At 37.9% G+C, this 144,179-nt stretch overlaps 9 protein-coding genes across 12 annotated transcripts; 6 read left to right on the top strand and 3 right to left on the bottom strand.

Moving 5' to 3' along the window:
- The first annotated feature begins 5,475 nt into the window (after positions 1 to 5,475).
- On the top strand, positions 5,476 to 21,082 carry LOC135472937 (long-chain fatty acid transport protein 2-like). The gene is made up of 11 exons (XM_064752676.1): positions 5,476 to 5,540; positions 9,467 to 9,846; positions 10,162 to 10,272; positions 10,659 to 10,874; positions 13,263 to 13,424; positions 13,962 to 14,086; positions 14,401 to 14,592; positions 15,839 to 15,938; positions 16,707 to 16,908; positions 18,384 to 18,481; positions 20,420 to 21,082. Exons 2-11 carry the CDS (start codon positions 9,486 to 9,488, stop codon positions 20,737 to 20,739), a joined length of 1,887 nt encoding a protein of 628 aa, XP_064608746.1. The 5' UTR covers positions 5,476 to 5,540; positions 9,467 to 9,485; the 3' UTR covers positions 20,740 to 21,082.
- Positions 21,083 to 23,604: 2,522 nt separating this feature from the next.
- LOC135473191 (uncharacterized) lies at positions 23,605 to 24,347 on the top strand. The gene is made up of 2 exons (XM_064753033.1): positions 23,605 to 23,638; positions 23,884 to 24,347. The coding sequence occupies exons 1-2, from the start codon at positions 23,605 to 23,607 to the stop codon at positions 24,345 to 24,347; spliced, it is 498 nt and encodes a 165-aa protein (XP_064609103.1).
- Positions 24,348 to 31,742: 7,395 nt separating this feature from the next.
- LOC135472365 (uncharacterized) lies at positions 31,743 to 35,718 on the top strand. Its single transcript, XM_064751838.1, has 4 exons — positions 31,743 to 32,124; positions 32,458 to 32,557; positions 33,806 to 33,990; positions 34,997 to 35,718. The coding sequence occupies exons 1-4, from the start codon at positions 31,882 to 31,884 to the stop codon at positions 35,156 to 35,158; spliced, it is 690 nt and encodes a 229-aa protein (XP_064607908.1). The 5' UTR covers positions 31,743 to 31,881; the 3' UTR covers positions 35,159 to 35,718.
- Positions 35,719 to 38,392: 2,674 nt separating this feature from the next.
- Positions 38,393 to 44,699, bottom strand: LOC135473965 (peptidyl-prolyl cis-trans isomerase B-like). Its single transcript, XM_064753936.1, has 5 exons — positions 44,632 to 44,699; positions 42,839 to 43,105; positions 41,408 to 41,507; positions 40,848 to 41,032; positions 38,393 to 39,218 (listed from the first exon to the last, which is right to left on the bottom strand). The coding sequence occupies exons 2-5, from the start codon at positions 43,094 to 43,096 to the stop codon at positions 39,063 to 39,065; spliced, it is 699 nt and encodes a 232-aa protein (XP_064610006.1). The 5' UTR covers positions 43,097 to 43,105; positions 44,632 to 44,699; the 3' UTR covers positions 38,393 to 39,062.
- A 3,760-nt stretch (positions 44,700 to 48,459) lies between these two features.
- Positions 48,460 to 51,068, top strand: LOC135473968 (peptidyl-prolyl cis-trans isomerase B-like). The gene is made up of 5 exons (XM_064753937.1): positions 48,460 to 48,679; positions 48,964 to 49,080; positions 49,542 to 49,644; positions 50,037 to 50,221; positions 50,901 to 51,068. The coding sequence occupies exons 1-5, from the start codon at positions 48,563 to 48,565 to the stop codon at positions 51,033 to 51,035; spliced, it is 657 nt and encodes a 218-aa protein (XP_064610007.1). The 5' UTR covers positions 48,460 to 48,562; the 3' UTR covers positions 51,036 to 51,068.
- Positions 51,069 to 52,603: 1,535 nt separating this feature from the next.
- Positions 52,604 to 63,966, bottom strand: LOC135473137 (pentatricopeptide repeat-containing protein 2, mitochondrial-like). Of its 3 annotated transcripts, none has more exons than XM_064752970.1 (9): positions 63,862 to 63,966; positions 61,867 to 61,959; positions 61,236 to 61,371; positions 59,668 to 59,788; positions 57,641 to 57,820; positions 57,195 to 57,308; positions 56,289 to 56,363; positions 54,171 to 54,287; positions 52,604 to 53,977 (listed from the first exon to the last, which is right to left on the bottom strand). In XM_064752970.1, the coding sequence occupies exons 1-9, from the start codon at positions 63,959 to 63,961 to the stop codon at positions 53,738 to 53,740; spliced, it is 1,176 nt and encodes a 391-aa protein (XP_064609040.1). In that variant the 5' UTR covers positions 63,962 to 63,966; the 3' UTR covers positions 52,604 to 53,737. The 3 variants fall into 3 exon arrangements, with proteins under 3 accessions (XP_064609040.1, XP_064609041.1, XP_064609042.1); XM_064752971.1 differs by lacking the exon at positions 63,862 to 63,966 and adding an exon at positions 63,104 to 63,198; XM_064752972.1 differs by lacking the exon at positions 63,862 to 63,966 and adding an exon at positions 62,733 to 62,814.
- A 1,268-nt stretch (positions 63,967 to 65,234) lies between these two features.
- Positions 65,235 to 100,361, top strand: LOC135472412 (uncharacterized). Its single transcript, XM_064751907.1, has 10 exons — positions 65,235 to 65,362; positions 71,652 to 71,703; positions 86,171 to 86,229; positions 91,629 to 91,711; positions 92,008 to 92,081; positions 92,618 to 92,688; positions 94,161 to 94,267; positions 94,693 to 94,757; positions 95,407 to 95,498; positions 96,978 to 100,361. The coding sequence occupies exons 1-10, from the start codon at positions 65,290 to 65,292 to the stop codon at positions 97,136 to 97,138; spliced, it is 837 nt and encodes a 278-aa protein (XP_064607977.1). The 5' UTR covers positions 65,235 to 65,289; the 3' UTR covers positions 97,139 to 100,361.
- Positions 100,362 to 100,725: 364 nt separating this feature from the next.
- On the top strand, positions 100,726 to 110,368 carry LOC135473727 (coiled-coil domain-containing protein 122-like). 2 transcript variants are annotated; one of them, XM_064753594.1, is made up of 11 exons: positions 100,726 to 100,821; positions 102,539 to 102,657; positions 102,943 to 103,035; positions 104,956 to 105,128; positions 105,805 to 105,820; positions 106,283 to 106,396; positions 106,681 to 106,762; positions 107,173 to 107,300; positions 108,041 to 108,180; positions 108,609 to 108,665; positions 109,736 to 110,367. In XM_064753594.1, exons 1-11 carry the CDS (start codon positions 100,802 to 100,804, stop codon positions 109,868 to 109,870), a joined length of 1,077 nt encoding a protein of 358 aa, XP_064609664.1. In that variant the 5' UTR covers positions 100,726 to 100,801; the 3' UTR covers positions 109,871 to 110,367. The 2 variants fall into 2 exon arrangements, with proteins under 2 accessions (XP_064609664.1, XP_064609665.1); XM_064753595.1 differs by having other exon boundaries at positions 100,796 to 100,821; positions 102,539 to 102,680; positions 109,736 to 110,368.
- Positions 110,369 to 116,030: 5,662 nt separating this feature from the next.
- LOC135473190 (uncharacterized) lies at positions 116,031 to 138,662 on the bottom strand. The gene is made up of 18 exons (XM_064753032.1): positions 137,758 to 138,662; positions 135,008 to 135,383; positions 134,079 to 134,139; positions 132,827 to 133,166; positions 131,714 to 131,978; positions 130,545 to 130,656; positions 129,794 to 129,945; positions 128,828 to 129,049; positions 128,339 to 128,487; positions 127,207 to 127,316; positions 126,407 to 126,491; positions 125,822 to 125,901; positions 125,200 to 125,460; positions 122,867 to 122,957; positions 122,030 to 122,165; positions 121,068 to 121,220; positions 120,141 to 120,305; positions 116,031 to 119,452 (listed from the first exon to the last, which is right to left on the bottom strand). Exons 1-18 carry the CDS (start codon positions 138,550 to 138,552, stop codon positions 117,105 to 117,107), a joined length of 5,901 nt encoding a protein of 1,966 aa, XP_064609102.1. The 5' UTR covers positions 138,553 to 138,662; the 3' UTR covers positions 116,031 to 117,104.
- Between the last annotated feature and the right edge of the window lie 5,517 nt (positions 138,663 to 144,179).

The raw sequence follows: 144,179 nt of genomic DNA, 5'->3' as shown, positions 1-144,179 counted from the left end.
GAGGGTTCTAAATAATACATACATGAGAAGGGTTCCAAACAGTGCAGGGTGTACTGATATACGGAGATGGTTCTAAATGATATAGAATGGATATGTAAATGATTTAATTATTTATCCATTCACTTGATTGGGATTTAGTGCAGTAGTACTCAAACATATTTCACTTTTAAGATAGCAGCCAGCATTACATGGCATCAGGAAACCGGCCTCAGGGAAATCCACGACCATCCACAGGTTGCCGCCAGACCTTCCCACATACAGTGGGAGAGGAAGCCAGTATGAGGTGGGCTTGAACTGACAGCTACCACATTGGTTAGTAGCTCCCGTGTCACTATGCTGCGCCAGCACACGAACCACTTAGCCACAACTCCCTAAATAAACGCAAGACTGAACATATAACCTCTTCAGAATTCCAGGAAGTTACTGATAATATAACACAGAAACAGATCACAAGGTGTTCAGTAAGTCAATCTGGGCAAGAGTGGTAAGTGGGGAGCTGATTTTGATCACAATAGGGTGACGAGGCCATGTCTACCACGTGCCAACGACAACAACCCCTGGCTAAAAGCCTACCAACAGCCAACATGTCCGACATTAATCAACTAGACTCCATTTATATCAAATACACAGCGTCAAACAAACTTCAAATAAATCGCTGTTTGATAATCCCTTTCAAGACTCAAAAGCAAACATTTTAACATCTTAAATCATAGTGAAGACCCCGTGGCTGTTGCCGTGATGTTTGGGAACAGCCTAATCCCTTGAGTACCGTCTTGATAAACAACGCGTATGAAAACGTAACTCAAACGTGTTACCCTTATCTCTGGAGTAAGTTTTCCAACTGATAAATTTTGTTATATACTGAAAGTACATCATGTCAATCTCAACCATGCATTTATATCACCACAGCTGTTTTCTTTTGCCCTTATCCTTTTCTTTTTAGAAATTCAAATAAAAGCTCAAACTGTCACACAGTACTAAAACTTTTCATATATGACCAAAAGCATCTCTTTCCATTAAGGTAAATTTCATTCGTGTGTACCTTAAATGACCTTAAAATCTACACGTACCTTCCAATAAATCATTAAGACATCCTGATAGTCTAAAATCTTGTATAGTTAAACAACTATGTTAATACCATATCGTATATATGTCATATAAAGTATAAAAATCAATTTTTTCTTGTTATTAAATTACTGATGATCAGTCTTGCTGTGTTCCACAGACATAAAAAACAACCTTTTCTTCATAAAAATTCTGCTTCTCAGTCTTTGCAATGTTTTGTCTAAAAATAACTTTTGGGATTTTTTTCTCAGACATCCATGTTATGGAAAATGTAATCAAAAATAATTGGCTAACATTTATGATATATCACATGGTACACTAAGACTTCTCCTACCTTCAGAGATAAAATAAGTCGAATTCTAAGCTCCTGCATTAAAATTCTTCATAGGGGATAAATTGAGAGAACAGAAGATTTATGTTTTACTGACTCAGACATTTGTCATCTTTAAATTGCATACTACACTCTAAACTGAACAGCAACAACCACATCTATGCATTTTGAACAGCGTCATTATGTAGCAGTTCACACTGAGGAGATGGGTATATGGTCTGTGGTGGAGAAACTATACTAGTGTGCTTTGTAAATTATAATACTGTCGTTGTATGTTTAACACACATCATAAATCAATTACTTTCACATTTCACAATCAATTATCACACAGATCTCCACACCAACACTACACCTGCAATTAAATTGTGGTAAATACTCTTGAAATGATGTCTTCCATACTATTTCAGTCTTATCAGCCATGCAATCAGATAGCAAGGTGTTTGACTGGGTAAAATTTTCTATTTGCTTGGTATCATCATTTTATTTTACGTCTTTTTCTGTGAAATTACATTTTTTTTAAAAATGAGTATGACACTTTTTACAAACCTTAAACAATGGATCAACCTTGACAGCACTTACTCCATGATGTGACACAATGGTCAAAAAGTGAAGGGATAAAAAAAATTTCATGTAACAATGTACATGTATGGTTAGAAATTAAGACCTGAAGCAACACATTTGAGGCAATTTCCTTTAACCTTTACAATGATGGATTTATTGAATTTATTGCATTCACAGACAATGTGTTCCGTGCAATATCTCATAGAGAGTGTGATTATAGTCCTAGATGTGCCTCTGATAACTCACACAATGTGGAGGAAAAGATAGATCCAGGAAGTTGTGGACGTGTCATTTATTTGAAAAAATGAAACTAGTAGCTTTCGCACTTTACACTTTTTCATTTGGCTTTACGGTTCAAAAAAAAAACATCAATATAAATTTGAAATTGTACAAAAACTCATATCATTTTAAAACTGTTGACTGTTGAAAGGTGGTACAGTAATGTAGAACGTCACTTTCAGATCAACAGAAGGTCAGACTTTGCACTTATTGTGAAGCCTGTAATTTGTCAATGCAGCTACATACATTAAAACTTTTAACGACAAACAAGTATTGCATTAGGACACTTTGTGTACAAAAAAGTTGACTTAACCGAGAAGCCATGCTCTTTAACATGACATCCTGAACAGCTAAGCATAAACAATACACACAACAGCTACAGTTTTGAAAATTTTTTTTTTTTGGAAAGAATTACACTAAACACTTTATGTTTCAAATAAAATCACACGTCAAATTTGTTTCTCAATGTCTGTCACAGAAACTCTAGAACTGTTCTATCCACTTTCCTCTTAAGAATTTAATATACTACAGTAATATAATAAGTATTTATGAGATAAAATCAGTATTATGGAATTTTCTCAAAGGGCATCCTGCAAAAAGATTTTGATCAGGTGGAATCAGGGGAAATAACTAGCAAGCTGATTATCTAATCGCGATACTGACGAGAGTAGACTCCCTTGAATCAACAGGCATCTGCTCAGAGAAAATAAAAAGCAGCTTTTCTATTCAACCAGTCACATCCTTCAGCATGATGAGGCATGTTACAAAAGTGCTGCCTCTTTCCATGGCAAGACTATTCTAGCCTATCAATATCTGTTAAACATTCTGTTGGATGACACACAGTTTTCTAATACTAGTGGAAAATGACATACATCTAGATCAGTGTTAGCCAGTGATTACATTTATTAGCTCTCTCTGTGATACAAAATAATGATTTGCATTTTTACATCGGCAAAAGATAAGAGATTTAAAGAATTTAACATTGTGAGAATAAAGTATTACAAAAACTTTATTCCAAATAAAATTTTTTTTAGAGCAGGACGCTTTTTTAGAAGGTCAGTTGGGTTAGAGCCAAGAAATATATTCTTCATCAAAAACAGTTACCTACCCCACTGGTGGCTTTGGCTCAATATTTTGTTCATATGATGATGGTGTCACGCTGGAAACAGAATAAACCTCAATGCCATCTTATCAAAGTGCCTGCCTCACAGAAGATGAACAGGTTATATTCCCCAGACCACCAACTGCTGGTCATTTCAGCCTGCAATGAAGAGTGAGTGAGTGAGTGCTTGGGGTTTAACGTCATACTCAACAATTTTTCAGTCATATGACGACGAAGGAATCATTAGGGTGCATGTACATGTAATGTACCTCCTTGTTGCAGGACGGATTTCCACCACTCTTTTATTTAGTGCTGCTTCACTGAGACGACTTTCCGAAGGCAAGTAAGCCGCCCCGCCCGAGCCATTATACTGATACGGGTCAACCAGTCGTTGCACTATCCCCTTCATGCTGAACGCCAAGCGAGGAAGTTACAACTTCCTCTTTTAAAGTCTTAGGTGTGACTCGATCAAGGATTGATCCTGGATCTACCAGTCCCGAAGCAGACGCTCTACCAACTGTGCTATCCAGGCTGGTGCCTGCAATGAAGAGGATATAGCACTGTTTCAACACAGCACAATATTTATTTATTTGTTTGTTTATCTGACTGGAGTTTTAAACCACACACAATAATATTACACTTATACGACAACGGCGAGCATTGTGGGTGGGAGTAAACACATGACAACGCTCAGGTTGTTGTGGTGTATTTTATCTGCAATCACGAGAGTACAGGAGTGATTCAATGCAGAAGAAAATTTCTTTATTGGTTTATTTGACTGGTGTTTTATACTAACCTCAAGAATATTTCACTTAAACCACAGCGGCCAGCATTATGGTGGAAGAAAAACAGGCAGAGCCATGGAGAAACCCTACGGCCATCCACCAGTTGCTTGCTACGCATGACCTGAGAGGAAGCCAACATTTGTGAGACTCATGATCACTGTGCTGCTCTAGCATGCTAACTACTATCAAACAGAAGCCCCTCCTGCAGTTCTGTAAAATAAGGTCTTATCTCCTGGGACTGGCCAAACATTACACATCACCAGATAACAACTAGCACATGTATGAACCTAACCTAACCTCTTATATTGACCGCTGTAAGCAAGTATGCCTATATACCAATGTTACGACCCTTGTTATATTTATTTATTTGATTGGTGTTTTACGCCATACTCCAGAATACGTCACTTATACAACAGCATTATGGTGGAAGGAAACCATGCAGGCTGGGCCCAGGGGAAATCCACGACTATCCGCAGAATGCTAGCAGACCTTCCCAAGTATGGCCGGAGAGGACACCAGCATCAGATGGACTTGAACTCACACCAACCGCATTTCATTGGTGGCCTGCTCCTGGGTTATTGCACTGTGCTGGCGTGCTAACACCCTCAGCCACTGAGGACCCCACCAATGTTATAATGTGCCAGATCTGACAACCTTAGCACTCGGCACACGTCACCTGCTTGCATTCCGTTGTCGGTTGTAAGGACTAGGTCTAACGTGCCGAATAGTGACACTGTGAGGAGTATGCATTCAAACATGACGGTTAGAGTTGGAATTTATCCAGTTTCGACTATAGTTTCATGCTTGTCTGAGTTATCTAGCATTTTTTCAAGGTAAACATATGGAACAAGACAGGGCTGTGATAATGTACGTGATCACAGCCTTACAAAGCTAATATTAACAGGACTCGAATATGACTGGATGACTGGAAGACTGGGTCATGGTGTCACGTACAACCTTTCTGTTGAGGAATTATGTGCCAAATTTGAAACTCTGCATTAAACAAATATTCGTTTTGGGGCCAGGTCATAAGATGCTTACAGCCATCTCAGTGCATGCCTGTTACTGTCTCTTCAACAGCTTGTCGAACTCCACGACTACACAAGGCCACGTGCTTGCACAATCTACAAATTTGATTTCCCGCCAACTGAGCACTGGAGTTTTTTAACAAGGGCGACAACTTTGTCAAACAGCCAAATGATTGCTTTTAAAAACTGTTTTCAATACAAGAGCATAATGTATTCTTGAATATACTTCATGTTATGATATTTGTTATGAATCTGTAAAAGTAACACCGCTCTCCTCCTATTGGAGCCTCATCTCTAATCACGTGATACCAGTCAAAATCAGGTCAAAGGCCATGTCATACACGCCTCGAAGGCTGCGGCAGGTTTTGGTTGTCTCTTGTTTTGTAATGGTAAGTTTTGATTAGTGTCAGTGTCTTTGGCTTTGCTGTACTTTGTGGGAATGCTTCTTTCTGGCTTGATTGGGACTAGGCTTGCCAAGTGACATGGTTAATACCGGTACTAAAAATAATACCGCGGTAGCATCTTACGTAATTTATGCTTACACAGGCACAAAGCCCGCTAGCTCCACGAGTGAAGCTGATGACAGTTAGCCCAGGCTGTGAGTGAACTGCCTCAGTAGGGATCCCATCATGTGCGCTTACTTGGAGTAAAACACGTCAACTCCAAATTCTGCGCACAACAAAGATGTAGTAAGGTCATATTTGGGCATTTTAATCAAATTTATAAGACTATTGTATTGGAAGATATAGCATGTAAAGGACAGTGATATTTAGCTGAATTTTTGTTAAACGATGATTGAAAAATTGAGAAAACTGTCCATTTGGAATACATGGGCCTTTTTCAAACATATCCAAAATTGGTCATGTTTGAGTTCCACAAACTCTCATTTCTGAACAACTAGCAATCTGTTAGTTGCAAATTGTAACTCTGGATCAGCACAAAGTGTTGGGAGAGTGACGGGGAATAACTGCTTCTAATGTGTCGGACAGATGGTAAATCACATTTATCGTATCTTCACACTCGCATTAAATCTTCCCTAACGTAAATCGATGTCAGTGGAATGGTCCCCACAATCAACTTATCTGTTCTGAGTCTCGTCGAACCAGAAACTATGCATGACAAGCACACAAATTCGCAAAATAAGTACATTTTCAGACACTACACGCACTGTCGCCTCCATCTTGTTCTGGTACTCGTACATACAAGTCATATGATCGAGCCAAAAAAAAAGATTGTTCAAGGGAGATAATGCCCATGGCAGTCATTATAGTAGCTCAGGGGAAGTCGTTTTTGGATCGTTTTTGGTTCGGCAAGACTCATAACAGGTTAGTTGATTATGGGGACCACTGGGTTAATATCGATTTATGCCCTTTACGGTGATTTGCTTGAGAGGAGGCGATAGACTCAGTGGTACGGGGAATGTATTCATATGCAGAATCACCAGTCTGCCAGTAGAGGCAATTAAAATTAAGTAATGGGTAGTGAAAGGCAAGTATAGGTTAATTCTTGTGTTAGTAGATGAGCCCCTACACCGATATTTGTTGTGGAAAGCATTTCAGGAACTTGCAAGTAGCGTAAAGCCGCCTTTTAGCTGTGTTACTGGGAGAGAACTCCCACCCTGTCCCGTCCATATCTGCAAGAACCCACGGGAACCCTGAAATGCCGACTTGGCTTATTGACATCTCTCTACAACATTGAAGTAACCTCTACATTAAAATTGTAAATTAAATTTGTAAAATTAAAGTTCATGCAGGTTTACTTCAGGTGAGACTGGGATTACGTGATGCATAATATATATATATATATATAATAGTCGCAGCTAGGTTGAGAAAAGGTGGAGGCTCTTTTTAAACTAATGTGGTTAAAACTAAAAGACGTGATTTTACAGCTACTGCTCTGTTGAATCAACAGGCCCATCAGTGTAAGACGTATATTCAATCTACAACTATTGTAAATCCCCCACCTTACCTCATCCAATTCTGTATGAATTTCCAAGACTTCTTAAATAGTGATTCGGCTAATTATGGCTTGGAAAAATTGTGACAGAGCCTCATCATTTAAATGCTAATTCTGTTATCTAAACGGGCCCAAAACTCCAGTATAAGATGGTTTATGTATTTACCAATACATCTTGCACAATAACCCAGGGTATTTTCAGTGCAATTTATGCACATTTTTAATCTGATTTTGGAGACAAAACTACGTTGGTTGGATGGACCAATTTCACGGGTTCATATAAAGTATACTTTTATCAGTCTACATAGAATATTGCCTTCAGAATATGCTTGAATAAACACCTTGCAAAAAAGGTGGAGGAATTATACAGTACCATTAAATGAAACATAGTAAAATTGATGTAGGTCAGCTTAAGATTGTGTTAAATTGTGGGCCACGTTACAGGTGACCTTGATCACTTCAACACGGATATGATATGATAACATACTTTTTTATGAATTTAACTATCATGTGTCAGTTTTAAATTATTGTTCACACATATTCAGTTACAGTGATACAAGGGCATATGTGTCAGTACCAGACGTTCATAGAAGCCATTTTCCTACGTACTGGCCATCACTTTCTGGGTGAAACCTAGTTTTTCTTTCAGCTGAAATTGAGTTTGTTCTTTTGATGGACCGTTTTAGATGCTAAAATTGAATATTTTTGTACTATTCTTCATGGATTAAAGTAATTATCACTGCCTATATATGAACTTAAGCTGGCCTCCTAGTTGATACTGCAAACTGGTAAACAGTGCAAATAGCAGTTATTGTATTTCAGGGTGCCAGTCCAGTGAAGTTGTGAAGGAAGACCTGCTCAGAAAGTTTACTTCAGAGCATCATTATAGATTGACCAAAACTCATAAGATGAGGCATTGGCCTTAACGTAACATTTTAAAAATGTTGAACAGCCATGAATCAAGACAGATTGGTCAAGCATTAATGGCTTATCTAATATCTGGTTGTGACTCTCATTCAAGAGTACTCACATAGAAGACTTATTTGGTTAAGTTGTACCTCTTTTCACAATCTTTTTAGAATAACTGAACACAGATAATCAGATTTAAACATTTTGATTTTTCCTGAATTATGACTTTTGCTAACTACACTGTATGTGTTAGCAGTGTATGACATAATGTGGTGATCTGCGTGTATGTTACAGAACAAAAATCCATGAGAAGTGTATTAGTACACATGCACACATGGTACCCAAATTCTTGAATTATTGAATTGAATTATTTTAGTGTCATTTCCACATACAATTTGTATGCATAAGTTCCACTGAAAAAAATATACTTTAGATGAAGATTTACAGTATGAGTGCTTTGGCCATTCTCCTGACTCTCTGCACATTCAACATTGATAGGGTATTTCAGCCACGATTATACAACCATGTTTTTTAAATTTGCAGTTGTATCTATTGAATAATTTGGCACCAGTTTTCATCAGAGCCATATCTAAAGTCACATTAGTTCTGGAAAACTTTCGAGCTCCGTAACTGTTGGCCGCCCAAACCAAACAAGCTGTATGAAAACTAACAAGTAAAATAAATAAAAGTATGATGTTTTACTGGTACCAATAAAATGTTTTCATGTAAAATTTTTTTGTTCACAGATTTAAAAGCTCTTAAAAAGCTTCATTTTGAATGTCACCATTAAAGTTAGGGATCAGAACTGTTAACTTTTATGTGGATATGGCCTTGGTCATTCATCTGCATGCATTTTTATAAGAAAACTGCATGTATGGTATGTGGCACAGTTACCATGTTCACAGGACTAGTGGTGGTTACATATCACAAGTTTGATTTAATTATTTGCAGTAATTTGTACGATTAAGGTTCAGCATCGTACAGTACCTTACTCAAGAATGTTTCTTGTTTTACGTTGACGGTCAGTTGTTATGGATTAGTGAAACCAGAGTGCCTGTACTAAATTAAATATATACCATATATGCCAAGGGCAATCTCTATGTGATGGGGCCACCAGCTGGGGATTTGAACGAGCGATCTCTGGGTTTGGAGTCCGCGCTTCTACAACTAAAGGGAAATTACCTCCAGCCTGGAGGTAGACAGTGCTTGTATATCACCCAGTTACATTTGTACGATTCTTATTTAGCGGTACATGCATTATAGACACGGCCACAAAACTGCATTAATCCATTTTTTTGCACTTTATTTTATTAGATAGCATAATCTAGGTTGAAATGCCTTTAGGTGAAATAATTTGAGAAGTACATGGTACCAGTTGTCTGGCATAAGTCTGTAACTACTGTCAGCACATAAAAGTCTTAGTTAATTGTGTACACATTCTTTGTTCCAGGTTATCTGAGCTGCTAGAGATGTATGAGAAAGCAGTAGCAGGGGTGTTTGGTGCATGTGGCGCCTCTTATGCTGCGTACAAACTCATGTTTCCTTGGCTGGGAAAGGACTTGTTTGATTTATCTGTGTTCGGAAGACTCCGTAAAGCGTTGATGGCCATTGAAAAGAGTGACAGGCGCATTGGGGACGCCTTTGATGAGGTGGCAGGCAGGACACCTGATAAATATTTCATAATTTTCAACGACAGAATTTACACCTATGGACAAATACTTGACCAAGTCAACAGAATTGCTCACATTGCCAAATCATGGAACCTTAAGAAGGGTGATGTGGCTGCAGTGTTCATGGAAAATGAGCCTGCATTTGTGGCGGTATTCTTGGGTAAGATTTGATCATAAGCACTGATTGTAACAGTTTGATATGTTAGACATAAAAACAATATTAAGTGCAACTATTCTGCATCAGATTGTAATTTTGGTATTTTCTAATATGTAGGGGGCCTCCATGGTCGGGTGGCTAGCATGCAAGCATGGCGGCAGAATGACTCTCTGTGCTCAAATCCAGTTCAGCTTTTTTTTTCTCCCACCATAATGTTGGCCGTCGTCGTGTAAGCGAAAGTTATCAAATTAATAATACCTGTATTTATCCAGTTTATATGGCTAATGAATTTCAGCATTTGATTCATATATCCTTCAGGGTTACAAAAATGCGGAATTCCACTGGCGCTGATAAATCACAATCTCAAATCACGGTCACTTGAGCATTGTCTTAGAGCTGTGGATGCCAAAGTTATCATTTGTGGATCAGGTAAAAACAGCACTATCCTACAGAAGGGTTGCGTGTGAAATCATCCCCTTGGCAGAACCATAGCCAGGTAGCCATATTGGAGTCCTGTTAACATGGGCTCAAATGCTCCAATATGACTGCCAGAAGTAGGTTGTGCTACCCATCTATAGATTAAATCATGGTGTGATGTTTTTATTTAATGTCATGAGTATGTTTTTTTTATGTAAGACTAAAATGTATGAAACATGTAAAGCTTACTTGTTGATATGCAGCTAATATTATTTCGCTTAAGCTTTTGTTAGAAAACGTATTGTACAAAAATCCAGACCTTAATAAGATAAACTGAATTATAAACTCCTTTGATATTGCTTGTGTTGTGACTCTTGTTCTGATATTTTTTTCTCAAGACGAGCATCTTATGGAATCCCTCTTGGAGGTACTACCTAATCTGTCTGACCCCTCCGTCTTTGTCCATGGCTTGCCATCGCAGGAGTTACCTGTGCCTTTCCAGTCTCTGACAGATCTCATGGCAGACGCCGTATCTACCTGTGTGGGGAAGGAGGCACAAGCACACACAACACCTGATGATGTTGCTGTCTTCTTTTACACATCAGGAACTACAGGTAAGTTAAAAAAAAAACATCATCTAAGGTACATGCACAGCCTACTTGTGGCAGCCGTATTAGATTATATGTGAAAACAGTAGGACTGTGTTGATTTGCAACTCTGGCCATAGGCTGGTTTCAGGTGTTTTTATGCTTTTGATACTGTGTCAGTTTCAAACATTTTTAAACATGCAAAGATACACTGTGGGCAAAGCAGGTCTGCACTACCCAGTGTATCCCATGTAAGGCAACGCCAGTGGGCGAGCCCTCCCCAAAAAAAGAACTGAAAACATTTGAAACGTGCATGTGACAGTAGTGTTGACAAACTCACCGTACAGAAGTGAAACTGTCTTGTTCAAGATGGCGGATAGCGATCAAACTTGATATGACATGCACTTCTGATGTTTTCACGGACAATTCTGTACTTCAAGTTCCAAACACTTCAATGAGTTACGCTGGCAGATGACGCCTTGTTTTAAGAACTTAGAAAAACTATTGTCTTCCTTCCTTTATGGGCAAGAGTGATGCGTGTTTCAGAATCAAATTCAGGATGGTGGACTTCAATGTTTTTTTCTTTTAGTTTGAAGCAAGATTATCCTGTGGAGAGCCGGTATATATAATGTGATAGTTCACGTTCCTTTGTCACGGCCATAAGTTTTGTACTCTGATGATCAACATTGTCATAGTATCAAAACGATGGTTGAATTTAATCTCTGGTAAACACGTTTTGTTTTTTTTTTTGGCTTCTCTTCCGAAGCCTCTCAAGGGGATATCACCCTTGATAAAAATATTGCACTCGGTGAACTATAAGTAGAAAGCAGTGAGCTGTATCTAAGAAAAATAAATCGTGGACGAAGACCAATTGATGACTAATTTTACGTTTGTATTCATAAAGTAGTCGGCATTTCTGTTTAAGTTTGTGCTAAAAAAATTTTAGCATCTGAAATTTCTATTGTTAGAAGTTAGACAGAGAGCAATAGATCCATTTCACAGCCCTTGGGCTCTAGTTTAAGTAACAAACCCAGAAAAAGCCAATAAATCGTACTTGTACATAAAAGCTTTTTTAAAACTAAAGTAAGCGCGATTACTTCAAAGGAGTGAACATGAAAGAAAGACCAGCAAAAAAGCGCAGGATCGTGATGTCACTTGTTGATAATTTTTTTTTTTTTTTTCATTAAATCCAAAAACTTGAACAATTGATCGCTAAGAAATGGTGAATGAAATGAACTGTCTATTCATATTTGTTGTTGAAATACCTTCACATGTTAAATAAAGTTATAATGGCTGTACATCTGCTTCTCAATTTCTGTAAACACAATGCATTTAGGCCTATACATGCGACCTCCAATAGACCAGCCACCTGTGAAAGCGGACATTTTTTATTGGTCCAGAACATGGTCGGTTTTCACAGGTCTTACTGTATGTAAACATTTGTGATTTTGTGTCCGGGCTTTAACACCAACACTATTTCACATAGAGTGACGATGTGGCACGGCTCACATTTGTTCATTTTCAAGGTTGTCATGGTAACCAGATAGCCATTTTTCTTATATGTACTGTATAAAGAGATATGATTCCGTGCCCAGGCTACAAATCTAACTGTTTTCCACACAGTTTTAAGTTTGTCTACCCACCAACAACATTAGAAAAAGATTTATCACACCCATAAAACATTTAATTTTTAAGCATTCAAAATTGTTGTGTCCTAGCTACAAAATGGACCTGGTGAAGGCTGGTGTTTTAACTGCCATCTCATCATACAAGCAGATAATTCTTGAATACATTGTTAAAGGAGAAGAAAACTTAAAAACATGACACTATAGGCTGAAAAGAGCACATTTTTTTCTATCTGGTGGTACCTGCCGCATAATTTTTTGCCATACACGTTGAGCCTGAAAACGGCAAAGCTGGCATAAATCGCTGAATCCATCGCGTCCTCCATCTTTAACAGCCTGTAATTTATGCAGGGGGTGTGTTTCCTCTCAGCCAAGTAGAGTTGTTAAAACTGCCGGCTTCTTTGTGTAAACTCAGAACCTACGTCCAAAATTCCGGTTTCCCGATCGTCAAGCAGAAAACGAACTGTATACTGTTTGCTACCTTCTGGGAAGAAGAGTTCTACCGGAAATGTACGAACTGCACTTCTGCGGTTTCCGACGGCAATTCTCCTCCAAACACAGAAGACTTCAGGACTAGTACTTGGGCAAAATGGAGTCGCCCACAGCAGACGTTGGCGCTGACTTTATTTATAATTTATCAACTTGAGGTACATATTAGAATTTTTTTATGGCATGCGCCTGCAAGGAAATACATACTCTTTTCAATGGTATTTGATGGATATTTAAATTTTCTTCTCCTTTAAACATCAGTTGTAAATATCCATGTATACTTAAACTGTTGCCTTGTCAGGATTGCCCAAGCCAGTTAGAATTACTCATGTGCGCACTGCGTCAGGGACAGTTCTGTTACCTTCCTTGGCGAATATGACACCAGAGGATGTGGTCTACACCACAGTACCCCTGTACCACTCCTCAGGGTTTCTCATTGGCCTGCTCGGAGTTATAGGGGCAGGTACGTGATTATTATCTCTAAGGTGAACTTCATCACGTTCTTATAAAATCATCAGAGTAAGTTTTTGCGGTACACAAGTAAAGCTATCATTGAATAACAGAAAATGATCCCTGAATTTTCTTTCGTATTTCATTTGAAGGTTTCTAAATCTGCACATCTGTATTTGACAGCTTTATATATGTAAATGTACAGATATACGAAGACTGGTGTAAAGGGGCTGTCAATCTGGAAGTTAATTTTTGAGACCCAATACCTCCTATACTGGTCTGCATTGGATTAACAAAGATTATAATACTGTTGTACATAACATTACCTAACATTTATTTTGATGTTGACAGCAACAAAGAGTAAATAAACCAAAACCAAAAAATTAGACTGCAATGGATTAGGTTTGGTTATGATATAAGCTCTCCCTCTGTCATCTTTTAGCCCATATGGAAAAGTTGTAAAGTTGGGAATGTAGCACATTGAGGAATAACGTTTCATTTCTAGGAACTATACATGTATTGAGAATGAGGTTCAGTGTTTATTTTCTAGGAGCTACAATGGTTCTGAGAAAAAAGTTTTCAGCATCACATTTCTGGGAAGACTGCTGCAGGCATAAGATCACAATTATTCAGTACATTGGAGAGCTCATCCGTTATCTCATGGTCCAGCCTGAAGTAAGTTCATGTAATGCTTGATTACCTGAGAGAAGAATGCAATGTAAATCATACAGATCATGTTGACTTTCATGGTTTTTGGGTATTTTTTTTTTAACCCTGGCCTTAACAAACATTGAATGAAGCATTGTGGTAGCCCTCTACATCCAGTCGTCCATGTGTCTGAATAGGAAGCCTTCGGAAGAATGTTCTACCTGCCAAATTAAAGCAAACCTTCATTAATCAGTTCACTTATGGGTCCTGATCAGTGCAAATATGTTGTGATATGTTTTTGGACATGTATGCTTTTAATAATCTGACAATTCTGATTGCAGAGTGATCGTGACACAAAGCATTGTGTCAGAGTAGCAGTAGGAAATGGCTTGAGAGAGGATGTATGGGAAAAGTTTCAGAAACGTCACAGAATTCCCATGATTCTTGAATTTTTCGCCGCTACAGAGGGTACAACACTTATGGTGAACCTTCACAATGTTCCGGGAGCCTGTGGCAGGTACTCTCCCTTGGTTGTAAGTATTCTCATCCCTCTTACTGTTTTCATCATCAGAAGTTTATTTCATGCTCAGGGATTATCAGATCAGGATGGTTATTTTGGGTATGTTATTTTCATGAGATAAATGTTAAGCCATTCTGACATTTTAGGTTGTTTTCCAGTTATTATTTACTGAAAGGTTGCACGTGAGATCATTACAAAAGTAGGCCTGTAGATTGTTGACCATATTGAAGGGATATATTAACATAGACTGACACTGGAGCAGTAAGACTGCCTTAAAGATGCCATGGGGGCCCCCAAGGCTCGGTGTTCAGTGTGGAAGAGGAGTATAATGACCCAGAATCTTCAGATTAATACAGTTGCCGTGAGTTCAAGTCAAGCTCATGCTGGCTTCCTCTCCAGTCATACGTGGGAGGGTCTGTCGGTAACCTGCGGATGGTAGTGGGCTCCTCCAGGGTTCTGATGGGTTTCTGCCCACTATAATGCTGGCTGCCATCATGTAAGTGAAATAATCTTGAGAACGGCATAAAACTCCAATCAAAGAAATCCAATAAATCAGTCACTGAAGCCACTAATACAGGAGTGAGGAGTGAACTGCGGCAACTGGATAAGGTGAGTGCTTTTTCATTGCAAGATCTGGGTTCACTGACATTCTCACCGAGGAAATTTTCTAGATTCTTCTGCTTTTGTTCGTCTTTAGGCCATGGTGTCAAGAAGTGATTGACAGGGGTTGCCTTGTATAAAGCTTGCTGGAGATTTTTCGCTGTTCACCAATGTGAGATACCCTAAATGACCTGAAGTTTCATCCACAAAAGTGAATTTGTAGAGGCAAATAAATGTTACAAAATACCAAACGTTAAAACACCTTCAAAACACACCAAAAACAACAGAACTCTCAGAATGCGGAAAAATGGGCAAGTTAGTCTTAGTCACGAAATGTATGGTTATTTAGGATATGTCTTATGTAGGACAGTTCCCCAAAATGTTCAGACAGTATGGTTTCCTCCACCTATAAAATTAGCCACCGTCATATAAATGAAATATTCCTGAGTATAACATTAATGCACTATCATATAAACAAATAAAATTTGCCCAGTTTCCTCCCACCATAAGGCTGACCAGTTATATTCTTAAATACAGTGTAAAATAAACCAAAGAAATAAATATAGGAATATAATCAACCTTTACAAGCAAGCACCATCAAGAAGTATGTGCCAATTGAACTCTTCATGTTTTATCACATTGTACTTTTACAACTTCAGCAACTGATTGACCCTTATCCCAAGTACTTGGTGAAATATGAGCCAGGGACAGATCAGCCATTGCGAGACAAGAACGGGCGTTGTATCAAAGTCAAGAGAGGTAACTCTTTATAGGCAGTCGGTGCATGAGCGTGCTTAAGGGGGCAGTTGTACATCTACAGTCAAATTTCCCAACTTTTTAAAGAAGTAACAGAAAACATGCCACATAAGAAATGAAAGAGAACTGATGCATGGCAGTACTCATTTGTCCCTAGTGCTCTTATGATATTTCATGATACTTATATAACTAGCGTGTTGCTAGGTAACGTATCGTTGAAGACCAGTATTTAGGACTTACTCACGCGACCAGGTTGTAGTAGCTGTTTTGCATGGTAATAAATCCCGTGATTTGGTCAAAAGTGAGAAGTATTATGTGGAACTGCCCTTATGTCAAGCATAGGTTTCCGCGCGAGAACTCTTTTTAAATACTGCCCAAGTTTTGATAAAATTTGGTGTACAACTTTACTGTGCAAAAACTTTGGTCAAGTTTGAGGAACAACCCAATCCATGCATAAGTTTGTGATGTTTAACGAACTCTCCTATTCTCATTGGTTGTTGGTTTTCAGGAAATGATCGCTCCAAATGATGCCAGCGGGATTCATGCATAAATTTTGTATACTTATAAACGTTCTTGATTCTGATTGGTCGTCGGTTTCAGTGCAATATGATTTTCATTGTCCAATTTTGGTTGTATGATGAGTGCAGATTCATTTTGTTGCCCTTGCGATTAAGGTAGAAAATCAGTTTTCTCCATGTATAAGTTTTGTGTACGTGTATTTCATGTGGAATATGAATTCTACGAATGAGCTTGTTTACCCTTATTTGACAGGAGAACCAGGGTTGCTGCTGTCTGCCTTTCCCCCTACTGTGCACCCTGATGACATGTACCATGCCAACAAAGCTGCTGTGGAGAAGAAGCTCGCCCGTGATGTGTTCAAGAAAGGGGACCTGTATTTCAACTATGGAGACCTTTTATACCTTGATGACAACTATTTTTTCCATTTTGCTGACAGGATAGGTGACACATTCAGGTAAGTTCGTGTTTTCTTGCTTTCTTTTTTAGTGCAAATTATACATCATAACATTAATAATGTAGTTAAGTGATGAGGATCTGGGGAGTTATCTCCCCTTAGTCCGACAAATATATTTTTTTTCTCTACAACCTAAACATTCAAAGTTATGCAATAAATAGCATTGTATTGACTAAAAAGTTCAGATTTCTAGGCCAGGTTATTGGAAGAATATGTTACATCATTACGATTCTTGATTGCAGCGTAAAACACCAATCAAATAAATAAATAAATATGTCATCATGCAGTTTAAGTTGCCATGAAGAAAGAATCTGAGGTTATCTGAATGAGATACTGGGAAACTCAGAAATCTTGTTTTTCAACACTTTTCTAGGCAGTTTAAACAAAATTTTAAATGAATCTTTGTGACTAGTTTCATTTTTGTTTCATTCTAAATCTTGTGCCTCAGAGTTTGGATGTGTTTTTAGTCCGCTGTTATGAGGTAAGGTGTGTCATGAGGGAAACTCAGTGTTGGTGTCAGGTCAGATGTTTTTTGTCAAGTCTGGGTTGGGTCTGTGCGTGCACATAGTTGTTGAGCTATACATACACTATGTATACACTGTATTTTGGTCATGTTCAACCAGCTGTAAAAAGCACACTTTCTATGCACTTCATTTTGGTTTTGTTCAACCAGCTGTAAAAAGCACACTTCCTATGCACTTCATTTTTGTTGTGTTCAACCATCTGTAAAAAGCACACTTTCTATGCACTTCATTTTGGTTGTGTTCAACCAGCTATAAAAGGCACACTATATGTGCAGTGTATTTTCGTCATGTTCAACCAGCTATAAAAAGCACACTGTGTACACTTTATTTTGGTTGTGTTCAAGGCCAGAAATATATCTTGAGGGTGTGGTTATATTTCTTATTTTAGCTCTTCCGTACATGGTACAGACGTAGCTCATGTCATACCCCAAGCACCTGTGTCAGTGGGCAGTGTTAAATGTTACGGGTGGTGAGCTGGGGTTGGGCATACGTGTAGAGCACAGTAACATGAGGGCGGCTTCCATCATTGATGTGCTATATGCATATTAATTATAGTAAATTGCAAAATTCAAGACTTTGTGTATTGTGTATCAGAATTAGTCGTAAGGTAAATGTTACGGATGGTATCTCCAAAAATGCTACATGTATTGAATTAAGGCTGTACTTGGATGTAAAGCACAGTGACACGTGGGGGACGTTCTGTCATTGATGGGCTGTGTGCACATTAACTACCATAAATTACAAAATGCACGACTTTAGTCTTTTATGTATTAAGCTGAAGTTTTGCATTCATGTGTCTCCTCCAGGCAAGCTCTTTGGTTGCCGAGCTGCCAAATCTAAACTGTTTTGTTTTTTGTTTTTTTTTTTTTGAACTTGCAAGTTAGAGTTTTTTGTGTATCAGATGCTGTTCACAAACAAGCTACCCTGGGATTCTATTCTGTATTAATTCAGATGGAAAGGCGAGAACGTCTCTACCCAGGAAGTGGCCAATGTTCTCGCCACCCTGGACTTCATCTTGGACGCCAATGTTTATGGTGTGGAAATTCCTGGTGAGTATAAAATAGGACTGATACATGGTCTAAATATCAAATATCCAAGCTACTGATATTTACTCGTCAGTAATTTCTGTACAGATACTAGGACAGAACGGGGGCCTCTTGCACAAAGTAATCAGCCTAAGCTGAAAGCACCATGATTATTAACATAAGATTTTAACGGTAATCTTAGATAGATGTGGTCATTCTGCAATCACTTTGTGCAAGCTGACCCAGACCTAATTCATTTATGTTCCCTTGTGCATGATATTAAAATGTTCTGAGACTCACCCACAGCTTGTCCTGGATCCAGAACATTACAACCTTAGTTTACAAATATTATGTTCATAGGAAAAGTGCTTTGTTTGTGATACATAAAACTTCATTCAAGCAAGCCACCAAATAAAAATGTCAGTGTCAAGTTTTAAGTAGGCTTGTGACTGAGCATTACTGTATGTACGATTGAGGGTGTTTGAGAACTGTCCATGTGATTGAATATGAAGAGATCCACTCAAATGTATGTGTAGGCCTATTTGAGAGATGAGAATCCTTTATTATGAACATCCCATTTAAAATGTCAAATTTTAAACATCGAAATAAAAAAATATCAGAACTGTTAAACAATGTCCGTGGCAGGAAACGCTGTGAATTAACTTAGATTTGATAAAATCTGCATGACCGTATTTCCGCAACCTTTTCCCAAGAAGCCGAGACCAGTTCAGCTTGCTGCATGACATCACAACTTTACAACATTGCCCCGACCTATACGCACATGAAAGCCCGTGCTGCGAGTTAGGGGACTAACTGGTTTTCACACCACTGATCACTTAGCAGTAGATTGCGCAGTGGGTGGTGTGGGTGTAGACAATTCTGGTGTCATGCAAAGCGGTATGACTAGGGTTAAAAATTGCACAGCTATCCAATTAAGTACACAATTTCATGAAATTTCCACTGTGATGTGCTGTAAATTAATCGGTAGTCAAGTATGATAACGGTCGTTGCTCTATGTTGAGAGCCTCAGTCAGGGATTCCAAATCAGTGAAATTGAGGTTAAACTTTCTCTGTCATCGCCTGTCTAAGAGTTCTAAACCCGCTAAACTCTCCATGAAATCCACTAATTAACTCTATTTCTTGCTTGAGAGTTCATTGCAACAATCAAATCTTCGTCTCACTACTGAATCTGAACACATGGTTTCAATGGTCATACTATAAACCTATGTTTTCATTGGCTGTGATAAGTATAATAATAAATATAAATGATAATGATATATAATTTTAAAAAAGCATAAAACTTTCACCCTATTGAAACGTTGTTTTCAATCAATCATGTGTAGTAGTACATTATTGGCTCTTAATACATAAGGGGTTACAACGCTGAATTCAGTCAGGTTCGTCGTCAGCTCACGTTTTTATAATGTGGTTCTGAGGCCTCCAAATTAAATTGGCTCTTGTGTGCTCAAATTAATGTAAATTTAAGGCCCGAAAGAGTGACTCAGAGATTCTAGTTCCAGGGTCTTTTTATGTGATTTCTATAAAGTATACATATAGCTTAAGTTACTGTATTTTACCTAGGGTGTGGCCTTTTTTAAAAAATAATACATTGTGCTTTATTCAGATTAATTCATCCACCCAATAGAGTCGGTTAAGGTTTTTTGTGTATTTTGATTAGTCTCCTATCAGAAAATGCTGAAGCTGGCATCAAAACTATCATTTTAAGGACTTCTGGAAGTGAAGTTTTCCATGTTAAACTTTAGGTGAAATATAATAGTGTTGTAGTTACAATTAGAGAAAAATAAAAAGCACCTTTGTCTGTGCAATATATGTATGGTAGAGAGATATTCTGTAATTTTAAATATTTTACAGGAACTACCATCCATGTCAATTCAGCTGTTTGACAGCAACATCTTCCCCATAGCACAAGTGTATGATGCGATTACTTTGTATCTATGACAGGTCAGGATGGGAAAGCAGGAATGGCTTGTCTGGTTTTGAGTGAAGGTAACACAGACCTGACAGACTCCATGTGTAAAGCCATCTACAAGGAGTGCGTCATGTCACTGCCATCCTACGCAAGGCCCCTGTTCCTACGTGTCCAGGCACAGATGGAACTCACTGGCACCTACAAACAGAGAAAAGTTGAACTGGTCAAGGAAGGCTTTGACCCTAACAAAATAACTGACCCACTGTTCTGGCTGGACACAGCAAAACAGAGTTATGTCCCCCTGAATAATCAGCTGTATTCAAGGATTTTGATTGGTCATTCAAGGCTGTAACATATCGCATAATTTAAGGGATTAGACTCTTGTTTTAAGACTAACATAGTTGATATTTTTACATTTTTAATTTTAGAATTCAGATCAATTTTGCATTTCAAGCCTAAAGATAATTATTATGGTATTCAGTATAACATATTACTGAAGTGATATTTCTTGATGTTTTAGAATTGTTCATTGTTCATGAAGAGCTTGGATGTATGAGTGAACTGAATTTTAACTTTCTATTAATCCAGATGTACATGCACAGATAGGACAAAGATCACAGTTCATAAACTTTTCCTGTCTATTTCTCAATCTAACATACAAGTAATTATTTCCAGCATTGCTACACTCACAGTTGAAGGTGGGGGTTTTTTTTAGACATTTTGAGGTCAGCCGGAGTATTGATCATGTTCTGTCTGCCTGTCTATCCAATTGATAATTAAAGTAATTATTTATGATGCTTGGTAATTAACTGTGTTGTCCAGAGAATGGAAAGTCCTTGAACTCTCTGGCTACTGTTCTAACCGTGTTGGATTCTCATTGTTTTAGCTTAAGTGCTATGTCCTGAAAATGTATCATACAATGTCACATTCATATCTGTGATGTACTTCTTGTAAAAGTGAACTGTGGTCAAATGGTTGCCTGCTTTTCAATCACTAGGAGACATGAGGTACATGTTCACAAATCCAAATTTTATTCTTTTATTAACATGGCATATTCTGAACAACAATGTTATAACATTATTTTCATTATCTTATGGAATGTGTAATTTAAATTCCCAAAACATTCATGTTATAAAGCAATAAAACACAAAATGATCTTTTTCTTGTAGAACCTCAGTTATTATAGATTTCATTCCATTCACTTTTGTCCAATATGATAGTGTGAAATAGATAAGGATTTTTATTTCTATCTACAACACACAACAGAGTTTCTTTGTTGCATTGTTTTTAATTTCGAACACATGGACAGGTATGTCAAAGTGTTCAAAATTTAAGCTTTACATATTGCTTTTTAGCTGCGACCAATCTGTCTGTCTGTCTGTCTGTCTGTCTGTCTGTCTCTGCCTGATGGCTGGCTGTTCAGATTTTTTATATCTTGTCTTTTAACATAGACCATTCACTTAACGTTGACTTGAGTTCAAGAGGATTGAGACTTTTTGACAGATGTTGTACATCCATTACACAGCCAATTTGCATTTGTCTTCCTATTAAACTATGGTGCAGGTGTGTTATTAGTACTGCTTAAAGCATGCAAGGGAGATCAAAATAATAATCTTAATTAATAATATAAATATTGTGTAATAATATTTGGAAGGGCTTTCACCTGACAAAGGCAAGAAGACAGTGCCCAATCATCTAAATGCTGTTAGATTTAGGAATGAACCAATTTCATATTGACCTATGTTTTAGATTTATACATAAAAACATTTTATTGTCTTAAAAATTCACTCATCATATTGATGTGTAAGAAAGATCCCTTGTATCAATTTTGACCTAATGTAGTGTCATTAATACTGACTTTAATCCATCAATCTTCAGCTTTAATATTGTTGCAACTGGCTGTAGATTGCACAGTCTATCTTAGTCATGAATTAGAGGGACAGATGCAGAATTACAACTGTGATGGTAAAAGATTTAGGCTGTTAGAGGATAGTTTTATATTGTACCCTAAGCTCATAGGCCCATTTCGTTATTCAATACCAAGGAAAATTTGCTTAATCCATCCCTTCCGTTAGTCTAAGGTTTTAGATTGTCAAATGATATTTTTACTGTATATCAACGTTCCTAGCATAGTCCATTGCCTACAGAAATGTATTGAAGTAATGCTCCCCATACTGTTAATGGTTCATTTACATAAAGTATGTGTGTATTTATGTACACGTTGAAATAAACAAAGCATTTTATGAGTTTTTTTACTGGGAACATAACTTGTGATCGTCTTGGAATGGAAACTATACCACTACAGATAAAGCATGGCGGATTTTGTAACCACGTCGGTCAGCATTATGTTTGGCGGAAGCAGAGTAGAGCTTCACTAAAAACCAATTCGTAAGTCATGTTATGCACTAAGCCTCTTAAGAACGGCCTAATTAACGCTAATTATGACTTATCGGTCATGTCGCTTACGAGAAAATTGCTTTTACCAAAAGATACCTTGAAATGTGCTAATTATGAAATGGTAATTCTAAAGTTCAAACTCTTTGCTAAAAACCATTTAAGAACGGGCTAAAGCTCAATATTTGGGCTAAATTATCTTAAAACAAGGGTGTCTGCCGCAGTTGAATACGAGATGAAACATATTTTATACATTCCTCAAGACTATAAACCAATTCTTACGTTCCCAGGCCATGCAGAAATCTCCTCTTAAAAGAAAACATTTCGTCACATTTATGCAAGGCATATTTGCAAGCGGCCATGCTGAACCCGCACCAGACCTGCAGGTAGGTGAAGAATGTTGGTACCTCCCAATGTTTGGAGTTTACCATCCACAAAAGCCTAACCAGATTAGGGGAGTTTTCGATTCCTCGTCCCAGTTCGACGGGGTGTCCCTCAACAACGTCTTACTCCCTGGACCCGAAATGACCAACAGCCTGCTCGGAATTCTACTGCGTTTCCGCAAGGAAGCGATAGGAATCACTGCAGACATTCAGCAAATGTTTCACTGCTTCTTTGTTTGCCCGGAGCATCGCAACTTTCTTCGTTTTTTCTGGTATCGCGACAACGACCCAGCGAAGGACATGATTGAATTCCGAATGTGCGTACGTGTTTGGAAACACGTCATCCCCGGCTGTAGCAACTTTCGGACTCCGAAGAACAGCCCTGGCCGGAGAAAGGGTGAGTCACTTCACTGCCGAGCAAGGAGCAGGCAATTGACTTGATGTCGAGGACTCGGCAAGCTCTGAAGGAAGAAGGTAATCTTAGACTTCACAAGATTGCATCCAACGATACAGATATCATGGGTGCCTTTCCTACGAACGATCTCGTCAAGGAACTTAAGACCTCGACCTAGGGTCCGACACTCTTCCAACCCAACGCAGTCTAGGGCTGATATGGGATTTGGAGTCGGATACATTCACTTTCAAAGTGTCAACTCGGGAAAAACCTTACACCCGCCGTGGGATTTTATCTATAGTTAATAGTTTGTATGATCCACTAGGATTCGTTTCCCCCGTGATTATTCAAGGCAAGCTCCTTCTTCGAGAGCTGATCTCCCAAACCAAGGATTGGGACGAGCCCCTGCCTGTAGAGCGCAAGAGACTTTGGGAAACCTGGAGAGATTTCATAAAAGAACTTGGTAACCTTCATATTGACAGGACATACGTCAAAACCTCCCTCACACAAACCGTTTCGAAGGAAGTGCACATCTTTTGTGATGCATCTGAACAAGCAATCGCTGCCGTAGCATACCTGTTTACGACAGACGTGAATGACGTCAAGGAAGTTGGATTCATCATGGGTAAATCAAAGGTGGCACCTTCTCATGGACACACCGTGCCCAGAGTGGAACTCTGCGCCGCTGTGTTGGCTGTTGACATGGCCGAAAGAATGGCAGTTGGATGTCCAGCCAGATACTATCAAATTCCATTCCCACAGGAGAATCGTTCTGGGATACACCCATAGCACTTCTAGACGCTTAGCAGCAACCGTGTAGAACGCATCACCAGATTTTCCAAACCAAGTCAGTGGATGTATGTTCCAATCGGGTCGAACCCAGCAGATCTTGCCACCAGACCCCTGTCTTCTGTAGATATGCGAGAAAGCATGTGGTTGAAGGGACCACCTTGTCTTCTCAAAGAGGAAATGACCTTTGAGGATTCATACCCACTGCAATTGCCAGAAAGTGACAAAGAGATAAGACCTGATTTGCAAGTGCTGAAAACGTCGACGACTAGGCTTCTGGGATCACACAGATTTGAATGTTTCTCCGTCTGGAAAAGGTTAGTCAAGACCATTGCTCACTTGAAGTATATCAGCCGATCCTATCACGGGGACAATTCCTGTAAGGGATGGCACTTGGGAACGGAATCGAAATCCGTAAGACTTTATGCAGAGGCAGAGCTTCTCGTGATCAAGCAGGTACAGCTAGAAATATTCGGGAAAGAGATGAATCAGATCTAACAAGGCATACCAGTGACTAAAACCAGTCCCATTTCTAAGCTCAATCCTATCCTTGACAAGAATGGAATGCTCAGAGTCGGTGGGAGAATTAGTAAGTCCGGACAGCAGGATATTGGATTACTGCGTGCAAATGCTGAGTCTCCACGATCATCCACGCGGGCGTCAAATACAGGAAACAACGTGGCAAGCCAAGGGACCAGAAGATGGCAGATCTGACAATCGATAGCTTGAGCGCTGCACCAGCCTTTACCTACGTGGGGGTCGATGTTTTCGGACCCTAGCCAGTTGTCACGAGGAAAACAAGAGGTGGACAAGCAAACGCCAAAAGGTGGGTAGTCATCTTCACCTGCCTTACCACTCGAGCCATTCATCTCGAGGAGCCTCTAGTAGACTGGAACACGAAAGACCTCTACAAAGCCCAGTGGAAATGTGTTCAGGCCCTCGCAGAAAAGTTCTGGAAACGTTGGCGACGGGAGTACTTACAAACACTTCAGACGAGGCGTAAGTGGACAGAAGAGAAACCAAACGTGCGTCCAGGTGACGTGAATCTGCTGAAGGACAAAGACCTACCTGGCAACGATTGGTGTATCGGAGTAGTAACCAACACGCATCCGGGAGACGACGGTAAAGTAAGGCCAAAATGAAAGTATCCAGAAGCGGAAAATGTGTTGTGTATACGCGACCAGTCACCGAAATGGTGGTTCTACTGGAACATGAGAAACTGTAACTTCTTCGAACATGCACGAGTCTTCATTGATATTTCATTTTTTGTGTGTGTTTAGAGTTCATATGTGATATCCTCTCAGATATCAGACGGGGAGTGTAACGCCACGGTTTATTTTTTGGTATATTCCGTGTATGGAATGTTGCGACGGCAAGCAGTTTGCAGCCGTATCGGATGTTCAGCCCTGAACACAGACGACACAAACATCGCGTCACGGACTGGAATCCCTTCAGATTCCCCCAGCATGTGTAACTGACCACAGAAGGAGTTGACTGTGAACGTAACAGAACAAACTTTTCGTGATTTTCATATCACGAAACTGTGTAGATTAGTGTGAGAGAGACATATCGTTGTGCTCGGTGCATGTTGTTGATATCGAAAGTGAATGTGTTCTGGTCAACTTTAAACGTATTTAGGTTGTTTACTGTATTACCACACACATGTTCGCCTAAATAACATTCTTAGGGTGTCTGTAGTTGTGATCTGTAAATATCTAATCACGATATACCTTATTTGTTAGCGTCATTTCGTTAAAGATGCTGTTACTTCTATAAGCACGTGTTCGGTTGTACTTTCATCTAATTATACCTCTGCCGGCTCGTAGTAATACACTACATTCCAGCTACCAGTGAAAGGCCCTTATGTTGTTACCCAGATGAACATAAAAGTAGTCCGTGACTTTGTGGCAGGCATAATTTTGCCATTTCTTAAGTTGTCAGAATAGGTAGAACTTGGAATGTATTTAACTTTACATGCTGTTATAACGTTTTGAGATATGTGTACTGCCAGGCGCATTGCATTTAATTCACTTGTCATAATTGAACTCATAATATGCGGATGCATATCCTTCAACTGTATGACGACAATACCTAACGAACGTTGTTTCTCCTCTATTGTAGCTTTTTACCTTTTCATCACCTCGACACCTTGCGATCATCATATGACTTCATATTACCATTTCATTAATAAAGCATTTACTCATTTACAAGGAACGAGTTGTTGGTTAACAAAACCGATAGCTTCCTCGCATGTAGGAAGTGAGGCAGTACACAGTCCGTGATCTTGAACACAACATAACAGTTATGGAGTGCAAACTTACACGTTAGCTCTGTCGCTGTGAGTACCAGGGCCCAGTTTCACAAAGCTCACCCAGGGCCCAGTTTCACAAAGCTCATCCAGGGCCCAGTTTCACAAAGCGGCGTACGACATTTTTTTTATCGTTCATTTGTCGTACGATATTTTACTATTACCGTACCATTGTCCTATGAGTGCGATTATCGTACATGTACGACTTCTTTTGGTAAAACTGGCCTCAGTCTTACTTTCCAGCAGGTCTACCGCAACCTGCGAATGGTCATGGGTTTCCTCCGGGCCCTACCATAATGCTGGCCACTGTTGTAGAAGAGGAATATTCTTGAGTACGGCGTAAAACACCAATCAAATAAATGAACTAATAAATAAATCAATACACATACATGTATATGTATACAGTATCTACACTTAAACTGGGCTAAACAAGAAAGCCTCTTTACAGATCAATGAACAAATAAAAAGTAGCCCAGAATGTTGTTGCGCCTTGAATAAACTGCATACACGCACAGTGAAGTTCATGCATAAACATCGGCATATACATGAACATTACTTGACGTCTTACACATTTTAGGAAAGTCTAACGGGGCACCGACACTTTCCTATACCATCATGCACAATGTATGCTCAGCCCTATATTTAATTCCTACATAAGGGAGCTAAAACGACAGTAGGTATAACACGTATCGTAGCTGTAAGCTGTCAGGCACCCCTATACCCGATGATGATAAGGAATACAGACAAAATCTACATTACTGAAGTACATGGCCCAGTAGGTATATAGCTCCCATGAGGACGACACATCGTAAAAAAAAATTATACAAGTAAACTATACCGATATGAGCTGGTATTCTCAGTCTGGCTATTTGGTCGCCTATATCGGTACAATGAAGGCAATTCTAAAGTCGGAATTTCTTAGGCCGTGGGGAAATCTTACGTTCATATTTTTTGTCATTGTGCAGATCAGTTCGTATATGGTAGTATAAATGCACATTCCTTGTGTATATGTACATGTTGTATCGACCAAACCCATCAAGTATACGTGCCAGGTTTAAGACTCTTGTATAGACAGCTCGGTGCTATAACAATGCATACAGTTTAAGGCTAACAGTTGTTGTACATGTACATTTCGTCAATGGATCAGCTGTTGGCTCGCACGTGGCAACTTGACACGTGTCTTTTTGTCGACTCTGTCTTGATAGCCACGTGGAATTGTTAACATATTTACCAATTGTGTTTTTGTATGGAAAATGCACTGAAATATATTTTTAATCAGATACAAAACATGTTATTATTGTCTTGTGCAAGGCCCATTTTACCAAGAATTCGAATGATCATGTTATAATTGCCGTGTGCATGCCCCGTTATTCAGAGCATTCAAATGACCATGTTATCATTGCAGTGTGTTAGCGCCGTTATACCGAGAAGTCAAATGACCATGTTATCATTGCAGTTTGTTAGCGCCGTTATACCGAGAAGTCAAATGACCATGTTATCATTGCAGTGTGTTAGCGCCGTTATACCGAGAATTCATATGACCACGTTGTAATTCTCTTGTGCAAGTCCCATTACACCAAGAATACGAATAGCAATGTTACAATCGTCTTGTGCAAGCCCCGATATACCAACAATTCGAACATCAATGTTATTATTGCCTTGCGCATGCCCCGGTATAACAAGAATTCGGATGACAGATGTCAAGCAATCTCCTTAATAAAAGTCCAATTTTTAAGAGCGTTTTTCTGAGACGTCAAAATATTTAATGAAATAATGGGAATCCTTTCAAACAGTTTCATAAAATAGGTGGGGGAAGCAGTTAAAGGGTATTTGTTGCCAGACCATTTAATAACGCAAAATAACTTCAAGAACTAGTGTGGTATTTAATATATATGTCGCTGTTGTACTCTTGCATGATACACGTTGACACAAGCAAATTGTACACCGCTAATCATTATAAAATAACAGCTGTTATATATCAAATTTCAAACATTAAATCATGTCAACAGGACACGAGTACAACAAATGAGAACATACATTAGAGTAACCAGAAATAGTGTCTAATCTAATGCTATTGCTCAATGGAATTTCTTTTAAAAGCACACGGATACATATGTATTTTCACATTCACTCAGCAAAATGATCAAAACACGTTGCATTGATTTTTCTGCAAGCAGTATTGTTTGGGCAAAAAGTCTAGATGTCCTGAACATTACACAAGCGACATTTAGTTCAAGCTCCGTTGACAGCAATCTTTACCAAATTACCAGGTTTTCTGCAGGACAATGAATGGATGATTATCCCTTAACGCCATTTTGTCAGTGTTGCAGCCATTTGATGGAGAGATGCAATCTACAAAGCGACTGTGTATCAGGATAGGCCTGAGTTTAACAAGTCTGGATCGGTTAAGAGTACAGTGTATATTTTTGTAATTTTGTTTCTAATGGTCCAGAGATTGTGCATATTTGATAATCTTAAGAGTGAATGAATGATTCTAGCTTTACGTAAGCTCGGCAGTATTTTAGACATATTGTTACATAAATAAAGTGGAATGAGGAAACAATTCTAGAAAAATAAACTTACATAGATACAAAGCTCGCTATACCTGGTATAGGAAAAATTTGAAGAAAGAGGTTACGAATCAGCACCAAAATTGTATCTAACAAGTTTTTATTAACTCTTTAAGTATAAATACTTATATCATGATGAATACATCATGGGCAGAAAATGCTTTGGGGATATGACAGTTTTATTTTTATTCATGTACATTTATACATGTATGAGGGAAAAAAAGCATATAATTTTCACTACTTTATATTTATTGATTAAACACACAACCTGTTTTATAGCCAGCCTATAAATATTACTACAGAGTACATGTAATAGTTTAGGTAATGCTATACAGCTTCATGCGGATCAAACTCATGGCAAAATGCACGGTATGTTTTACACGTGCACTATGCTGTGACATTAAAACCCGCCTCCACGTCCATTAATGCTTTCATTGTCCAACATATTAATATCAATGGTACACATCCTAAACGTGCCACGTCTTAAAACTTGGCCAACAGTAACACCTGACGATGTGATGTGAAACGATGAGGGTCGTGAAGAGGTGACGTTGAATGTCTTTGCCATGAGCCTTATTCAATGCTTTTCTATGTCACCATCGTAAAGTCAAATCAGAGTCTAAAGGAGGTGTATTATGTCAAAGATACAACCAGAGATAAAAAGGGTAGTTTCATCCCGAATTCTCTGGTTTTGGAGCATGAAGAATGGCTTAAGCAGGGCATTTTAAAGTTTGATTAAGTTAAGATAAAACCAATTTTCATGAGCTTTTCCTCTTGGCATTTGATTTTAACATGGAGTATTTCATATCTCCATGTCTCAATATTTACTGTCACTAAATCGCTACAATATTACATCAATGACCTTCATCCATAATCGTTCATTCATCCATCGTTTCACTCAACATTTGTGAGTGGAAGAAACTACAAATACTAGACAAATCCTTACGACAAAGCCGCAACCCAAATAGCGAGATCCGGATTCGAACCTGCAACCTCACTGGTCATGCAGAGACGGTACATCTAAATAGATTTTTACTTTTTTCTTAATCAGCCATGCGAAGTTTCTCCTTATAGTATTGGTGGTGTGTTCGTTGTACATGTCATTAATAACCTTTATTATTACACATAATTCCATTCTATATTATTTGTCAGCAGTTTTGTCTTTCGGATCGATGCATATTCATTCATTCACTTAATCGTCTAGTCATTCACACATACAAACGTCAATAAATGCACTACCATATACGTTTTTACTAGATTGCATTAGAGAGTTGAAGTCATTGTTTTTACATGTAGAAAACCAGGTTTGTTGAAGCAAGTGCTTTAAACCTTGTTATGCACAAGTTGTTGTATTTCTGTTATTTCGCGAAATTTCAGAATTATCTCTCCTGTTTTGAGATATTGATGGAGATTTGTCAGTCCTAATAAAACTGATTAAGTCCGTGTCCACGCGAAACTATATGTCATTCTGTATAGACCTGTGTATTAATAAATTGCAACAATGATTCTGCTTTATAGTGTGTTACCTGTGTGTAAACTTATTCCCCATTAGTCCAAATCTAGGAGTCGTAAACCATCCGTATACCAGTAATCAGCCGTAATGGACGTTGCACAGTTCAATAAACGCAAGATCAATTTCCAAAAGCAACATGCATAAACCCCCAAAGAACTATAAGAAAGTATACAAAGTAAGTAATTAAGATGATGTCATTGAAGTTGGAAAGACGCAGAGAATGTTTTTCACGCGTAAATTTATTCATTATCCAATTGTGTAGCATGTTGGCTTATAGTGGGTGACACATCCTCTAGTGGGTGAAACACTTCATATCCACTAACTAGAGAATTATACTCTTAATTTAAGAAACTTATACACGCAGAGTGAAGATGTTTGTGGTACACTGAGGAGCATTCGATCTGGGGCACCTTCTCGACACCCACCCCTCAATACCCTCCTCTACATCGTGATGTTGCTGCCAGAAGTGGCGACTTACCTGTATTGATTTAGCCACGACATCAAAACTCACAGGTGTTTTTCTGCCCCGTGAAAGGCCACGACGGCCCCCAGGTCCTTTATAATGCCCAAAAAGAAACAAAGACTGCCCAATCGACTTACCTTTGTCTTTGGATTATTACCTGTGGTTAATATTAAGGTGAGATCGCTGACTCTGGCTTGTTATAGTAGCCTTGAAAAAGTATTTTGCTGTATTCTGATCTGTATTGCATGATTTGTTAAAAGGACTTTAAGAAACAGTTTTAAATAACATGATTTCTTTTTAGTTCCAATTTCATGTTTTACTTCATTTTTAAAAGGAACTATGTTATCTAACGCGTTCTACGCTTAGGCTGTGTCCCTATTATGCGTCTTTCGACATTTACTCCATTCAAATCAATTGATTCAGTAATTCGTTTCGAATGCGTAGACAGCCTGTTACCAGCCAAATCGATTTTGTGTGAAGAATATACAGTGTTATTACCGTCCTCTACTTATACATCTGGAAAAACCGGCTATATTAGCAGCATTAGCTTTCAGTCGGGGGGAGAAAGTCTTCCGCCAAGGAAGGCCTTATGGCCTTCCCGTATAGCCCTAGGTTTTCACTTGGTCAGTCCTCCACTCATCACTCACACCCTCAAACTCCCCAGATTTGGCAGGTGCACGATGCTGTTGTACGGTCTAGCCGTCGTCCTGACCACGTTCCTGGGTACCAGAGCGACCCAGGGAAAATCTAATCATACAGTGACGGCAGAAGCTTGGTTTGACATCGAGATAGTGGACTTTGATGGTCCGGGAGACGACTACAGGGGAAGATTTGTCATAGCTCTCTTCGGCAAAACCGTTCCGATGACCGTTATGAATTTCGCCAACATCGCCAAAGGTTTCGAGAGGAAGAAAGAACATGGGGTAAGAGTATATAATATAGCACAGTCAGATCCATACATGCTTAATTCAAGGCTACATATATATTATAAGTATTTAATTTAAGTATTAGATATTCAAGATTACTTGTCAGGCCTGCAAAATTCTCATGTATTTCAAGAGGATATACCGGATATTGTTGGCAAAAAATCCATAAGGCCTCTTGTCCATACGGTATAACTCAGTTAATATCCCATGCTAACTACTCACATAAATTCTTATAATTAGAAGCAGCTTAAAGAAAGGCCGTACATAAAATGCATCCTAAATTTCAGATGTGATTTTCAGATGTCAACCGATTGTTTTTGTCTTTTTCAGAGATCAGAAAAATTACACTATAAAAATACTTACATCCATCGAGTGGTTCCAGACTTTGTGATCCAGGGCGGTGATGTCACAACAGGAGATGGCACAGGAGGTGAGTGAGCGAGTGGGAAGTAGATTTATGTGCAGTAAATTCCCTCGTTCAGATCATGTTAACATGGTGGTCAAGTCCCAATCTCACCTTTCCCACCTGGACATTTATGAGTGGTGGGCAGTCTACAACTAGGAGATAAACTTTTTCTTAAAGTAACGCTACATGAATTAAATTTTTGCTATAATTGTGAAAAAGGAATATGAAACTTCAATGCGGCATTTACTGTGATTTTACCTTTGCTGTGAAATAAATCTTCTAGACCATCTAGACTCCTAGACTATTGCCCAGTCACTTGTTTGTGTCCTTTCCGTAGTCTCCAGCATACTCACGCGAGTTATCTACCCTAATCCCAATACGTCTATAGATTACAAGGTTTCTGTATTACTTCTTTAGTGTTTTACATTTTACTCGAGAACTCTTCATTCTGGGAAAGTGGCCAAGCTTTTCTTGTTGAGGATCGGTATGAGTAGAGGGTGCGCTGTGATGTGTATCGATATGGGTGGTGGATCAACTTGTGTATCAAAACTGGCTTCTGTGCTTCTGTGTGGTGTCAGCATGGATGGAGGTTCATCATGGGGGGAGGATCAATATGGGTGGCTAATCATCATGGGTGGATGATCAACAAAGGTGGAGGATCAATTGTGTGGTGCACCAACATGGGTGGAGGTCAACATGGATGGAGGATCAACATGGTTGAGGGTCAACATGGATGGAGGATCAACATGGTTGAGGGTCAACATGGGTTGAGGATTAACTTGATCGAGTGGATGGTCAACATGGTTGACGTTGTGCGGCCGATCAACGTGGAAGGTGGGTCATTTGGGTTGGATGATCAACATGGATGGAGGATCAAATTAATAGAGGGTCAGCATGGTTGGAGGGTCAACATGGGCAGAACATCAACGGGTGGAGGATCAAGTTAGGTGGTGGATGAGCATGGTTGATAGATCAGCATGGTGGTCATTCAACATGGGAGGAGGATCAACATAGGTTGTGCATCAACAGGAGTGAAGGATCGTCGTGGGCGGAGGATCAGCATGGACAGATCAACATGGATGAAGGGTCAAGACTGATGGAGGATCAGCATGAATGGAGAACCACCATAGGGGGAGGGGGGGGGAGGATAGGTGGAATACAAAAGCGATCAGTCCATCTCGCCATATACCTGACAAAGCCCCTGATATTGGTGACACAAGAATATCAGTAGCACTTAAAACAAAAAGTCATATTTTTATTCAATCTTTGCAGGTAAGAGTATTTTCGGAGAGAAGTTTGTGGATGAGAACTACGTGTTGAGTCACCAGGCGGCTGGGTACGTGTCCATGGCGAACCACGGTCGAGACACGAACGGCTCCCAGTTCTTCATCCTCCTGAACAAGGCCCGCTGGTTGGACAAGAAGCATGTCGTCTTCGGCAAAGTTATCAGAGGAATGGTAAGATAACCTTCAGGTGGCCATGGGTTTCACCCCGCCTCTGCTCCGTTTCCACGCACCACAATCCTGGTCGTCATCGCATATGTGAAATATTCTCAGTATTATCGTTAATAGGGATTACACTTTTTGAATATAGCACAGATTCTATTGCTGAAATTTGGGATCATCAGAGGGGTAATGCATGTTCGCTGTATAGTCTACCGGCCAGTTAATTCTATATTTGTGGAAGGCCTGTTGGTCGAGTGGTCTAGACGGTTGACATGTATTGCTGTCGATTAGGTACATGACTCTGAGGTCGCTGGTTCGAATCCCGAAGTGGTCTCAACCAAATTTCATCACTATTTCAGCATCTATTTGAAATATTCTCCAGTACGGCAAATAAATAAATAAGTTAATCGGATGTCAAAAGTTGGTCCAGACATGTTGGCCTATATGTGTCATATGTCAAAAAATATGTCATTGGCCTCAATTTATTGCACAGCTATTAAACTGTTTTCTGCCAGCATGTGTTGAAACCTTGGTGATCCAAATTATACACAGCAAAGGTGGTTGGTACAGTTTTCCATTAATCGTTGCTCAAAAGGTCCGTGGAATCGTTGGAATCGTGGATCCATGCCTGAGGGTTCTCTCTGGCACGTGGTGTACAGTGACTTTTACAACTGATGTCATGGGTTCGTCCCTGTTTACATTTGGTTGTTTTCCGGCTTTTAGATTTTGAAAATCTGCAAGGACTTGTTATTCAATGCAGCACTATCCAAATGGTTGTATTTGTGAATTGAATATATGAATTGAAGATTTGAAGTATGCTATAACCTGCATCCCTTCTCATGGCAGTTCTTCTTGGAAATTTGTCTTTCTAATATAGACCTGGAAAGCCCCTTATGCATGGTCGACGGCTGGTATTTGAATGTCTGTTTTGACGCCTAAATTCACTATATAGGACACCTGTAAATCGAGCAGTCAGTCGATTAACCCTCACATCAACCATTCAATCCATTCATTTCAGGACACAATCAGAACTATTGGAGAAGTACCCACAGGTTCAGATGCCAAACCCAAGAAGAAGGTGAAGATCATAGACTGTGGCGTAGATGAACTTGACGCCGACAAAGTTTACGATTTGTCAGAGAAAGAGATCTTATCGGACGAAGATACAGACAGAGAATAAATAAAACTGATGTAAAAAAAAATTTTCTCATTCACAAATTATTTAAAAGTGGTATATTTATATTTGATATATATGCATGTGACGCCGATGATAAGTTGAAGTGAAAAAATGGCGGAGATCAAAGCTTACATCATGAAACACTTATGGCATCTGCACGCCTGTCTCATTTATGCTTGGAATTATATATTTGTTGCACTAGACTTGACGAGTAGATAGATACGCAAATGCTTTGTCCTCTTTATGTATTCTTCCACATGCAGTATGGAAGAATATGAATTTACCTGCGGTATTGTACTTAAATTTGAGATATAGACATGTGTAAGTATTGATGTGTAATAGAAGTGCTAATGATGATGTGATGTGACTAACTAAGTTATGTTATCATTGGTAATTTTGTATGCAGTGTAAGTGTTAGACGAATCTATATACCCAACTGGGACCTAGCACTTGAATGGTTCTTTTTATGTGTGTAAGTCAAGTGGTTAAAAAAGGTTTCTGCACATTGAAACGATGCGAAACTGCGGCAAAGTACTTAATTTTCAATTTTGTGTGCAGTATGTATAAGTTGCAGTGAAACTGTGCTCAAATACATCTATATGCACAACATTTTTGTATGTGTTTGTCTCATGTCCTTTCAGAGCAGCTTTTGTGAGCATTCCTGTGTTTTCTCTTTTGTGACAGTGTGAAGTAGATGTATGTATGGATATGTGATAGGGACACAGCATGTGACACGTGGTCATTGGTGTAAATGAGCTGTAGAGACATTCTGTCTAGCTGTATGTAATATACATATGCTTGCCTCCATGTATATCCGTGCATATTGCTGTATAATGCAAATACAGCCTACTTATCTATGCAAATAAAAAATTAAAACAATGAAATTTGAAAGTATTTTGGGGCTTGATTTCTATTTTTTTTTTCACGTGTATGGGTCATGAATACGCTTTGAAGTCTTCGGCGTCTGTTGTTAATTAGGGGCCTCAATGAGTGAGTAGTTAGCCTACTGGCACAGAACATGACACATGAGTTTATCACCACTACGGTTGATGAGAGTTCAAGTTCAGCTTATCGCGCTCTGCTCGATTTCCTCTCACCTTAATGCTGCATTTTCGACATCATATGAGTGAAATATTGTTGAGTACTACATATAAAGCACTCAGTGAAATAAATAAATAAATTCGCGCCACACTGACGGACTGACAGATGACATTTAACCATATAGTTTCGTCCGGTACCCATGCAGGACTGATAAATGAAACATATGCAGTATTCAATTTCAAGTTTTATTTCAGACATGTATTCCTGAATCACGCGGTCAAAAAATTTTGTATAATCAAAAGGCAAGGAATTTTGACAATATTATTGAGAACATATTGTTTAATTTCCTATTTTTTTTCATATACATTACTTACAATCACGCTCTGGGTTTTGCCCATGTTACATTAAGAGTGCTTATCTTGTTTATTTTGGCAAATGCAGAATGTATGGGTTTCCTTTACAGGTCGTTGAATTATGGTGTTAGGAAACCGAGCAGAGCTCGGGCAGGAAACACACGACCATCTGCAGGTTGCTGAAGGACATTCCCGCCTACGGCCAGAGAGGAAGCCACCATGGGCTGGACTTGAACTCAGAGTGACCACATTGGTGAGACGCTCCTGGATCATCACGCTGCGCTAGCGCGCTAACTGAGCCACGGGAGGCCCCATTAAGATTCATGTGCATGTTTGCAAGGCTTAAGTCTTAATAATAGAATATAACAAACAGAACTTAAGTCCAAATTAAAGTTAATATATATAGGCCTACGTCGATTAAATCCTGTAAAGAATTGAAAACAAAAATGGACATAAGGTCAGTAAAACATTAGTTTTTTAACATCTGAAATTTCATAGTGGGTTGTATTTAAAATAAAAAAAGTGTCTTTACTAAAAAGGCATTTACAGACCCACTCCGACCAATCCGACGTTTCAAGAGAGACAAGCACATAACAGGCGCAAAGTTGATGTTTTGTTGCATTCATATAGCCAGAATTTATATATTCATGAGTTATATTCCTCATCTAGAATAATAATAAAGCAAAGGGATATGACAGCCTTCCATTAAGAACTTCTGCGCTATTGCATGTGCCTTATGTAAGCTTACCGTACATGGGAAGGTGTGCCAGAAACCTGCGGATGGTCGTGGGTTTCCCCGAGCTCTGTCCGGTTTCCTCCCACTATAATTCTGGCCGCCGTGGTATAAATGAAATGTTCTTGAGTGTGGCGTAAAATAGCAATCAAATAAATAAATAAAAAATTTTCACGGACTCAAATATCACGCTCTAGCTATAAGGAAATAAGCCATCCTCCGTTGCTTAGGATTTTCATCTATTTTGAGAAACATTGATGGTGTCTGTATACTTTCATACAAACAAACACATAGGCGGCAAATAATGTATGGAGGGTGGTGATATAAAATTCTGAGATAAACGTTCACTTGTGACCAGGGCCCGGTTTCATAAAAGTAAGTAAAAGTGTCTTCTTCGAGCACCATAATAGCACACTTATGTAATGTTAACTTTGGCCTTTTTTTAGAATAACTCCCTGTTGGACTTTGGCAAAACAACTGCTGATTGAAGAAATTTACTGAATTTAAGAAGTTTCTCGAAACTGTGCCCTGGTGCCATCGTTGAATGATCTGCTGGTGTTATAAGTCGTTATTATTTACTGACATTATAACTCTGACATTCTCATTATCCGTATGCGTTTATTCTCAGCAGTCTCTATGTATAAATGTATAATGTATATGTGTAGATTTGTTATTCCATTGTTAATTAACGCCGTTATAATGCTATAAGAATTTGTCACCGATACCATGGTGGTCTGTTCAATAGGTGGAAGAAAGGAGTGTAGCCGGGATAAACCATCTATCCCACTTACTAACGAAATTTTCCACAATTGACATACAGGTATGCACACCCCATGTATTGGTGGAAAACAACTGATCTTCAGCTTGTCTGCGCTATGGAGCACAAGAATGTTATTTATTTATTTATTTATTTATTTGATTGGTGTTTTAGGCCGTACTCAAGAATATTTCACATATACGACGGCGGCCAGCATTATGGTGGAAGGAAACTGGGCAGAGCCCGGGGGAAACACACGACCATCCGCAGGTAGCTGGCAGACCTTAAATGTAAAGCCAAAGACAAAAAAAACGGCAAGTGAATAAATATTATACACCAGAACAACACAGTGATAAGTTTTTACACATATATTTTTTCCTAAAACACATACACAACAAAGACATTAAACACACAATGAAATGGTCACATGAAACACAAACGTTTGGTAAAAACGTATATAATACGGAGTAAATTACGCCACGTCCATTTCCAAGCCGAGATTTGGAATTGCAATACGAATCATCAAGACAAGAAATACATGTCAAGTTTTCTCCAAGTGATTCCATACACATATATACACATGATCTGAACTTAAGTGAATTTCAAACAGTTGGAAAAGTTTTCTTTACACAAATAATTTAAATTTGTTGAGCGAACTTAAGGTTGTTCCTGTCTCTCGATTTTATAACTCAGCTACAAACAACATTTTCTACTCATTTTAAAATCAAATACTATTAATGATATGACAAAGGCTTTTAACGTTTCTGTAAGTTTTAGTTTGTTCCAGAAGAAAACATTAATTTGAGAAGATTGTTTTATCGTCATTTAAAGACTTAATATATAGGGCGGCCTGAACTATTCCTACTGTTCAGAATAGCCAGACTATATGCAGAACTTCATAAGCCTACAGATAAAACATTAGAGTATTTTGTCCGAAATAAAAAGTTTTTCAGAATCGGAAAGCCTCATAGAGTTGGTCAGAAATTTTGATGACTAATAAATTAGCTAATACAAATTTATTATTTAGTCTCTGGTGAGGTCTTTTTCCGATCTGGCCTCTTCTTCAGATAAAGTGTATTTCTTTTCGACGGGGTCAGCTCCGCAGTCTACGATCTTAATCCTGTTCCTGGGGCGGGAATCGGAGAATGTCTTGATTTCACCCATATCCCTGAGAACGTCCTGGGGGCACACAAAGCACAGTCATTAGTATAAACGTCATGAAGAGTTATAGGGGCACAAAGCAGTCATTAGTATACACGTCAGGAACAGTTATAGGAGCACAAAGTACAGTCATTAGTATACACGTCAGGAACAGTTATAGGGGCACAAAGCACAGTCATTAGTATACACGTCAGGAATAGTTATAGGGGCACAAAGCACAGTCATTAGTATACACGTCAGGAACAGTTATAGGGGCACAAAGTACAGTCATTAGTATACACGTCAGGAACAGTTACAGGGGCACAAAGTACAGTCATTAGTATACACGTCAGGAACAGTTACAGGGGCACAAAGCACAGTCATTAGTATACACGTCAGGAACAGTTACAGGGGCACAAAGCACAGTCATTAGTATACACGTCAGGAACAGTTACAGGGGCACAAAGCACAGTCATTAGTATACACATCAGGAAGATTCAGGGGCACAGTCATAAGATACACAAGCACAAGTCAGTATTACTGGGTTAACCGTGATGAAGACTTAGGGCAATGCACAAATCAAGATTATCAGAATACACGTCATGAGGAATTAAGATGAGATTGAGATACACGTCATGATGAAGTCAGAGAAAGAAGTCAATATTATTGAGATACACCTAATGACGAAGTCATAGGCAAAAGTCTACTTTATTGAGATACACGTCATGACGAATTCATAGGCAGAAGTCAATATTATTGAGATACACGTTGTGACGAAGTCAGTGGCAGAAGTCAATATTATTGAGATACACGTTGTGACGAAGTCAGTGGCAGAAGTCAATATTATTGAGATACACCTAATGACGAAGTCATAGGCAGAAGTCTACTTTATTGAGATACACGTTATGACGAATTCATAGGCAGAAGTCAATATTATTGAGATACACGTTATGACGAAGTCAGAGGCAGAAGTCAATATTATTGAGATATACGTCATGACGAAATCAGAGGCAGAAGTCAATATTATTGAGATACACGTCATGACGAAGTCATAGGCAGAAGTCAACATTATTGAGATATACGTCATGACGAAGTCAGAGGCAGAAGTCAATATTATTGAGATATACGTCATGACGAAGTCAGAGGCAGAAGTCAATATTATTGAGATACACGTCATGACGAAGTCAGAGGCAGAAGTCAGTATTAATGAGATACACGTCATGACGAAGTCAGAGGCAGAAGTCAGTATTATTGAGATACATGTCTTGAAAAGTTACAGATACAGCCATAATTATTTGGAAATTAGAAGCACAAATCAAAACAGCTTTTTTAAGGTACAAGATTAGGATTTGGTCATTTGGTCGCCATTAGGGGCTAATTAACAAAATGATTCATCCTGAAATATTTTAAATATTATCAAACAACTCCTCGTGATGCCAGGCCCAGAGTTTCACGCAGCATAGAATTTAGGATGTTAAATTTATACCTACATTCCTTGATACAGCAGAATATTTCATAAATCTGTAACAGTTTCAGATTACCTTTAATGTGGCATTTTCCTTGTACATATTTTGTCACGTCTATTTATACTCAGAAAAGTTGTTTTTGTGTTATTGAGCTGAATATGCTTGGCAGTCCATCTACAACGTTACAAGCTGTCTTTCTTACCATGCCTTGGATGATCTTGCCGAAGACCACGTGCTTGTCATCCAACCATCTGGCTCGGTTCAAAAGGATGAAAAACTGAGAGCCGTTGGTATCCTTACCGTGATTGGCCATAGCTAAGTAACCAGCAGCATTATGGCTGATTGTGAAGCTTTCGTCGTTAAACTTATCGCCGAAGATGCTTTTACCTGCAATAAAAAATACCAAGATGTACGATAAAATCATAAATATTTCATATTACGTTTAAGACATGGTTTATAAGAAATATATAATCATGATATAAATATTTTTTTAAAAACTTGACATTTCTCGCGCAATGGATTCCAAGCTGAATTTACCATTGTTATCTTGCAAATCAGGACAAATGCATTACTAACACGCCAGCAAAACATCTTCGCAAAGACATAAATTTTAAAAAAACACACAGGAAAGCATAGCTTAGGCTCGAATTACTTTAGGAGTGAAAGATTTCCATTCTACTTGATCACACTGTATATTTCTTACTGGAGTTTTTATAGCGACTTACTTGCATCTATTAACTGAGCAAAATTTGAAGGACTTACCTCCTGAACCATCGCCGACTGTGACGTCACCACCCTGGATGACAAAATCCGTTACCAGACGGTGGAAAATGGTGTTTTTGTAGTGCAACTTCTCGACTCTCTGTTGAAATTTAAAAAGGAACGAATATAAATGGACCTCCAATACCACTTATTTCATGTTGCCCATATACTTACTAAAGTGTTTTTTAAGTATGCGTAATGAAATGGGATTCCCTATCATGACATCATAATGAAACTGATCCTATATATATATACATATACTCTGTTCCTTTTGTGAACTGTAATTCTTTATTCGTATTGTAATTTATCATTATTTTCATAATACTTCCATATTATACTTAACGAATAATAATATTTTAATCAATTGCTATCATACAATCACACTGATCCACCAATACTAAGTCCTGTTTTGCTGGATTCTGACGTCTGAAAATTTCTTCGAAATGATCAACGTGCATTTGATTTCAAGTAGTATTGCTAAACTCTGATTTCCATTTTGTTGTTATGTGTTTACATCAGATGTAATGGAGTCCACGTGGCAAAACGTTACACATCTATATTTAAGGATGCTATACACGTGGCATTATTCACACGTGTCAGGCAACAGCCTGGGCCTACTTCATTCATCTTTGCAATCCAGTCATCTATTGTTGCTCATCGATTATTCTTGTTTAACAAATATTTATAAAATTATTTTCACCAAGGTAAGACGCTGACAAAATTAAAAAGGAACGTGGCATTTTTTTCTATGCTAGGCGACACTACAAATGCATATAGAAATTTTCCTTATTCAATTTGAAAGAGACATTAAATTTTTAGTTCAGTAAAGCACCATCAATTTCAAAGTCATGCACGGATGTGTCGAACATCGTGACAGATGGCGTGTTCAGACAGGAGTATGGTCAATATCTGTAACCATTGTTCGGTTCTCAGACAAGACATGTATTTACTGCGGACCTGTAGATGTATCGCCACGTGGTTGGAATGCCACGTGGTGAATCTATAGTTTATGTATTAATACCCCCCGTACATGAACCTTTGTTTCGCTTTGGGTTAACCTTTTTGTAGCCTGTATCCTTTTCAAACATTTCAAGTATTTGAAAGACTTGGATCAATTCATACTTTATTTTATATAATTAAATCCTCGTGATAGAAAATCATTTCCATTAAACATTACCGCACTCAAATTTTTTGTGGGATAGCTTTTCAATCAGATGAACATTCACACTTATGCTTCCACTCTTCGTCCTTTCAAATCCGTTCCGAGATTTCATTTGGGTCTACATTCTAGTTTCTTTATAAAAATTTTTATACATGTATGTTCACTGTAAAAGAAATCACTTCCTTAAAATACTATCACACTCCTTAAATGAACCTTGCGAGCTGCGGATTAACATTTTACTCAGACGCAATATGAATATTAACACCTACACCATCTGCCTTCTTCCTCTGGAATCCGTTGGCCAACTTGACAAAATTCAGGACTGTCATTGGCACTTGCTCTCCAAACAGTCCGACAACAAATCTGCCTCTGTAGTCCTCTCCTGGACCGTCATAATCTTTGATTTCAATGTCAAACCAGGCCTCATGAGTAATGGTAAAGTCTGGTTTCTTCTCCTCCTCCACTTTTCTGGCACCTTGGCTCACGACCGCCATTGCAGCGAGGACAACTAATATGAGACGCGCCATGACCACTTTCTGTGAGCATCAAGAAAACACACTTTATGAATACAATATGTTTTTCTGCGCAAATCACCTCACCTGACTGAGTGACAGTGTAAAAGACTACAGTACAGAGAATAAAACCAGAGCATTTTGATAGCAGGCAAATGATCAAACATACTACCGGTGAAAACGTCATTTATAGTGATGAGAAAATAGATTCACAAATTTTTGTGAAAGTGGTAGCTACATTTTTGGAGAAAGGATAGCCCTGTATATTCTTTGGGAAAGTGGCCTCTGTATCCCAAATTATCCAGACCCCACTATCACACAATCATGAAACTTTTTAGGGGAAACTCTATTAAAATAACTATTTTGAAAATCACATTTTCTTGTGATGCTTTAACTGCAGCGTCGCCATTTTTGGAAATGGTTAAGAATCAATCTGTTAAACTTAACCGAAAATCTACTGTCTGAGTGACGCTAGAATGTATTCTGTTATTGTAGCACAATATTGTGTTATATTCAACATAATATATCATGTTAGTATAATAGAATGGTTATGCTGAAGTAATAGAATCGTTATGCTGAATTAATAGAATGGTTATGCTGAATTAATAGAATCTGTGAGTCATGTTTAACAGAATAATCTACTATAATAACAGAACACATTCTAGCATCACACAGGCAACAGTTAAATTTAACAGATGATTTTTAGAGAGAAGAATTTACGCACCTTGTCGAAAGATATACTAATCACAAAAGGGTCACCTCGCTGCCATTGCCAAATAATCCATATTCTGATTTGGATAACATATTCACACTTGTGTAAATCTTATCACATATTTGATATTTGAAGCAGTTCATAAACATCGAATCTAACATGCGACAAAAATTCACTTCAGCCTTTTTTCAGGCTATCAAGGCATTTACGGAACCTGCAGTTTTGGTGCATGCAAGGCTACAGCGTATAATTCACTTGAGAATAATATAATGAGATTTTTTTAACAATTAACTGCATAAAGGTAATTTTAAATGCTTAGGCCATAACCCGGTGAACATGGTTTCATTGGACGTATCTAGAGAACTGTGTGTATATATAGCGCAAACAAAGGCACAAATAAAGACAAAAGCCAAAATATATGTAACGGCAACTTTGTCTTTATATAGTTCCTCTGTCGGTAGGCCTAAACATAACTAGAAAAAACTTGGGAAGAATTTGATTGACCTTACGTTATCGTATCATTAATACCTCAACCCTTGTCCTTAATTTGAGAATTATGTGTTAAACCTCAAGAAATGAAGACATGAAGGTAAAATTACACTTGAATTACCTATAAATGTGCAATTAGTAAATAAATGCATTAACAAATAATAAATAAGTGGACAAATAACTAAATTTGTCATCTACATTATGTATATACATGACGATGCCTTATGAACTCGCGCTTTCCTAAAACATGCAATCAATAAAGCTGTTATTTCAAGAACAGAGAAAATCAAGTATTAAAACAAAATAAATAAAATGGTAACTTTAAAAAAGCCATCCGGCATTACCTTACCTTGTATCTGTAGTTCCAATCTGGTTCTGTACACCCTGCTATCTGCTGTATGTCAGAAGTCTGAATGACGTTAGAAATTCTGAACCTCTTATAAGGAGCCGGGAGGATGCCACGACATACCCCACCCCCTAACCCTACCCCCACCCGCCAATGAAGACGATGTCATCTGTGACTGCGTGTGAGCATCGTATATTGGTGGAATCGATTCACAAAATCCACGCAAAGTTAGCCTCTTGGGAAATCCCTCTGGGGCAGGCTCTGTATAATCTGAATCCAGGTGTTACCCCGGGGGTCTATTGTCAGAGAATCATTATGACAATGGGTACCACTCAATGGCCGGGTAAATATCACACCTTGGTATTTGATGCGAACGTGTCGTGCACAATACACATGCGTGGCCTGTTCAGCGTTTAAAGTTTCGTAGCGTTTCTTTACACGTTGGCAAAGTTATAATAATATATGTACAAATGTACCATGTAGTAGCTTATATTGGCCAAATAAAAATTACCTACAGTAAAACACCAATCAAAACTTCCAGGTGGCGATCAGAAACATACTTGGAAAGATATGGATTTGAATTCTCTCGTAAAACAAAATTATCATAAAAAAAAAAACATTCTTCTTCATCTGTGAATGTAAAAATATTTACCATTGTCCACAAAAGCGACGAAAAATGTCATATTGCACATGCGTACGTTTTGTGAAAGTGCTTGCAAGTATGCTTTGACGTCTATAGGCATTATAGATGCTCGATCATTTTGTGAACAAAATTAAATGTGACATTTTGTCAGTAAATAAATGGTTATAAATATAAATTTCACCACATGCAGTTTCTTTTTTACCGTTGACGTCACTTGACATTATATGATGGCCAATGTAATTATATGACGACTAGTTTAGTATTGTGGAACATCAACAACGGGCCTGTTTTCCGCACTGATGCCGTAACACTCACATACTGGGCGTATAAATTAAATTCTAATATGTAATGAACTGGATGTAAACAATTAGATTTCATGCAGAGTTTGAAATTTTCCACATACACACTTTTTTCTCTCACAAAACCCTACATTTATAATTCGTTACGTAGATTCAGTTTTAATTTAGACAAGTTATAGGCTTGCCTTATTTGTTCTGTTAGAGTCATTTGGGGATGCAAAATGCTGGCTCTGTTTTCAATAAAACGTGAAAGCCTATAAACTACAAGAACTTATTGCTGAAGCATGTAGTAAATATACACTGCCAGTCATGCAGGTCCATAAAAAGGGTTCCGCAGCGTAATGACCCAGGAACCTTTCAACCAATGCGGTCGTTGTGAGTTCAAGCCCAGCGCATGCTGGCTTCCTCTGCGTCCGTACGTGTTAAGGTCTGGCAGCAACCTGTGGATGGCTGTGAGTTTTTCCCGAGCTCTGCCCGGTTTCCTCCCACCATAATTCTGGCCGCCGTCGTATATGTGAAATTTTCTTGAGTGCGGCGTAAAACACCAATCAAATAAATAAACATAACAAAAAGGTTCAAAGTATTGTAGGACCAAATGTATATAGAGCATTAAGTTATAATAGATGAAAGGCTTCTACAATCTTTTAAGATTCGAATGACCTTAAGTTGTTTTCTCATATCACGAGTCCGTGCTGTCACTATTTTTTCTTTTCCACGTGCCTCCGTGGCCAAGTGGGTAGTTTGCGAGCGGGTCTCACTATTGCGGTCGTAGTGAGTTCAAATCTGATTTTAGCTGGCTTCCTCTCCGGCCATGCGTGATTACTAGCAGTCTGTGAATGTTCGTGGCGATTCCCCAGGGCTCTGTCATGTAGTCCTGGCCGCTGTCGTATATGTGAAATATTCTTGCGTACAGAGTAAATTCTAATGAAATTTTTCATCCGGCGCTCAACGTAATATATATATATATATATATATATATATATATATATATATATATATATATATATATATATATATATATATCGCCAAGATGAATTATTCTTTCAATCGCCATTTACACACTCATACAATTTCATCAAAGTGAAAGGCAAGGTAAGTTATCTTATTGGAACATTTCAAATCTGTCCCTCTGGGCCTGTCACAGCTGTATATGACGTAACCACATGAGTGCTTAATACACATGTACAACGGGTCCACTGTATAATGGGATTAAGACGACACCCTCAACACCGCTACTTATACGGATCAACAAGGGTATTCGTGGTCCCCATTCTTCAGAGTAGTCTCGGACACAACTGGCAATAGCTCTGTTTGGACGTGTAGTTACCACAAGACAGTGATTTTCAAAAGGACACTTAACAGTGCTTTGATGCAGACTATTCTAAAAGGATAGTATCTGGCAACAGTTGCTGCATGCGTGGTAGCTTTCTCATGCAGTTAGGTGTCTTGAAACCATACACATAGCTTACGCTAAGTACAGCTGTCGACATGTCCGAAGTGTATAAGCGCAAGTGCTATATCTGTCTGTTCATCCGATAAAGAAAGGCCCACAACAGGCCTACCGGTACTTTACCCTGTTCCCGCACAATGCTCGGAGAAGGGTAATAATTACATGTATATGTCATGTGTTTTATGAAAGAGTAAATGAAAGAAATTCTGCCGAAATTATCGGACAGTTTTTTTTTTTTTTTTTTTTTGAGGACATGAAAGACGGTTTTCTTCTCAGGCCTACGTATTCAAGTTTCTTTCCGAAAGAATTTTTATCTATGCCTATTACCGGTATACAAGATTTGTATGGTATATTACCAACTGTAACTGGCCTAACCAAGAATTTTAAACACACTGAGATTTAAAGGAAAAGTCCTCTAAAAATCAAAGTAGGCATCCTAAACATACCACTTATAACTATACATAAAATGATTTCATTTACTTTTTTTTAGATTTGAGTGAAAAGAGTTCAAGGCGTTCGAACATTTGGATTCTAATATCGGCTTTATGGATCATACTATTAGAGATTAAGAACTCTTAATCTCTTAAACAAGTTTGCACTTGTTTGTGCCATGAACCTTGCTTCATAGTTTAGCTTTCTTTTGCTGTAACTCTGTTTTACACAGCTTTTTTGACGGCCGTACGTAGCCGTTTATGTGGATTACTTGTTTTTTATTTATTTGTTCTTTTCTTTTTACATCAAAAGCGACCATTTTACATCAACAGCGACCTGTATATACAATATATATATTCACTCATGCTCCTCTTTTTAATTAATTTATTTATTTAATTGATTGGTGTTTTACGCCGTACTCAAGAATATCTCAGTTATACGACGTCGGCCAGTGGTATGGTGGGTGGAAACCGGGCACAGCCCGGGGGAAACCCACGACCATCCGCAGGTTGCTGCAAGACCTTAACACGTACGGCCGGAGAGGTCCTCTTTTTAATCTACAACCCTTACACCCATTACATACATTATGTGCCTTGTCTTGTAATATCCCGTAACGGTACCCTATAGGCCTAGGCACATGCATATGCATGCCTTTGTGTGGTGCTGAAATCTGCTTTGCGGTGGGCCAGGCTATGTACATAAACAGCCTAGGTCTATAGTTCACATCTTCACTTAATCAAGCTAGCGATCTTCAACATTCGATATTTCACAGCAAAAGGAATTACTTTTTGAAGAGCCGCACACAGGACGTGATTTGTTTCAACAACATAACAAAACAACGCCAGGGATAACTGGCAGTGATCTCCACAGATAAGATAACTTCATATCACATTTACTTTCACTTTCTCCACGTACACAATTTCCCGCAGTTTTCCACCAGGAAGGATGTGGCGAACTCAACCAATCAAATAGCTCCACATCCACTTCGGCGCGCCACCTGGTGGTAGTGTCGAGTGACCACGCCGGCTAACACTGTTTGCGTGCTGTTGATGTTTTAAACATTTAGTTCAGTTTTTTTGGCTGCTTCATTTGGTTCAGATTGACTTAACCATGGATCAGTCTGTCCTTTTTGCACTGCTTGGCTTGCTCCTCTTTCTGGGTCTTCCTGAGTCGCTGACAGCTAAAGAGGAAAAGGCGAAGAAGAAAGGACCTAAAGTGACTGCTAAAGTGAGTTCACAAATGACTGCATTACATCGGCTGCTGCTAAGCTTCACTTAATTTCAAAACAGGGTCAAGTCTAATAGTATACGTGGCATCTTACTGTGACACCAGATTAAACTATCATCCTGCTAAACTTTGTGCTGGTATAAATCCAACTGTCAATCAATATCATGTACATATGAAGATAAGCTGATTGATTATTGCATTTTAAACTTTTCAAAATAAAACAATGGATGTCCATGCTTTTTTTTGTTTTTGTTTTGCTTAATAACGCATTTTGTGCTTTTCAGGTTTACTTCGACATTGAAATTGGGGGCGAAAAAGCGGGAAGAATTGTCATTGGTTTATTTGGTAAAACTGTTCCCAAAACTGTGACCAATTTCAAGAGTTTAGCTGAAGGAAAAGAGGTTAATATGCAAATTTAATAGTTCCTTGTTGGATATTAAACGGCATAAATGTCCATAAAGTATCTCCGTCTGAAAGGAGTGCCGAATTAAAACTAATAACTTTAAGTATTTATATACCGGTATAATACTTTTATAGTTGCTAGATTCGGCAAGGAAAGGTATTTGATGGATATTTAAGTAAAAGTGTATGATAATTTCAAAATTAATGATGATTACATGGTTGATCTTGTTAAATATGTCTGATCGACACATATGTGTTAAAATGTTTTATTACAGCCTATGTACTATTTAGAAAACTGTTATTAGACGTTCACGTGAGTAATTAAAACATTTAATTGATTTCATTCTTGACAAACAGAAACAATAGTTTCTCTGAAATTAAAAGACTTGTATCAAGGTTCTGTTCCAAAATTCTTGGTAGTTGTTACTTTCTTGTTATCTGTGATATTTTCTCCTTCCAGGTTAATGGAGAAACTCTTACTTACAAAGGCAGTAAATTTCACCGGGTCATCAAGGACTTTATGATCCAGGGTGGTGATTTCACCAGAGGGGATGGAACTGGGGGTAAGTTGTGACTTAAACATACAAATATTAGCTGTTATCACTCTTAAGATATTCACAAAGTCTTGGCTGTAAGTTATATTTATTTATTTATCTGATTGATGTTTTACGTCATACTCAAGAATATTTCACTTATGTTACGGCGGCCAGCATTATAGTGGGAGGAAACCAGGCAGAGCCCGGGGAAAACCCATGACCATCTGCAGGTTGCTGACAGACCCTGTAAGTTATAATAAATTGGAAAGTGATGCATTGAACATTTTTAAAAGCTTGTATAGAAGTGCACCGGCTAATAAGTGGCACCAGTGGTTGATGGCGCAGCATTTGAGTAATACAGTAGTGACTATTAAATTTTACTTTACGGCTACTTCACTGCTACTTCACTTACTCTTCAGGAAAAAGTATATATGGAGAGAAATTCCCTGATGAGAACTTCAAGCTGAAGCACTATGGATCTGGTTGGTTATCTATGGCAAACGCTGGCAAAGACACAAACGGATCTCAGTTCTTTATCACAACGAAAAAAACAGAGTGGCTGGATGGCAGACATGTTGTGTTTGGAGTGGTCATTGAAGGAATGGTATGTAGTGTTATGAAATGGTCTCAAAGAGTTATGTCCCCTTCGTGCCAGTCAGATATTTACTTTAATATTTAATTAAAAAAATATGTTTAACTCATAAATTTTCTCAATACTTCCATCCTGCTTTGACCCAAATGTTAAAATTGTAAGGCATTTATTCTTAAAACTGACCATCATGTAACACAGAACATGCAGCCCTCCAGGGCTTTTGTATTAGAAGTTTGCTTGTAATTTTGGTGGCAGAGCAAAACCGTAATATAGTTATTTGTTGTCTAACAGATCACATTGTCGATCTATGTGTGCTTATGCTGTCAAGTTTTTATCAGAACTTTCAACATATTAAAGCACGGCACAAAGGTAGACTTTAACAAGTTGGACCCAGTTGCTCTGGATTCTTATAAATATAACATTGAGGTGTGGGTTGTCATGGCAATATAATCTAAATATGTTTGAGACTGTACAGGGTTACAGGGGTGTAATTCGTTCAAGGCCTGAAAAGTGTAGTGTGTGGGATTTTTGACACAAGGAAATAGAAATAGAAAGTTCATTGAAATATTTACATATATGTGATTATATTAATCTTTTTTGTTGTAATGCATTAGAGTGAATATTACTTCTACAGTCTGAACCTTTAAAGGAAAATTCCACAGTAATGTTACACTACTCTTTTTCTTTACAGGATGTTGTACGAAAAATTGAGAAATCAAAAACCGATGGACGTGACAGACCTGAGAAAGACGTGGTTATAGCTGATTCTGGATCTATTGAAGTTGAGGAACCTTTTGCTGTAGCTAAAGAACCTGCTAAAGAATGAATAAAATATCCACATTTCTACTTTGGAGATACATATGCATGTTCAGTTCTTTTTTCATTGGGAGCCACAGTTCATGGCTAAACATGGTTTAAAGAGAAAGTCAGATAGGGTAACAGTTTTTTTTTTTTTTTTTTTACTTTTGGGGAGTGAAAGAGATAAAAAAATTGGTAAACTTGTATGTTTGGTAGCAAATAGTATAATGAAGCTAAAATAAGACTAACATAAAAAAGACAGTTTTTCTTAAACCCTGTGGAGTCGCGCTAGCTAGTACCCATGTAAATATCTCTGTTCTGTAACATACTGCTATGTTTGGGAGAAAAAAATCATAGAAACAATCCTAAAAAATAAAGCAATTGTCATGAATTAAAATTTAATTTTATAATAAATATTATACCAAAGCTTTTGTGGTACAGTTGCATTGTATGGACATCTGCAAACTAAATAATATGCAAATGTTTGCAGCCTTGAATTCTGGTTTGAGGTATAAACTGTCGATTAGATCTGTTTGTTTGCTTCAGGGTTTAATGTAACATTCAACTCATCTTGACCATGCCCTAAGGCCATTTTCATGAAATGCATTTAGCTTAGCCCGATGGTTTCCATCCTGGTTTCCTGCCACCATAATCCTGGCCGTTGTTGTATAAGTGAAATATTCTTGAGTAAAGCGAAAAGCAACAATCACAAAGTAAGCCTAGAGATGTAAAGTTGTAGAGATAAGAGCATTTAGTTAAGGGCTACTTAACGGCACTTCATGAAACTCACATCAGGGTGTTGGTGTCATTAGAATGCTAGGCAGGGTATCATAGCCAACCCTGGTAAGGATGGGTCTTATGAAAATCAGTCCTCTGGCTCTGTTCGGTTTCCTCCAACCATGTCACTGGCTACCGTCATATAAGTGAAATATTCTTGAGTACATTATAAAATATCAATCAAATATCAACATCCACTCCTGCTTTCAATGTTTGTGGGACAATGGTGACAACATGGAGATAGAATAGACCCATTGCTCTTGACCCCTTGTATTCCGGAAAGGAGACCCTGATGTCATTTTAATACAAATTCACTATTCTACCTCCATGGTGACCATAAGCGGTTTGCTACAATCTGGCATTTTGCACGGTCTTAACGTCTGTTGGAGACCACTTACCTTCCAACAATATAATATGGTGTCCATATTTGTAAATGTGGGAAAGTTTGTCAGTAACATGCCAAAGGTCAGTGCTTTTAAACCAGGCACTCCGCTTCCCTCCACTCATGAGATTGATTGCCATCATAACTACATAACTTAATTGCTGAGAGGTTCGTTGACTTCACAGACTGGGCCTTCTGTCCTGGATCACAGAGACCACACGCCCATTTGGGACTTTGAGCTAGGACAGAGGAGGATTGTCAGCTAAATATATGTACATGTACCTGGCCAAGGGCGGTGATGTACTCCAGACACTCCAGTTGTCTTCATTCATTAACCATGCTGCCATCATATAGGCAGAAAAGTTCCCAACAAACACAAAACTAATTGGCACCTTTAGATGCTTTAATACAACAAAAAAAACTGAAGCGCTGTCCTTTGCTGATTTACATGTATTTTTCGGATAAAAAGTCGCAGAAAATCTTGCATTAATTCTTAACAATTAACATCTCGCTAACTGTACATGGTCTGCCCTATTTCTAGAAATACAGTGCACAACTGTTTCCACCTCTGGCTACTTTCACAACACTGCAGTGATTTTCTTCCAAATATGCTTTCATCATATCAGAATATATAACACTGTTCATTGTGATCAGTAGCTTCAAACCCTGGTTGCATAGGCTGCACCGTTTTCCAGTGGAAAAGTACCACAAAACAAGACGAATTCACACAAAAAAAATATCACACCTTATTAATGACAATAGGAACACAATGTTATATTCAACAGCCATCTGATGGTTTGGGATGAGCCCAAATAAGTTTAATATAACATGAACAAAGAGACCCAGGGCCCATTTTAACAATTCTGCATTCCTAAATTTTGTGGTTTACCATTTTTTCTACAGATCAATAAATTCTAGGCAATCTTGTGCTTAAAAATAAAAGAAATTACATAAAGAGATTTGTGAAGTCGGTTGCAAAGATCTGGGATTCAGTATGTTTATAGTCTTTGAATGCATCAGAACTCCTTACAGAATGACCACAAACATACAAAATGTCCAGTATTCAATGTGTTTGTTATACACAGTGTACCATTTGTGGCTTTCAGTCAGAGGCTCTGCTCCGTGGAACTTCTTATTACAGCGAATAGTCCCAAACAGTCAAGGCTTTAGATCTGCATTTCTATAAAAAAAAAAATGAAAAAACCAACAAGAAGTGGACATATATGGAGACATGCCAGACTCATCATGGTTTACCTTTACACACAGAAAAGACACCTGAAATTCCAGATTTTTACATACATATTCTTCCCCATGGCACCAGACTGGAAATTTCTGACATGGTCACAAACTACATGTTTAAAACATCTTCTAGTCGAAGTCACTTTCAAAGGAAACAAAAAACTCATCCAGATTTTATGCATAAAAATCCTGTTGTAGTGGACTGGAAAACTGGTACACTATTCTTGTGTATCACATCCTCAGGGGATGGCAATTTTCCTGATGACAGATATAACTTGCATTAAAACGACACTGGGGTCTCCTTTGAAGAATGCATGGGGTCCAGTTGTACATCAAGCCATGTCGGTAAGGCCTTCTCGCTTATACTCTGGTGGATGGAAGTTCTCTGATCGCCTGCGAGACTTGAAGCTTGTCTGTAACTGTCGGTTCTTAACAATGGGCTTGGTTATAAAGTCATGCAGAGTTTGTTCTGAGATATGACCTCCACTAGCTAGTCTCTGAATTACAGTCTGAAGCTGACGTATCAAATTCGGATCATTACTGGATTCCACACTCTTCTGTAACTCCCTGGCCTTTATTTGAAGAAAACAAAGAAAAACAAAATGTAAACAAATCAGTGTTATATTACATGTTACAACATACGGTGAGTAAGTTAAATAAAGACTCCAAAACAGCCTTAAAAAGATCTTTGGATGTTTTAGATGGTTAAAAAGCTAACATGGCTTTTATTTGAGCACCAGCCATCCGGTTAGTACTTAACCTCACCGTGTCGCTGAAAATCTTATTTCCTCGCTGAAACTCTTGGGGAATATCTCTCTGAAGAGTGTTTTTAAGAATTTGGATCGCCTCTTCATATCGTCCAAGATGTGCAAGTGTGATTGCCTGAAACAGAGATAAAAGTGTAAACATGCATATAGTGTCATACAGGCAGATTTTGTTACCTATCTGCCTACAGGCTGATTTTGTTACTTATCTGCACACAGGAAGATTTCATTACTTATCTGCACACAGGCTGATTTTGTTACTTATCTGCACATAGGCAGATTTTGTTACTTATCTGCACACAGGCTGATTTTGTTACTTATCTGCACACAGGCTGATTTTGTTACTTATCTGCATACAGGCTGATTTTGTTACCTATCTGCACACAGGCTGATTTCATTACTTATCTGCATACAGGCTGATTTTGTAACTTATTTGCATATATATATACTGTGTCTTCTTGTGGCGGGACGAGTCCATGCTGCCAAAGTGCTGCTGCCACTGAAGTATCATGCTAAAGACACCAGACATGACACCCGATCCAGTCCCATAATACTGAGACCTGGCTGACCAGTCCTGTTTCCTTGCTCTAACCTCTCAGTGCTGAGCGCCAAGCAGGGCAGCAACATGTACCATTTATAAAGACATTGGTATGACCCAACCTAAATTTGACAATAACAACAGGCGATCAACCAGTTCATTCAAACTGTTGAAAGACTGTTATGCTGTTGTTACAATATTCTTACCTGTCAGCAAGTGGTCTAACTTACTGCCAGTGGGTTTCCAGCAGTAAGTAGACAAACTTACAGCCAGTGGGTTTCCAGCAGTAAGTGGACAAACTTACTGCCAGTGGATTAACAGTCAGCAAGTGGACAAACTTACAGCCAGTGGGTTTCCAGCAGTAAGTGGACAAACTTACTGCCAGTGGGTTAACAGTCAGCAAGTGGACAAACTTACTGCCAGTGGGTTTCCAGCAGTAAGTGGACAAACTTACAGCCAGTGGGTTTCCAGCAGTAAGTGGACAAACTTACTGCCAGTGGGTTAACAGTCAGCAAGTGGACAAACTTACTGCCAATGGGTTTCCAGCAGTAAGTGGACAAACTTACTGCCAGTGGGTTACCAGTCAGCAAGTGGACAAACTTACTGCCAGTGGGTTACCAGTCAGCAAGTGGGCAAACTTACTGCCAGTGGGTTTCCAGCAGTAAGTGGACAAACTTACAGCCAGTGGGTTACCAGTCAGCAAGTGGACAAACTTACTGCCAGTGGGTTAACAGTCAGCAAGTGGACAAACTTACTGCCAGTGGGTTTCCAGCAGTAAGTAGACAAACTTACAGCCAGTGGGTTTCCAGCAGTAAGTGGACAAACTTACTGCCAGTGGGTTACCAGTCAGCAAGTGGACAAACTTACTGCCAGTGGGTTTCCAGCAGTAAGTGGACAAACTTACAGCCAGTGGGTTACCAGTCAGCAAGTGGACAAACTTACTGCCAGTGGGTTTCCAGCAGTAAGTGGACAAACTTACAGCCAGTGGGTTACCAGTCAGCATGTGGGCAAACTTACTGCCAGTGGGTTACCAGTCAGCAAGTGGGCAAACTTACTGCCAGTGGGTTTCCAGCAGTAAGTGGACAAACTTACAGCCAGTGGGTTACCCGTCAGCAAATGGGCACACTTACTGCCAGTGGGTTTCAAGCAGTAAGTGGACAAACTTACAGCCAGTGGGTTACCAGTCAGCAAGTGGACAAACTTACAGCCAGTGGGTTACCCGTCAGCAAGTGGGCACACTTACTGCCAGTGGGTTTCCAGCAGTAAGTGGACAAACTTACAGCCAGTGGGTTACCAGTCAGTAAGTGGACAAATTTACTGCCAGTGGGTTTCCAGCTGTAAGTGTAATGGGACATTCAGTCAGGGACGTAACTGCTGGAATCCGGGTAAACATTCTTCGTAAGACAGCTGATGTGTAGCTGCATTTCATTGGTTAACGCAAATTTAAAAAATTCCTGTCAATGGGAATTCCCCATGTTGGCCTATCACGGAGAATGGATCAATATTTATCAGAAAACAAAGACGACATATGCTGATATTATGAATGTACCATATGATAAGTACAACATATTAAATCATTACCTTAAGATTCTGATTTGTCACGAACTTTTCCTCATTCTTCATCACTAAAAGTTCCATAGATACATCTGGTCGGTTCTGAAACAAAAACAAACAAGACAATTTCTATGTTATACTGTATTCCTGCATACATATAAACCAGGTTTCTCCTGATGGACTAAGCATCCCAGCATCTGGTTCCACAACACTGTTTTAATGTTATTGTATGATAAATGTCATGACAACACATTTGAGTAATTCTAGATCAGTGACGCTAATAAATTGCAATCAACATCGCCCCATCTTTTTTTTTATTTTTGCCTAATTCTGGTTAACAAAGGGTGCTATGTGGGGGGAGCAGGTGGTGGGGGGGGGGGAGGGGGTTGGTTTCTAATTTGCTACCACCTAAGCATTCACATGAACAGTTAGAACAAAACTCTTAACCAGGTAAATTCACAAGAAGTCATATTTCACAGGTTACATGTGACAATCAGCCAATTATCACACTGTCATCGCTGCTCTGGCTTTACTCTCTACGCTTTAAGTCTTTTATTATACAAATTTAAGATGCAGGTTTCAAATATCCTAGGAACATCTTAAAACTTTCCAGATAATTCTGCATTAAAGTCAGGAAACTGAATTGTACCCTGGCCTCAGTATGTGTAGTTCATCCGGGACTCTGTACAAGTACACTATAAATGACACTGGGGGCGTCCATAACCTCCGTGGTTACCATGCCATGAGCCACTCACCAACATGGTCGCTCTGAGTTCAAGTGCTACTTGTGCTGGCTTCCCCTCCAGCCATATGTGGAAAAGTCTTCCAGCAACCTGCAGATGGTTGTGGGTTTCCCCCAGGCTCTGCCTATTTTCCTCGCACCATAAACAATTTTTCTGACAATTGGAACTCAAGGTCATTTTGGGTCCTTACCTGACGAAGAGCTAGCAATGAAGCAAATGATACACTTCTCTGAGTCAGCATCGCTCCCCTTTCTCGACAACCTACAAAAATCTCCATCATCCTCTCAAAAGACTCCTGTGAATTCTAAAACAATCAGAGAGAACATTTACTGTTGAAATCAGCTAATTAAGAAAATGGATATCATTCACAAATTCGTTCACTGTGTTACTAGGCCTTGATATCAGGATGGTTATGATGAGTACTTCTAAAAAATAAATATTTTGACACCAGTAAAAATACCTGAAATACTGACAGACAGTGTAACTATCTTGAGACCAGTGAAAATACTGGCTTAAGTTAAACACAAACCCACCACTTAGGGTGCCTAGCCCCAATTTCATTACTGGCCTCATTTAAGAAACCAGAATAAAATCAGATCCAGGACAAAACCTGGATTTGAACTCCAACCTACTCACCATTTGATAACAGGATGCCAATGCCAGCGTGGTGCAATCATTTGGATACTTGAAACCTCGCAGTTCTTTTTTCTGGATCACCTCAAACATTTCCAGTACTTTTTTGTATTGTTTTTCTTCGTAAAGTTTGTCGAGAAGTAACAAAAAACTGCTGGTGTTGTCGAACGTACCTCCCAGAGACTAAAAAACAAGACAAAAAGTTGTTGCAAACAACATTCTCTATTTCCCAAGACATATTTAAAAAAAAAAATAACCAGGCTCTCATCAACATGGAGGTTTTACAGAAAAATATATTACTGAAACTAAACTCAAACATTACAAAGCTTATGAAAATGACACCTTTAAACAATAGTGATCCTGGTCTTGTTTATTGTTTGTTTGATGGGGTTTCAGAATATTCCTTTTACAAGAAGGAAGCCAAGTCTATGGGTGAACAAACATCCCAGGTTATACATAATTTATTTAATTATTTATTTCTTTGATTGGAGTTTACACATTACACTCAAGAGTATTTTACTTGTAAGACAGCAGATGGCAGTATGGTGGGAGGAAATCGGGCAAAGCAGAACAGAAACTAAGAACCATTCGCAAGTTGTTGGCAGATGTTATCTGCATGGAGTGGAACCAGCATGGTCTGGTCTTGAACCAGGTAATACAGATCATTTCCAAACCAGTTGCTACCACATGGTCTGGTCTTGAACCAGGTAATGAAGATCATTTCCAGACCAGTTGCTACCACATGGTCTGGTCTTGAACCAGGTAATGAAGATCATTTCCAGACCAGTTGCTACCACATGGTCTGGTCTTGAACCAGGTAATGAAGATCATTTCCAGACCAGTTGCTACCACATGGTCTGGTCTTGAACCAGGTAATGAAGATCATTTCCAAACCAGTTGTTACCACATGGTCTGGTCTTGAACCAGGTAATGAAGATCATTTCCAAACCAGTTGCTACCACATGGTCTGGTCTTGAACCAGGTAATGAAGATCATTTCCACACCAGTTGCTACCACATGGTCTGGTCTTGAACCAGGTAATGAAGATCATTTCTAAACCAGTTGCTACCACATAACAGCAAACTAATCATCCTTATAAAAACACTTCAAGTTGGATAATCACTGGGTGGGGCATGATTGACTGATAGATTTGATTAGCTAACTGTTGTTTAAAGAAATACTCAAGAACTATTCACTTTAACACACAGTGGCGTTCAGTTTTATGGGCAGAGAAAACCGGTGTTCCCAAAATAAACCACTGCCATTTGGTAAGTTATTGGCAAGCTTACTGCCAAGTGTGATGCACATAACAGACTGTCCAGAAGGCCCAGACATGCAATTCTGACAGGTGAAAAGTGAAAACAAACATTTATGTTTTAGCACACTTTTTATGGAAATTACTGCAATATTTTAGATCAAAAATTTGCATTTGATAAAAGGAGCCCAACGTTTAGCCCTCTGGGACAGATCTGTATATGTCAACAACGTCTTGGATAAGTAAAAAAGAAACACTTAGCTGTCACATGAGTCATAGAGAAGTATAAAAAAATTTAAAATTTCAACCCCACAGGCATCAAGAAAGACAGCAAATCTCCTGGAAAAGTCTCTGGTAAACCAACAATCAATGGATTTGTACTTGATGTCGAATTGATCAAAGGCTAACAGACTCCCAACAATTGTCATTAATCTGGTTTGTCACCACTGGTCTTGTGATAGATACCATGAGCATGAGGGGCCTACATGGCTGAGGTGATGCCTCTCACCAATGCGTTCACTGTGAGTTCAAGTCCAGCTCATGCTGGCTCCTTTTTGACCATACGTGGGAATGTCTGTCACCACTCTACCGATGGTCTAGGGTTTTCCCCGGGCTCAGCCTGGTTTCTTCCAACCATAATGCTGGCTGCCGTCATATAACATGTAAGTGAAATATTCTTGAGTACCAGTAAAGAAAGAAATAAATAACCAGGAAGAACAGGGTACAATTTCTAAAAAGTTCTGCTACAAAATATTCATTTTCTGGCAAAACTCACAGGATCCAGGAAAAGTCTACACGCCTCATCAGGTTTGTTTAGCAAATACAACAACCGCATTATGATAGGGCCAAATGAAAAGTTCTGAATCATTGACATTTCTTCATTCTGTTTCAGATACCTGTAAAACAAGGAATAAAAGCATTAACTTTAAATTTATTATCTAATTACGTATATCCTTGCAATAACCTCATTTATTTATTTCATTGGTGCCTTCCAGTGGTTAGTGTTCACGTCCAGCTCATGCTGGCTTCTCCAGAGGTTCATGGTAAATTCTCCTAGCAACCTGTTTTCCCCACACTCTGCTCAGTTTCCTCCCAACATGATGCTGGATGTCACTGTACGAATGCAATATCCCTGAGTATGGCATAAAACACCAATCAAACAAATAAACACATAAAATGCTCCTGGTTTACTGTCTATCTTATCATTATTTAGGGACATTTTGACAGGATTGAATCTGTATCTTCGGCGTACTATTCTTGCTCTCTCATCTACAGTGGTGATAGACTACAAGGCCAACATGTCCGGCTCGTAAACCCGAGATAGAGTAGAAACACCCACAATGTAAGGTCAAAACTAAACCATTATTTGTCTGATGTTACAAGCCCTTCATAACACAAGATGGTAGGTAGGTCGAACAATCATACAGTCCTGTTCAAATGATTGATCACAATTAGCTGCAGCTACTGTTTATGTATGCGGCACAATCGCACATGTGGTTGACATTTAGCTGTTACAGGTGTTTAGGTGTTGAGCTGTCCTATAGATTGGAATACTTAAATAACACTGTGATATATTTTCAATCGGGTAAACAGCATGATGCGGTGAGTAGCTCAAAGCAGGCCTTATTATCGAATTCGACTGAGATTTTCTGAAGAAATATTGAATAAAGGTCAATGGTTGCAAAAGGTGCATCAATGTTTTAGCTTGCAGAGAGACCATGTGATAAGTGGATTTGGATATTAAGTATTCAGTATGCAGCGAGATTTGTATTCATGGGGTAGCTGAATACAGATACAATGTCATAATCTGCTGCAACCTTTGTCCAGGCTAAGGATGGCATGAGTCTCCGCGTGTCAGTAAATATAAGCCATCCTTAGACCGGATTTTTGGAAATTGTACATCTCAAAAGATGGCCTGTCACCTGTATAAACAGAGTGACATTTCAAATGATTGGCCAAAAAAAAATAAAGATAATAAATGTAATAAAATAATTTGGCATCTATAAAAAAACGAAAAAAGAATTTTGGTCAGGGCCTTTTTGAAGGGTCAGCAGCATAACATCAGACATACAATATCTTAATTTTGGCCTAATCAATAACAAACTATTCAGAAAACAGATTTTCCTACCAGAAGCAGTGGTTATCTATTTTATACAGTTTATGATTACAATAAGGCCCTCACCACCCATACACACACACAAAAAGACAACAACAAAAACCCCACATACTCAACCTCATTATAGTGGTCTACAGTCTACATGTACATATCTTATCGCCAACTCTAACAAATGCTTCTTTTTTGTTTTCTTCAACAAACTGTTAATATGACTGATGCTGGCTTACTCTCGAAACATCTTCTCTGTGATGTTGAAATCCTCTTGGGATGAGCTGATATGTAGCATAGTTTTCAGGTCATCTGTGAACACTGTGCCAGGGTCATCGCCACTGATGTATGTCTCCATGCGGGAACAAAACTTATCTGTCATAGAGACAATGGGATAAATCTATTAGTGACAAGAACTAACAGCTCGAAATTTAACAGGCAAAGGAAATTTGGTAATATATGTGGCAGTTTTGGAAGATCTCTTATTTTTCGAAGGCTGCCATATAAACCTGAAATCTGATCAAATCACCTCAAATTGGAAATATAAACATGTATACCAAGTATAGAATACCTGTGCAAAATGTTATGATTTCTATTCTATTCACACCACTTAAACTTGCCATTTCAAATCAGTTGCCATAGAAACCAGAAATTTCATAAGAAATAAAGCTTTAGCTATGTTAGTAGCTGTCAATCTTCCTTGTTAAAATGCTTACAGGCATGTCTGGTACTTTCAGATATGGACAGTAAACTGAAACACAGTGCAAGTATTAGACGAAAACTGGATGTCCTAAAAAGGACATTATTTTACTCATAATTAACAATAACCACTAATCGCACCACACATGCCCCTCTTCCATGACCTCTAACCTTTGACATCTCCCAATTTGTCAGCCGTTATCATCCTTTGCCTCTCATAGTTGTCCAGACCTAGAAATTCTCTGCTAAACAGGAATCGTTTACCTAAAAAAAGACAGTAAACAGAAACTATCAGACCACTCCATACTTGTAGTTTACTTCAAATGTGGTTAGAAAGTTCCATAACATGTAATGGGTGAGAGGTTTAATTTATGTATTCATTTTATTCACTTCAAAAATAAGGGTACTCTAATAATTGGATTTTGTTGTCAGATGTTCGTCTATTCAGCCAGACCAATGCTGCCATTTCACTTCAGGTTTAACAAAAATATTGAACTTGATTCTGGGGTTATTAAAAAAAGACAAGAAGTAACTATAATTTCAAATTCAACAACAATGTCTCTACAATAATTAAGCACACATTAATATTCTGAGTTATGTCGCTTTTGTTTGGGTTAGGTTGTTTATATGGTTTCAGTTTTCAATTGATCAGAAAACTCATTTTGTGCCAGCTGATGATAAAAATTGATGATTTAATTTATCAGGTAAATGAATATAATATGTGTTAATTAGAGGCAGGCAATGTTCTTTTAGCCACAGGGGTGTACACCAACTGTGGCTAACTTTCTTTTAATCCATGTTTTGAAACTGCCACATTTTGTAAGGTTAAGTGTCCAAATGTTCCACTGCCACCATATGGCCGATGAATACAGGCTTGAAATTAGCACTGGTCCGGCAGTCCGGCAAGATAAAAACATGGTGTGGAATAAAACTCACTTCTGTCCAACTCACTTTGTCCATGTGTTTATATGTAATTTCAAATCTCAAATACAATCCTCTTAATTTACTATCCACACCAATGGAACTAATTCACTCACTTCTTTGTGGTCACACTGACTGCTAGAACTTTGGTGGTACCGAATGCCTCGTTAGGATAAATGTCAGACTTTTAAAACAGCATCCTGTGTTCATCTAGAAGGATTAGAGTTGAAGTATAGCCACCTTAGGCTATATGGGCTTGAAGCCCTATATGGAAATCTCTGCACAAAGTTGCTGAAATGGCCTCTGTGTGTGTCTTCATTTTGTTTCGACAATCTATGGATTTTCATGTCATATTGACCTTTAAAACATTATGGCTGCAGATTTTGAACATGTGCATTCATAATGACATAAGTAGGATGTACACGTGACAAAAAAACTGGTAAAACTTAAAAACCAATAGTCTGCATATGCAGAATAGTGAACTTACCACGTAGCTAACAGTTCACTTCACTTTAGATTCACATTCTGTAACCATAAATTTAAATTCAACTTTGTAAAATCTCCTCTTATTCTGTGCACTGGCCTGCTGTCATAGTTGGGAAGTCGATAATGTGAAAGTGAGGCTCTCATACCTAGCTTCGCAGAAACATGTCACCGCATTTGGCCCCACTGTAAAAAAAATGTTTTGCTTCTCACAGAACGCGAGTACCTCTACGTCGGATCTAACTACAAAAAAAACCCCAGCTTTTGTGAAGCATGTAACTTTCTGAGAAAATGGCTTAGGGTAAAGAAAACTATTTTTCTTACACTAATCGGGCTTGTATGTCATAACCTAGGAGTGGTTTCAGATTAAATCGTACAAAAAGATCAGGTCAGATTGCTGTTGTTGATGTAGCACGTTATACAAGATAATTCTATTCTGAAGGATACTAGAGACGCTTTTTGATAGAAATACACTATGATTTGGAATGGGCTTGAGAGTGATTACCTGGCTGAAAGGTATTACACAAACAGTGACAACAAAGCAAAAGATTACGAGGTTGGGTACAGATAGAGCCTTTGGCAGCTGACGTCAGATGCAGGCGAGGCCATACCAGGGAGCTTGGACAAGCTAACATAAGATACGACTGTTGTTGCTGTTGTTGCGATTGTCAATAGCTGTGTGTAAGTTATAAATCGCATGTGCGCTGTTGCAACGGATGACATTGCTTTCAATCGCAACCACAAAAAGCTCTGTGTTCGTACCTTGATATGTGACGCGGAGCTCGCACCGAGAAACTGTTTTTACGAAAGGGTGAATCTGAGATCTGGTTCTCTGAATCACATGTCGTAGTGAAGCCGCCATGCTTGTTTAGGTAAAGTAAGTAGACTGACAATAGCTTTGCAAAAAAAGCTCCGTAATGATTACCCTACGCACTATAAGTGTATCTGTCACATCACTTATGGTAAAGGATTTAAGCGATCGAGGTGATTTCGAAGGCAAAATACACATACGTTGCCTTCAGAAAAAAAGAACCCTAAAACAATTAATTTGAAGAAGTAATAAATTATGTATAACAAGTCGCTTCATGTGATTAATGAAATCTATGCATTTTGAGTTTTTTTTTTAACCTAATCCTGATTAACTAAACCATACTACTAGGGGGATTGAAAGATGCTTCTATTTATTAAACATTTACATGAACATCTGGAATAAAACCCACACTGAGGTAAACTGACAAGAGGCTGTATTTCACTGGTTACACGTGACCATTTGCCGATAATCACACTGTTTTTTTTTTGCCGCTCTAGTTTTACTCTCATCCAACGCTGTATTCTTTAATTGCATTCAATAAGTTATCTTAAATGTCATGCAGTCCTGTGTTTTGGGATTCTTGTTGACCCACAATAACATTTTTTTGAAAAATCTCGAAATAATAAGAAAAATTACCAGAATTTAGTGCGGAAATAGTTTCATCTTGGATACTACCGGGTTCCGATGCGGATGACAAAGTTAAAGATAACACATTCATACTAGCTACTGCATGGTTCGAGGTTATCAGACATGTCACACTTTCACACGAATACCATTTCTTTGATCAAAAATATATGATAGCTTTTAAAGTATATACCCGGTATTAGATGTTTAACACTGATAGAACATTAAACAATGCAGTCTCTCCTGAGTTCAAATCCAGCTTGTGCTGGCTTCCTATGCAGTCCTACGTGGGAAGGTCATGCAGCAACCTGCAGATGGTCCTGGGTTTTCCCCCACGCTCTGCCTTTTTTCCTCACACCATAATGCATATGATGTAAAACACCAATACAAGAGAATTAAGTTAGGAGTGTATTTTTCTTTTTATTTTTTTAATTATTTCTTTTACAGTTTGTGTGTTTGTTATTATTGTTTAATTTCCTGAAAAAGTCTTTTTGACTTTTAGCAAAAAGTTCAAGCCTGACTCTTACAGCTGGATGAGAAATGCAACTAAAGATCTATCACACAAATCACCACGGAAAATATTAATTGGTTTCGCAGAGAATGCTACAAAACTGTTTACCAGTCGGCCGTGGCTTGACCCCGGTGACCCCCCAAGTCGTCTGGTATTGACCCAGATATCAGCCGGCAGTTCAGTGACAGGCTCCAAGTGGAGAAGGTTTAGCAAGATTGCGGGGTAAACACAGACGAGGACAGTTATGTCTGCCAATCCGAAAGATTTGATCAGTCTCTCTAGGGGGGATGGTACCTCGGCCGTCGTTCATTTGCACGGTAAGATGGGATTTCACACATGCGAAATAGACTTTAATCTGAGCCGATAGTTTTGTACTTCACATCGACGTGCCTGTTGAAGTTGTATTAATGAGGGTGGCTAGATTTGATTGAGCGACGCCCAGATGACAGGTGAATGCCTTTGAATTATCACCCGGGATTTTTGCGGAACTCTCTTCAGATGTAGCTGAAAATGGTGGCATTATACAGTAACGGCTTTAAAATTGGCTGTGTTTATATATTCGGACTTTTGTAGGTGTTTTGAAACCAGTATAAGTATATACTTATATATGTAATCCACTCACCGGTACATGTTTTTGGAGTTTTTACGGCATAATGCATGTTAAGGCTATTTTATACCACGGCATACAAGAAAAGTTTTTTCTTATGCTTTTAACTTGGTAATTAAATCTTCAGTGTCATATGTAGACCTATTTGATTTGATTTTTTTGTTTTTGTAATTTGTGGTGATGAAATTTTATGAACTATATAAAATTGATGTGTAATATCCTTCAAGACTTATTTCAGGATGTAACAGAGAAGGCTATACCTTGCATCCTTGTTATATTAATAGTAAATAACTCTGAGATAGTGAGGGAATGCCTGGTCAGAAAGGATGACAGGTGTTGTCTGACACGTTACGTCATTGCTTTTCTGTGGAAGCTTGTGTTAAAGTGTTTGAAACAAAAACTTCATAAAGCTGGTGGTATGGAATGAAGAAATTATGATGTAGTTATGATAAGACTGTGAACAAATACAAGGTAATTATTATTATTCATGGAAAGTTATCAGGTGCTATATATACACTAGCAAATTAGCAATATTGGTTACATATAACAATCAAGATTAACACAAGAGACACCTGTGATTTGAAATAGGTGAGCAGTGTATGTTTGATTTGTAATTTATGAAAAATGATCAGACAGATTATAGTCTTGCTAGAAAAAAAAATCATCAGATTTTCACTGAAGTCAGCACATGATATTTCTGGATGCTTAACATATATTTTGTTTTTATTATAAAATCTTAATCAGTGTAGGCCCATGTCACGATTTTTTTTCCTTTGAATAAAAAAGAAAGAAAGTAATTTTTGATATTAAATGCAAGATCGGTTTGCATGATTATCCAGATTAGAAATGAAATACTAATTTGAAAACATTGGCAGTGTCATGCTTCATTTGACACATCAAAAAAGTGCATTTTTTATATTCGCACAATATTGAATACCCAGTGTACAGTTAATTATAATTTTTATCAGAGTTTGGTGACTTAGAGAAACTAAATAACATTGAAATTCACTGGACATATTATTACCGGGCATTGGTTCTAAACACGGAATGCATAATTTGGAGAAAAGATATATTTCCTGAAGAAGACAAGCCTATAATTACCTCATTGGTTAACCCTTTGCCTCGCACTTTCCTGTAAGGTCATTCTGTAGACAGTTTTATTTAGGTCACCCAGTACAGCGTCTGCATGCTATTACCCACCTTAGTGAAATATTTATGTGAATCTGTCTGACTGCTAATGGCTTTTAGCAATTTCCTGCAAATTTGGCAGCTGATACATTTGGCTGAAGAGCCTACATTTCATGGCCGCTTGTCACGGCTTGCCCATTGATATATTGTAAGTGCTGAAAGAAAAAAAGAATCAATTTTGGTCTGTGTTAGCCTTAAGTGGCGTTAAGAGATATTTATTGTATTTTGATCGATCTTTAAGGATGTCATTACCATTACATAGATTTAGCTGTATTGACACATTTAAAAAAAAAAACTGGCTTCGTGTATTTGCCATAAAAAAAAAGCTCAGTGGCTTTGGGTATAGTTATATTCTGAAGATTGATGAAAGGAAAAATATTGTACTAGTGTTTGCTCTAAAAATTCACCCCCAAAAATTCATTTTTGCAAAAATCAACCTCAAAATCACATCCCCCCCCTTCCCCCCCATACCCCCACTGCCATGGATATCCTACCTTCCAAACAAACCTTAAAACATGTTTCTTCTAAGAGGGACTGGGGTATCAAGATTTAAGGAAAAAGAGTAAGTGTTGAAACGTAAGGTGAAGTACAGTCCCTGTATAAAATAACTAGAAATGTTTTTACAGTTGTATTAATCAGATGAATTACATATGGATATATGGTTTTTGTGTCCATTATTTTGTATTTTGTAGTGTTATACTCATACATACTTGTACTACATAAGCACAGTGTTTAAGATATTTGAACTGAATTGTCTTTCTTCTGCATATATAGTTATTTGGGCAGGGTTCATGCAGTTTTGCAAGCGTTATGTGTCAGACTGTGTCTTACGTTTCAATAACATATAAATTTAGATTATGTCTGTGACAGTTTCGTAAGTTGTTTACGGTAGCCCTTATGACTACATGTGTATTTTTGTCAAGTCAGCATTCATGTATAGATTAAGTAATGTTGTCTGAGTTATACATTAGAGGACGATTGTCAGAATTGATTTTCTCTCCGTGCCGCTCACTATGTTTACATAGATTTCCTCCAAGTTGTGCAAACTGAATATGCTCTACATGTACATGTGATAATTTTTTTGTGGGTGTTTTTTAGATTTTGGTATGAAGTTTATTTCTCTACATACATGTAAATGGATAATAGTGACCTTGTATGTGATGACAGTGTTTCACGCACATGTACATGGCAATGTTTCAGAGCTTATGTATGTACCCTATTTCCTCAACCCTAACACATGTTCACTTTGTGTTGTTGTAAATACATTTTAAGAACGTTTCTCTGCCTTGACTAAAACATTATCTCTTCTGTGAAGTTCTGATTTGGGCAAACTCACCAAAGTTCTCGTACTATTAGAACATTAAGGTGGATCAGTTACATTCAGAGTTACCCTCAACCATGTAAGAGGTTGCAGAAATAGGGTTGGGCAACGTAAGAACATGTATGGCTCAGAGAGGATTATTTTAGTCCAGTGAATCTAAAATGATGTAATGCAACTATCTGAGAAGAGAATGTTTAAATAAATTTGGGCTGTCCACTCAAGATCACTGTGACATTGTATTCACGGAGAAATCCAAGACGTACATAGCTTAAAGGCTTTTTCTCCTGGAATTCTTTGTACGAATGTCAGGGTTTTTCAAGGCAATGTTTTGGTGAAAAGTTTGCTGCTTTTTTTATTTTTTGGTGGGGAAAATCAATGGCATGTCTGTGAAGAGAAACGTCAACATATCTCCCATGATCCTCCAGTACACTGACGTAGACAATCTGCCTCCCACGCATATCCGTAAATCTCCACGGACTCAAACAGTAAAACAATGCCAAGTCCTGTGCGGAAGAGAAAGCCTGTTCAAACACGGATGGGATCTGACATTTAGTGAGAAATACACAGACTTGCTCAAATCAGTGGCGTCTTTTTTTTTTCTTTATTCCCAGAATGCACTTGCACATTGTCATGGAAGTGAGGCCATCACGAGGATATCACAGCGGTTAATCTTCCCCCAATCCAGAGTTCAAATCCTGTGTGTTCTCTGTTTTGAGCTTACCACTATTTATACCTTGCAATATTTATATATATTTATATAAGACCTTGAAATAAGCAATAAATCCATAATCCTCAAGATTATAAAATATATTTGTAGTTTCATGGATTAATAAGACAAAATATGCTGTAAAATGCTATAACGTGCCTGGTGAAGATATAATTAAATCTACTATATTTTCGTTGTACAAAACACCTTAGCAAAATAGCCTGGTTATATATACATGTATGGGGGCAAATGTGCAAAGGGAAAAATGTTCACAGAGGGAATAGTCCAATGGGAAAATGTCTATAAGGGGAATAGTCCAATGGTCAGAATGTCCATAGGGGGGCATAGGGTGAATAGTTCATTGGGGAAAATGTCCATAGGGGGTATAGTCCAATGGGGGAAAATGTCCATAAGGGGAATAGTCCAATGGGGAAAATGTCCATAGGGGGAATAGTCCAATGGGGGAAAATGTCCATAAGGGGAATAGTCCAATGGGGAAAATGTCAATAGGGGGAATAGTCGAATGGGGGAAAATGTCCATAGGGGAAATAATGCAATGGGAAAAATGTCCCTGGGGGGAATTGTCCAATGGGGAAAATATCCCCAAGGGAAAATATTATCGATCCCACATTTGAACAGCTTAAAAATATGTTATATCAAGTCTTTTATACAAGTACTACAGCATGCATATTTTGTGTGGAATGAAGCTTAGTGGCTATCTTGCCATTTATTTATAGTTGATTCCATGTTTGTTGTCCAAAATGTTTCTAAAATCTAGACATAGATTTTGTTTCTTACTGATTTGAAAAGTGAACAGTTCAAACAAACATAATATACATTTTTATGTCTGCTTATTTTTTATTTGATGTGGAAGGAGACAAACCCAAATATATGTCAATAGGTCCATTCCATTTTTATAGGTCATAGATTTTCATTAAGACTTTTTTTTGTGAGAACAAACGAGAACAGGTAAATTTATGCTGGTTAGACTAGATAATATTTTCATTTTGTTAAATCATGCAGCGACTGCTTTAACAGAGCAATTGGCTTTTAATGTCCATGGCATCAGTGGTAGCCAGTAACATAGACTGGAGATTGATCTTGAAATCTGATGAACAGTTATTGATTAGCTATAAAGTTGTTCTGGAAATTGATGGCCAGAGCAACCTATACATATTAGGTCTGTTGTAAAGATTCTCACTACAACCTGTGATGAAACTGAGAGATTTAAAAACCTGTAAGGCATTAAATGCTGTGCAGATTTAACCTGTGTTGTATATTGATCTGTATGCAATTGGCTAGTTTCTGGATTTTCACAGCCAGCTGTTGCACCTTTTGTGAAAGTCTGGGTCAATATCGACTGGGGAACAACAATAGCTGGTTGGATAATGGGATCATATCCCGGTTCCCATGGAGGTAATAGTCAGACATTTCTTACGTACTCTCTGTCTGACAGCTCGGAGCGTGTGCAAAGTTATTGTGATTAGCTCGGGTGTGATTGATTGGCGGCGTAATGAATTGATTCCACCGTCCAGGTATAGCAGGACTTATAGACAGGCAACCCTAAGCCCCTTCCATTAATCAGGTCATTAGGCCTAAGGTAATCTGCTCTCACAACATGTGGCCGTTGATATTCTAATAATCCCCACACCAGATGTGTCACGGACTCTCCCATATTTTGTCTCTATATTGTACTGGGACAGGCCACAATGAAGTAATCATCAATTCATTGTCAGACACAAAACTGACAGCTGCACTTCTTAAAGTGAAAGACAGCTAAAATATGAAGTAAGGTTCATCTTACAGACAACTGAAAACTAAAGGTACTTTCATTTTCTCAGGTTTTTTTAGAGTGTTGAAAGGTATTCAAATATTTGAAAACTATGATGGGCTATATGAGCCATTCTGACAGTATCTTGGAAATCTGACGACACATCACATTTTTTCCTGATGTTCACCAGAAGGAAGGAATTTTTGGGAACATTAGTTCAGTAACCTTTCGCTCAAGGATACAAAGAGTGATCTCAACATTCAGTGCCATGATTAGGGTTGGAAAAACTTCTTGTGACGTCAGAGTTCATATCTCTGATAGTATAGTCCATAAAGCCCACCTTAGAATTCAGATGTCTGAGTGCCTTTAACTCTTTTCACAAAAATCTAAAAAAATAAATAAAGGTATATTTATATATAGTTTTAAGTAATCTATTTAGTGATGCTTACTTCGATTTTTTGAGGTCTTTTGCTTTAGGTGTAATTAGGTTTGCTTCATTTGTAAGGTGGACCATATTGTTAGTAAACAACCTTAAGTTTCACCCGAAAAGGAGCATTTATGAGAGACAGTTGTACTGACATTATTCTTACCTATTTGTACTATCCTACCTCAAAGCGTTTTATCGATACAGCTCTCAGAGTCAGGCAAAATGAGCAACTTAGCCATGGACAAGTTTTAGGTCATTTACAGCATGTACTGTCAGAGTACATGTAGCTCTAACAAGAATGTGTTCACAGCCAAACAAAAACATGAACAAAGTTGATATGTCAGTGTGGAGAGGTGTTAAATTTATATGCAAAATAAATGAATGATGCCTGGTTAAGATGGGAGTTTCTGGTTAACATGGGAATGCTTGGTTAAGATAGGAATGCATGGTTAAGCATGTGGGTTTCCTTTACTTGAACACCTTTTATTGGCTTCATGACAGTGTAATAACCTTGAGATTGACTTGTTATATCAGTCGAACATTAACAACATCATCAATCAATCCCAATTTGTATCTTATGTTTTAGGTGCCACATTACTGTCCTGGAAATGTAAAGGTCAGGAGATGCTGTTTGTAAGGTAGGTGTTTTTCAGATTATCATGGGCAACACATGAAACCTCCAAAACTTGGGTATTCAGGTCCAAGCTGTACACAGGATTTTAAGCTTTCCCCCTGAATTCAGTGTCTTCCTAGCATTCTTTTGTCTGTCTTATAAGCAGGCTTTTGCTGAGCCACTGACTAGAGCAGACATTGTGCATTCACTCATTGCTCTGTGTAAATATGAAATTAATATTTTGGGAAGCAGTGAAATTGACCGACCCAGATAACTCCAAAGTCCAAACTGAAAGGTGTATTAATCACATTGAAAATTGATTTTCGTTAGAGAATATATTGAGAAATGTACTTTTCCAAAACAGTGTGCATGTCATTGCCACAGCTACTGCCGCAACCAAAAAGTTAAATTGTTATTGGAAAAGTTTATTATTAAATTAGGTTTTAGTTATTGGCAGACGTGCTCACTACAGTTGTGTTTTTTGCATGACTTTGAGGTGATAGAGCGAGAGTTGCAAGAATGAACATGTTTTGTGTGTGACATACCGTATTTCATGTAAGGTTTAGGATACTTAAAAATGCACCTTCAGAAGCACATAATGTACTTAAGGCAATACTTCTGACACCAACTTTTTCAAACTTCACAAAAAACTTTAGAGTGGTACGGTTAAAATGAATTAACCAATCAGAATCAAGCAAGTTAAACTTTTTAAAATTAATATGCTGAACTTTTGATGAAATACATCATTAAAATTATATCCAGCTGTAAATGTGAAGGTTTGCCAGCAACCTGCTGATGGTTGTGAGTTTCCTCCAGGCTTTGCCTAGTTTCCTCCTGCTATAATGCTGGTTGTCATATAAGTGAAATATTCTTGAGTACGGCATAAAGCACCAGTCAAATACCTAAATAAATAAATAAATAAATCATTAAAGAGTTTAAAATTGCAAAGACTTTATTGTTTAGAGCATATAGAGAAAAATCTATGAATTTACTTGTAAACAGATATATTGGCCTAAAACTATACGTGCCAGAGATGCATACATGCATGAAACATTTAAAGTACTATTTAAAAGAGTATATTCTGTATACTACTTTAAAAGATATATTTCGTATAGTTAATTATACATACAAGCAATAAATGGAAAATGTCAGCAAATGTTTATATTACAGATCATAGACCTGAAGATCAACCTGAATAGTTTACATCAAATCTACGCGTGAGAAACGCGCAAACTATTGATACTCTAATGCATAAAACATTATTTGTTCTTATAATTCTCGTTTGCATGTGTTTGCAACAGTTATTCATGACATCTGTTGCCATGGTAATTTGAGTGGGTTGTCCCAAAATGTTGCATAATTTACCTGCTTGTAATTTTATCATTTAAAAAGAAAACCTGACCTATAGAAAAAGGCATGTATAAATCATGATTTTATGATAATTGACCTGAGATGTAAATTTCTGAAAAATTCTTAACAGCAGAAAACCATTGTATGATCAGATCCTATATTCTGTAGGTAATAATGTATTTTCAGAAATACACAAAGGCCTTAACATGGTTTCAATTCAAATTCACCAAAAACACAAAAAATCCTCATAAGTGATCCTATAAGGTGGTGAAATACAGTATCCCTGAGTATATACATGTAGCTTGGTATACATCAAGCTTCAAGGAAAAGGAAAGAAATAATTGTCTCATGATGTCTTATTAATTTATGTGATTCAGCTGTCACAACATAGCTAATGAGTATAGTGAGCTGGAGGCTACATACAGTGTTGCTTTCTTTTCATCTGATATCCCTATTATCAGATTAATGATATGTTTTACATTTAAAGTGAATAAGTGAAAGAAGAACGAAAACTGCATAAGTAGTCTAATGTCTTTGTATGGGCTGAGCGAGATGTATTGGCTAGCAGAGTGCAATTTTATCAACCTTTGCAATATCATTATTACTAAGGGTTGTAAAAAATGGTGCAAACAGTGTGGCGAAAGTGTGCCAGCGCAGCCCAATGATTCAGGAGCCTCTCACCAATGCGGGCACTGATGGTTGTGGGTTTCCCCCAGGCTCTGCCCGGTTTCCTCCCACCATAATGTCACATCAGTCAAAAATAGTGACATATTCATGGGCAAGGCATAAAACACCAATCAAATAAATAAATAAAAATATTAAAAATATCAGACTTAAACCTAAATACCAATCTTATTATCCTAATTAATACAAAACCAATAGCACTTCAGTTAATGCCGGGTTTAACTGGTAGCTAATACACTTTCGAACAATCTGGGCTCGAGGATGATAAATATAGTAGGACAGCTAGGTTCTAGCTGTAAAGGTGTGGAAGTGGACTTGTAATAGCTGGAGGTTCAGTCATTACTTTTGAATGTCAATATGGTTATACATTGTATGAAGGTGTGCTGCAAACTTCACCTAATTTAGCATTGTTGTTTTACATTGTTGGAAAACCGATATTTTGTTGACATTTTTGTACATGCAAACACAATCAGTAAAAAAAGAAACAAATAGGAATTGAAAAACAAATTCTAGTAAACAAATTGCTTGAGTTACATATATGTAAAAACAGCCAGCACAGAGTGACATAGGGTCCAGACTTAGGTCATATTTTTAGGGTCTTTAGGGTAAAGTTCAGGTTCTAGGAGTTGGGTATATAATAGTGTTACCCACCTGAGTAACAGAACTGAGAGTATGCCCAGTGGGGCGGAGAATCTGAAATATGAGCGCACAAAGGCTATTGTGGCGACTATCGTACCATCGCTAGCGTTCAATGTGCCTCCGTCCCATTATGCTTGTTTGATGTCACAGTCTTCTTTATGGTGCATGAGAGAGGCAGTTAATTTGCATAATTGATGATTCCATTTTGGCAAACTGGCTGGTTTGACCGCGTGTGTTTGGTACCATACCTGAATATGGACACTTTGTTCAGAGAGTACTACTAGCTTTTCAATGTGTACAATATGCACCATGATCTCTGATTGACTTTGTTGAAAATAGATATATTTGAGGCTGTATATGTTGATATTAAGCTACATTTGAACCCTATAGAGAACACCTCATGTGTACCCAATCTAACACGACCCAACGGGATGCGCGTGATATGGGTACCAGTAATTGTAGATATCGTTTTGAGCAGGGCAAGCCGTTAGATACAGAGCCTCCACCCTATTAAAGCATGCAGTGGCCGTGAGTAAGCTGATGCTGAAGACTTTAAAATTGGCAATCTTTGTGCTTCTCTACAGCTTAGGGGTCAGTCGCTTCAAATTTATTGTTTCCATGGCAACATAATACAATTATTAGACGGGGAGATGGTGGGAATGAAGAAGCTTAGAAGCCATAGCGGTTCAGAAAGACCAGGTTTTAAGGTTTGGTGTATCACTATAGGATTATTTTGTGCTAACTAGATTCCTATGTTAAATAGGGCCATTTGAATTAAATTGTGGTTTCCATGGCAATCTAAATACTCATAGCCATATAAGGCTAGATCGCGCATAAATGTATAGAATGTCAAGAAGGTAAAGTTGCAGAAGTTTATTTAGACAGAGCATGCTTTCCAATTTAGGAAGTACGTGTGGACTAAAATTCTGCTAAACTATACATGTAGATCCCTATTTACATAGGATGGGGCTTGTATTTGTGGTCTCCAAGACAACAGTAACATTAATAGGGTATGTACATATTGCATGTGGAGACGAAATGAATAAGATAGAATTTACATTAATTTGATTGTTCCAGAAACGGTTTTCATATTTGCACGTTGTGTAGGCTGACCTTGTTCTGATTGAAGTGATTACCGGTTTAAAATGTGGGAATTCCAATCAATTAGTGGTTTTCATGGCAACACAGTTATACAGTGAACGAGTTAGAAGTAGATATAATGGTCTGAATATGTTTGAAACCATAGCATTAGTCATGTATTGATACATTTAGCAGTTAATATCAGATTTTATGTAAAACTTTAATATGTTGTTCTGAAGTGAGTGTCTGTGTAAAGTGGGGTCATTCAAATCAGATGTGTGGTTTCCATAACAACATAACTCAGTCTAGGGAATTTAAATCAAGTTTGTGAATTTGAGGATACAATAATCTTTTAGTGTTCAGTTTTAAAAAAAAAAAAGTCTCATGTCAGATCAGGAACAATTTACCAATCTTGGCGTCCCAATCCTAGCGTTAAACGTACGGGTATTTCTTTGTTACTTGTCGGACTAAATAAATGCACTGTGACTGGATAGGGTATCATGTTTTGTGTCTGCAGCTTTATGTTCCAGTGAGGCAGCACTTAAAAAATGACAGCCCTGACACTTACAGCTTGCATCAAAGTGACACTCTCGTGTCATGACTGAAATAATGTTGGAAGTGGCATTAAGGCCTTAGCAAACAAGCAAATAGATTCTCTTCAGAAATCAAGCAGTGTTACACGTAGGGTCAAAGGCATTAGCACGCCAGCACGGATCAATGACCCAGGAGCCTTTCACTGATATGGTCTCTGTCCAACTCATGCTGGTTTCCTCTCTGGCTGTATGTGGGAAGGCCTGCCATCTCTGCCTGGTTTCCCCTCACCATAATGCTGGCCACTGTCATGTAAGTGAAAGATTCTTAAGTACAACTTAAAGCACCAATCAAAGAAATAAAATTTATACCCTGAATGACCGTAAGTTTCATCCAGGACTAACCTGTTCATTTTTCCTGATTCTGAGAGTTCTACTAATTTTAGAAAGGTGTTTTGATGTGTGCTTGGAACGTGGGATGATAGTCTACTGGAAAATTGTAAGTTTTAGTACCAGTATTAATATTTTGGAACATTTATTTGCTTCTAAAAATGCACTTTTGGGGGTGAAATTTTAGGTCATTTAGGGTGTAAGTACAGCCTGCAAAAATGCACAATTAGCTTCTATTCCATTACTGATTTTTATTTGTGACTTTGGTATGTACCTGTGTATAAGTAATCAATATTTTTATTGACGTCCCACAGTTGATTAATCCACAGGTGTTTCAGATGATCCAGTGAAGCCGCATGACATGCCGGCTGCATGCTCATTATTTTAAATTTCCCTGTTGCCAGTTTTGAGAGCACCATCTTGTCAGACAAGATATACGTGTACATGTATGAAATGAACATTGTTCTGAAGTAATTACCCAGGATGCCCATATAGATAAAATTATCATTATGTTGTTGGTAAATTGAACTATATATTAAGTTGAGTGGTTAAGTCGAACTATATGTATTTTTGTTCAGAAAATAGTTAAATAATGAATAAATTCAAATCACTGTAGATCTGACACAAATGACTTCACAGTTTACGGAAGCATATGTTTCAGCAAGCTTCAGTTCCACCCATGATGAATACTCATTGTGTTTTTCCACTATATTATTAGGTGTCATAAACTTTATGCCTCCATTAATTGTTATGGTAAACCACGTAATTGCTCACATTAGTAGATGCTAAATTAGAACACATTTTGTGTTGTGTTTTATCAGTATGCGCACTTTGGATCCTGCAGTAATTGTAGCTGAATTAAGGATACTAGATCTACAGTATATCTCACCCTTATTGTAGCCACTCCTGCTTCCTGCATGCAACATAGATGACAAAGCATCTTCATTGTGGTGAGCTGGTTTTAAGATGATCTTAAATTGATCTGGGGCTAATTAAAACTACCTCTCAAAATCTCACTCCCAGCTTAATTCTTTCTATACACTCTTCACAACTCATCAAGTGTCTTTCGATAGGAATATACGTTTTAGCCTGAAGATAATGCCTCAGTTAATGCTCAGACTTGCATCTGTGGTATATATACCGGTATTACAGCTGAGCTACAGTAACTCATGTGATTGATGTCTACTATGATAATTTTGTACATTTATTGGGGTGCATGTGCACACTATTTACTGTGTAAATTTTTACATTATCATTTATATACCTTTACATGTAAATGAATTCCTGCCTTTAATTCTTGTGCTAAATACATACTTACATACATACATACCAGTGCCTATTATACAGAGTTAATTATATATGCATTTAAGCCAAACTCTGCATAAAAATGAATTTACTTGACCCAATTTGTTGTAAATAAATTCCAAGCATGTATTATGGTAGTTTTTTTTTCATTTAGTGAGGTTACAATTGACCTTTTATGTATACATATACATATAGAGTATGAGGGAAACCCGTCGTGTGTGAGCAATTGCTTTGATGGACTGTTAGGTATGTTACCCACACACGTCTGTATATGACAGAATGTGTATTTGGCTTACCTAGGAGATAGGATTTCCTGGGTTAAAGTCTACAGCCTTGGGCATTTTTTAATAAATGTACAGTGCCTAAAATTCAGCATAGCCTAGCTAGGTTTAATTAGAATGGAGTATCCCTGCTCTCATATCAACCAGGTAACAATGATTCTGTCTTCCTTTATGACAGGGGGCCTCCGTGGCTCAGTCGGTTAAAGCGCTAGCGCAGCGTAATGACCCAGGAGTCTCTCACCAATGCGGTCGCTGTGAGTTCAAGTCCAGCTCATGCTGGCTTCCTCTCCGGCCGTACGTGAGAAGGTCTGTCACCAACCTGCGGATGGTCGTGGGTTTCCCCCGGGCTCTGCCCGGTTTCCACCCACCATAATGCTGGCCGCCGTCGTATAAGTGAAATATTCTTGAGTACGGCGTAAAACACCAATCACAAAAAAAAAAAAAAAAAAAAAAAAAAAATCCTTTATGACATTGTGCTGTAATAAAGACTGTTACTAGTACTCTGTTCTTCTGAAGGAATAACATTTCCAAAAACAAGAAATGAGTAAATTTCAGACATTGTATGTACATGCAGTTAAATATGGCAGGTTTGTTTGAATTCAAGTGAACATGGCATCATATGGGAACTTCTGCCCATGCACTATTGTAACATAAAGCAGTTACATGTGCTTTTGTTCCCATCATAACAGGCATGTACGTGACATGTCATCATCACACACCGATGACTGGCAGTATCCCAGGAGGGACAAAGTGTTTACCTGCATGAACACAGTGTCAATATAATGAATTGATAGTTTTGTTTAATATGTAGCTGGCAAATCCCGTGTGACTTTTTCACATTTTCCCTGGTTTAATTAGGCAGGCTCCATCAATCATGATGGATGTGATGTTGCAAATTTTAACAACAATGTATTCACATTAACTCAAATGTTGCTTAATTAAATTTCAGGATATGCTTCAAAGCACTAGTTGTCATGTGTGTGAAATCAAAGTTTAAAATGCTCAAAAACAGTGTATATTATTGCAAACACATCAGGGTGTGCTAATGCAAAAGAAGAGAGGTGGCCACAGTTTTATCCATGTGTAACTGACATCTAGATTCAAGTACCTGTTTGCTTGGCGTTTCTGTTTCAGCTTTATCATCATATAGGTATTAAATTTGTGCAGAGTCATTTCATCACAATGTCTCTTTGTAGCAGGACAGCTTATAAAGTTTCCTTTTGCCAACATGTTTACAGTGGGCTCTGTCTCATTTGAGTGCTAGCTACATGAGCATGTATGTCAGATAGGTTATATTCATGAGGGGGCCTTGCATGCTGTCTCATTTCTGTAAAATGCAGCACATGATTGAATCTTGGCCAAGGTGGTCAATTACTTAAATCCATCTTACATTAATTAGGCTGATTGATTTGGATCGACTGTAGATTCTAGTGAGGTGGTCTGGCAGGTATTTTTACCTGCATTTCAAGGAATATATGTTTCCTCCCAACTCATTAACCTTACTGTCATCAGAAAAGTGAAATGTTTTGGAGTATTTTATTAATCAATTGATTCATAAAATTAATCAATCCATCACAAAAACAGACATGAAATGCATTCTTCACCCAGGTAGCCACAGTATACTAATAGGTACATTCAACTGGACAGACCATAGTTTAGTGCTGTTAATCCCATTACTTATAATTACTGCCATTAGCAAGAAAATATAATTAAGAGTGCTAATTCTGAAGTCTGAATATTACACAGCTCAGGATTGAACTGGCATTTCCTGTGTACCATACATTAAGAGTTATAGGTTTATGGGTGGAGGAAACTAGCTGGGGTAAACCACCAACCTTTGGCAAGATACTTACACACTTTCCTACAGACTTCATCCTGTTAGTGAAAATTGACTTAAGCACCTTATTTGGGCAATGTTTTTGCTCTGTTAAAGTGGTCAGTTTTGTAAGAGGTATTTGTTGAAAACACGTACTATGCATAGCTGATAATTGTGGTTCATTATCAAATATGATATTTTGATGTAACTAAATGATTCTAACATTAATAAGCCATTGTGTCTGTAATTTCCACTTGATTTCCCTTCTGACTGCATGTTCCATGTAAAAATGTCACGGATGAAGATCACATGGATAACTGTGAATCTCCAGAGATTATAGGTGTTGATGTTTGAACATCGGTACGGTAACTTTAGCATGACAGAACAGAAAGGGGATTCATTTTATAACATAACATAATCAGCCCAGTTCCCACATCACTGACTGCATTTTGATGGACATTCTCCGGATGGACATTCTCCACATAGAAACAGACCATTTCCCACTGAGCTGTAAGTGCGTTGATGGGAATTCACCACGTGATTGTAAACAGCATATGGCATGCTGTGAGCAGTGTTTTCTGACACTTTACACACATGTACTAATCTGTGAATTTGTGGTAATGGGCGGTGTGCAGCCATGTTGATGTATAAAAATACGCTGTATTTAACGTTCCAAACAGGTATATGCTTAGAGATAGTTTTGCACATCTACGCCATTCCTAAAGTTTTCAGCCATAATAAATTGAGAAATGTTAGATGTTATTATTGCAATAACTGTTACAGTAAATGACATAATTATTAATTATTAAGTGGTAATTATAGTCCTGAAAAAGTGCATTTTCAGTGGCAAATATTAAATTTTACAATCCTACGAGATAGTACATCATCCTGCCTTCCAGATAAACCTAAATACACCTTTATGACAACAATGCAACTCTTAGAATCAGGAAAAATGAGCAAGTTAGGTATGTGGTGAAATTTTATATCATGTACAGTTTGTGGGCATAGTGCATCATGATAGATTTTAATGTATTTCTTTATTGATTAGTATTTTTCCCCGGAGGCAAAACCATTAAATGACGTGACTGGGGTTTTTGGGGTGGCAGGAATTGTGCACAGCCTTAATGGCTAGAGGAAATGCGGCACCACTTCTGCATGCACCTTGTATTGTATAAAGCCGTGGGATGAACATGAAAACTAGATTTCAAATCACAAAGGACCAGTTTTAATTTGCAATGTTCTCTTTGTAAAACCGGTTGGTTGTCTTCAATGAATGTCTGCTGAGCTAGGTCAGATCTGCTTGGTTAATGGCGTCCTTTGGCATCCGGTTAATGTGGGTGAGTGTAGAGTTTCTTTGGCTGTCTTTGATCTTTGGTTTGAAAATCTTGAGTAAAACAGGTTGACTGTAAAGTGGCTGTAAAGTGGCTGTAAAGTGGCTGTGGCGGTCGTTTGGGGGGATGGGGGAGTGTGGGTCTAGGAAGGCATGGTTTAGTATGTCAGGTTAATACCTTGCTATATTTTCGAAATATCTGAGATTTAATACTTACGGCGACTTCACCAATTTGAAATACTCTATGTCTTCAACCATTTCAACCGCGCCTGCGACCAAAATATGAAACATTCTGAGAGAACTTTTGGATGTAAAGAGAAAATTTCCACGGTTTTATAAAGCTTGCATCATTAGTGCATCACACCTAACGACTTAATAGAGGAAGCTTTAGCTTCCTCACTTGGCGTTCAGCTTTAAGGGGATAGTGCCACGACTGGTTGACATATATCAGTGTGATGGCTCGGGTGGGGCGGCTTGCTTGCCTTTGGTAAGTCGTCTCAGTAAAGAAGCACTGGAAATCCGTCTTGCAACAAGGAAGCGCATTGCATGCACTCTGAGGACTCCTTGCGTCATCATATGACTGAAAAATTGTTAAGTATGATGTTAAACCTCAAGCACTCACTCACTCACTCACAAACAAATCATTTTGGAGTCATTTTTATAGGAATTATATCCATAAATTCCACTGAAAAAATTGCTTTAGAGGTCGAAAATGTTGAAGATTTACAGTAAGTTATACAAGACAAAGAGGAGAGGAAAAAGACTGATTAGGAAGCACTGGCATGTACATGATAGACAGCAGCAGTTCCTGAACTACTGTTTTAATCAATAATCAGACAACAGAAACCACTCTGTACTCAATGACCTCCAAACACTAAGGGTAGATGGACACTTTTATTGATGTACTGTAGACAATAGAAGACATCTGCTCTGTTTTCATGGACAACATACATATATTTGTCCTCCCAGTTAGCAATGGATGTAAAACATAACTGTTTGTTGTAGGGAACAGTGTGACATGTACTGTTGTAAACTTCAGTTGTTAGGATATGGCATAGTGATAAGGCCAGTGTGGCAGAATGTTACATTTTCAACATTGGAGTAAGGTAGCTGTAGGTGAGAATATCACATCATAAAGGGTTTTTGATTTTGTATCAGAGCGATTTCAATGAATAATAAAGAGAAATTATGACAATGCATGTCAATCACCTTCAGGTAACAACACGTGTGTATATAGAGTGTGATACTGCAAAATCAAAATGATGTTGCATGTAGGGTGGTTTTATGCAGTTGGCCTTCTCTTTTTATAATTATTTTAGGCCAGTTATTGCGGTGACCAAAGATACCTTTGCCCCTGCCCCCACATTAATTATTTAATGCCGGGATGGCTGGTGGGTGGGGGAGGGGAGTGGGGACTGGTTCTCCACTGGTCCCTCTGGATCCATTCGCCGAGCAGGGCAATTACACATTGATGTTGTTGAATTCTTGACTGAAGGACAATTTTTGGTATGATGGAACATTTAGTTACTATGGCTGACTTTTTGTCAGCAGATCAACTGTTGTCCTGCCAGTCTCTGAAGCAATTTATTTGGTTCTAAAAAAAAATTGTCCTATTAGGCGATGGAGGCTGTGATAAACAGGAACACAGAATTAAGCCTTGCATGGAAAGTAATAACAACCTATTTTAATGGGCAGGTTTTATGCTGACACTAGCTGCCATCTCTCATGCATATTGCACACGATATTGACTTAATTTATGATTTTTAGAGGAAAAACGTGTGTGATAGGGAGAATAATGATGATGCGACGCCATTACTCGGGTTGTGTTGACTGTGCATCATATGCCGTTATCAGTTCTCAACTTACTGTAGTACCATCTGTTGTTACCATGATCTCATCATTTTATGACACAGTAAGGCTATATTTAGCTATCTGATACCATGATTCATTTGTGAAAAACTGCTGCTAGAATTTCAGTATTTTTGCACTTCATAACATCTCTCTCCACGCAAACACAATTAATGTGATAATGTCATTGTGTGTAAATATGTACTATTAATGTATATACCAGGCTAAGTTAAATCTGTTTTCATGGATTCACCATTCCATACCATAAATCAAGGATGTTAAAGGGATTTCACTTTGCCCTTCTAAGTTATAACTTAATAACCTGCATATTCCCAGTACTGTAAAGTGCCATTTAAGCTTAATGTTCTCGGAGGCAATGCTGCTAGCTCATTATTAGCATGCCTCTAGCAGGCTTCCAGAATTTCACAATCATTCCATTAATTTTGGCCTTGTAAAGACTTAGAGGTCTTGCCTACCAACTGAAACTTAATTTCCACAAGCTGACAACTATTATTTCACAGGCTCACAACTGGCAAACTAGTGGCATACTGGCAGCATGCTACTGGGATACCCTCACCAAACTTTAAAGGATACCTGAAAGCCTTGGTTATTATTTCTTAATATGTAGCGTCTAATGTGACCTGAAATATAAATCTACAAAAAAAGGTTTACAGCTTTCTTGTTGGGGCATAAAAATGGCTTTAAACTACATTTTTTGCAAGCCCTAGTGGTCAGTCTGAAAATTATGTAGCCTAGCTGCTGTGGTGATGTCAAAACAAATTTGTTGGGTCATGGGGCCTGAGGTGTTCTAAGCTGGTTCTGCTTTCCCTGCATGTTTATTGATGACATAATTTCTGAATATTTCTGACCATTAACGAAAAATATGCATAAAATAGAGGAGCTATTAAAAAATATAAATCTGCCACCAAAATGAAAATGTTTTGCTCATTTTTTTGGCATGTTTTTCTTTACGTTTCTTAACACCATAATCTTCCTTTTATAGTAATTCTTCATGTTTAATTTGAATGTGGCTTGAACTGGATACTACCTGTGCACTTACATACACAGTGATTTTTGATAGTATGTAAATTACTTGTTACTTTGTCATATGACATACATGTGCCGGTCCTTGATTGTCGAAATGCTCAAGGCATGAATATCAGTGAGAATTTCTCATGTTGAAGAGGCACATAAACACAGATGACTGTGAAGTGAGCAAACTTTACAGTTTCAGGACTGTTCAACTTCAGATAAACAACTTGATGTACTGTATAGTTACAACAGGTCATGGGTTTGTTTGCACCTTGTCAACAAGAACTGGTTTTGGTGAAAATCTGTTAGGCATGTCTTCTTGTTCCGTCTGACATTTATGTGTAAGGGTGGACTAGCTCATTGCACAGCATAGGGGGTATAGACATATAGGCTTTGTTGTGCGCTCATGTAATATGCCATCACACCTTTGTCAAGATGTTGAATAGACTTGCTCTTCTACTGTACATAATAACTGCACAGCTGAGTTCTCAACTTTTTTACAAAAGAGTTAAATTGTAATCTTAGTGTATTACTGGGATCAGCTGGCCCTTCAAGCAGTCATTTGTGACATTTTATGTATATTTAAATTTTTTTCAGTTTTTATTAATCAGTGAAGAAGTTGACAATTTAAAATTGGACTACTGTTATTCTTCAATCTTTTCGCATGTTTGCAAGGTGTTTATTTTAGCATATTCTGAAGACATTAGTGTGTGTAGATTGATTAAATTATACTTTTTTGTCAAGCCCTGAAACTGGCCCATCCAACCAGTATTGTTTTGTCTCCGAATCAAATGAAAAATGTGCATAAATTTCACTGAAAGTTGCTCTTTTACATGCGAAAAGATTGAGAAACAAGGGTAAATTGTTTTCGGTTTTTTCAATTTTTGCTGATTATTATGATTACAAGTGGTATTATTTTTTTTTTCAAATGTTGGACACAAAGTTTTAGTATAAAATTGATTAAAAAAACAAAATTAATCTCTAATTTATAAGCAGTTATTGATTTTTTATGCCATTGGCAATTTGAGATAGGTCCCACTCAGTACTGCACTGTGACAAAGCCTTCAATAAGTTTGGAACTTAATTTCATTATTTATATTCACACATTTACAGATATGCAAATGTGCTGAACCCGGCAGGAGTATGGGGGACTAATTTTATCACAGGAATATTGACCCAATCTGTCATCCTCATTTGCACTTTGTTTTCCAGTCTTGATTTTCAGATATATCCACCACCACTTGAACTCACTAGCTTTGTGGTTAAATTATTCAGGGAGTTTTCGATTACCAATTAGTTTTTTTCACCTGGTATTTCACAGCCAGGTGTGATGTTTCTGAGGTTTATTGACAGTCATATTTTACATGGACACACTCAGGCCTCATCTGCCTTAATTAGCCTGTTTCCTTTGATAACTGCTGTGCAGTATGTCATTTGGAAGCAAATAGGACAAAAATGAGAGTTGTGGCTACCGTAAATATTGTAAAATTCATTCTGTACTGTTATGTGTTGGATATCTACATAGTACAGTACAGTATTCTGCACCACGTGCCTTATTTTTTAGTTAATTTGTAAATGATAACATAGTAAGGCTGAAGACTGTACATTCTTGTCACATAATCGGAGTTAATTTATTAATAAGGGCTTTTTTTTCTATTTTTATCCAGCTAGCTGAACTTGCTATAATTCAATATTTTTAACTTATGTAATTGCACTCAGCATTCATTAGTACATATATTTTATGTTATGACATCTTAAACAACCGACTCCTTTTGTTAAATATTTTCTGGAAATTCTCCCGTAAGCCCATCATAAAATGATCACCCATTTGAAGGTTACTCTAGTCTGTCATTATTACCATTATATGTTGAATAAAAACACTATTGTCTAATTTGCTTGGAAAATAATATGCATACAGATATGTTCCACAATTCATCAAGCAAGTATTTTAATGTATTTTGAGAACTACATGTAAATCATTGTTTGAATGGTTTTAGTAACCAACTTAAAGGTCCTAGGAAAGAAGAATTTTTATCATTTAAGGGAACGTTGTTGTTAAAATGATGTTGAGCTCTCTCCAAAGTGAATATGACAAGCAGGTGGAAGATATTATGCCAGTTGATTTGCTGGCTGCATTCATCTATCATAAAAAGATATTCCAAGGGTAAACATTTTTGTATATGCTTTTGCTTATTTTGTCTTTCCAGCAAAGAGGCTGTATTTGACAACAAGAAAGCCATCCGAGGTGGAATCCCTATAGTGTTCCGTAAGTCCATATACAGTGATTTTAATTCATTCTTTAGCAGGGCATTTGTGGCCAAGGCAGTTAGTATGCCAGCACAAGGCAATGACCCACCAATGCAGTTGCTGTGAGTTCAAGTCCAGCCTATGCTGGCTTCCTCTCCAGTCGTACCTGGGACGGCCTGCCAGCTACCTGTGGATGGTTGTGGGTTTCCCCTGGGCTCTGCCCGTTTTCCTCCCACCATAATGCTGGCCACCATCGTGTAAGTGAAAGATTCTTGAGTTAGGCGTAAAACATCAATCAAATAAAGAAATAAATTCTGTACACATGTCCTATAACCGCACTAATTAAGATTAATATATCACCATCAGACAAGATAATGATTATGTAAGTTAACCTATTTAAATGCATCCAGGCATTGATATTTCTTTAGATTTCGAAATTAGAAACACAACATGAGTTTTGCATGGCCTTGCATTCTCAGAAACATCTTATTTAAGCTCTCGTATATTGAAGGCCTTCTCATTTTTTATTATTTTCTGACTTGCTTATGCTTGGGTAAAGCACATGTTGTCAAACCAGATTTTGAAACAGTACAGAACATGTGTTCTTTGTAGACACTACATACAAAATCAGGTCATACTCTTGTAAGAAATTCTTCAACAGTGGGAAGGAAAAAGGGCCTGTAGGTCTCGTAGCCAAACATTAATCAAGTGTGAGCCTGATAACCTTGGTTTGTGGTGATAGGTAGGGTTAAAACCTCTTGATGAGGCCTGATAATAAAAATTCAAGCTGATAAGGGCGAGTAGAAGATTTTGCTCTAGCCTGCACGACTTAGAAAATATGGCATGCACCTTTGCTCAAAATTTATTCTTTTGTTCTACCAAAATTATAGCTTATGCCAATGGGGATACATATATTTTGATGATGAAATTATGCAATGGTGTATGAAGCTAATATTTTTTTAAATAATCAGTTTGTTTATTTATAAATATATTTGATTGTTGTTGAATACCATACTCAAGTGTTTTTCTCTTATACATTAGTGGTCAAGTGTTATGGGTGAAGGAAACGCCAGTACCTGAGGTAAACCACCGGCCTTATGCAACTTACTGACAAACTTTCCCACATGTGATGTACAAATATGCATACCATATTGGTGGAGGAAATGGGGTCTTCAATGAACCATGGACAGTGTAAACGGAAACAGTAGTTTCATAGACTGAACACTATCACCAGTGCTTCATGAACAGAACATGGGAATCCTTAATAATTACACTAGTGCTTACAAAACAAATAATCCTGTACTACCTGTGGATTAATAGATTATCGGCCGTGTTGTGTTGCATTAATTACCAGTTGCACGCAATGAAAATATGGTACATGTACTTTGATCTATGTAATGAAGCCCACCCTGGTAGAGGTGTGGCCAGCTTGGTACTGCAGTGCCTGTTAGTGATCAGAGTTCAATACAAAACCATTGATAAGTGATTAATCTTCATTAACCTGTTCAAAATGTTCTACCTGATGCCTTATAAAAAATGTGAGCATACTTTAATGGAAATTTGTCCCATTGTAATAACTGTTTTGGTGTCCATTAGGAGAAACAAAAGCAAAGGAGCAAATAAATGGAATTCTTCTCCTTAGAGCTTTTAATGACATGATTATACTTTCATACTAAACATGAAATTTCTTTTTTTGGTGGGGGGGGGGGGGGGGGGGTCATTTGTACCTTCCTCAGATGTATTTTATAATGCCCACAGTTAGATGCACATGTGAAGTTTTGGACCTTTATAGCAAAGAGTGCATTTTAAACCAGTGGACTGTCCATGACAAAGGGATAGTTTCCAAGGTATTTCATTGTTTCAGAATTGAATCAGTTCTTAAAAATGGTGGAAGTAAAAGTCAGTGTGCTGCAAATAAACTAGGTCCATTTTTTGAACAATGAAAATACTAATTCTGAATTTATTTGACTTTAACTGAGTTTATTGAGTGTGGAAGTGGCCAGAATTGCTTTGGAAGTTTTTTTTCACTACACTGGGCTAAAAGAAGGTTAGGCAGAAGTCCTGCACTTTGTCTAAATTGCTAGATCCTTTGACTGAGGCAGCTAGAGAGCTTAACACCTATCTCTTGGTCGTTTCTCACCTGAGCTAATCAGCCATCTGTTTACCTGTAACCACTGATCTAGATTAGTTTGGATTACCTGCCTATTTGGTGAAGGCTTTGTGTCCATGTTAGAAAGGTATTCAACTAGTCACACACACAGATACTCTTAAACAAATATGTCCAGGAGACTATACCAACCCTGGCCAAATTCTCCTCCATAGTGTAAAGTTTTTTTCTGCCTTATTTTCTGTGACCTTGGTTTGACCTCCACATCCTATGTACCTATGAGACTAATCTTCCAGGCTCCAAAATAGACATGCATGCCCCTGTCAGACCTATCCTCTATAATCCAGGGCTTTTCTCAAAGAAAAAGGTGTAATATTTGACAAGATTGTTCAGGATTATTTGTGAAAACCGCAAGTTTTGCCAATAAATTCCAGGATTATTCCGTTTCACTGTAAATAGAATGGATCATGATAAGGCTCTATGTGGTCTCAGCACAATTTCAGATATATTACATAAGTAATGTAAGTAAAATCGCATAATACAGAGAAAATTATGGGCGAAGTACCTCTTGAAAGCAACCAATTCCTGCCATGTTCCATGTCAAGTTTTCGCCAAGTGAGATGTTCTCAACAATTCTAATTTTTTGATGATGTCATTGGCAATATGTAATTTTGTTTCTGTTGAAAATGCACTAAATGGATCAATGAGGTACCCTACATGAAACAGCGACTTTCAGTGCAAATTATGTTCATTTTAAATTTGATTTGAAAATAAAACTTCACTAATAAATACATGTATATGAGATAAATGGCCTTTCACAACTACATTGCGTAAGTGAAATCTTCTTAAGTGCATTAGAACTCGTGTCTAAAATAATAACCATATCCATTCATTTAGTTAAAGACAGTGTAAATCCTAAAATTCAGAGTTTTGTTTCACCAAAATGCGTGCTTAGTGATTTGTAACGTGTAGAACCTCCACCAGTCAGCATCCTTTCTGTACCAGGTAATAAAGCAGTTCATATGTACATATATTTAGGGTATAGTGAATTCTGAACTTGACATGTTACATTTTCATGAATGACAGCCAAGGTAGATTATACATGCAATTGTAGATATGTAGATGAGCTGGAGACCGCAACATATATAGCAATGCACTGTAGAATCATAATAGTTAAGTTCCTAAAAAGATTTAGTTTTGTATGAACACGTTATCCGTTTACTTTTCCAAAAAAATGACAGTGAGTGAGTGCTTGGGGTGTAATGTCATACTTAACAATTTTTGAGTCATATGGCGACGAAGGAATCCTTGGAATGCATGTAATGTGCCTCCTTGTTGCAGGATGGATTTCCACTGCTCTTTTATCTAGTGCTGCTTCACTGAGACGCCTTATCGAAGGCAAGTAAGCCGCCCTGCCCGAGCCATTATACTGAGACAGGTCATCCAGTAGTTGCACTATCCCTTTCATGCTGAACACCAAGCGAGGAAGTTACAACTTCCCTTTTAAAGTCTTAGGTGTGACTCGACCCAGGATTGACCCTGGATCTACTGCTCCCGAAGCAGACACTCTACCAACTGTGCTATCGGGGCCGGTAAAAATGACTGTGTAACTTAGTACTGTATATATGTACACATACATATACTGAAACAACTTTTAACTAATAAATGTAGCTTGTTAGAGTTGAAATAATCCACATGTTGTAAGTTGTATAATGATTGCAGTTGGGAGAAAATTAGCACAATTTCCTGCAGTGCCCGTGTACATGTACATCATGCATAAACAACCAATAATTCGCCTTTTGTATTTGTTGATTTGTAAAGGTCATCGCTATGATGAAACTATGACATGAATGAAGATTGGCGTCTCAGCTGGAAATGTTGGTGTCAGATACACCTCTCAAAACTGAAGTAGCTGGAAATGCTGGTGTCAGATAGACCTCTCAGAACTATAGTAGATGGAAATGCTGGTGTCAGATAGACCTCTCAGAACTGAAGTAGCTGGAAATGCTGGTGTCAGATAGACCTCTCAGAACTGAAGTAGCTGGAAATGCTGGTGTCAGATAGACCTTTCAGAATTATAGTAGCAGGAAATGCTGGTATCAGATAGACTTCTCAGAACTATAGTAGCAGGAAATGCTGGTGTCAGATAGACCTCTCAGAACTCCAGTAGCTGGAAATGCTATTGACAGATAGACCTCTCAGAACTATAGTAGCTGGAAATGCTGGTGTCAGATAGACCTCTCAGAACTGAAGTAGCTGGAAATGCTGGTGTCAGATAGACCTCTCAGAATTATAGTAGCAGGAAATGCTGGTGTCAGATAGACCTCTCAGAACTATAGTAGCTGGAAATGCTGGTGTCAGATAGACCTCTCAGAATTATAGTTGCTGGGATAAGGACACGTAGACTGATAAATGACAAACAAAATCATGACAATGCCTGTTCATTGTACTAAACGCGGGAGATCTGACGTTTGTTTCCTGTGACATAATCGTGTTATGCATGCCCAGGACATGAAAGTAATCATCTGTAGGTTCGTGACCTTAGCTCAGGCTATGGATGTGCCCCGGTTCTCGATGGTTCTCGATGTAGGCGACTTTACACTCACACAGGCTAATAGTAGGTGAAGTGCTGCTTGTGTGTTATAAATTATGTATGAAGTGATATATGTACTTCTGTAAAGTATTTACAATCTACTACAGACATGGTCCTAATATGTGATATTTGCTCTGATATGTTTTAGGGGAATCATACACATTAATACAGGCCTACTGACTTCACTTAAAATCATTCCATCTTTCATATCTCCTTTACATATCATTGCATGTTTTTATGATATTGTGTATTGAATGCCTGTTTAGCTGGAATGTTGCCAGGTGCAATCAACTTATGTTTCAACATTAGCGGTTTGGATTCTCCTGCCCTCATACCAGTAATATTGCTATTTGCAAAACCATTATTTTATCTCAAAGTAGCCTTTGATCAGATTTAGCGCAATGAATAATGATAATGATGATGATGATGATACTATTGATGATATTATTTTTATTGTCATTATCATCATCATTCATTTATTTATTTCATTTGTATTCATTTTACACTGTATTCCATCATCATCATGAAGAAGGATCATAAACCATTGAATGTGGAGTTTTTCCCTTCCTCATTCAGTGGGGTTTTTTTTCTCACAGATCTACTCTTAAACCTGACCATTGTCGTATAATTGACATAAATTCTTGATTTTAATGTTAACTAAACCCTCCTGAGATGATGGCTGGGTCATGGTCATTTCCTTTTTCTGTTGTTTCTGCAGCTAATTTTGGTCCGTGGAAGCATGGTCCCCAGCATGGGTTTGCCAGAATCAAGAGGTGGGATGTGGAGCATGAGCCAGGCAGAGTAAGTTCTTCACACATTACCTGGCAGAACACATCATCACAGTACTATAGATTCAGAAAGATGTTCTTTACATGCATGTCACTAATGATGGGATGTATTTTTTACTAAGCCATTGTCTGTCCACCTTTTTTTAAATTTTTTTTAAAAATCATCTTGGTATATGTATGCGTGTCACTAGTGGTGTATAATTCGTTTAGGTGTGAATAAGCAGATTTCCTTTTCACAATTAAACAGTGACGTTATACTGATTCAAACTGCTCGTTAGTGTTATTATCTCTTTGTGATATATTGTACAGGATGTGAACGGAAATCCAACGGTGTCGTTTTCTTTGTGTGACGATGAGGGAACCAGAAATATGTGGAACATGAAGTGAGTTGTAGGTCTTGCAGTATATTTTATTTTTACTTTTCATTGAAACATTATAGTGTTTTTTTTTTAGGTCTGACTTCATATTTGTTTCTGAAGATCATATTATAATAAAAGTTCTTTATTTGATTTTGAACAAGATGCTCATAAATTTAACATAGTTATACAGCGGATTGTTATTTTCTCATAGGTAAGTTGTTTTTTTTTTTTCAAAATTGAATGGACAAATCAACATTTTTACTTTGGTTTTGTGTAAGTGTGTGAGTTGATTTGCCAAGGTAACATTTCAAGTATATCCAACTCAGATACCAGCCTTATCTTACGTGGCAGATGTATAGGTTAACAAAAAATATTATTATTACTATTTTCGTCAATGTGTTATAAAATTGAAATGGAAAATAATTCAGTACATGTGAACAATATCATTAAAATATTGACAATTGAAAATGTTGGGAGGAGTATATTTTACACATGTATTTTGTTCATATTATGTTTATAAAAAGGCATTGTGTTGTTATGTGTTTATTTCCTGTCGGCAGGTTTAAACTGGTTTACACAATTGTGTTGGAAGCAGACAGCATTAAGTTAACTCTGACAGTAGAAAATACAGGTAGGTATCTTGTGAGAGTGTCTTGTAGGCATGTCACTGAACCACACATGAACACCATGAACCTCACATATACCATATCTCATCAACACTGTGAACCTCAGTGATATCACATCTCATGAACATTGAAACTCACTGATATCACATCTCATCAGCACCATGAACCTCACATATACCATATGTCTCATCAGCACTATGAACCTCACATATTCCATATGTCTCATCAGCACTATGAACTTCACATAAACCAGGTCTCATCAGCACCATGAACCTCACATATACCATATGTCTCATCAGCACTATGAACCTCACATAAACCATATGTCTCATCAGCACTATGAACCTCACATATTCCATATGTCTCATCAGCACTATGAACTTCATATAAACCAGGTCTCATCATCAGCATGAGCCTCACATATTCCATGTCTCGTCAGCACCATGAACCTCACATATTCCATATATCTCATCAGCACTATGAACTTCACATAAACCAGGTCTCATCAGCACCATGAACCTCACATATACCATATGTCTCATCAGCACTATGAACCTCACATATTCCATATGTCTCATCAGCACTATGAACCTCACATATTCCATATGTCTCATCAGCACTATGAACTTCATATAAACCAGGTCTCATCATCAGCATGAGCCTCACATATTCCATGTCTCGTCAGCACCATGAACCTCACATATTCCATATATCTCATCAGCACTATGAACTTCATATAAACCAGGTCTCATCATCAGCATGAGCCTCACATATTCCATGTCTCGTCAGCACCATGAACCTCACATATTCCATATGTCTCATCAGCACTATGAACTTCACATAAACCAGGTCTCATCAGCACCATGAACCTCACATATACCATATGTCTCATCAGCACTATGAACTTCACATAAACCAGGTCTCATCATCAGCATGAGCCTCACATATTCCATGTCTCGTCAGCACCATGAACCTTACATACACCATATATCCCATCAGCTTGAACCTCACATATACCATACATCTCATCAGAACCATGAACTTCACGTATTCCATATTTCTCATCAGCATCATGACCCTCACATTGCATATCTAATCAGCACCACGCACCTCAAATGTCTCACCAGTACTATGAATCTCACATATTCCATATATCTTATCAGCACCATGAACCTTGCATAAACCATGTTTCTCCTCATCAGCTTGAACCTCACATATAAGATATGCCACATCGCACCATGAATCTCTCATATTCAAAATGATATGTCTCATCAGTACTATGACCCTCACTTATACTATATGTGTGGGCTCTCACTGCATCACCCAGAAATTAAAGACCTTTAAAGCTGCCAATAAAACATATTGTTTAAAGCACATATGAAAGAAGGAAACTCTTTGTATGATTAAATTAATATTTGTTAACTTAACATTTGTTATGATATGACCAGTCAAGCTAACAAATGTTTTCTTCTTGCAGATAGTATTATCTATGACTTCACCTGTTTACTACACACTTACCTGGCCACACCTGATGTCACCCAGACAAAGATTGAGGGTCTTGAGGGACTCTCCTACATAGACAAGGTAATTGAGGATGTAAATCCCTGTATCATTGAGTATAGGTATACTTTACGTGGCCTTGTTCTGTATAAAGCTGATAAAATTAGTGTTATGCCAATGCAGAATGGCTTAGCATATGGTGTTACAAGTACATACTTGTAATTTGGAAAGTATTTAGAAAGTCTGTTTTCATCAAACAGCATGAACAGGTTATGAAAATATTCTAAAGCTGTGTTTTATGAAATGAGTATTAAATACATGTATTTCTTTATTTGTTCCCGAAGAATGTTTTATTTCTACCACTTATACAATTTTTACTTATACCATGTGCATATAATATTAGTAGGTGACAAATGCTTTGTTTTCTAAGACACTAAAAGCATTTTGTCTGTTTTGCTGGTATTCATTAAAGCTTACCTAAGTGTAAGTATTTGTTTGTAACGTTTCAGCTGCAAAATGGGGAGAAATGCACAGAGGAGAGGAAGATAGTAAAAATTACGGAGGGATATGACAGGTAAGACAACTCTGTAGACTAGTGAGGATGGAGTGATGTCCCTTGTAAAGCGCTCGCACTACCACAGTCAGCATGAACCATTTCCTTTTAAATTTTTTGTGTTAATTTATTACAAACACTTTTGACAAATCACTGAAAGTATTTTGGGGTGTAGATCTCTAGTTTCTTCTATATAATGCGGAATCAGAATTGATAAATTGGTAATTTGTTTGTTCTCATGTAATGGTTAAATGATTCACAGTGGGTGACATTGGGATTTGAATTCTGATGTCCACATCTGAAATTCAGGAAAATTCCCACAAACTACTGCTTGTGTTTGTACTGGAAAGATGGCCATGTTACACTGCTCCCCACTTAAAATTTAAATCCTCCTCTCTTCCTAGACTCTCACATTCACAGGAGGCCTGAGTTCCTACGAAACCTATTGGTCATGGCACTAGTGTATTGGACACCTCTTGGTCCAGTGAAAAACTGATTAAGTAGCTTAAGTTTCATGATGTTATCAGAGTTTGGGTTGGCTGAGAGATGGTGTACTACATTTTTAATAACCTGGCATATAAATTTGAAGAACATGTGAGAGATTTGAAGAAGTTGTGCTTACTTCTTCTGTCCAGTTTGATGCAGTTTAATAATTTTTGTGTTTTGACAGAATTTACAAGAATGCCCCATCAGAAATCACAGTGTCTGGGCTGGATTGTAAGTCTTCTGTGAAGATCAACACAAAGCTCTTCTCTGATATTGGTAAGATTTTCCATAGAACTATGTAACACCAGATGTATATATGAGGGAATGAGGCAGCTCATACACAAGCCACTGGATGTACAGGACATAATATAACGACTCCCTCTGGAAATACCTGCAACAGCAATATTTCCAGTAAAGAAACAGAGATGGCAAAGCCACGTTGTTCCTTCCAAAATCAACGTCCGGCGAGTGCCGAAAATATTTATTACAGTTCAAACTTACATTTTAATCAAAGTAGTGACACAATAAGAACATAACGGGCTTCCATACTTTGTGACTTGGTATTTTGTGTACAGTCCAAAGCTACATAAATCTTATCCATTTAGTTCTCTCAATGTCACAGTGGTTAATTATCAGTATCAAGAAACATTATTTAAAGCAACTCTCAATATAATAAGCAAACAAAAAGCGATAGTTTATCAAATCTAGACAACATAAAGTTTTTACAATGGCGCTACCATGGTAACGATCGCTGATCGCCTGAAACTTCTGTTATGTCAAAATATTACAGTTTACTCAATGAAACAACCCAAATCACGTTACAGTTCGTTCAGGAACCATTAAATCTCATATTTGGCACATAGTACAATGATAAACATACCTGCAACAGCAATATTTCCAGTAAAGAAACAGAGATGGCAAAGCCACGTTATTCCTTCCGAAATCAACGTCCGGCGAGTGCGCCGACAATTGTTGCAAATTTGTAACTTACACAACAGAGAGTTAGCGGAATCGGACTACTAAATATAATAATATATTCAGCGTATGTGTATATTTAAGAAAAAGAAAAATGTATAAATGGGGGGCACTACAACACTGCCTTACAACTACACGTGTTTTCTTATATTAACGTGAAAACTTAATCCCATGAACTGCTTATTGTCACAAAGGACCCATTAACAATGGGAGTAGACAAATATAGAAACTCCCCTGCCCAAGGCCAGATTTGAACCAAGACCTTCTGTATTCTAGTGATTGATATCAGATAAGCATCTTAACCACCTGGGTCATAATCCGCTTCTGTTGTGCCTTGTTATTGGCACATACTGTAATCTGCTTGAAAAGTTATTTTGTTATCACCTCAGTAGTTGTTACCTTACAGAAACTAAACCAGAGATTTTTGCCCAAAAAACTGATCAGTACAAACCCAATCAGATTGTTGCTACTATTTTAGAATAGCCGATATAATTACCATTCACAAAATATTAACCATTTGGTAACGTGTGACCATTCGAAATCGGGAATAAAGTTTCTAATATTTATAAAGCAGGGCGCATTACGGCTTTTTCAAACTTTAGAATCATTTTAACATTATTAATAATATAGGTACAAGTCTTATATTTAGTGAAGGGCAATAATTTGAGGTATTCTTGGTACTTACAGATAATTTGATTTATTTAGCGAATATGGCCAAAAATCTCCAGTGTAACCTCTTTAAGTTCCTCTCCTAGTGATGAGTATTGATTGGTTTTTCAGTGTTGTGGAACCCGTGGGAGAAGGCAAGCGGCATGTCAGACTTTGGGGATGAGGAGTATCAGACAATGCTTTGTGTGGAGCCAGGATATCTGTACAAGACACAGGAGATTCACCCGCGACAGGTCTTCACCTTCAACTTGACCATGACCAGAGTACAGTAGATGGGTCACAGACAGAGTCTGTCCGTTGCTCATCTATGGTTGTTCCCATGCACATGACGCAGGAGATTCACCCATAGCAGGACTTCATGCTCTTTCAACCTGACCAAGACCAGAGCACAGTAGATGTGTCACAGACATAGTCTGCCCGTTGTCCATTTATTTTTTTTTCATTTTCAGACATCATACATGTATATGCACAACAGACATGGACATCGTCCTTTCGATTTATTCTTGTTTTCTTTTTTACTCCTGATATTCTGTAATTCGCAACTGTGCAGCAATAATGGACTTGAACTGAAACTCTCTTGTCGTATAATGTGTTCATTTCTGAAAGTTTTCAGTTTTTCTTGAAGAAAGGAGCACATTTTCATCTCACATCCTTGGTTAGTTTCACATTAATAGCAACAAACAAACCACATTCGAAGCGTTTATTTTGATTGTTTGTTTGGGATGAATGTGTCATTTGTCATTACCAAGCACCCTTTGGTCCACAATGCACATTTCATGTACTTCAATTCTCGCCACATTTACTACTGTTCACTTTTTATAAAGATGTCACTAACACCACGACTATTTGGAGGGTAAAAAGTTGAGGAATTTTTTCACTTTGTGATGTTTCAAACCTGAATTTGGGCCTTTGGTGCCAAATACATTACAGGACAAGAGAAAATTGTCTGTACACTCAGTGTAAGTACATGTAGGTGTTTGATCCATTTCTGTATACTCCATTTTCTACATAAACATTCCAAGTTTTTAGTACAGGTTCACACATAACATTTTGGGCATGTATCAAAGCATACCACATGATGATCTTTTAATTCCTTGAGAGAAATGAGATAATTGTTGTTATCTTTAAATGGGTGACATACAAACTGAAGCGTAGAGTACAGAAAAACTTAGTTGAGTATTTGCACTGACTGACTGATACTTCACTTTGCTGCTTGAACCAAACAAAACTACAAATATGATATGGTCCTAGATGTTTTTGTAAGAATATATATGAAAACTAAATGTTTTGCCAAGCTTTTGTTAGATGTGAATGTGTGGAAGTGCTACAGCAGGTGTGTTTTATGATGTGTGGAATTGATATTGTCTAGATACTTACTTGTAGCATTTTTGTCAAGTCCTTGCTTCTTAATGTCATTTATATTTTTGCATATGTAATATATCACCCCTGTATGTGAAGCAATATTGATATGAAAAGATATAAAAAGTGGCAGATAGAAATATTTAGATGCACACATCTATTGCTTTATGTTGTCAGATTTTGACTTTATATATTTAACATTTTCCTCACATAGAGTTGTATGTAGTTGTTGTATAGGTTTCATTTCATTTTATTGTACCTGGGATACAATGTCCAAGTGTATAGATATGAACTATGTGAATTTTCTATGTAGAGTGTAGCCTGGCAAACTGTTGTGGATGATAATTATTATCACATCATTTTGAGTATTTCTAGTTGTGGATACCTTTGTGGTGATTTTAAATTCTACAGTTTAATAGACAGTGAAATATTATAACTCGTGTTTGTAAAGAAAAGCACTAGAACCATGTAACACTTCTAACAGCCACATAAAAGTGATATGGAGACCATACTCATTGAAGTCTATGTAGTTATTGAATAGGTAGAGATCAATAATCAAAAACTACCATATATTGGTTTTGATTACAGAGGGTAATTTCATACTGAAACGGAAATAACAATGAACGTGATGTGTTGTTTTTTTTTCTTTTTCTTTATTGTGGAAAATTATTGATTGTTGGTCTGTTTAAAGGAAATTCTACTATCCATCCTGACCAATCAATCACAGCAATCAAGGTCACATGATCCTGAATCTAGACTTGTGGTGTACTGTTGTAAAATTACAGTTGTTGTCTGTTTTACCATTTAACCAAAAGATATTTACACTTTAAAAGGAAATACTCTTTTTGCGCCAGTAAGTCTTTGGCACAAAGCACAGCAACATGTTTTCCATTTTTCTGATTCACTATACAGGTAGGGTTTATTAGGTAAAGTTTTTACTACTTTTCTTTACAAGCTCCACATGTACTCTGTGTTTAGAAAGTAACTTTGTTATTTAGAAGAACATTTTTGAACAAAAGTTACTTCGCTGTGTAAAACGTAGATTTTCTCATGAAGATTTCTTCTGGGGATGTATTAGCTGTCTTCTTTTTTCTTCTTCATGTATATCTGTGAAGATGATGAAGAAATGTAGTCTGAAAGAACTAATTTCAGTTGGGTTCCATACATAAAATGATTAAAGAGAGATAGCAACGGAGATGAATTGATTAAGGCCACATGTCCGACAGTTTAATAAAAGGACATAATCCTCAAAATAAGATTAAATCAGACACTCAACATACAGTTAATATGAATTTTTAAAAAAAATTTTATTTTTTTTTTTTCATTTGTATTTGTGAATGATTGGATAAATGTAGCCTAAGAAATGTCATTTAAAACTATAATTTCACATTTATCTTTTAACACAAACTTTAAGAAGTTATTGAAATTTATTTGTTATATTGTTATGTACTAATTTTAATGATACGTTAGTATTTAGGACATGGTTTTTTAAAATCCTCATTACTTTACATATACATATTATTCAGCTGTGGATAGACTTTTCCCTCAAAACATTTCCTTTAAGGCCAGAAGAATTAATTGTGGAGTCAGGATGGACATGTGGAATTCAAAAGTAGAATTTTTCAGGAAAGATATATTGTGTTTCTGTTCAAACTTATATTTGTGGAAAAGATCTGCCGATTTGAAAACTTCAGCTGAGGGTTTTACAAAATTTAACTGTCTGCCTTTACATTAATTTATTAGATCTTATTTTTATCACTACTGTGTAATTTTTGACCGTTTATTAGTGTTTATCAAAACTATTTATATGAAATCATATATGCAAAACTCGATCATGCTTATATTATTGATGCCACATGAGATTTGGCAGTTATATAGTACGTGCAGAAGTTTGTATTTAATTTTATACATGTATATATGGCCATGGTATATGAGAAATTTATCTATTTAAACATTTGCAAAGATTTATATTGTCAACCGTGATGTACTTTTGTGGTGTATTTATTATTTTTTTTCTCATTAGTTTTTAGTCTTACATTGTACAGTATGGCATTTTCTTCCTTTAATCTTGTGTATAAGAAAATAAGCATCATTGTTTCAGTAAATTAGGATTATGTAATAAATTCTTATATATTTTGTCACACAAACATGTGTAGCTTATTTCGCCTATGCGACTGGCATTGATATAAAGCTCTCATAAGTGAAAAACGTATTTATTTTTTTTTATGAATCACTGTGGACAAGATTTGTCTCCCCTAAAGCGCTTGAAATCATCCCCCTTGATCCACACAACCTGGACAAAAAACGGCCAATATTCATAACTGAGATAGAACATGCAATCATTAACAACTTGATTATTTACTCCATAACCCTCTGAAGTGGTAGCAACGTGTAGAATAAGAGTAATGTCATTTAGAACGGAGAAAAATGTAAACCACTGCTCATCCAGACGGTACAGCTAGCTACGCCCCCTGGTGGTTGAAACTGCAAACTGTTATACCAGTATAGCAGACGACATTGTAACTTAACGGTCTCTCGAAGAAACTTAAGAAATTAGCCCAACTTTTGCCGGCAAGATGTCATCGAAAACATGCTGGTAAAATAGTTTGGGTAGTTAATTACTCCTGCATCTGTAGGCTTAGTATATAGCCTGATACATGCCGGCGTATGGCTAACAAATAGCAGTGGATCGTTTGACTTGGTGAATTAGTTTGGAAATGAAGCCAGGAAACGAGAGCTCTCCGATTTTCCTCCACCCATAAACCTGACAGCTGTCTTATATTATTAGTTATAATTTAAAAATATAAGTGAAATATTCGTATGAAAGTACAGCGTTAAAGTAAAGTAAATAAAAAGGTTTCACATTCAATGGCTTTTGAATATGAATGAAGTCAGCGTGTTCAGTCGAGAAATTTTCTGGTTGAACCTACATGGCCCCCCAGCTTTGAGTTCCTCCCAGCTCGAATCCTGAACTAAACTTGACAGCTGTACAAACTTATCACAATAGTACCACAACAGCAAACTTCCAGTCTAATCTACATGTACTATTACAGTGCATATTAGCAAACTTAAAAGCTGCCAAACTGCATGTATTTTATCACAGACAGCCCATAATACATTCAGTCAGGATACCCAGTGATCTCATCTTTGCACCACTGCGCTGGTCACGTCAGGTTTGGTCGTGACTTGTCACATTGAGAGCGTGTGTTCATAATAGTTGTACTGGAACAAATTTAATTGGGGAAGAGGCTTTTTTTTTTTTTAATCCTGTGAGGTGGCACTAGTGTGAAGCAGGTCCATAAATCATTGTGACCTCAAAAATGGATTAAAGCACAACATGTGCCATGTTGTAATGTATTAGTTTCTCTTGTAATGTACTGTCAGTGTCACATGTTTAATGTGATGTCACCATGGTGAGCTGCATGGAAAGGAATATCTAACATCAATAAAATGATGTCAAGGCCTTGTTGCCAGGCATTAGACAGGTCACTATTATATGTGTGAGTGAGTGATTGCTTGAAGTTTAACGTCGTACTTAACAATTTTTCAGTCATATGACAACGAAGGAATCCTTAGGGTGCATATAATGTGCCTCCTTGTTGCAGGAAGGATTTCCACCGCTCTTTTATCTAGTGTTGCTTCACTGAGATGGCTTACCGAAGGCAAGTAAGCCACCCTGCCCTAGCCATTATACTGATACGGGTCAAGCAGTCGTTGCACTATTCCCTTCATGCTGAATGCCAAGCGAAGAAGTTACAACTTCCTCTTGTAAGGTCTTAGGTGTGACACGACCCAGTATTGATCCTAGGTCTACCGCTACCAATGCAGACATTATATGTGTGATCACTTAAGTCAGTGACATGTGGTTAGAATTTCATACCGGTAGTCCACACTGTTTATCAGTTGATGGTCCAGGTCTACAAAGGTAAACTCTAACACACCTCTAACTGACAGCCAGTTGTCAAAATGGATGGTGTAATAATTGGACATGATATCAAGTGTAATGGAGAGTTTTGGGAAAAAAAGACGGTTGTGTTAACATTATACCTGTATGGCTTGTTTACACGCTCTGGACTGGTTGGGATGTGCTTATGTGCATAGGGATGAAAATCTTTGTTATTTTAGAAAGGAATTAATTAATAATGCAACACTAATGTAATTTATTTGGTGAAATTCGGGTGTGTTAGAAAAGTAGCCCTCGCCCTCATTGCATAGCTTACATCTATCTTTGTGAAACATTTTCTGTCATATATAACAGTGCATCAGTATTTGTTTTTGTTTTTCTGGCATTTATTGATGTTTTTTCTCCACAGGCCCCCAAAGAGGCAAAGACTTGTTGAAATGGGAGCAGATGGAGTGTGTAACATCATATCACCCAATGGAGGATTACAGCCATTGACAACCAGACCTCAAGCCACAGTGGAAATGACAGGTTTTCTCTCTCCTGATAATTAGGTGTAACATATTTCTGTAGATATCAAACACAACAATGACATAACAAACCTCATGTACAGAAAACAAGATAGTACAGTTTGTTGGATTTCTCAGGTGAACATTTAACATAGCTGACACAAGTCTATCCTGCTTGAATGGTCTTTTATGCAGATGAGACATGATTAGTATCAGGTTTGTGTGAAACACATCAATGATTAATTTTTATTTAATACATGTATACCAATTGTATTACTAAAATCTGCCATTCCCGTTCCTTTGACAGGTTCACCAGCTTTTATGGCATCTTCCCAAAATGCCTCAAACTTGACAACCACTCTTTTACAAATATCACCTTATAGGACACAACAAAGTTCAGGTAATTCAGCATGTCAGTAACATCTAGAAAGTAAACATAGAACGAAGTATCACTGCCTGTTGCCATGGGTCTGCCAGCTTTGTTATGCCATGATCCACTGTCAGCATCTTACACCTCCATGGACACCTGTACTTTGTCAGTGTCTTCATTCCCCTGTAACAGGTTTTGACAAAAGTTTTGAGGATATTTTTAGTTTTGGCTCTGACATGTAACAGTATAAAATGTCACAGAATATATTATTGATTCTTCCCAGTCAGAAAATAATTAGTACAGCTAATATAGTAACTTTTTCAATTTGTTATCGTTAAATTGATATATTTTCCTTTTTCCTTTTCTGTGTTTTGAATTAACCCTGTCGTTGCACTAGAGCTCAACTTTGTGACATCAGTCATCAAGGCCATGTGACCTAGATTTCAGTCAAAGTTTGCTTGCTGTTTTTGTTAATATACTTAAGTTTAGACTCTGACATGAAATGACTTGTGATGTATTTTTCATTTGTTACAAGCCCTTGGCAGAAGTTACACACACTCGTTCAATAACTTTGATATAGTGGACCACTCATTGTATATCCACTATTTATTATCCCTGGGAGTTTTTTCTCTGCTATCTGAATGTCTAGCTACCCACCTGGTCTGACAAAACATCACACAATACGGTACTTACATTGGGAGCGCATGAAATTTAATGTAGGCCAATACTTCATTTCGGGGCAGCACAGATGACGATTACTGGGCATAAAAGCTTGTGACTTTTAAAAGCCTAAACTATCAGCATGTCAGTACTATCTAGAAAATAAATATAGAACGAAGTGTCACTATCTCGTCTCAGGTCTGCCAGCTTTGCCATGTCGTGACCCACTGTTGGCATCTAATACCTCCATGGATGCTCATACCTTGTCAGTCTCCCCCGTCCCCTGTAACAAGTTCTAACGACAGTTTTGAAGATATTCTTTGTCCTGGCTCCGACATGTGACGGTTTGTTTGGTGACTTTTGACTCATGATCGACATGTGATTTTGTTGCTTCAGCTGTTTAACTACACACATACAGTATCCCTTTAAATAGGTTCCATCAACATCATATCAGTTGTACTCCGAGCATTTTTGTTTGTAAATATGTTCTCTTAAGTGACCCTTGACACTTATTTAATCATCTCTGTAGTAACTTATTGTCTCCATAGTAACTTAAACTGCCATTCAGTCATGTGAGTTTTCTGCTCCGTGTTCCCTCAGTGCTGGACACTAGTCCGTCTTGCTTAAAAGGGAGTCGTCTTCATGCAGGTGAGACATGATTAGCATCGCCGTCTGTATGCGGCGTCGGAGAAGTATGTGGAGGAAACACTAACAACAGCCCATTTCTTGTAGAATTTAATAAAGCTCTTCGGAATAATGAAATTATTATCATGGTTGATTGAGGGGGCATAATATAGCTTCATCAACATCTCTTCATATTTCCATGATTCAGTGGTATATGTCACCATTTTTCAGCAATTTGTTTTCTAGAAAATATACCACAACCTAAAGACTACATGCTCAGGAATAAGCAAGGCCCCCCTCCCCCCCTTCCATGTGGGCTGCTGCTTTTTGTTGTTTATACTTTGTAGTTGCTAAGTGTATCTGTCAGCGAGTGGAAGTAATCTGTGGTCAAGGTAAAGATGTTGACCTACACATAGATTGCACGGCTTCTTGTTGATGATATCATATAGCTTGTTTTCATGTGTTTAAACAGTATGCGGTACCAACCTATCCTTCCTGCAGTTGGAGCAACCCTGTTGAATGCTCTGACGTTACTCTTCAACAACAGTGTGGAGTCACATGAAAAAATTCTCTGCATATATGTTCCAGTGTATGTAGTCCACATCTTTATTCTCTTTGTAGTATGCATTTGGCAGATGTGTTACAAATAGATTTATATGCTTGAAGGTGGTCAGAAGTTGTCTCTGTGTAATTCAAGCCTGGATATGGAGAGTGAGATGGTAGATCAGGCTCTGGACAGTGTGGCAAGTCTTCCCGATGCAGTCAGTGAAGCGGTCTTGATGCATAAAGACCAGTCCACAGAAATTCAACGACAACATGTCATACTGGACACCCTCAGGGTAATTGTCTTCATGTAAATTCAAGTTTCCTAAATGTAAACACTGCTCGTGCTTGTGATGTTTATTTCTGTCTATATATGGCTTATGTTAAATGAGACTCCCATGCCAAGCCATACTAGCTTTATAATAGTTATTTTAGATTCAACTCCTGTTTATGTTAGCTGACATTTCAAGATTAGTTATTGCATTAGTTATTGTTACTAATTCTAGCCAAAGTTTTTACCTGGTCAAATTCTTATGCACAGAGATTTCTTGGATTTGACTGAAACCTTGCTGTTGTCTGGGACTAACATATAAGTCCCAGTTTTTAATTGTAACTGTATTGGCTGGTACAACTAATCTTGGCATCACTATAAACATGGCATGTGTGAAGAGTGAGGCTGCAGACTTTATGTGCTAAACTTTTCAGTCCAGTGTAGTGTTAAAAGATGTGCAACATAATACATCTGTTTGGTGTTTTACACTGTATCCAAGAATATTTCGCTCTTACAACAGCGGACAACATTATGGTGGTAGGAAACTGGGCAGAGCCCGAGGGAAACCCATGACCATCCACAGGTTGCTTTCAGACCTCCCATGTATGGCCGGAGAAGACTGCATGATATAAAACATAATATAGCGCCAATGGCTATATTTCAGTCAGTAAACTTATACTGTGAGTTCTATTATATTTCAGGGAAAGTTTAAAGAAGGTAATTGAAAAGAAGAATGTTACATGTGAGAAATTTTTTTTTTTCGGTTGTGTTTTTAAAATTTTAAATGAACATAAACACCAGTACGGTTCCTTATTAAGATTTTATTTTAACTTATGAACTGCTTTTTTTTTCCCTAAAAGTGAAATGTACATGTACCATTGCTGTGATCAATATGCACCTGTTTCTTTGCCCCTCACTGCACACTCTTACAAACTTCATTGCAAGGGGAAACTGAAATTCAATCGTAAACAGTTTTATTTTATACTAGGATTGGTGTGAATGATTCCCATGAATCGTTCATGGATCTTTGTCATGAAATCAATTGTTCATGAATCTTTGTCATGAATGATTTCTCATGAATTGTTCATGAATCTTTGTCATGAATGATTTCTCATGAATCATTCATTGAAGAAATCATGTAGTAGATTTTTAGCTCTTCAATAATAATGAGTTTTGCAGCACAAAAGAGACGTGAAGCAACTCTAGAGGACATAGCTCATGTGACGAGACAAATATATCTTACTGAGGATCGGGTGTTAGAGAAGAAACGGCTCTGTGAAGCACATGAAACAAGTGAGTCAAGAGATGTATGAACAACATAAATAAATGAAAATGAATGCATAAAACAAGCCATTAAACACCGAACAAAAAAAGTAAAGACATGAGAGTACTGGTGATTAAGGTAAAACTATGAGCAATATGAAAATAAAATATAAATAAAAATGTATGTAATATCTCATAATAAAATATGTCTCCTATCCAGAGAACAGTGATTATGACAGCGTTTAGTTAAAGAAAAAATTGACGAAATACAATTTGTAAATTTGTGTCAAATTTGTATTCATTATGCATTTCAGAGCTAAACTATTTGCTCTCAAAAGTTGAGGAATTGAAATCACGGCTGGTTAGAGAGATGCAAGAAAAGAAATTAACACAGGAGTGAGTGTTGCCTGTACTTACCAGCTCCATCAATCAAAAGCTTTTCAGACTGCATGTTTCATCTGCATGAGTTCTAAAAGTATCCACATATTTATATATATTAACAAAAATATAGTCCCAATGATCAACTGAAGAAAGGTTCATGGATTTCCTTTCTGTAAGTGTCAACTGTAATTAACTAGAATGTTGATAGAAAGACTCTTTTTTAATAATCCTCGGTATTCATGGGCAGAGGAGTAAAAATGACTGCTGACAGCAAATGACATTGAAAGATAGAAGTCTAGGGCTAAGATAGGTAATTTTAGTAACAGCAAAAATAATCAGTTTGTACCATATTAAATGGTATATGGTCCATATAGTTTATGTATGTTCAGGTTCCATAGATTTTAATTTCTGTTATTATTTATTAGAAAATTTCAGGAGTACAGAAAAAAGATGGTGGTCCACAGAGAGCTAACACATAAATATGAAGAGGAGTTTCCAGTTCAGAAGAAATTGCGGGAAATGAAACTCGAAGTGACAGAACTAAGAAATCTACGTATGTGCTAATAGAAAAAGATCAAATTCAAACTTTGTTTGCATCAGTTATTTAGATAATGAAAATGGGGTTCCAACCGCTTTGAGTTCAAGTGCAGCTCAAGCTGGCTTCCTCTTTGGCAGTACGCGGAAAGATTTGTCATCAACCTGTAGATGGTCGTGGGTTTCCCCCAGGCGCTGCCCAGTTCCTGTCCACCATAATGCTGGTTGCCATCGTATGAATAAAATATTCTTGAGTACTACGTAAAACACAAATCAAATAAAAAAGGATAATTGGGCTCTTGAAAGGCATGGAAATTGAAAGTAACTCGGTTTTTTTTATTGTGGTTGGGCCTGGAAAAGCCTTGAAATGTAGAGTACAGAACAAATCTGTGTTCATGTGCAATATGCTGCATTTTCACAGAGAGTTGATTTCCAGTGTCTTAAAAATTGCTGAATGCATTGTTGTGTATGTGTGAAAAACTATTTTAATTTACCATTAGTTTGCATTGCTCTAAGCTTGTAAAAGTGTAATATTTATTTCAAGTAGCCTTGAAAATATAAATTTCGATCATGGAAAAGTTTTGAAAAAGTCTGGAAAATATGGAAATCTTCAAAGTGAACAAACTCTCTAAAAATGCGTGTTGAATTAATAAGGAATTCAATGAGTGAACAAACCACATGCTAATGTCTACACAGGCTTAATCATAAGCATTACCTTTACTGATTCCATGTTTCATTGTAATGAGCACTTGTGCACAGGTGAAGGCATTACATCCAACAAAGCAGAGACAGAAAGAATAACTTCAGGGGCAGCTGTTCAAGACTTGCATCAGCAGCAACAAAACCTAGAACAGGAGTGCCAGCAAGTTGAGAAGAGAATAGCAGAACTTAAATCAGAAGTAAGATTTTTAAATCTGTTTTTAGCTATATTTGCAACACAGTTTTTTATACTGTAAAATAAATGTAGCCATTTTGGGTGTGGCCCGGGGACAGTTGATTTAGGTGCTTTCTTTTCAGTCACTAGGGGCTTCAAATCTAGTCTTGCATGGGGAATTTTAAGCTCTTAAAGTTTGTGGAGCCTTGATTCTCATGCGCTGATTTGTGCAGTGCCACATTCTTTAAAGATTATCAAGCGAGAGAGTATGTCAGTAACGTGCCAAATGCTGGTGGTTTACCTTAAGCTCTCTGGTTTCCTTCAGCCATGATATTGACTGCCGCCCATTGTGTAAGCAAAAAATTCATGTGTATTGCATTGAGCAATAGTTAAATAAATAAATAAAATTAGTCATCTTACCTCAGTGCTGTGATTAGTGGTTTTCTGTTACAGATTGCTGAACAACAAGCCAAGGAGACCCAGATTACTCAGAATACTGAAGTTTTGCACGTAAGAAAATAACAGAATATATGTAAGGTTCCTTTAATACCTATAGCTTTATTTATCTGACTGATGTTGTATACCATATTTAATAATATTTTTCTTGCTCTATTTATCTGACTGGTGTTTTGTGCAACACTTAAGAATATTTCTCTAGTAATTTGTAACATGTGTAAAACATACTTTCAAATGACCTGGTTGTACTTTGTGAATCTGCAGTAATAAATATTGTTAGATCAGCTTTCTGATATTTTCATTTTTATTTGCATGGCAACACTACTGTTTATACATGTATTTAACCATTTTTAATCTTAAGCTTAACAAAATACATGTACAAATGACTGTTGCATTCTGTCAAGCTGTAGCATCCAATGTCTTGCATACATTTAAATACTATGATTCTGGTAAATGTTTAGCAGGATACTGTATAATATACAAGTATGCTTTTTTGTCTTCACAATTTAAATAAAAGCTCTTGCTGGCGTCCTCTCCGTCCATACATGGCAAGGTCTGCCAGCGACCTGCATATGGTCATGGGTTTCCCCCAGGCTCTGCTCGGTTTCCTCCCACCATAATGCTGGCCGCTGCTGGAAAATTGAAATATTTTTGAATATTGCATAAAACACCAGTCAAATAAATAAATGAATAGAATTTAAATGGCATGCCTAGGTTGTGAAAGCATAAGTCAGGTGTTTAATTCATCTTGAAGACTTTAAAATGGGTTCTTGTGTCTATCTCTCTGTAACTTAGTTGATTTGTCTTTTCCAGTAATCTTCTGACACTACATAGATATGTTACTTGAAAATCATCCTGTAACAACAGCAAAATGTCATGGTCACATTTTGAAACTAATGTATTGAAAGAAATGTTGAACCCAAAGAAGACAACTTGTATATTTATTGTAATTCTCATCCACCTTGGACAAGTCACAACATGGCTTGGATTGTCTCAACAAATTGGATTCTCAATGTCAGATCTGTCACAATATCATATTTCACAGTATCGGGCAGAATATCATATCACATGTCATCATCAGAATATATGAAAATGTTTTTTTTATTTTCATTGTGTTCTGACAGAAGAGGAATGCAGCCCAGTTGACACGCCTCAAGCGCCAGCTGAAGGAAGTACAGTCTCACAACCGCCAGTGGCAGGAGAAAGCAGCACAGCTCCGTCAGCTGGTCTCTCAGGTCAGAAGACACCTAGAAGAGTGAAGTGCAAACGGGGAGGCTGGATGTCCAAACAGGTGATATCCAGAGGAGTTAACAAGATGCCTTTAGGGGTTAACAGGGGATGACTGGAGGAGGAAACAGAGGATGACTGGAGGAGGAAATAGGATGGCTGGAGGACAAAATGGCGGATGGCTGGAGGAGGAAATGAGGGATGGCTGGAGGAGAGAATAGGGGATGACTTGAGGGGGAATCAGGATGGCTGGAGGAGGAAATGAGATGGCTGTAGGAGTTAACAGGGGGTGGCTGGATGAGGAAACATGATTGCTAGAGAAGCTGGAGGAGGAACAGGGTATGGCTGGAGGGGGAAACAGGGTATGACTGGAGGAGGAAATAGGATGGCTGGAGGACAAAATGGCGGATGGCTGGAGGAGGAAACGAGGGATGGCTGGAGGACAAAAAGGGATGGCTGGAGGAGAGAATAGGGGATGACTTGAGGGGGAATCAGGATGGCTGGAGGAGGAAATGAGATGGCTGTAGGAGTTAACGGGGTGGCTGGATGAGGAAACATGATTGCAAGAGAAGCTGGAGGAGGAACAGGGTATGGCTGGAGGAGGAAACAGGGTATGGCTGGAGGAGGAAACAGGGTATGGCTGGAGGAGGAATCAGGATAGCTGGAGGAGGAACAGGGTATGGCTGGAGGAGGAAACAGGGTATGGCTGGAGGAGGAAACAAGGTATGGCTGGAGGAGGAAACAGGGTATGGCTGGAGGAGGAAACAGGGTATGGCTGGAGGAGGAAACAGGGTATGGCTGGAGGAGGAACAGGGTATGGCTGGAGGAGGAAACAGGGCGTGGCTGGAGGAGGAAACAGGGTTTTGGCTGGAGGAATAAACAGGATGCCTGTAGGAGTAAACAAGGGATGGCTGGAGAAGTGCCCACACCTACAGGGTGTGGTGATTAGATGGAAATGACATTGTGTTGGTCATGGTGCAATACACCAATACTGCAGCAATAACAGCAAAACAGAACTGAAAAGGAACTTTTTCTTCCAATAACTCTTTCCATGTAACATTTTCTGTTGACCAAGAGCAGAGAAAGTGTATAATAATTCACAACCTATTTAAGTACTTAACTAAGGTCATAACAGTCTTAAATTTTCATACACATTTGAACAAGTTTGTCAACTTTGTCTGACTTTATTACATAATCTGTAGATTGTTACACACATTTAACCAGTGACGACAGTGACAAGTGTTTACCCTTCCCTTAACTTGCCAGGAATAGGCAAACACGTTTTGCTGGTTAAATAAGCGTTGTAGATTATATACTTTCATTTCATTATGACTACTTCATATGGAATTATTTAGATTAGAATTAAGGTGACGAATGTGTGATTTGCTAAGCCTGGTTATTGTCTGCCTCACAGGCTGCCTCTGGGTGATTACATGGGTATTTGCCCCACATGTTATAGGCATTCATGTCCTTATCCTCGTACTGTTGCTGTATCATGTCACACCTCATACACAGGCAGCCTCTCTTCCACTTTGGCTGTTGAGTCTTCTCCTCTTTGTTCACGCCGTCGCTCATAGACTGTCCAGAAACCATGAACGACAACTGTTGGACAGGTGCTTGTCTAAGATCTGTCTGTGAATGATGGAACTTTGGCGTCTGATCCATTCGTCTCACATGATACTGGTTGACGACTGGTTTCCTGCAGAAGCTTGCTGACACTGCAAGGTTGGATGGAACTCTTTTGATCTTATACATGGGCAGCAGGTTAATGGGTGGGAGCATACTTTTGTTGGGGTTCTTCTCTTCATGAAGGGCTATGGACTGAGAGATGCTGACAAAGTGTTTGCTGTTTGTAGTGTCTGTGTTACAAAACTCCTGCTCCAGTATATCTGGCAAATCAGGTAGCGACCGTGACATCTGTTTTGTGTGCCTCTCACTCTGCTGCCACTGAAACAGAGTAAGAGTCAATATGATAAACATGATTTATTGGAAACTCTCACGATGTATCATTAGGGGTTTTTATGAAAATAAAACTTTCATCACACAATATTAAGTTTTAGCCAAGGAAACATATCCCCAAAACAAAATACACTTGGTCAAACTCATGACGTATATCCATCTCCAGTACTCCAAAAATGCTATTATTAAAATAGTTATGATATGGAGTAAGAGACTGGAGCTGAACGATAATGTTATTTCTGAACAGGTTAGCCAAGTAATGACAAATGCCTTGAATTTTGCATACAAAACCTGTATGCCACATATATTATGTCTCACCCGTGAGTGAAATGATGTGGCAGGAACAGCACCACAGGATTCATCATACCCTGGTGAGGGTTGTCGGGTAGGATAGTGTACATTCTCCACTCTCGCTGGTCTTTTGCCTTTATCGAGAGTTTTGCTACGCTGAAACTAGATACGAATGCCATATGCTGAGAGAATTTAATCAGTTATGTATTGGATTAACTTCAACGCCATACAAAAATTATTTTCCACTTATAGGATGATGATCAGTTTTGTGGGTGGAGGAAACTAAAAAGGCTTGGATAAACCACTGACCTGTAGCAAGTTAATGACAAACTCTCACGTCTGAAAACTACTAACTTCCACACAATTTTGGTCTTCAAAGACTGGACAGCTACATTGGCATTGTCCACAGCTAGCTCCTGCACCTCATGTTTTGTGGTATTGGCTCACCTTACTTTAATAATACTGAGCCATGTGAATTAGAATTTTTATTTTATTTTAACTAATACAGTGCATGTAGAATAGTTTTTCTTTTATAAACAATGACAGTAAAATACATTGGCGGAAACGCAGAGCCTTGGGCAGTTTCACAAAAGTATTTCCTCCTATTTCTTTGGCTCATTTCATATACCCATAAGGTATTACTGACAATTAAAATGATATTTATCATAGTTCAAGGGTACTTTGTTACTTGATTTTTTTGCTTTTTTCAAACTAAATATTAATCATGCATAGTTCAAACAGAAAAATAAAACATTTAGGACTTCCAAAATTGGTCTGCAGGTAAAACTCACATGGTACTCTGTTAGAGTCCTGTGCAGTGTGGGCAGGTACACCACAGAATTTCTGGCCGTCATCACTTTGACCTTCTTCAGGAAACCCGAGCTGGGACTCTTGTACACAGGCTTTATGGCGGGCAGAATTAGGTTCTCTGTGCTACTGCTCAAATCTGTGATTGACATCTTTTTATTTGGCGACGACATGGTTTCTAGGCTTCTGTTGGCTTCCCCTCTCATGGAGTGAAATACTGGACTTATACCATGAAATCAGTATTGTTCTTTGTGAACCACATACTGAGGATCTAATCTTTTTCGTCCTCTTCTTATTCCAGAATATATCTTTCTTAAATTTCTCCACTAAATCTGTGCACTTCTACTGCCAGAAGCTCTTCCAAACTTTCAGAAACCAGGCTGGAAGAGACAGAATATCTTGCAGATTTTCTGCTAATCCCAGAAGTTACGAATGGAGACAATCGCTGGTAGCAGTATCATACTGTCAAAACACATTATCAAAAGTTAAGTGAATGCCCGCTTGATATATACGTAAGACTTTAAAAGTTTACAAATGGATGTCAATGTAAAGACTAAAACAAACTTTGCACTGTCTAAAATTGTTCTTGAAACTATACCTTACTGAGGGTAAAGCAAGATTTAGGTGTAAAGAAAATCTGTCAGAGCCCATCCATGTTTAGGGTAGTCTCCTTCTCTAGCCCAACATACTGAGCCAGCATGAACCTCAAGGCTGCATGGGTAGTACAGTACCAGGGTGTGCAGATTATTACCTGTGCACTACAGATCAAAAGATTAAGCTGGAGTTTATCATGAATTATCCCAGGCCAACAATGACTGGGCCAACAAATAACAAGCGCAGGTTCCTGTGTGTGTGACTGTTCTCTGCTGTACAAAAGATTACTTCACAGTCTTTATGCGCTCTGGATTGTTTTGTTAACACCTTCTGTTTCGCTCCAAGTAATTTTATTAGTGCTACCTGCCTTATGTGGTACACAAGATCTTCTCGACACATTGTGTATACTGTGATTTTTCAACCTTTTGACATGTTTGCAAGGTGTTCATTCAAGCATATTCTGAAGGCATTATTCTGTATAAAATAATAAAATTATATACTTCTTGTAAAGCACTAAAAGTAGCTGACCAAACCAATATACTTTTGTCTCTAAAAATTTGCATAAATTGCACTTAAAGTTGTAAGATAACATATTAATCAATCTTTAGAAAAAAAAAAAAAAAAACCTTGTAAGGCAATATAAGGCAGATTAAAACAGTCGGAATCAAGCAAAATGTGTGATGTGTGAAAACCAGTAGGCCTATTCTTGATTGAATTCTTAGGCTCATCTGTAAAATTGATTCACAGAATACAAATTCAGCTGCCTGTACACATTTCATTTTATGAGATTAGCCTCTACCAGTGAGTGGTGCTAAAACTAGAAGAGGTGTCGTACATCAGCTGAAAATCGAAGGGTCGTGTGGTGGTGTTGTGAGAGTGCCTCGCTTTTCTCAGGAATATTTCTCTTACACAATGGTGGCCAGCATTAAGGTGGGAGACAAACTCACAGCCACCTCATTGGTGAGAAGTCCTGAATCACTGACACTCTAACCACCTCATCCCACGCCTTGTTACTGTCGATCTTACTGTCAAACTATCATTCAAAAACATGCATTTGATCAATCACAATCTGTATTGTTGCAATGGGGATACTGGGAGAAGTTTGAAGATGGGACATATCCTGTCATTTCAGTGATGTTGCACACTGCAGCGTCAACTGCATGTCACAGTGGGTAGACCAAATACGTCCCAAATGAAACTGCAGCACGCAACATGTTTTGCAATGTGCAACAAAAGACTTTGTGCAAGTCCTAATTCACACTAGTGTCACCTTGTGTGAGAGGAAAATCTGCTGGTACCCCATTAGGTTGACAGGATATGCTACACATTAGTAACACATGCTCAATCTGCCTGTGACATCTTAACATCACAATTACTTTCGCTCAGAATGGAATGAACGTAAGAAGAAGAAAATCAGGCTTAAGGGATCCATCCATGAAAGCTACAGTTGACCCATTGGGAGTCAATGTTCACACTCTCCAAGCTGTCAAGTGCCACATCTTGGATAGTGTATCCAGAACGTGCATTTTACAAGGCTAAGTTTGGATAATTGTCTTAGGACGAGTAAACCGTGATTTGCCATACAAGTTAAAATAGCAGGAAAGTAAAATGGATTTACAAGTTTTGTCTTAAATGCCTACATGTATTTTAACCCCCACACAGCTACATGCATAAAAACCTATGTATTCTTTAGTGTACATACATGTATTTCCTGATGATGAGACGAACAGTAGCCAAAATATAGACGGATGATAGTACTTCAATATAACTTTCCTTCTCTTTTGTGCTAAACTGATCTGTGGAACCACTGGATACAGATTATAACATACACTTTCAACCGATGATTCTACATTTAACATTTTAACCATATATACAAACGTAACGGCAGTAAAGGGTAAGGTGGAGGGGCTGGAATGCATATTTGACCAAGCATCTGAAAACAATCCTCTGCCATAGATAGTTTAATCGTTTGTCTTTTTCTTTGATAATTACATGCATAAGCAGTTTTTGAAAATAACATGTAAAAGATTGTAATATATTCCATGTTTTATCTCTTCAGCTAAAACACTGAAAGAATGTAATCACCAAACATGTCATGGGAGTCCATTATACATGTATTCCATACACTTTGTTAACAGCTCTGTAAACAACCTTAATTATTTGGTGAAGTATTGGTTAGAAAAAAACAATGTGATATGATGTGCAAAGGAAAGTCCCCAAATATTTCTGAAAGATGGTAAAAATGCAGCTAATTCTGGCAAACCAACCAGTACTCCTGATCCTGTATGAAAGAAACTCTTCGTTGAGAATAGTGACTTTGCATTACATGAACTCTATCCTGTAGTCCTCAAAAATCTTTCCTTTATATCACTTCAAATGTGTTGGGGGAATAGTCAAACAAGAATCATTTTTGAAATGTTTTCCACCTGAACATGTTGGTGGTCCATTTAAGACTATAGCTCCTATTTCTCCATCAATGCACTTGCTGACATACTGCGGCCTTCAAAGGGGCAAACAGGACAAAGCAAGCAAAACGTCTGTATATTCAATATATAACTATTTTATTTTATACACTGCAAATTTAGTTACCTTTCATATGCAATATGATCATGTTATAAATAGCATTTTCATTACTAAAGGGCCAGGAGTGAGAACCGACCCAAGACAAGTTTTATTTACATGTAACTAAATAAAGTATGCACTAAAATGCTTGCGACATTAGAATAATCATTACCAACTTTTTGATTCATGTGTTAAAAATTTCCAATTAAACCCACTGTTTATAAAGTGACTAAGATTAAAAAGGAAAAACAAATACTAGAATGCTACATTCCTTGAAATCATTTGTGACAAGCGACAGCATTATAAAATGACAATCTGATCAGTATATAAAAATTGCAAAATTCTGATCACGGCATACAAGCCAAGAATATGACAGAATTACCATATAATTATGCAGTTTATAATAATTTTATAATCACACACTTTTTCATATGTACTCAACAATGGTTGTCACCCTTGAGCTTGAAATTACTTCAACGTTTTACCAAAAACTTCAACTGAAGTCTACTCCTTAAATTTGAAAAGAAAAAAAAATGACCACAACATAGATTAATTTATGAGAAACCTGCAGAGAGCTGGATATTCTTTTGTGTTATATCTGACATCAGTGAGGTAATGATGACAATCAGGTTACAATCTATTGGAGAAGGCTACATGTATAGATGAAATAGTGGTACTGTATTTTACCTGAAGTTTATTATGTCAAAATGCACTCCAAAAAGCACAGAAAAGCCTTAAAATGATACTGTTGATGCCAACACTTCAGTTTTTCTGGTAAGAAAAAAAAAAATCTATAGCCCTATAGAGTGGAGGAATTCAGCAGAATCAAGGAAAAGGTGAAATACTGTAATTGTGTATGGGAAACACTAACATTTGTGATGGTAAAAAGTCATTATAACTTAGGTTTTAAAAAAAACTTGAAATCAGCTTAATTAACACATATCTGCGTTATTTCCATAAAATGGAGATGTATCTCGGTATGCTCAGACTTCTTACAAGCTGGAAATACAATTGTACATGAATGGTCATACGCACTGTAACATAATTTGAGAGTCATTTCAGTAGGTTGAGAGAACGTCGTGAGCGAGCCACAGTTTTGCGTCGTTTGTTGGACTGTTCTTGATTGGCCGTAAACCTCACAACTTCTGTGTCCTCTATTGGCGGGCGAGATCGTTTGCCTGGTCCCGAGCGTATCAGTGGTGAGTTCATCAAGCTTAACAACCCCTTCGCAGACACATTGGGTGAGTATGACTTGGCACAGGCAGGAGATATCCTTGCCTTGGCGCCTGCACATTTGTCCTTTGGAGAAGCAGCACTTGAGTTATTGCAATTTGTCTCACCGCCACTCCCACAGTTTTCACGACTGATTACTTGATTCACTGCTGGCACAAACACAGGAGAATTGGTTTCCGCCAGTTCCATGCCAGACTCGCTACCAGAACTCATCACATGGGAGAACTTCTTCAGGCTGTGGAGGCGAGTGAATTTAGGAGAGGCTTGCCTTGGACTGGAAACAACACTGGACGCAGAGCTAACGTCAGAACTCGATGGCGACACGACTGCATCTGACAACTCGCCACCAGACAGAAATACCTCCTCATTTGTCGACGCAAAATAATCAGTTCTGTTTGAAGGATCAGTTATGCCAATGCCACTACTTGGATCAGGTTTGAAAGCACTGGGATTACAAACAGATGGAGGTACAGGAGCAGCAAGGGCGGCAACTCTACACTGCCTTTTGACAGAGATCATTTCTTGATCCTTCTCATCATGTGATCTCTGACGCTTGCCAACACGTGCACCTTGAAACGCATTTATTCTCAAGTTTTCACCTGTAGCAGTATTGTCTGCAACAGCTACTGTTTGAATCTTATCTGAATTGTTCGAAGAATATGTTTGTTTCTTGATAGATATGGTCTCTGGGAACATTTCAGACTCTAAGCCTGTGAAATGTGAATCAGGGCTATGTTTAATTTGCACAATTTGAAGTTCTGACGTTTGATTTTCATCTTGTGACTCAAAGCTGTCTGGTTTCCGTCGCCAAACTCGACGCCTCTTCCTCACAGAAACCTGCTCTTCATCATGCGTGACGGTTGAAACGCCTTCAAATTTATCTCCTCCAGGGAGTGCTGAAGCAGCAATGTTGACAGCGGTTGTTAGTTTAGGTGATATTACCTGGCCAAACCTGGGTTTACGTCTGGGCCATGAATCAAAATCTGGAGTCTTCACTTTGGGCTTCCTGGGTGACTGTGTTGGAGTCTTCAGCAAATCTGGGCTTTTCCTGTCACCACTCTCTGCCGGACTAGAGCAGCGAATGCCTGTGTTATGGTCAACATCCTCGCCTTGTACACACTCCAGATTCTCCTCCCTCCATCTTACTTTCAGCACAGGCCGCTGAGGAGACATCAGAGATTCCTGGGAGTTGGGTCTCCTCTTTAAAATAGAAGCGGGAGTTGGTGGTGTGTTTTGGTTACTGGTAAGATTGCTTGGTGTTGTAATTCTCTGTGGAGTACAATGTGTTGAAGATTTCTGTGGGCTTCTCTCATTTGGTGATGTAGTGCCCCATGATACTTTCTGTGGAGTTTTCTTCAATGGGGAAAAGGGGTTCTGTTTCTGTGGGGTTTTCCTGAATGGGGAAAAGGGGTTCTGTTTCTGTGGGGTTTTCTTGAATGGGGACAAGGAGTTCTGTTTCTGAGGGGTTTCTTTACATAGCGAAACAGGGTCTTGTTTAATGGGTGTTGACTGGATGGTAGTTGTAAGTTGACTGACTGCACAGACTTTCTCTTCTGCATATGGATCAGAATCAAAACACAGATTTCTTATGCCTGTAGAAGATTTAATTTGAGACCTGGTGTTACGACTTGGTGAGTCTATTATAGATGTTATCTCTTGAGCACTAATCTTATGGGTCGGAGTTCCTGGAATCAAATTGGACCCCTTCTGAAATGATGGAGAAAGTGTTTCGTGTGGCTTCACTTTTTTCTCTGGGGTCATACTCAGTGTCAGTTTGCGTGTGACATTCTCTTTGGGTGTTCTCCCTGAGGTTTTAGGCGAGTCCCTATAGAGAACCAGCTCTACTGCTGCCCTTGAGCGAGTGTTCTGACTGGGTGAGTCCATCACAGATTTCACAGGGGTGATGTTAGGTCTCTGTGGGGTACATCTGAGGCTATATGATGGGGATGGGCTGCCTTTTAGTTGCTTCACCACAAACAGCCTATCTGGAGACTTTAGCTGGTCCCGGCTCTGCGGATCCCTCCCGGCAATCCGATTGGCTAACTGCCTATATCTCTCTAGGTTACGCGATTGGCTCCTAGGGCCAGCAGAGTAGAAACTTCTGCGAGCTGGTAAAACACTGATGTGAGACTTGGCAGGACTTTTGTTGCTGACAACTGACCTACCTTCTGAAACAGAAAACAATTTGTAAACAATTAAAATAGTAATGTTATACATGTTACAGTGTATTACGATAATGCACTGTAATCACTTTCGTCAGATCGATTACTTCCCGATATCACAAATACTAACATCACTGATATATTTACCAGTCATTCATGTTTCTGCAGCTCCTATATCATGAGGTCAACAGGTTAATTTGATGAATAAAAGGGAAAGAGAAATATTACATCTTGAAATTTTAAAGAAGTAATCTCCTTATGTGTTTCATTTTATCCCCAACGGCAGATTAAGAATATATATACAAAAGCCAGTTGAAGGCTAAAGGCAATGTCTTGAAGACCTCAATCTATTCACCAATTACACTTATCTTTCAGAAAACTTTTTTAGTTTAAAAAATATTTTTTTCTATAAATAATCTGAAACACAGATATAACCATACACTGATATGTTTTTAAACAAAAAACTTAAAATCTAAAAGGCACAAAAGAACTCTCTCTTCCTCTTCAAAGCTCACAAATCTACAATCACAAAACCCACAAGCAGCATGGGATTAAATGAATTGAATGATCTAATCCTTTTAATCCAATGACTTTTTCAGTATGTTGTATCTTTCATTCCAATGAATGGATGAATGAACGAATGAGTATGGCTACACACCACATCATTCATACTTCAGCCATATCTTTTACTCACCTAAAGTGGCAGATGTATTGGGGGAGGGGCCAGGTTTAAGAGGTGACTCCATCACCACTGGGGCACTCTCTAACCTCATCTCACGCTGGCTTTCCTTCCGTCGTAACACTAACTTCTGTTTATGAGCTGGGGTCTCAGCGACAACGTTTGGGGTGTTGGTCTTCACTACAGAATCATAAAAATTGTTTGATTAAACTTTACCATATATCTAACTTTATTCATGAATTTCAATGCGGTAATAGTGGTCAAGAATAGTTTGCAAGTAAAGATGAATTAGAATTTATGACAAAATTGAAACTTGTAAAAATCTGAACAAAGTTGAAAATTATGAAAAAATTTTTTAATTAGTTTTAATTATTTCAATAATTAGTTTTGTTACAATTTTTTAAACATAAAACTTAAGATTGTATTTACAAACAACTATAAATGTTGTGCTGTATTTGACCGAAAATATGGCCCCCAAAAAGGCACTTTATGAGACTAGTAAAAGATATACACGTAAAATATTTCTTTTGGTGCTAAAATTTTACATTTGTCCATCAGGATATTAACCTACCTTCCAACAGAACTGTCAGGCTGAGGCAATTTGAATACAGTAAATCTTCAACCTTTTTAACTGCTAAAGCCATTTTTTCAGTGCAATTTATGCATACAATTATTATGAAAATGCCACTAAAACTGATTTCTTCTGTCATTAAAGACGTCATTAAAGCTTGACAAAAGTGTGCAAATTATTTCTCTACACCCCACAGAATGTGCTTTCAGAATGTTTCGATGTACTGGTTGCAGAGGCGGTTGAAAAGGTAGAAGAAATATGGTAACATAGCCATGGATGGAATTTTACATCAAATACAGTACTGGTACTTCACAAGATGCCAGTTCACAATGATTATCCAAATATTAAAATATCTGATTGTATCTGTTTACCTCTGGGGCTCCGGCGGGGGCTACACAAGGCACTCCTCTGCTTGTGTCTACCCTTAGGAGACCTCAGATTCTCCATGACAGCCACAGACTGGCGACGTTCCAGCTTGCCTTCAGACATGAACAGGTTTCTTCTCACAGCCTTCACATCAGCATCTACAACCATCACAGCATCAGCTACTGACAGTGATGTACAGAGTAACATTATTCCGTGTTTATAGTACTTTTTTTTTTTCCATTTGTACAAATAAGCTACCGATGCCTTGTCTCCTAATCTAAAATTTTTGTTTTTGGTTTTCATAGAGTATTTCCACTTTGCCAATTGCAGTCCGAAAACTACATGTATTTATTTATTTACCTGATTGATGTTTTACGCCGTACACAAGAATATTTCACTTATATGAAGGCGGCCAAAATTATGGCCTGAGAAAACCGGGCAGAGCCCGGGGGAAACCCACAACCATCCGCAGGTTGCTGACAGACCTTCCCACGTACGGCCAGAGAGGAAACCAGCATGAGCTGGACCAACTGAGCCATGGAGGCCCCCAGAACTACATGTAGATCACCCTAATTCCTCAATCTATTCGCATATGAAGAGCAACTTTCAGTGCTATTTATAGACAATATTAATTTGATTTTGGAGGCAAAGCTACATTGGTTTGACTGGCCAGTTCCAGGGCTTCACAAAAAGCATAATTTTTTGAGTCAACACAGAATAATGCCTTCAGAATATGCATGAATAAACAAATTGCAAACATGCGAAAAGGTTGAAGAATTATAGTACCTTGTTTCAACTTATCCTAACTCACAAAAGAATCATCAGCCAGGTAGCAAACAAAAGTGGCATGGGCTACTAAAACCGGTTGCCAAATAAGGTTTCAGGTCGTACCTTTCACAGCAGAATTAAAGTTACATAGGATGATCTCGACAACGAGATGAAAACTCATGAAAACAACTTCATGTACCTGCCGACTCTTTCTTTTTCTTCCTTGCCGAGCTTTTTCGTGCTGACCCTTTACGAGCTGAGTTCTTCCTTGCAGACCCTTTTCTGGTGGAGCCTTTTTTCGCAGACCTGGACCCTTTCGTTACTTTGCTTTTGGTCTGGTAATAAATTAAACCTCTTAGTAATGAAACTGAAAATCTTAGCTATGAATCCTTCGAGTTTCATTTGTCATAAAGATGCACAAAAACAAATTTACAGGATTTGTAAGACTACTTCATTTCTCATAAAATACTTAAGTCGTATGTAGACTAACCCTGTGACTGGGAGCAACTGCGTGTTTGACAACTAGAAAAATTCAACTGGTCGCTGGTTTTAGATTATGTGGGCTTGTGATCTGCCTCGGCGGTTGTTTAAACTTCTACTCTTCTGCGACTGTAAGTATCCAGTTCAGCAAAACCATGCATACTTACACCTAAGTCAGTGACAGTTGCTCACGATCGCAAGGTTTTGTCAAACACTAGGAGATACTATGTTGCGAGGGCAATATACAAACAAATGGAATAAATTAGACAATATTTGATGACTACCAGAAATAAGCATTCTGGACATTCTATATCCTGTAGGATACTTTTTTGCAGCACAAAATTTTCGTTTTGCCTTTTGACAGTTGTTTAATGAGTGAATGATTATGGCTTAATGCCACATCGACAATATTTCGGCCAGATTGCAGCTAGTTATTGAAGTCACATTCACTAGGTGATGCACATCAATTTGACTAGTCAAATAAAAATACCGCCAACAATATTTCATATAATTTACTGAAATATAAGAATACCTATAAGAGTTCAGTGTCCCTTACCCTTTTCCTGCTAGCAGGGTTTACAGCTACCATGATCTGTCTCTTCGGTCCAAAGTCTGACAGGCTTGGATGAACAGCCATTTTCCTGGATCTGTAAGTGTTTAGGGAAACAGTGTGTACATTAATGTGTACATTAAATTATCTCACAGTCAAAGTCGTACAACATATCTTACACCCAAAAGCTCAACACATTTCTTAATCTTTAAACATGACATCTGAAGTTATTTTAGGATTTGATTTGTGAGTTAGTGAAAAAAAATTAATGACATAATTTCATGAAGTAATTGACTGATCTTTCAAGGTGTTTTAAAAAATATTCACTGATAAGATGGTGGTCCGACAGGGTGGCAAAAAAAAAAAAAACAAAAAAAAAAACACTATATGAAATAAACCACAGGCCTTTAGCATGTAACTGACAAACTTTCCTACATTTCCACCTTCACAGTGAGTACAATATGTACACCATATTGGAAAGTGAATTTCATCGAACTTGATATAAGACCAAGTAAGTAACAGTAACTGTCAACAGATGATTGCCACTAAGGTATAATTAAACCAACATCACTGAAGTAACTGAAAGATAAGCTAAGGTCATGAGAGGAGTGGAGGCAAAAACCTCTCTGATGTTGGAATTAAACTAACATCTCATCACTAAAGTAACTGAAAGATAAGCATACTGACTTGTTCATCCATTACCTGTCAATTTAAAAAATCACAGAATGTCAATTAAAAACAAATGCAAATATTTGTTATGTCAAACTATGCCTCTGCTGATTAAGTGTGGTATTGTCAATGATGCACTACACTGTATACAGTTGTAATCATCAGTCAGGTTCATCTACATGTTATATATACTGTATACATATGTAAATAACTTTGTATGGGAACGTGTGTATGCATGAGGGACTCAAGGAAGATTGTTCTTAACTAATTGATCTCCCTTGGGAAATAAAGCATTATTAGGTGGCTCAGAACCTGTTAAATTCGTTCGGATTTTTATTATTTTTCTTCCATTTTTTCCATAAATAACCCAAGAACTATGGTACCTAGAAATGTGAAACTTGCACCAAACTGTAGCCTAAGACACGCCCTTTTGGCAATATGCCAACAGATTTGAGCTATGATCAATAGCTTTCTCACTAAAATGTTAACATGACACCACCCAGGACAAATATACCAAAAATTTCTCACATGCACCTTGACTCATTATGAGTCCAAAAAATGTAACTCTTATAAGGCCAAATTCAACTGTTAAAGACGTATCGTGGTTTCCAGTTTCTTTTCAGGTCTAGACCTCACATGCCGATAAGGAAGAGACAGGCGTAGGATGCCGCAAAGAAAAATAACTATGAAACCGTATGCCATGGATTCGGAAAGGGATCTTTTGTAAAGAAAACAACACACAACATTGCTTATTCCTTCTAACTATTTTGACCAAAATTTAATATATTTGTAGCCTCTTGACATTTCCTGCTAGCTACATGCATTCTGTCCTCGCCCGCTCTCAAAACTGAACCGAGCCCAAACCAGTTGGGACACTCGCGTGGGGTGATTGCACACCATGTGTTGAGCAACCTGAATGGTACATACTTAACCAGGCGAGGTGATCGCCTAGGCCTAACTCTATCAAGACGCTGAGGTGGTTTTCAGCACTGGACGCATTGTATATGATATCTGGTAGTGTGAGGTTCAAACCCAGCTGATTATTTTTCACTTTTGTCATGCTGTTTCTCCATGTTGCCTGTTTTTGTACATACTGTAACAATTTGTACATGCAGGTTGAATGTGTTGAATTTTCCATTGCCTATATGCTTCAGCATTTGAATAAAGCTATTCATCGTTACGTGTGTTAGCATTTATTGGCAGGGGCCTCCGGTTAGCGCGCTAGCACAGCGTAATGACCCAGGAGTCTCTCACCAATGCGTTCTCTGTGAGTTCAAGTCCAGCTCATGCTGGCTTCCTCTCCGGCAGTACATGGGAAGGTTTGCCAGCAACCTGGGGATGGTCGTGGGTTTCCCCTGGGCTCTGCCCGGTTTCCTCCCACTATAATGCTGGCCGCCATCGTATAAGTGAAATATTCTTGAGTATGGCGTAAAACACAAATCAAATAAATAAATAAATAAATAAATTTACTGGCGAATAAATGTTTTCCTAAGCTTAATTTTTCCGATCATGGCAAATTAGTTCAGTGCATTACTTTCATAGTGTTTTCTTATTTGACATTCAATTGGGCCTTGATGCTTTCCCACCGGTATCGCTGTAAGGAACATAACAGTTTTAATTATTGTTATTATTATTATTATTATTTAAGAACAAAAGCAAACAGGACTTACTTGTTGGCTTTGAAATTAGCTGACATGAGGATATCTGACCGATCAGACAGAGGCTGCTGACTCAGCGACGGGGGATTTGAGTGAGCAGTCACAGACCCCTGACCAACGGAGGAGGCAGGACTCATCAGTGTGTCACTGAAACAGGAGTCATCCAGCAAGGAGTGATCTCCCCTTGGTACCACTTTCGCCAACTCGTCTGGGAGGGGTAACATGAGTGTGTTGTACAAACTGCCCAAGCTTTTAGGCAAGGTGTGAATGTAACTGGAAAGGAAAAGCATATCAAAGATCAACACGAATATCAGATCAATGATTGTAATTTACATTTTCTCCAAAAACATTTGGGGTTTGTATTCACTGCTAATCGATTTGTTTTTTACTGATTTTCTTTTGTACTTTGTGTTTCATGTAACATTTAAAATTATTTCACCTGCAAGGCTGTCACTTCACTCAGCTTTATAGGTGAAATAAACATGAAACAACCACTAAACTTAACACAGCAACCTTCATGTTATGATTCAGTACCTATGTCTGTGACAATAACTGAAAGACTTTCGTGTTTACCTTTCTCACTAAATTCCACAAACTCATTGCTTCTGAAATCTGAAAACAAATGATATCTTACTGTTCTACAAGCACATCCTCCAGGTATTGCCTTATATCCAGTTTGCCAGATATTGACCATTTTCTGAGCATATTGCACACCTGAAACCACAGCATAATCTGACGTAACACATGGCCAATACAAACTCAGCTGAAAAGACTACGGATTATCATACCATCAAGTTATCTATGTTTCGTGACACTGTTTGGAAAGAAAATCCATTTAGACTAAAATGACTGAAACTAAATCTATCTTAAACAGGAAGTTCCACAATACATTAAGGTGGTTATTGTGTTGTAGATACAGCTGCACTCAAGTGTCTTCACATTAAGAGATAATACAAAAAGCTGTAACATGGCATTAGCCACGGGCTGCTCTCCTGTGAAACTGAATTACTGTGTACTATCGGATGTCATTTATGGACAGCTTTATTGTATGCTGCACAAGATCTTGTGTATAATGATGTGTAATACTCTGTTTCTAATTGTTTATATATAGTTTTTTTTATTATGTTTATGTTTTTTCTTTTGTCTCACCTCCGTCTGAAATAATATCCTATGTCAAAAGCTAAGCCCTAAAACTAGAAAATATGAACCTGGTACTCACCTCTTCGATACAATCCTCTGTCATTGTGTCCACATCAGTTTGTGAGGCTGCTATCTCAAACTGTAACTGGATCTGTAGTTTATACCTACAAAAGGAGGCATTTCATTACAAAGGCAGGCATTTCACTCCAAAGGGCGACAAAGGCTTGGTAAAGCTACATCAGATGTCTGGTACAACATTACAGAAGTCAACCTCATCATCTACATATGAAGAACCAAACCTCATTACGACTCCTTATTTATTGAAGAAAAAAGGGAGGATAACTCAGTGGTACAATAACCTAATGGGCTATATCACTGAAGAATGGGTTATACCACTGAGTTATCTTCCCTTAGAGAACACCAAGATGATGTTATGCCCATCTGACTACAGTCCACATACTGGTATTTTTAGATGTATTTTCTTTTACCCCTTTGAGCTGCCAATATTTTGTTTTCTCTGCTTGTCAAGTGTTATTGTTTTGTAGCATAGGCTTCAAAGTTTCGTTCTACGTATAAATTTGTGTTACAGAGAACTGTGGCAGATGTACACGTGGCAAAAGCGGTGAAAAGTCCTGTTTCACCGGACTCTGCCTGAGTGGATTTGACTGCTATCTGGTAATGGATTGTATCAGTAGGTGAGGATTATGAAGCCAGGAGATTTCGGGGCTCACATATTTAGGGATAGTGCTGTGAGACCAAACGTTAACATGTAAGTAAATGGAAAATTAATTGTGGACTGCAGCCATCTTGGTCATGGGCCATAACTGTATTGCTTCCCACTGATAATCCTTGATTCTGTGGTAAATATGAGCATCTTACTCCAGTAGTTTCTGTTCATCTGTCAAGTCACAGTCAGCATGGCTGTGTTTCTGCCTCAGCTTGTTGTTACTGATCAGTATCTTTTCATCCAGTAACTCTTTCAGGGACTCCTACAAGAACAGCAACAAGGCTTTCAGAGAATACCACTAGCTCGTCTGATTGAACAGTTTGTAAAACTGCATAATGTCCAAGTCATTCAAATACCGACCTCAAAACCAAAAAAAAGTAGAATGATCGACACTGACATACACAGATATTATCCTCTAAATATATAGTGCTAAGATCTTGCCATCAAATCAACAAGAAACACATGTTATGGAGTTGTAAATCATTGTGGTCGTAAAAGACACTGTGGGGAGTTAGTGCACAACTTTATCACACAAGTCTTTGAACGGCAGATGGCAATCAATGTACTATGGGAATAGCTATGAATAACTTTGCAAGATGTTGAGCTATGAGGTAAAAGACTTCCTTGGTCTCTGATATGCAAAAACTTTAACCAAACTGGACAACAACATTGACAGCATCTGATTCCCCTCTCACAATACCTCCCCTTACTTCATAAAGCGAGCTACATGTACAAATCACACAAAACCATTCAAACATATCGGCACCTAAACTGTACAGCCATGTGTCAGCATCAACACAAATGCTCTGGTATAAAATATTGCTTATTTGGTCCACCTCCATATCACATCAATTTGTTATTTGTATGCATTTATCTCGACTGGAGTTTAGCACAATACCAAAAAAACATTTCACAGAGGTGTGAATGAATATTTTCTATGGTAGCCCACTGTAGGTCTCCCAGATTTGGACTTATGCATGTAACATTTGGCATCAGATGGCCACTGTGTAAACGTCTGCACGCATTTTTCTGGCTACAGATGACACCCCACTCATGTTTCCTTTACAATGATTTCATGATTTTTTCTAGGAGAGTATGTTCAACCTTTCTCCTTTCGCCAATGTGTCTGTTTCATTTAAATCAGAGGTCAAGACTATGAATAGCCTTACAAGACATTTCTCTCTGGTTACCAGCCACTTGGCAGAGGCCATAAACAGCAAAAAAAAAAATAAATCAGTCTGACGAAGCATATATTGAAATCGCAGAGAACCCAGCCATGCTTACCTCTGGGTTATCTGCCCCTGATTGTTTCAGGAAGTGCAGAGCCACCAGAACAATGGTCTGCACACACGTATCCACCGAGTCCTCTTCTGATATCGTCTTTGTGTACACATTCTGCAGGTAGCTCACAAGCTCAGTCACATCCTGGAAATCTGAATTTAACAAAAATAACCTTCCTGACAATGACACTTATTAGTTCGATTAAACGGACGGTAAAATTAGTTTGGGTATTTTTCATCATGCCATACATAAATTCTTCTTGCACTTTACACTCAGTGCAAGATGCAGGATAGAGTCTTATAGCATTGTATGACATTTTAAGAGAATAAACACATTAAGCTAAAGTTTAATTCACTGTTTTGCTACAATTTTAATCTTAAAATTGAATATTACCTTTGCACAATGTGGTTGAAATATTGCCAATATGATAATAAATCTCATTCATTCATAACCTGTCACCCACATTGGTTTGTAACACTACAGCCTGATTACCTGCAGCATTAATGTCTGGCCTAAGACGCTCCTTTTTGCTGCTTTTCTCTTCTTCTTCTGCCAGAAGGGTGGATTTTTCCTTGGATTTCTGTATGCCTGATTTGAGCATCAGCTCACTGCGACCTCCAGTGACAATGTTAGTATTACTCTTCAACCTCTCCAGAAACACAATGTTGCCCACATTGCCATCTACCTCATCTACATCTCCTCTATCAGCCTTATCTGTGGACAAGAGAATTGCATTTTGTTCACAGAATGGTGCTCACATTAACAAGGGTTTGTGTCTAATCTTGATTTAACATAACCAAAGCTCAACTGACAGTGGGACAATCCTTAAACTGTCACTGGATTTCTGTGCCATTCCAGCTTTGATTTATTTATTTATTTGATTGGATTTTTACATTGTATTCAAGAATACATCACTTATATAACGGTGGCCAGCATTAATATGGTGGGAAGAAACCAGGTAGAGCCTGAGAAAAACCTACAACCACTAATTACTACTCCCCTAATTTCTCTCCTAAATCGAGAACTAGCGTTTAAATTCAAGATGAAGTTCAAGAATAACATCGCATGTTAAGACTAAGCTTGAGAAAAGTCTAAGACAGCATCATCATCCTGAGGCCAGGAGTAAACCAGTGACCCTTTGCAAGAAAGTAAATACTGTGTCTTCTTATGGCTGGGTGAAAATGATATTGGCACTGAAGTAACATGCCGAAGACACCAGACATGACACCCCGCCCAGTCACATTATACTGACACTTGATCCGCCAGATCAGTTTCTCTACGCTAACCGCTCATTGCTGATCGCCAAGCGAGGCAGCTGCAAGTGCCATTTTTAAAGCCTCTGGTATGAACTGACCCGGGTTTGATCCCAGGTCTCTCGACACTGAGGCAGATGGTCTAACAATTAGGCCACCGAAGCTGTCTACAGGTAGAAAGATGCCAGCAGTATTGAGAACTCACCCTGTTCTGTCCTTTCCTGCTCAAGCTTTGCTTTCAGGTCCCTTTCCTCATACTGGCTACTTAACAGGGGTTGGTTCTCACGCCGATACTGCCTCTGTACTTGCTTCAACAAAGCCTTCTCCTCCACAGAAAGGAAACCAAAACTCTCCACTCTGGAAAAGTCAACACGGCATGTAATAGTTAAAACATTGTATTACAATATTTTGGCTCTGGCAAAATAAAAGCCAAAATATCGAATCCTAATGAAGACTTTGTACGGTGCACTATTTGCTAAACTCTTATAAAGATGTCTATGTCTCAGTCGATATCTTAATATCAGCCAATCATATTGCCCCAGTTTTCAATCTTCTTCACTGTAGATGAAGTTGGTGGTGGTTTCCTGTTTAGAATAACAGCAGTGTCCAATGTTTTGATTTATTTCACAGAATTCCAACCCAACAGCAACAACCCACAGCTTTCCATCACTTGGAATTTGATGACGTTTATCTCATTCTCAGACAAAGATTTAAAGGGTTACAGAATCGGTGCTGATTGGCCGACACTGGAGATAGGAGAGTTCATGCTTTAATGCCTAGCGTCTTGGTCACATATGAAGATATAGGCCACACCAAAAATTCAGTTCAGCCTAGCCATAGCCTGAACTTGCCTATCTCTCACACCAGCCAATCAGCATCAATCCTGTATATAGGTCAGTTTTGGGCACTTCAAGAAATAGTGCCTAATTGGAATTAATCAAATAAGACAGACTGACCTGTCAGAGAGTTTCTGGACAAGATCGGCCATACGGCCACTAGGACCTGATGAATACCAAGTCTCCAGCATGCCACTGTTAAACGGTTTGGGTTCAGGGGGCTGAGATTTTTCTGAAGAAGAAAGAAAACAAAGGCCTTGAATGTCAAACTCTATACATCTTCTTTTCTTGTTTTTTAGGAGTCCCAGGCTTAGAATTTCGAAATCTCTAGTAGGATTCCCCAGGTCAGAGACTGTGAAAATCCAAAGCTGAAATAAGCATTATATACTTGGACAAATGTATTCTGTACCAAAATTATTCATCAACAGCCTTTTTTCATACCTTTCATACCACACTTTAGTTTCCATATAACTTAAATGAAATTTCTTAATGGAAACAATCTAATTTCCCCCGAATCATCAAAAAACAAACTTATAAATGTCTCTGAGGTCTCTTTCCCATTGCAAAAGGCCTTTTCGAATATTCATTTTGCTTTTCTGGCTGACAATATGTCCATTTTTACTGCAGCAGTTAATACTAATGAAGAGACCTGTCCATTCTCCAAACAGTGCAAGTACACCTTTGCTGTTTTCGTGAACACTGGTATAATCTTCCGCTTTGCTTTATTATTATCATAACTGAGAACGATAAGCATAACCTTGAACTTACTAAGAGTATATTTAACAACAACGACTGTTAAACTGATTTTAAATACTTTTGTGTTCTCGGGTGAACACGACCGCAGTGGCAGAGGTTGTCAACAATACGTTCTCGCATGCCTTTAAGTGTTAGGAGATTGTGTCTTGTATCGGAAACTGTCATTTGCCAAAATTCCTGATTCAACCTATCGAGGAATCTGGAACAAATTCAACTGACAGAAGTTAAAACCAAGTGGTCATAATCATGTCTGACTTTTTTTTTCATCACTTTTCATTTCATTTTCCATATAAGTACAAACCTTCAGCAACTTTGGAACCATTTAGGATATGATTCAATACAGTATTTAACTGCAAAACCAAGTATTTTCAATTATTTGTCCCAAAATAATCCCTTTTTCAAGGATTTCAATAAAATTTATGTAATTTCAAAAATTCCAATGACCAGTGAGATCCTTGTTCCTGGCAATCACAGAAGAGATGTTATCAGCTCATAAAATAAAATTATTACACCCTCAATATCTTCTCCTTTACCTGGATTGTGTGATCTGGTTTCAGTTTTCACTGGAATCTTGAGCTGACTTTGGATTACTTTGTTTCTCCACTCATCAAAACCTTCCACAGTGGTTGTCTTTGCCCTATCATCCTGTGAAACTGAAAGTAGCTGTTTTTCTAACACCAAGGCCTGGGTACTGGACAGGATGGTGAGAATCCCGGACTGTAAGGTCAGAGGTTGTAGCATGGCTAAGCCAGGACCATGTCCTACCTTTCTCATATCCAACACCTGCAGGGAAATGATCTGAAACAAATCATGGTACATCAGGATTTATTTTAATTGCCTACCATTTAATGTTGCGGACTACAATATTTCTAAGGTCATTTAAAAGGCATTTGATGGCATCAGACTTGTCTCAATGCTTATACACTGTTGTAATGTCTCCCTAGAGAGGCATGCCCGAGACACCAGCCATGACATCCAAAACATGTCAGAATACCAACCACTACTGTGCCTAATCTCTAACATGTTCAAAGAGTGCCAATTTTAAAATACATGTGTTAGGCCAGAACCCGGGCTTACATGGCATATGTTCTCAATCATAATTTGTTATTAACTTTGTGTATGATTGGAACATGACAAGTGTTATATACAGTATTTTACCCACAGTTTGTTATGTGTACTTTAAGAATCACACAAAGGCCTTAAAACGGCCTGGTATTTCGTGAAATGAATCAAACTTCACAGAACACTCTCAGTTGGCATTATAAGGTAGATAAAATCAGACAGAATCAGGCAACATGTGTTACGTGAAAAAAGCTAAAAACTTTACAAGAAATACAGTAACTCAAGTTACTTATTTGACTGTGGCATAACACTCAGGGATGTTTTACTTCTTCAACAGAATGTAGCATGTCAATGGAAGAGGAGGAGGAGTCCAGAGTACCTGGGGTAAACCTCCAACCTTTCCTGCTAATATTGTTATCAACCACATCAACACTGAAAGAATTTAAGCATTCTCTGAAATCAATACTTCCTAGTCAACAAAATCATAATTGTCATTCATGCCAGAGAACCAAAATCTTACTTAGTAAATTCTGTGGACTATTTATGGTCTTATTTTACAAGAATTTAAAATGTAGCAAACCTACCAAAACTTTCTGATGAGTAATCAATTCACTTAAAAGGCTCTGAAAGTACTGAGACCTTAGTGAACTTTGGACCTTCTTTTCTGCATTGAGAGGATGGCCACAGCATATGAATGATGTTCCAGGTGACAACGCATGGACCAAATTTGGCTGGAAATGAACAACCCCAACAACTGTGAACCTGTAGGCTTCCATAAGTTCATCAGCACTCATCCCACAGGTGTTCACAACCACAATGGGTTCATCTTGGCTTCCTGCCGAAGATGTGACACCTTCACAAGCCAGGGTACTTGTCAAACACCCTACCGGACTACAAGTGATCTTCTGTCCTCCAACTTTTCCACTGAAATACAATTGAAATCAGTAATAACGCTGAAATTACACATAATCAATATTCATTCCTGTTCATTTTTTAATCCTTTTACCATATAAAAATTAATTTCCATGAATACCCTTCCAACAGGAGTGCTATGATTCAGCTAATCCTATTGCTGTCTTTGTTTAATACATATATGTATATATTAATCTCGATGGGATTTATACCCGAACTGTCACCACCAACACAAGGAGATGTAGTCCATACGCAATTTGGAAACCAACCAACTCTTAAATGCAGCTCAAAGAAGTCAATGAGGTGAAGGACGAGGTCAGTAATGAGCCGTCTCCCACTACCTTGCTCCCCCTCAGGACGCCAGTCATATTCACCCTTAATAGTCATTGTATAACTGTTTCTATATCACATATATATTAATTTGTTTTTCTTTATCAAGGCCATGGAAAAGAACAATTTTGTACAAATTGACGGAGTTACCTTCAATAAATAAAGATATCTATTATTATTAATATTATTATTATCATCATAAGGCAGATCTTCATGGTACTTAGGCACAGTTTTGATATTACAAATTTAAGACTTTAATACATCAGCGTATACAACAACCCTTTTTCCAGTTCATTTAGCATAAAAGTTATCAAGGTTTCTTGTTGCATTTGTTATATATATATACCCTAATTGACCTGAAATTTCGCCCACAGAAGTGCATTTTTAATGGCAAATAAATATCACAAAATATTATTTTTGGTGCTGAAACTTACAATTTTCCAGTAGAATATCATCCCACGTTCTAAGCAAACCTCAAAACACCTTTCTAAAATCAACACAACTCTCACAATCAGGAAAAATGGGCAAGTTAGTCATAGACAAATTTTATGGTCAATTAGGGTATGTACTGAAAATTTTACACTGGTACCTTACCTTTCTGGGTGTTTTACAGCAGACTGTAAAAATAGTGTACACACTGTGACTTCTTTTTCACCTGTTAAATTAAAAGAGAGAGAAAACACATCTCATTATGATCAAACATTACATGATTTCTAATTAATTATAATAGCTGCAGGCGTGTTAAATTTACAGTGAACATACTTTTATCTCTGTAATGTACTGTGTATTATAATTATTTATTAATAATATGAACTGAGCTTAAGTAAGTATCACTCCAGCCCATGGAATTAGTCTTATGGTGACTAAATTTAATAAGTGGAACTGGTACATGGGTTATCTACTACTGCAGGGGCCTCCATGGCTCAGTTGGTTAGCGTAATGACCCAGGAGTCTCTCACCAATGCGGTCGTTGTGAGTTCAAGTCCAGCTTCCTCTCCGGCCGTACGTGGGAAGGTCTGCCAGCAACCTGGGGATGGTTGTGGGTTTCCCCCGGGCTCTGCCCGGTTTCCTCCCTCCATAATGCTGGCCGCCGTTGTATAAGTGAAATATTCTTGAGCACGGCGTAAAACACCAATCAAAAAAAAAAAAAAAAATCTACTACTGCAACCATTTTGAATGGTAACACTGTGTTTATATGTGTCATTTTCTGTCTAATATAAAAACAACATTTTGATTAATTGAAATTAAATGAATAATATAATATGGGCTTAACTTTGCAGTATAAACTATTTCAATTATATGACGATGTTTATGGGCAGTGGAAACCTGGTACAGCCTGGGAGAACAAATATGCTCTGCCAGCCACCTGGCAAACATACCTGCCTCAAACAGCATGTAGCAAGAGCTCAAGTTAAGCAAGCGTTTGTGAGAGTGTAACGTAATATACCTAAAAATGCAACATGAAGCCATGCAGTATACATTACATAGATCAGACATAGATGGCAGACAAAATGAACTTCTACCTGCTTGGATACACAGGTGCCCTGCAGTTCCAAGATCTCCAAATTTCTGGACGTTATCCAGACTTCTCCTTCTATCACAAACTTCTGGTCCATGCAGATAATGCTCCAGGCCACATGCTGTAGGCACAATACAAGAGTAATCAAGAGGGCCACTCTTCAGGGAACCACATGGATGTAGGTTTTCTGAATTCTCTCGAGTTGTGCCACTTTGCTGTGACAAACTTGGCACCAAAATGGATGGAAATTTACTATCATAACAGCTCAACGTTTGTCCACTGTGACCTTGCAAAACAACATCCAATGGAATAAGTTTTCCTCCAACTTTGCCAAGAGCATCTCTTACTTTCCCAACACTGCTTTCATTCACCGAAACATCCTGGAAAATAGAAGCCGCATGTATAATATAAACACCTGAAATGGACTCATCCCAATCACCTGAAATGGACTCATCCCAATCACCTCTTGAACCATAGGAAAAAAAAAAAAACAGTGAAAATTACACACACAAAAAAAACAAAACAAAAAAAAAACATGAATCACTGCAGCTAATTAGCATTTAGGTTCTCCATTTACATGCTCACTCACAGCCTGTGAAATAATAATTTGCCTTGTAGCTAGGAAGAATGAATGAAGGATTAAAGCCACTTCAATATCTTTTCTGAGTAGACAGTAACTTAGAAATAAACACCCTTGCTACGTAGATAGCAGTTTTGCATGTTCATAGAACACCACCATCAAAGAACACCATTTCCACACATCCATCTACATGTACTCTCCGGACTTGGAAGCCTTTTTATGTATCTTCTTCTTGTTGCGAATGTACGTTGGGACGGTAATTCAGTCTTTCTTTCATTCTTTAACTTTCCTGAGGTCTCATGAAACTTACAAGTATAACAATAACACAGTGAATTCTCTCCCCCTGCAAGATAAACCTTGCCACTGCAAAAGGAGAAGGTCGTATATGTACAGAAACTCAATCATATGTAAAAAAAGGTGCAACACGTATACTTTTCTGATTTATGCATGTATTATTGTTTTTAAGTGATCGTTTTGACTGGCACCCTAAACCATAAGGTGATCTGGATTCGACCATGCAACCTTGTTGGTTAAGGGACGAAATGGTTGCAGCTATCTAGCACTTTAACCCTCTGAGCCAGTGAGCCAGTAAGCCATCCCCTCTGCTATCATGTGACCTCTTGTAATATATTTGATTGGTGAATTTGGCCTCATGTAACAGAATGGAACTGTCAGTGGACCACTAATCTTTCCTAGCGATTCGCCGATCAATGTATTGAACACATATACATGTATAATATCAACCATGTAAAGCCGGGCACTTTCCCATGGCGAAATGTACGACCCATGGGACGATAGAAAGAACCACCCAACTACTGGACATGTTTTTAGAACTGCATCTGTAAAAAAACAGTTTAATCTACACACAAACTCTGTGATGTACTGTAAGACTTGATTTTGCTTTCATGGCACATTAAAGGAAATTAATGTATCAACATGAACATTTGTTGTGCTGTTGAATTGATGCGGACAAGTCTGATCAACGATTGGCTAAGAAATATGTGCATGAGGAAAGCGCACCACTATCTCAGAGCTGCGAATGGCAAAAAACAGGCTGAAAAAAAAAATCAACATATAAAATCGCAGGCCAAGCATGAGAGGTTCAATGTATGGATAAAGATACAGCGAATTTATTATTCATTGAAAACGTACAAAACACCATTTGCAGCTATTGCAACTCGCAGAGAGATATTATAAGAGATAACTCTGGACCGAAAGGTACTTAAGAACAAAATAATCTCCATTCGCTTGTGGGCACATGTGCGCTCATATTGTACTTTCGTTTCTGCGTCAACTAAAAGCCAAACCAATGTTGACTTTATGTTTGGATTGAAGATAAAAGGATCCTTTCAATAACTAGTACACATTTAAATCCATTTCAGACTAATTATATGCAGAAAATCTTATCAAGTCTTAACTTTTCTCTCTTCAAAGTTAGGACTGAATCTAAGGCCGCGGTCAAATAACATGGATAACGATACAGCCATGCAGATGTTTAAACAATAACTGCAAGCCTTGACTTTAACCGTTGGAGTTGTCTTTTCTCCTTTGACATGGACAAATTGTTCTTCCTATTTTTAATTCATTATGTCTGTAATGACATAATTTTTAATTCATTATGTCTGTAAAAGGTTGATTTCCTTGTCTTTTGGCGCATGGTTCTGAAATGTTAGTAGACCCAACTCGCCATGACCCACAACAAATAATTCTATGCGCGAGAAGGAAACATTCTTGTGGATTGCAACTACATTTTGACTCGGGATTGGATTTATACTTGTAGAAGTGATAATAAAGGTCTTATTCTCTACTGCATTAGAGTGAATTTTAAAGCCCACTTTGTTATGGACCGACTGGATTTTGGAATTCCATGACTAAACGTTGAAGCAGGCAAATAGTGGAAATTTGTTGAAAATAGATGTCAACGATTAATTTAATTGAACTACTAAATTGGCAGACCATGTTTAGAAATTGCAGGTCATCTGCTATTGTGCCTGCTAAAATTTATGACTGGAAAATAGTCGCAGACCAAAGGAGATTTTCTGATTCTAGCGGTATATCTGAGGTATTGAGTATGCAATGTCAAATTTGCTTTTCATTTCTCATATTCTGCTTGCCGCAATTAGGATTTGTTAATCTGGCTATTTTGAACACTTTCAAACATGTGAGCAACATACATCATCTGTTGATCTTCCACCAGTGTCAATCCAAAACAGATCTAGTCTCAAATTCCCACGTAGTTTATCAATCATGGCTGTAGTAAGAACAGAGTCCAAGAACACATCTCCATCAATGCACTTTTTTCCACAAAAACTCTTCAGCTTTTCTTCATTGTTTGGACAATTGCTGAGAATAAATAGTAAATTTCTGACACATCTTGTTCCACTGGCAGATTCATCCCGTGAAGAATTAAGACCTGCTCTTCCCCATCGAGCTGGCTTGCCTTTTCTCCTGTGAGGTCGTCCTGGTGACATAAGATCCGGTCTTTCCCACTGAAAGTCCGCAAAGACTTCGGATAAAACTTTACCAACATTGTCTGCAGGGGAACTAGCCTTAGTTTTGTAACCCAACGAGCACCTTCTCCGTTTATTTTCGACATTACTGTCAGTCGTTTCAGTTTCATTTGCTCTGCTACTTTGTCCGAATCTTTTCTCGACTTCCTTTTCAAAAACTTCAAAATGTTTAAGCTTGAAACTTTTGAATTGACTTCTTTCAATTTTCCCTTTATGTTCCTGGGAATTGAAAAACTTACAGCCCCATTTCAGTTTCTGGCATGCTTTATTCACTTGCCTCTCATCTTTGTCACTTCGACTACGAATCTTTCCTAACAAGTTTACAAGAATACGAAAAATAGTCAAACAGATTGTCGACGGTCGAATATCGTTTCCCAAGTCCGTTTGGGAGCCGCAAGATTTCGATTGTACGAGATCTATCAAGAATACTACTTGATATTGCGGTCGATCGGAAGCCATGTTACGTCACTGGTGTATCTAGACTCTTCTTTGGAACAACTTTGGTGATGAACATTTACAAAAGTTGTTAACTCTTGCAGCACCCAGCGAGCACTTTGCCGCTGCCATTTTGAAAGTAGTTCCCACAATGCACTGATCACAAGTACCTTCCTCACCTCCACCAAGAAAGAGTTGACAGCTGTCGGCAACAGCGTATACCACCTGTAGTTCAATTGTTTTCAACGCACCAGCTACAGTCAAAGATCAGAACTGTAATTTGCTGTTTTGAGAAAAAAATCGATAACTTCAGCGAGCTGAAGCTTCAGTTCAGTAATGAATCGCGACAAAAATGTCGTAATTAGTAGATAGATTCTCGTGATTCCTTGACATTTGCACTGTAGTTTCTCGTAATACTCTCGCATGTTTGCAAGGCGTTTATTCAAGTATATTCTGAAGACATTGTTCCGTGTAGATTGATGACATTTTGTGAAGCTCTGAAAATGGCCAGTCCAACAAATGTAGGTTTGTCTCCGAAATCAAGTTATAAGGGAATATATGTGAAAAACATAAAAAGATTTAAAAAGAGATACTTATTGATGCTGTCAATATACAACTCGGTTGTACCAGAAGGTGTCCAGTAGTGGTAGCGTGAAATTGTTTTCCATTTTGACAGACAATGTTTTTCAAAATTCCCGTTGTTATAGAAGACAAAAGAATATGAGCTAGGGGTCAGAAGTTGTGCGTTTTTACTTTACAGTTAAATTAAGTTTTACATAATAAAATTTCATCCTGCATAGGGTTATACACTACCTACATCCCAACTATTTAATTTGAAAATGGAAGAAAGTTGAACAATTGCGAATGTTTTTCTAGTTAAAAGTTGAAAGGCAGTTGTAATTTTATACGCAGATTAGCTAGAATTCTGTTGGTCATTCAAATTTCATCAGAATTCAGCACTTTGTAATGCAAATCAAAAGTTGTAATCGTATATGTAATTAACTTGAGTGAGTGAGTGCTTTGGGTTTAACGTCATAATGAGGAAGGAATCATTGGAGTGCATGTAGTGTGCCTCCTTGTTGCAGGATGGATTTCCACCGCTCTTTTATCTAGTGCTGCTTCTCTGAGACGCCTTACCCAAGGCAAGTAAGCCACCCCGCCCCGCACCGCGCCCGAGCCATTATCCTGATACGGGTCAAGCAGTCGTTGCATTGTCCCCATCATTCTGAATGCCAAGCGAGGAAGATACAACTTTCTCATATAAGGTCTTAAGTGTGACTCGACCCAGGATTGACCCTGGATCTGCTGCTATGGAAGCAGATGCTCTACCAATTATGCTCTTGGGGCCAGTGTAATTAACTTGAGGTACTAATCATAAAGCCATTAGGGAAAGTGCAGACAATGTATGGTTTGTCAACAATCAAGTTGCTTTGCTACGACGCTTTACTTGAGAGAGCACTTTGATAAAATGTACTTGCTGTGTCTCGGGGAAAAACATTAGAAACAATTTTTGATTGATATAATAACCGACAAAGGCTCAAGCACTAGCTTGGTTAATTTTGTTTGTTGGTGTGGAGAAAGGCAGAATAACTGTACATTCCTGGATAAGGCGCGAAATGGTTGCATTAGTGTTAATACATAATGAATGATTTATTAATTTTTTGGATTGGTGTTTTATGCCGTACTCAAGAATATTTTACTTGTACAACGGCAGCCAGCATTGTGGTGGGAGGAAATGATTTCTGTGTTTAGCGATGGGAGGGAATGGGGATATGAAGTGCACAGGCACAGGGGCTGTGTTTTAGTTCTAATTCTTAATGTATGTTGGCATGGCCAAGACAGTTCAAATGCAGGTGGTTAAAACTCTTTGACCCCTAGGCCTACGTAAGAGATCAGGTCGCCCATGTATGTCACTGTCGGAGAAATTACAGTTTCTGAAAAGAGTGATGTCACAACAAGTGGTTATATTAAATGGAACTGTACCTTATCAAAACTGAAACATGTCATTTCCCATATGACTGAACAATGTTCAAATTTTGTTTCAGCCAAACAATTGAACCACATCACAATTTGTGGACAGTTCACTACATCTGGTTGGAGGTTCAAATCCCATGCATGGTGCGTCTGAACAATTATACATTTCGTCATCCTTACTCTATCTTATAGTAAGTACCTAGTGTTAGTGTGGGTTGGGGACTATGTGGTCTGGTGATTATAGCATGCTAACGCAGCACAACAGCCCAGGAACCTCTCACCAATGCGATCACTATGAGTTCAAGTCCAGCTCAGACTCTGCGCGATTTACTTCCACAATTGCATCCTCATATAAGTGTAATATCCTTGAGTAGCCTACACCGTAAAACTCTTATCAAATAAATAAATAAATATTGTGGGTATCTGATTTCAAGTGAACACAATTCTGCACATACAGAACTCAAACTGGGGTCTGGTCACTTATGTCCACCAGTGTGATTCCTATTTCACGACAGTCATAAAAATACATACCATTCACAGTATTATACAATTTCAACAAGATATAGGACCGAATGCATAACTTAGGGACTAAGGAAAGTGTACTGACATTCTATGTTATGAAACAAGTTGACAGGTCTGAGGTTTAAATCCAATTCGTGTCAGAGCATCGTTTTGTGTGACCTGATTTGTTCTAAGCTGTATATGTTTCATAACGCCACACTAGTTTTATCTTGTGTTTTATGGGTGAACTGACATTTAAGAAAATCCAGAAATGGAATAAAAATGAGATATGAAAATCAACTTTTGATTTTGTCTGATCTTTGTGTTAAAAACATAAATGTCTTTAAGAGCAGCAAATGCTTGGCAGTCCACATTTTCTACAAATTAGATGATTTTTCAGTTCATTTTTATTTTTATCTTCTCCGACAACATTGAACAAAGATCCATTCTGACAGTAAAAGAAACAAGTAAATTTGTGTGGCCTAATGATGTATGGTATTACGGGCACAGATTTCACATGAACTGGTATTTGAAACCTGGGATTGTTATTTCGTTTTTTTTTTTTTTCCTTCTGTTTTTGGTTTTTACACTTTAACAACAATCTGTTCATGACTGAGAAGTACCCTTAAATGTAGCAAGTTAGTTCCGGCCACATTACCACTCTATTATTTTCTGTCATCATATCTCTTAAATAGATGTGGTTATCAACTGGCACAAAATGATATGGACAAATAAATTCCCATTTCCTGCCTATAAGGAAATGAGCAACTATTTCAACAATATTTTATTTACATACCATGTTTAACTGGCAAAAGGTACATGTAAACTGAGCATGACCACGAATTTGTGAGATTATGATGTACAAGCATGAGTTCTATTGACTGATATAATGCATTAAGGTCACACTGAGAAATGGGATAAATCAGACAAGTGAAACCAAGACCCGAAGTGAAATAAACAATAAAATCACAGCAGAAGGGGAGGTTGTCATGATGTCATAACAGTGAATCTGGAAATTCCAGTGTTATTTTCATGCACCTTCAGAAATCCTGTGTCGTGAAACAAAATAACTGATTATACTGTGAAAACTCACATATACATGTATGGCTTTGATGTTCTGGTCAAACTGGCCAAAGCTCCAATTCCACAGAGCAACCAACGCCTATTTAAGTTAAACAAATATGCAGTTTAAGGTGTGTCTCAGTCAGCTTTATTCTTGAAATCTAAAAATTGTTTAAGCCCCCATGGGTCAGTGTAGATCAATTTCCAAAAATGTCATCCCACTGATGGAACAGTTGGCATAATTGTCTGTTATCCTTAAAACCATAATCTTTGTGCCAGAGTTCCACTTCATGTATCCTATATGAAATGTAACTTTTGCCTGGTAAATAATAAACTGTCACTTTACTTGTAAGTCTATTTTCCATGAGTACACTTTTCAGGAATTAATAAGAAAAGTCCTGAAAAGGCTACCATGATAGTCTAACAGATACGCAGACACCAACAACCTGGTGAAAGAGTATTCACAACATTTACAGTGAGGAAACTGGTAAAGGTCATTTCTACACGGATACCGCTAGAAAAACAGGAATTCTTAAGTGTGCTGTTAAAGTAAAAGAAACCATGTATTACCACATTATGATTCAGGGCCTATAAACACTTGTGCCTAGTGTAATTCTTCAACCTTTTTGCATGTTTGCAAGGCTAGGTCTTTATGCAAGCATACTTTACAGGCATTATTCTATGTAGACTGCTCAATGTATACTTTTTGTGAAGCCTGACACTGGGTAATCCAACCAATGTAGTTTTGTCTCCAAAATCAATTTCGAAATGTTCATAAACTGCGCTGAAAGTTGCTCTTTTATTGTGGAAAGGTTGAGGAATTAGGGTATGTCACGTTTGATTTTCTGCCGACCGACATGATGCCATGGCAAAAAAAAATAAGAAAGTATCATCTTTAAAACAGGCTTACATGATTTTATTTCATTTAATATATACAAATTTGATATATATATACAACTGTAACACCTCTTTTTCACACAACCATACATGTTTTAAAAACAGGTACATAAAATATCAACTTACAATAAAATACAAATTGCTTAATCTATATACAGGATATAATCTGAGCCTGTGTAAAAGAATATATACTAACAATAAACAAGAAATGCTTCATAATTATGATGGAATCCGACAATGTGATGTGGTGGAATCTGACAATGTGATGTGATGGAATGAAGCCTAGACTGAAGCAAATGGAATAAGACGAATGGTAACATAGGTGTAGACTTATATAGGTATACTGCATACATGACTATTGTACACTACACATACACATACATCAACATGATCAAGGCTGATCAAGGACATTACGATACAGAGATCTAGAATAAGAAAATAGTTCTCCTGATTTAAAACTGATCCAATGTATTCATTGATGGTTCGATCACCAACTAATTTGAAAAAGTAAATCAAATAGGAAATAACTCTCTTTCCTGAAAATGTCACACGAGCCTGCACAGTTCGCACTACACCTAATAACGGCCATACAAGTCTTTCCACTGTTCAAATCCATATTATTATACCATTATTATATTAGACCACTGTCTCTAGGCACACTAACACCAAATAAAAAAAAAATAATAATAACAAAATCCTATATGTACTTTATGAAATATATCAAATCCTGCTCAGTTTTACTATCTTTCATCCAAAAAACATTAATGTTTCACTTAAAGATAAAAAAAAAATGCTCATACTTGCCCATATACAAGTACATGTCAATGCAATGAATGTGGAATGTCAGTCATCAATTTCGATACAGAAGATTTCGTACTTCACTACACACACACATATATATGTATGTATATATATATATCTCTATTGATAAAATTATTAATTTACATGTGTTTACAAATACAAAAATATAAATACAAGTTATGCAACTTGTGGCATGATGAAAAAAGCTGCTTGTAGCTGATCGTAATGTTTTGATTCACAACTCTAGCAGTGATGAAGATCTTCAGCATACATATAATTATTATAACACAGAGGTAAGTAAGAGTGATTAAGAGAAGCTGTCTGAATTTCAAATAAGCATAGATTAATTTCCATTCTCTTAAACGAACAAAAAAAAAAATACTAATTACTGATGTTTTTACATACATTTTCTAACA

The sequence above is a fragment of the Liolophura sinensis genome, chromosome 8 (assembly GCF_032854445.1).
Source record: "Liolophura sinensis isolate JHLJ2023 chromosome 8, CUHK_Ljap_v2, whole genome shotgun sequence".
Taxonomy (NCBI): Eukaryota; Metazoa; Mollusca; class Polyplacophora; order Chitonida; family Chitonidae; genus Liolophura; species Liolophura sinensis.
Note: the sequence above shows the minus strand (reverse complement) of the source record. Positions and strands in the feature narration are given on the sequence as shown.

Coding starts and splice junctions, on each gene's coding strand:
- LOC135472937 (XM_064752676.1), top strand. CDS start 9,486: ATGTATGAGAAAGCAGTAGCAGGGGTGTTTGGTGCATGTGGCGCCTCT. Junction 15,939..16,706: donor TTGTATCAAAGTCAAGAGAG/GTAACTCTTTAT, acceptor CTTATTTGACAG/GAGAACCAGGGTTGCTGCTG. Junction 16,909..18,383: donor AGGATAGGTGACACATTCAG/GTAAGTTCGTGT, acceptor GTATTAATTCAG/ATGGAAAGGCGAGAACGTCT.
- LOC135473191 (XM_064753033.1), top strand. CDS start 23,605: ATGTCGAGGACTCGGCAAGCTCTGAAGGAAGAAG. Junction 23,639..23,883: donor GCAAGCTCTGAAGGAAGAAG/GTAATCTTAGAC, acceptor ATGATCCACTAG/GATTCGTTTCCCCCGTGATT.
- LOC135472365 (XM_064751838.1), top strand. CDS start 31,882: ATGCTGTTGTACGGTCTAGCCGTCGTCCTGACCACGTTCCTGGGTACC. Junction 32,125..32,457: donor AGAGGAAGAAAGAACATGGG/GTAAGAGTATAT, acceptor TGTCTTTTTCAG/AGATCAGAAAAATTACACTA. Junction 32,558..33,805: donor AACAGGAGATGGCACAGGAG/GTGAGTGAGCGA, acceptor CAATCTTTGCAG/GTAAGAGTATTTTCGGAGAG.
- LOC135473965 (XM_064753936.1), bottom strand. CDS start 43,096: ATGGCGCGTCTCATATTAGTTGTCCTCGCTGCAATGGCGGTCGTGAGC. Junction 41,508..42,838: donor AGAGGAAGAAGGCAGATGGT/GTAGGTGTTAAT, acceptor AAATTTCAACAG/AGAGTCGAGAAGTTGCACTA. Junction 41,033..41,407: donor AGTCGGCGATGGTTCAGGAG/GTAAGTCCTTCA, acceptor TTTTTATTGCAG/GTAAAAGCATCTTCGGCGAT.
- LOC135473968 (XM_064753937.1), top strand. CDS start 48,563: ATGGATCAGTCTGTCCTTTTTGCACTGCTTGGCTTGCTCCTCTTTCTG. Junction 49,081..49,541: donor GTTTAGCTGAAGGAAAAGAG/GTTAATATGCAA, acceptor TTCTCCTTCCAG/GTTAATGGAGAAACTCTTAC. Junction 49,645..50,036: donor CAGAGGGGATGGAACTGGGG/GTAAGTTGTGAC, acceptor CTTACTCTTCAG/GAAAAAGTATATATGGAGAG.
- LOC135473137 (XM_064752970.1), bottom strand. CDS start 63,961: ATGGCGGCTTCACTACGACATGTGATTCAGAGAACCAGATCTCAGATT. Junction 56,364..57,194: donor CATTGCTAGCTCTTCGTCAG/GTAAGGACCCAA, acceptor TTTTTGTTTCAG/AACCGACCAGATGTATCTAT. Junction 53,978..54,170: donor ATAAGATTTTCAGCGACACG/GTGAGGTTAAGT, acceptor CTTCAAATAAAG/GCCAGGGAGTTACAGAAGAG.
- LOC135472412 (XM_064751907.1), top strand. CDS start 65,290: ATGTCTGCCAATCCGAAAGATTTGATCAGTCTCTCTAGGGGGGATGGT. Junction 92,082..92,617: donor AGAAATATGTGGAACATGAA/GTGAGTTGTAGG, acceptor TCCTGTCGGCAG/GTTTAAACTGGTTTACACAA. Junction 94,758..95,406: donor ATTACGGAGGGATATGACAG/GTAAGACAACTC, acceptor GTGTTTTGACAG/AATTTACAAGAATGCCCCAT.
- LOC135473727 (XM_064753594.1), top strand. CDS start 100,802: ATGTCATCGAAAACATGCTG. Junction 103,036..104,955: donor TAGGACACAACAAAGTTCAG/GTAATTCAGCAT, acceptor ATATGCTTGAAG/GTGGTCAGAAGTTGTCTCTG. Junction 107,301..108,040: donor GACAGAACTAAGAAATCTAC/GTATGTGCTAAT, acceptor ACTTGTGCACAG/GTGAAGGCATTACATCCAAC.
- LOC135473190 (XM_064753032.1), bottom strand. CDS start 138,552: ATGGCTTCCGATCGACCGCAATATCAAGTAGTATTCTTGATAGATCTC. Junction 131,979..132,826: donor TTACTCATCAGAAAGTTTTG/GTAGGTTTGCTA, acceptor GATTTGTTTCAG/ATCATTTCCCTGCAGGTGTT. Junction 119,453..120,140: donor CAATACATCTGCCACTTTAG/GTGAGTAAAAGA, acceptor TTTCTGTTTCAG/AAGGTAGGTCAGTTGTCAGC.